Below are 144,179 nucleotides of genomic sequence, written 5' to 3' on the forward strand. Positions count from 1 at the left end.
ACTGAAACAAAGTTCTAAGTTTTCCTGGTGTCATAGTAACTCCATAGTCTCCCTTAAATCCCTTTTTAACATTTTTTAACATAGTTCCTTGTGGGATGGGCTTACTTTGTGCCTGACCCATGTTTCCTGGAGACAAAACATCACACTCACACCACTTGCACACCACAAAACCAAGAATGGTAAAGAGGGCTCACACACACTTTTATAGTTTACACCAAACCAGAATCAAACCAAAATCAGAGTATCAAGAGATCCAAGCCAGGTCAAAACCAAAGTATCAAGCAAGCCAAGTCAAGTGAAAAACAAAAAGCAAAGTGCTGGTATAGGCACGTTGTGGGTAATCAGGCCATGCTTCCACTCAAATGAAGTGGGCAAGTTCCAAAGACCAGTCTTACCAATTTTCAGAAGCCCAGATTCCAAGTGCCAGTTCCTTATCAGTGTTCAGCCACTGCATTGATCCTCTATGGGGGCCTGCCACATGCTGCTCTATGGAGGCGTTCCACTGAGGCAATTGCCTACCTGAGTGCACTCTCAGTATCCGCATTGTTCAAGCCGCCCAGAGTCCCCCACGAGGATGCTCCACAGGGAAGGCCTAAGCTGCCTAAGGGGCTTCCTTGACTCTTTGTTAATTGCCTTGCTTCCTTGTCAAGGAACCAAGAAATTAAGAAGACGAGCTGCAGACAAAATCCCTCAGACACCAAGCTAAAAAAGGAAGGGCTTTATTCAGCCAGGAGCATTGGCAAGACTCATGTCTCAAAAACCGAGCTCCCTGAGAGAGCAATTCCTGTACCTCTTAAGGGCTTATAAGTCTAAGGGGTTCTTTATGAGAGGGTTGTAATTGATTGATCAAGCAGGGGGTACATGACTGGGGGCTGCATGCACTGGTAATCAGCACAGAACAAAGCAGGACAGGGATTTTCACAGTGCTTTTCCATACAATATTTGAAATCTATATATAACATAACCGATTAGGTCAGGGGTTGATCTTTAACTCCAAGGCCGAGGGTGTGGTGCTGGGCTGTCTGCCTATGGATTTCATTGCTGCCTTTTACTTTTTACTTCTCATTTGTTTGGAGGCAGAAATTGGGCAGAAGACGTATGAGGGCTGGTCTCCTCCCTTACTGGAACTGCTGTGCCATGCTGTGGCTTGAACTGGTTTTCCATTTGGTGTCCATGGAGCTAATTCATTTTGTGGCCACACTCCTGCATTCTTGATCAGCCTTTGACAACGAACACTGTCTGCATAACAAATGTGTCTTTCTCAGACTGCAGCAACTACAGGAGTGATTAACATAAAACAAAGGCTCCAGACAGTGTGCTCTCCCCATTCTTCCATGAATACCACTGTTTTTATTTAACCCTGCATTTGTGCACTCTGTTGGAAATGGTCACTCTTCCTCTCTCTGTCTCTCTTTCCCCATGCTGAGCTCAAAACTAAACAAGGCTTCCTTGCCTCCTTGGAAGCCTTGGCTAGTGCAGGCTTCCTCTTGGAGAGCTGCCTGTGGCATTCTGGATGCAAATGATTATTCACTGTCTGCTCCCTGATATTTCCTTAAGTACAGCATCAAAAGGGGCTGAATCACACATCATGTCTCTTGCAGGGAGCCCCAAGTCACCATGTTTCTCCCAGGCTGCAGGTGACATGCAACTGAACTTGGGGTGTGTTAATTCCCTGGAAATCAAAGAGGGAAACATGGCAGTGCTTAGGTAGCTGGCCTTGGGAGCTTGGCCCAAGGTTGCAAATAAATTTGCAAGTCCCATCATCCTGGCTTTTCAGCTCAGTTTCTTCATTGGGGATGTATAGATACCCTATTCTTTACCAGAGTATGGGTAGGTCCTGTTCCAGATACAGGGTGTTTCCAAGTCTTCCCTTTTGGGATTGCCTGCTTAGCAAATCTTGGGGAGAGAGAATATTTCAGGGATGTAAGCGGGCCAGGGCGACTGTGAAAAGACATAGAAGCTTCCTTCTGCTCTAATGAGCCATCTGTCAAGTTGTTTCCACAGCCCTCTTCTCATTTGCCCTAATTAAGATATACCAATAGCTTCTCTTATTGATCAGAGTCCAATGACTGGAGAAACACCAAGGTTCTTGGTCTTATGTGGTTAGGATTAACATGGACACATGTGGATTGGTTTAAGGAGTGAAGTTTAATAGGCAAGAAAGAAGGAAGGAAGAAGAAAACAGCTGCCCCATACAGAGACAGAGGGAGGGGAATTCCAACAAAGAGAAAACCTGTGTTGTGGGCTGGTGGTGGGGGAGTGATATGTGGCTGCTTATATGGTTTGATCAGACGTGTCATTCACGTAGCCAGAGAAAAAACTGGCCCTCCCACCCCAGCTTTTTAATATGCAAATGCAGGGCATCATGATGGTCTATGCACCTGAGAATATGTGGGAGAGGCCTTGTTGCCAGGCACATGTTGGGGCAAGGTAAGGACCATGGGAATCATCAAGCTTGGGTGGACCTAATTTCTCATGGCCAGCATTTGCATATCAAAGCTTGCCTGCAGGCTCTAACAACTTGGGCTTTCCTGCTAGACAAGAAATGTTTCCAGATCTACTTTAAAAGAAATGAAAACTTCCCAAGGACCCCTTTTCCTCTCTATCTGCCTAAAATAATTTCTTAATAACTCCTATAACATTATATGTCTCAAAACAGTCTTTTCAAAGTGAATCCTTATTGAAAGAAAGAGTACTTGTAGCATGGGTGTGTGTTGTGGGGGACAGGTATCTTTTGAAGCTATTAAAGCACTGTAGTAGACTATTGTTCATTTACAGCTCTCAAAGTCTACAAATTTTCCTAATTTAGACAGAAATCTGAGGCTCTTTACACTCAACTGGTGAAAATGGATAGCATTACCTATTTCCTTGTAGATGTTATAGTTTCCATTTAAACATAGACCATGCTATAAAGGTTCAGAAGGGAAGAGAAAGTATCAAATAGATCTTACATTGTATCTATCTATCTGTATCTATCTTCTTGCTTGTTGGCTTATTTTTCTGTTTCTCTATTGCCTCTTCCCCAAAAAGGAGTTGAGGCAAGCTCCATAAACATGGATGCAAAGGAATTGGCACATGCCTTAAAAAAAAAAAAAAAAAATAGCAGGAAGAAATAGAAAATAAGCCAGAAACATACTACTTACAAATTCTACCTAAGGTGAACCAACTCCCAGAAATTTAGGTAGTGTACTAATATAGTCACCAAATATGCATATGTGAATACTAAAGCTTCTGCAGATCCCTTAAGAATTCAGAATACAGCTAAGGCCAGGCTGATGAAAGTCTTGGCTCAAAGAACATGAGGATTTTCCATTGCAGAGGTCCTCTGTGTGTGAAATTTTCAAAGATTTGAGTAGAGTTATAAAAGTACCTCACATGTTATATTGTGCTCAGCAGTTACAGAGGGCTTTCTGCACAAGTTCTATCATTATTTTCTGTACCACGAAGTAGGTAGGGTAGTTTTACCATTTCGATGTAGGTAAAGAAACAAGGACTGAGAAATTAAAAAGCTGGGCAAAGCATCATAAGTAGCAAGGAACCAGTGAGACTATAACTAATGTATATAATTATATAATGTATACAATTAATATATACATTATCTCTTTCTCCTGGTTTGAGAGGAAAATTAATCGAGAATGAATTGGTAATCCAGCAATATTAGCAATAAAATAAAAATAGCCAATAACACTTATTGCCTTCCTAGTTTGTGATGAATCGAAGTATTAGTTTTCCATCAACAGGAAAAGCTCAGGCCCAATGAAGTGGTCAAAACACCATAAAGATAAAAATGAGTAAACTTGGGGGTGGAGCCAAGATGGCCGAATAGGAACAGCTGCAGTCTCCAGCTCCCAGCCTGAGCAACACAGAAGAAGGGTGATTTCTGCATTTCTGCTTGAGGTACCGGTTTCATCTCACTAGGGAGTGCCAAAGAGTGGGTGCAGGGCAGTTGGTGAAGCGCACTGTGCATGAGCCGAAGCAGGGCAAGGCATTGCCTCACTCAGGAAGCGCAAGGGGTCAAGGAGTTCCCTTTCCTAGTCAAAGAAAGGGGTAACAGACGGCACTTGGAATATCGGGTCAGTCCCATCCTAATACTGCGCTTTTCCAACGGGCCTGGAAAATGGCACACCAGGAGATTGTGTCCCGCACCTGGCTCAGAGGGTCCTATGCCCACGGAGTCTTGCTGATTGCTAGCACAGCAGTCTGAAATCAAGCTGCAAAGTGGCAGCGAGGCTGGGGGAGGGGTGCCTGCCATTGCCCAGGCTTGTTTAGGTAAACAAAGCAGCCAGGAAGCTTGAACTGGGTGAAGCCCACCACAGCTCAAGGAGGTCTGCCTGCCTCTGTAGGCTCCACCTCTGGGGGCAGGGCACAGACAAACAAAAACTCAGCAGGAACCTCCACAGACTTAAATGTCCCTGTCTGACTGGCAGCTTTGAAGAGAGTAGTGGTTCTCCCAGCATGCAGCTGGAGATCTGAGAATGGACAGACTGCCTCCTAAAGTGGGTCCCACACCCCTGACCAGCCTAACTGGGAGGCACCCCCCCAGTAGGGACAGACTGACACCTCATTCGGCCATGTACTCCTCTGAGACAAAACTTCCAGAGGAACTATCAGACAGCTGAATTTGTGGTCTCACGAAAATCCGCTGTTCTGCAGCCACCGCTGCTGACACCCAGCCAAACAGGGTCTGGAGTGGACCTCCAGTAAACTCCAACAGACCTGCAGCTGAGGGTCCTGTCTGGTAGAAGGAAAATTAACAAACAGAAAGGACATCCACACCAAAAACCCACCTGTACATCACCATCATCAGAGACAAAAAGTAGATAAAACCACAAAGATGGGGAAAAACCAGAGCAGAAAAACGGAAACTCTAAAAAGCAGAGCACCTCTCCTCCTCCAAAGGAACACAGTTCCTCACCAGCAACAGAACAAAGCTGGATGGAGGATGACTTTGACGAGTTGAGAGAAGAAGGCATCAGACGATCAAACTACTCTGAGCTATGAGAGGAAATTCAAAACAATAGCAAAGAAGTTAAAAACTTTGAAAAAAATTAGAAGAATGGATAACTAGAATAACCAATGGAGAGAAGGGCTTAAAGGAGATGATGGAGCTGAAAGCCAAGTTTCGAGAACTACGCGAAGATTGCAGAAGCTCAGTAGCAGATGCGATCAACTGGAAGAAAGGGTATCGCTGATGGAAGATGAAATGAAGGAAATGAAGAGAGAAGGGAAGTTTAGAGAAAAAAGAATAAAAAGAAATGAACAAAGCCTCTAAGAAATTTGGGACTATGTGAAAAGACCAAACCTACGTCTGATTGGTGTACCAGTAAATGATGGGGAGAATGGAACCAAGTTGGAAAACACTCTGCAAGATATTATCCAGGAGAACTTCCCCAATCTAGCAAGGCAGGCGAACATTCAGATTCAGGAAATACAGAGAATGTCACAAAGATACTCCTCGAGAAGAGCAACTCCAAGACACATAATTGTCAGATTCACCAAAGTTGAAATGAAGGAAAAAATGTTCAGGGCAGCCAGAAAGAAAGGTCGACTTACCCACAAAGGGAAGCCCATCAGATTAACAGTTGATCTCTCGGCAGAAACTCTACAAGCCAGAAGAGAGTGGGGGCCGATATTCAACATTCTTAAAGAAAAGAATTCTCAACCCAGAATTTCATATCCAGCCAAATTAAGCTTCATAAGTGAAGGAGAAATAAAATACTTTACAGACAAGCAAATGCTGAGTGATTTTGTCACCACCAGGCCTGCCCTAAAAGAGCTCCTAAAGGAAGCACTAAACATGGAAAGGAACAACCGGGACCAGCCCCTTCAAAAACACGCCAAATTGTAAAGACCATCGAGGCTAGGAAGAAACTGCAGCAACTAACGAGCAAAATAACCAACTAACATCATAATGACAGGATCAGATTCACACATAACAATATTAACGTTAAATGTAAATGGGCTAAATGCTCCAATTAAAAGACACAGACTGGCAAACTGGATAAGGAGTCAGGACCCATCAGTGTGCTGTATTCAGGAAACCCATCTCACGTGCAGAGACACACATAGACTCAAAATAAAGGGATGGAGGAAGATCTATCAAGCAACTGGATAACAAAAAAAGGCAGGGGTTACAATCCTAGTCTCTGATAAAATAGACTTTAAACCAACAAATATCAAAAGAGACAAAGAAGGCCATTATATAATGGTAAAGGGATCAATTCAACAAGAAGAGCTAACTATCCTAAATATATATGCACCTAACACAGGAGCACCCAGATTCATAAAGTAAGTCCTGAGTGACCTACAAAGGGACTTAAACTCCCACACAATAATAATGGGAGATTTTAACACCCCACTGTCAACATTAGACAGATCAACGAGACAGAAAGTTTACAAGGATATACAGGAATTGAACTCAGCTCTACATAAAGTGGACCTAATAGACATCTACAGAACTCTCCACCCCAAATCAAGAGAATATACATTTTTTTCAGCACCACACCACACCTATTCCAAAATTGACCACATAGTTGGAAGTAAAGCTCTCCTCAGCAAATGTAAAAGAACAAAAATTAAAACAAACTCTCTCTCAGACCACAGTGCAATCAAACTAGAACTCAGGATTAAGAAACTCACTCAAAATTGCTCAACTACATGGAAACTGAACAACCTGCTACTGAATGACTATTGGGTACATAATAAAATGAAGGCAGAAATAAAGATGTTCTTTGAAACCAACGAGAACAAAGACACAACATACCAGAATCTCTGGGACACGTTCAAAGCAGTGTGTAGAGGGAAATTTATAGCACTAAATGCCCACAAGAGAAAACAGGAAAGATCCAAAATTGACACCCTAACATCACAATTAAAAGAACTAGAGAAGCAAGAGCAAACACATCCAAAAGCTAGCAGAAGGCTAGAAATAACTAAAATCAGAGCAGAACTGAAGGAAATAGAGACACAAAAAACCCTTCAAAAAATTAATGAATCCAGGGGCTGGTTTTTTGAAAGGATCAACAAAATTGATAGACCGATAGCAAGACTAATAAAAAAGAAAAGAGAGAAGAATCAAATAGATGCAATAAAAAATGAAAAAGGGAATATCACCACTGATCCCACAGAAATACAATCTACCATCCCAGAATACTACAAACACCTCTATGCAAATAAACTAGAAAATCTAGAAGAAATGGATAAATTGCTCGACAAATACACCCTCCCAAGACTAAATCATGAAGAAGTTGAATCTCTGAATAGACCAATAACAGGTTCTGAAATTGTGGCAATAATCAATAGCTTACCAACCAAAAAGAGGCCAGGACCTGATGGATTCACAGCTGAATTCTACTAGAAGTACACGGAGGAACTGGTACCATTCCTTCTGAAACTATTCCAATCGATAGAAAAAGAGGGAATCCTCCCTAACACATTTTATGAAGCCAGCATCATCCTGATACCAAAGCCTGGCAGAGACATAACCAAAAAAGAGAATTTCATACCAATATCCTTGATGAACATTGATGCAAAAATCCTCTATAAAATACTGGCAAACCAAATCCAGCAGCACATCGAAAAGCTTATCCACCATAATCAAGTGGGCTTCATCCCTGGGATGCAAGCCTGGTTCAACATACGCAAATCAATAAATGTAATCCAGCATATAAACAGAACCAAAGACAAAAACCACATGATTATCTCAATAGATGCAGAAAAGGCCTTTGACAAAATTCAACAATGCTTCATGCTAAAAACTCTCAATTATCTAGGTATTGATGGGATGTATCTCAAAATAATAAGAGCTATCTACGACAAACCCACAGCCAATATCATACTGAATGGGCAAAAACTGGAAGCATTCCCTCTGAAAACTGGCACAAGACAGGGATTCCCTATCTCACCACTCCTATTCAACATAGTGCTGGAAGTTCTGGCCAGAGCAATCAGGCAGGAGAAGGAGATAAAGAGTATTCAATTAGGAAAAGAGGAAGTCAAATTGTCCCTGTTTGCAGATGACATGATTGTATATCTAGAGAACTCTATTGTCTCAGCCCAATTTCTCCTTAAGCTGATTAGCAACTTCAGCAAAGTCTCAGGTTACAAAATCAATGTATAAAAATCGCAAACATTCTTGTACACCAATAACAGACAAACAGAGAGCCAAATCATGGGTGAACTCCCATTCACAATTGCTTCAAAGAGAATAAAATACCTAGGAATCCAACGTACAAGGGATGTGAAGGACCTCTTCAAGGAGAACTACAAACTACTGCTCAATGAAATAAAAGAGGATACAAACAAATGGAAGAACATTCCATGGTGACTCATGGGTTGGAAGAATCAATATCATCAAAATGGCCATACTGCCCAAGGTAATTTATAGATTCAATGTCATACCCATCAAGCTACCAATTACTTTCTTCACAGAATTGGAAAAAACTACTTTAAAGTTCATATGGAACCAAAAAAGAGCCCTCATCGCCAAGTCAATCCTAAGCCAAAAGAACAAAGCTGGAGGCATCACGTTACCTGACTTTAAACTATACTACAAGGCTACAGTAACAAAAACAGCATGGTACTGGTACCACAACAGAGACATAGATCAATGGAACAGAACATAGCCCTCAGAAGTGATGCCACATATCTACAACTATCTGATCTTTGACAAACCTGACAAAAACAAGAAATGGGGAAAGGATTCCCTATTTAATAAATGGTGCTGGGAAAACTGGCTAGCCATATGTAGAAAGCTGAAACTGGATCCCTTCCTTACACCTTATACAAATATTAATTCAAGATGGATTAAAGACTTAAATGTTAGACCTAAAACCATTAAAATCCTACAAGAAAACCTAGGCAATACCATTCAGGACATAGGCGTGGGCAAGTAGTTCATGTCTAAAACACCAAAAGCAATGGCAACAAAAGCCAAAATTGACAAATGGGATCTAATTAAACTAAAGAGCTTCTGCGCAGCAAAAGAAACTACCATCAGAGTGAACAGGCAACCTACAGAATGGGAGAAAATTTTTGCAACCTACTCATCTGACAAAGGGCTAATATCCAGAATCTACAATGAACTCAAACAAATTTACAAGAAAAAAACAAATAACTCCGTCAAAAAGTGGGCGAAGGACATGAACAGACACTTCTCAAAAGAAGACATTTATGCAGCCAAAAAACACATGAAGAAATGCTCATCATCACTGGCCATCAGAGAAATGCAAATCAAAACCACAGTGAGATACCATCTCACACCAGTTAGAATGGCCATCATTAAAAAATCAGGAAACAACAGGTGCTGAAGAGGATGTGGAGAAATAGGAACACTTCTACACTGTTGATGGGACTGTAAACTAGTTCAACCATTATGGAAGTCAGTGTGGCGATTCCTCAGGGATCTAGAACTAGAAATACCATTTGACCCAGCCACCCCATTACTGGGTATACACCCAAAGGACTATAAATCATGCTGCTATAAAGACACATGCACACATATGTTTCTTGCGGCACTATTCACAATAGCAAAGACTTGGAACCAACCCAAATGTCCAACAACAATAGACTGGATTAAGAAAATGTGGCACATATACACCATGGAATACTAAGCAGCCATAAAAAGTGATGAGTTCGTGTCCTTTGTAGGGACATGGATGAAACTGGAAACCAGCATTCTCAGTAAACTATCACAAGGACAAAAAACCAAACACTGCATGTTCTCACTCATAGGTGGGAATTGAACAATGAGAACTCATGGACACAGGAAGGGGAACATCACACTCCAGGGACTGTTGTTGGGTGTGGGGAGGAGTGAGGGACAGCATTAGGAGATATACCTAATGCTAAACAACAAGTTAATGGGTGCAGGAAATCAACATGGCACATGGATACATATGTAACAAACCTGCACATTGTGTACGTGTACCCTAAAACCTAAAGTATAATAAAAAATAAAAATAAAAGAATGAGTAAACTCTATAATTTGGTAATCATGATGATGAATTTAAGGGAAATATTCAGAGATGTCTGGAAATATTTACTGTCAAGACTGTTCATTGAGTATTATTTGCATTTTATAAAAAATGGGAAAAATCAAGTGGCTCCAAATATAATGATTAAGTATATAGTGTGCTTTCTTTGTACTAAAATATTACAAGTAGATGTTAAATTTTGTTTTCAAATAATAATATATGATGTGGGAAAGCACATATCATAATGGCTGAAGTGACACTATTGCAAATTATAAAATTATAGATTGAGAATCAGTTCTCAAACTTTATAGAATCTCCTTGGGGCGGGGGGTGCTTGGTAAAATAGTTAGTTGACCCTTCTCTACCTCCAGTGTTTCTGATTTAGTCAGTTCAGGGTAGTGACCAAGAAATTGTTGTTGTTGTTGTCACTTTGTTTTGAGAAGGAGTCTCGCTCTGTTGTCCAGAGTGGAGTGCGGTGGCACAATCTCAGCTTATTGCAACCTCTGTCTCCAGGTTCAAGCCATTCTCCTGTCTCAGCCTCCCAACTGCCTGGGACTACAGGCACCCCACCATGCCTGGCTAATTTTTGGATTTTTTAGTAGAGACAGGGCTTTGCCATGTTGACCAGGCTGCTCTCAAACTCCTTATCTCAAATGATCTGACCAACTCAGCCTCCCAAGTTGTTAGATTACAGGTGTGAGCCACTGTGCTGGGCCTAGAAACTGTGTTTCTAACAATTTCCTATGTAATGTTGATGCTATTGGTTCAGGCACCCCATTGAATTAAATACATGTGTTTTAAGTGTGTGAGCAAGGTCATCCTTGCTTGCAGGGCAGTGCGGTCCACACTAGCTGTTGATCGCACTCAATGGGGAACCTTTAAAAAGGTATAAGTGTCCAGTGACATTCTCCAATGAGAATGTAAAGTGGCACAGTCACCATGAAAAAGGGTTTTTCATTTCCTCAGTAAGATGAAAATGGAGTTACCAAACATCTTAGTCCTTTCTGGCTGCCATAACAAAATGCCATAGGCTGGGTGGCTTATAAATAATAGACATTTCCATCTCATAGTTCTGGGGACTCAAAGATCAAGGCACCAGCAGATCTAGTGCCTGGTGAGAACCTGCTTCCTGGTTCATAGAGAGGGGCTTCTCAGTGTGGTGGAGAAGGCACATGGTGGAAGAGGTGAGGGAGCTCTCTGGGGCTTTTTTCATAAGGACACTAATGCCATTCATAAGGGCTCCTCCCTCATCGCCCCTCATCACCTCCACCCTCGTCACCTAGACCATGTCCCAGAGATCTAAATCACCTCTTACAGCTCTATCTTGGGGGTTGAGATCTCAACATATGTATGCCTTTTGGGAGGACAGAGACATTCTGTCTGTGGTACCATATGAACCAGAAATTACACTCCGAGGCATCCATGTATGTGTGTGTGTGTGTGTGTGTGTGTATATATATACACGCACAGATACACACATCTATTATGTATGTATGTATGTATGTATGTATCTATCTATCTATCTATCTATCTATGCCCCTAAATTTTAAAAACAAGTGTCCAAAGACATGTAAAGACAAGCGGCTTCTACTGTTCGAATACTAATAGCAGGGCTCTTCACAATATTCACATTTGGAAACAAACCAAATATATATCAACAGATTAGTGGATAAACAAATGTGGTATATCTATACAGTTTAATAGTATCCAGCCATAAATAGAAATAAACTACTGGTATATGCTATAATAGAGATTAAATGAAATAGCTAGATCAAGTGAAATAAGCTAGACACAAAAGACCACATATTGTATCACTCTATTTATATGAAATATTCAGAATAAGAAAAGCCATAGACACAGGAAGTAAATTAGTGTTTGCTGGGGTCTGAGGATGGGAGCAGGGAATAAGGAATGATTGCTAACAGGTACTGGCTTTCCTTTTGGGGTAAGAAAAAAGTGATAATTGTTGCACAACATTGTGAAATGTAGAAGCCTTTTAATTATACACTCTAAAATAGTTAATTGAATGTTGTCTGCATTTTGTCTCAATGTTTTTAAATGTCTAGAATCTCAAGAGATTTCAATATCATAATTTTGACATCAGTCATTCATATTTTTATAAAGCTTCCAAAATGATGCTAATGTGCAGCTGGAAAGCTGGGGCTTGACTTAAAGCCCCAGGCCTGGTGGGATTTCAGACAATAGCCACAAAGGGTAAGTAACACTGTTTGTTTACTTGGTATGATTCAATGAAGCAAAAGAGCAATTTCAGTGGGTGAATTCTTAGCACTTCACTAACTCTGTGTCCATGAACTAGCCACATCAACCCCACCTGGGACTTTGTCAGAAACAGAGACTCTCCAGCCCACTCTAGACTTCCTAACTCAGACCTACCTTTTCATAAGATCCTTGTGACATAGGCATTGATATAGGCATCAATGCTTCAGAAGCACTGGAGAGGTTATGCAGCCTTTCCATCATCGTGTTTTAGGAAACACTGGTCTTGCTGAGGTACTATTGCACATCCTCAGACAAATGGCTTGTATTGTTTGAGTGGCTTAGGAGATATTTGTTGGAAGAAAGTTAAACATTGTCATATTTTTCAGGATCTCTCTACATCTTTGAGAAGTTCTCATGATGCAGGGCAGACAAGCCACAAAGTGAGGCTTATTCCTTGTGGGTTCTCGGCTTTGCCCAGGGAAGAATTGAAGGACAAGCTGCAGGTGGAGGTAAACAGCTTTACTGAAGAGGCAATGTTACAGCTCCAGCTGTGTTACAGCTCTGTGACTTTTCCTGCAGAACAGGATAATCCTGTAGGCAGAGTGTGTCATATGTATACCCTCCTCTTTTTTTTTCTTTTTTTTGAGATGGAGTCTCACCCTGTGGTGCAGGCTGGAGTGAGTGGCACAATTTCAGCTCACTGCAAACTCCTCCTCCCCAGTTCAAGTGATTCTCTTGCCTTAGACTCCCAAGTAGCTGGAATTACAGGTGCCTGCCAACACACCCAGCAAATTTTTGTATTTTTAGTAGAGACAGGATTTCACCATATTGTCCAGGCTGGTCTCAAACTCCTGACCTCAAGTGATTTGCACACCTCAGCCTCCCTAAGTGCTAGGATTACAGGTGTAAGCCATTGTGCCTAGCTCATACCCACTTTTAATTTCCTGCAGATTAAAGGGAAGTTTGTGCAGAAATTTCTAGGCAAGGGGTAGTAAATTTGGGGTCACTGGGACATTGCCATGGAAAGGGGTGGAAACTCCTGGATGTTGCCATGACAATGGTAACTGACATGGCACACTGGTGGGTATGTCTGATGGAAACCTACTTCTGCCTCAGCCCTGTTTTAGCTACTCCTCAACTTGGTCCCATGACCAAACTTTGCCTCTGGAGCCCAGTTCTGTCTCCTACTCAACCTGGACCCAGCAACTCTCCACTGAGTATTGTCTGGTTTGTTGTGCAATCATATCCCAAACTATTTGAAAAAGGAAACTCCTTTTAAAGGACCACTTCAGGACCCTGAGGGACTCTAGTGATCTGCAAAGTACAATCTGGAAAATGCTGCTCCAGGATCTTCTAGGCCACCCAGCCTCAACTAAATGTTAGAAATTATCTTGAATTTGGTGAAACTTTAAGAGTGACCCTAAATTTCAGTACCCAAGAAGATGGAGTGTGAAGCAGTGGATTTCACTGAGACCTGCATCACAAAACAAAAGAAAACATGGAAAAGAGGCAGAGTCCCCTGATAGCATGGCTCTTTTTCACTGTATACCAAGAAGATTTTGAAGTTTCATCCTTAGAGTCAGGGTAACCTGAAAAGCCAAGACAGCACAACAAACACTGAGCATGTTCCTGAGAAATTCCCAACTTTCCACTCATCTAAAAACACTATGAACTTTTCCATTGAAATTTTCCAGGTTACGTTTGTCTCAACTAATGTCTGAGGAAAACTTTAAGATGTGATTTTCAAATACATCCTGAGATGACTTAATTACTGTACTAAAAAAAACTATCCAGATGAAAAAGAAAGCTTATGAACTTATGGAAAGAGTTTCAACTACTGCCCTTCTAGTCAGATCAATGGACTTGTCTTTTTTTCTTGTTTCTTTGAGATGGGGTCCCACTGTGCCACCATGGCTGGAGTGCAGTGGTCTGGTCATAGCTCACTACAGCTTGGTTTGTTTTTGTTGTTTTTTGTTTGCTTGTTTTAATTTTCTGCTGTAGAGATAGGTTCTCACTACATTGCTCAGGCTTGTCTTGAACTCCCTGACTCAAGCAATCTTCCTGCTTCTGCCTTATAGAACACTGGGATTACTGGCATGAGCACTGTGCCTGGCCTTGTTTTTTTTTTTTTTTTCTTGTCCGTATTTCTCTGAAAGTCAAGTAATGCATATTGAAATTTGTTTTTCTGGAAATGACTGGAAATATGAACATAATTTTTTAAATTGTGCAATTTATTCAAAAAGTTGGGTGGACAGGAGACCTCAGAGGTGAAAGATGAATATGGTTTTAGTATTGAGATGATGAAGAATGATTTTCTGTGTTCTGTGTCTCAATCTGTTAGTATGAGTTTGTAGATGAGATGCTGACTCTGCTTATAGCCCCTTAATCCAAAGGTGCCCTTAGCTTTCACATCTGCTAAAGACTCGAATTGATTAACATAATTATTTATGAAAACTGAGGAAAAATTTATTTCATTGTAATATAGGGAAAAAAAAAGAATTTTTAGCCTAAGCCCACATTTCTGAATTTGGTTAATCTAATTTCCCTAAATTTAACTGTTGAGTAAAACAAGTGATTCACAAAAAATTGTGGTAATAAACGAGAAGACAAAAGCAAATGAATGCAAGAGGAATGGTGTTCACTGCAGTTAGGATACAAGGCATTGTGCACAATGTTTTTTTTTTTTTTTTTTTTTTTTTTTTTAAATAACACCTGTGCTTTAATTTCCTGAATAGAAAACAAAGGTCAGGGTAGTTTCCATCCACCTTTCATTTGGTTCTGTGTCATCAGGACGGTGCAAGATCTTTCTGTTAAGGGTTTAGAGAGGTTGGAAAACTACAACCTGAGGGAAAAATTCAACCTATAGCAACTGGTTTTATCAATAAAGTTTTATTGATATGCAGCTGCATCCATTCGTTTACAGATTGTCTACAGCTCCTTTCATGCAACAATGGCAGAGTTGAATGTTTGCAACAGAGATCAGAAAGGACTAAAATGTCTGGGCCTTTGCAGAAAACTCTGCCATTCCCTGGCATTGAGTGATTCTGTAATATCAGCTCATTTCAGCATATATCTTATGATCAGGAGAGTTTAATATGGAAGAAGAATGATACTAGATCCATTTTGATGTCAAAAAAAAAAAAAAAACACAAGCCAACAGGTAACTATTGAGTTTTCTTAAATTTTATAACCCAATTCTTTGAGATTCTATTATATGGAAAGCAATGTAAGGGCTAGAAAGATGAGGAAAAGTGTTCTTGCCTTTAGAATGGTCTAATGTGTCGGAGGCAAATGACTACTAGTTTGAGTTGCAGACATGCTCTGAAAGAGATATTAACAAAGTTTTATGCTGGGTGATGGATTAAGGAGGAATGTAACTGAAAGCAGTCCAGTAGTTGCACAAGACTTCCTAAAGGGCACTGGTGTTTGGAGTAGTCTTCAAAAATGAAATGCATAAAAAGGAGATTATTCCAGTGTCCAAAGAAAGGAAGCTGGTCAGAAGGCCATGGAAGTGCAGTAAGTGTTGAAATAGATCCATTAAATGGGTTTCTGGAGCAGAACAAGACCTCTAGATGGCAGGTTTCTTTCCATGGGGTCATCTCCCTTTGCATTTCCTGTGACTGTGTAATTCTCTAGGGCTCTGAGCCTGTGTCAGAGTAGGGGTGGGAAATAAGGCAGATAGGAATGAACTTGAACGGGGGCAGATTTTACATTCCTGACTGAAGAGTCTGCATAAAACTCAGAGGAAGAGTTTTAGAGAGTGAAGCAACAATCTTTTTGGAATGATTTAGCTTTTTTATATAACTGCGTTGGATTAGAAGTGGAAGAGGTTGACTTCTTCCTCTGTCAAGAAAATTTTCCATTTCATAATGATTTCTGTCATGAGATGATAGGGTGTCATCACCTTTTCCTCATCATTTGAGACATAATGAGATAGATTTGCTTTCAGATGGGTCTTCTCTTCAAATTCACCAGGCAGCCCAGCATTGTCTATCCATTGGTCAGATTCTGAATGATTTACAGGTTGGTTTTCTATTCTTAATGCAGATGGACACCATGTGGATGAATTGGCTGTGTGAAACACTGGGAGGAAACAGCCCCAGCCAAAAGTCAGCAATCCTATGTATCCTTTCTTGCTTGCCTATCATTGGACAGAGATGTTTTCTAAAGGTTAGTTTGCATTAGAGAATGTATAGTTGTGTGATATGTGCTGACTTTCTGAAGATTTCCAGATGGCAGGTCACAAATCTGTCATAAAACTCTAAAAAAAGGAAAAACACCAGGGCTTCTGGCTCTACCACTATCTGCCTGCATGACTTTGGCAAATTATGTGACCCCAGAAGGTCTGTGGTTTCTTAACTCTGAAACAAGGGGCCAGTAAAATATTTTCTGCAAAGGGTCAGATCGTAAGTGGGTTCAGCTTTTCAGGCCACAGTGTCTCTATTCCATCCACTCAACTCTACCATTGTAGAAGAAAATCAGCCACAGACAAGGATGCAAATGAATGTGTGTGGCCAGATTTGGCCAGCGCAATGCAATGCACCTAACCCTGGACTAAATAACTTCTACAGCTCCAAGAAGATTATATGATAGGAAGACAAGAGAAGAGGGAAGTATAGAATGTGCTTGAGCTTTTCATTTTCTGTAATGGGAGAGAGCTCCTTTTTGTAGAGAGAAAGGCTCTAAATGGGGCCACAAATGAAATGTAAGTGGAACCCCATTGTGAGAAGGAGTTCATTTAAGTCACTGCAATCACCTGTCCTTGAAGCTTGTCATGACTGAAACAGACCATAGGGCTCTGCAGACCATTTGCAGAACAGACTGCTTGCAATTTATCCCCCATTTTGGTCACTCAGAACCCATGGTGCAAACAGACTCCAGCACATGATTGGGAACACTTTCTTTATATTAATATTATCTCACCATGAAAATTGCATTTGTTTAGGTGTGGCTGGGAGCCCAGGCTCTAGACTCACCTGGAATCCAGTCAACAGACTTGATGAGCTTGTGATTGTGTTATAAAGCAGCTCTCTAAGCAACACGAAGATGCTGCAATTATAATGTACCTTTGCAATTTGTCAGATACAGTGAAGCTTCAAACCACAGAAAAAAATGGAAAATGAATTTGAAACACCAATCACCAGAGGAACCATGACAACACAAACAAGAAACAAACAAGAAAGAAAAAACATAATCCTGATTTTTGTGTTCTGAATTGTGGATTTGAAATTGAGGCTCCTGTGGCGGCTGACAGCCTGTCTTGATGCTGCTGATGTCTGGGTGATGAACAGTCACGGGTTTCCTCCCACCTGCCTCAGTGGATTAATGAAGAACAAGGCAGGAATGGCAGACCTGCCATCTGGAATGACCTTACCAGATAAGACTGTTCTGCCTCCCCTGCCAAAGATGAAGAGGGCTTTCAGGATGCAGGAGACTGTTTTCCCCACACCTTAATGAGAAAAATTGACCTGTTTATTTACCAGCTGTCTTCTTTGTTTCTAATCCAAGCAATTGCTGCCAAGTGTTTTTCACTTCTTCCACGTTGAAATCAAGCAGAAAGCCCCATGAGTGTGGCTTATCTTTGGCAGACAATAAGGAATCAGGTTGGAGGAGTCACACAGACTCACTGGGAGACACATGGAATGGGAGACCAGCAAATATTTACACACTGTGTTTGATATCCATTCTTAGATGTGTGAGGATAACGTATGTGACATTTCAAGCACCGAGCCAGTGAGTGCCTTCTGTGTACAAAATGTGCTACTTTAGTCATGGCTGTATCACTTTTGGTGGAGTGCAGCCTTTGTGAGTTTCGTTGGTATGGTGGCCATTTCTCTGGGGCAAGAGTAAACAAGGAAAGCCATTGTTTTCCTGTGTGAGCTAGGGTTTTCTCTATAAATCTTGTAAATGGGTGTTCTACCTGTTGTGAACTTCTTGCTGAAAACTGTTTACTTTTGGAATATGCAAGTATGTTCATAAAAAGAGAATGAAATCTATTGGGGCCTCCAAAGACAGAGATCAGAATCTTAAATTAACTCTAGCAGTCTAGATATTTCCTGTATGTTCTCTGTGAATTTTTGATTTTGCAATTTTTAAAACACTTTATTTTTTTTTCTTTTCTCGGCTCTGTCTTCACAAAATGGACCTTGCTTTTTTTTTTCTTTCTTTTTTTTTTTTTTTTTTTTTTTGAGATGGAGTCTCACTCTGTCACCTAGGCTGGAGTGCAGTGGTGTGATCTCAGCTCACTGCAAGCTCCACCTCCTAGGTTCACACCATTCTCCTGCCTCAGCATCCTGAGTAGCTGGGATACAGGCCCCCTCTACCATGCCTGGCTAATTTTTGTATTTTTAGTAGAGTTGGGGTTTTCACCACATTAGCCAGGATCGTCTCAATCTCCTGACATGATGATCCATCCAACTCGGCCTCCCAAACTGCTGGGATTACAGGTGTGAGCCACCGTGCCTGGCTGCAATTTTTAATATCAAAAAGAATTATATAGATCATAACAACGAACATGTAGCTAACATACCCAAGCACACACAGAAATTAAGTTGTAAAGCCATTGAGTTCAGGGACTTGACTTCAGCTCAATTTTTTTTTTCAAACTGAGTCTCACTGTCACCCAGGCTGGAGTGCAGTGGTGTGATCTCTGCTCACTGCAATGTCCGCCTCCCAGGTTCAAGCAATTCTTCTTTCCCAGCCTCCAGAGTAACTGGAACTACAGGCACATGCCACCGTGTCCCGCTAATTTTTGGATTTTCAATAGAGAAAGGGTTTCACCATATTGGTCAGGCTGGTCTCCAACTCCTGACCTCTGGTGATCCACCTGCCTTGGCCTCCCAAAGTGCTGGGGTAACAGGCATGGCCACTGTGCACAGCTAATATTCTTAAATCTATGCTATGTTAGGTAGAACTATGGTTCATCTACCTTGGTACCAATGACATTTGGGGATGGATGATTCCTTGCTGTGTGGGCTGTCCCTTGCATTGTAGGATATTTAGCAGAATCCCTGGCCTCCATCCAAAAACTACCAATGCCATCCCCACAAACACTCACTGTAACAACCCCAAATGACTCTAGAACAGCCAGATGTACCCAGGGAGAACAAAGTCACCCCTGGTTGAGAACTGCTACATCGAGCTACATAAAATTCCAACATTTGATTACTCTGAACCTGCAAAAGTGGAAATTTCAATTGAACTTGGTCCAATTGAAGTCTGTTTCTGCTGAAGCTTCCCTGACAGGCTAATTTTTTAGATGGGTTGAGAAGGTTGTTGAGTAAATGGGAAACGAGAGACCTGGAAGGGCTTTGCAAACCCCAGAACTCCAGTATGTGCAGCAGTCACAGAGCCATGGCAGATTTGGAATAGATTGAGATGAGAACCAAGGAACTGATGTGGTTTGAAATTAATTTACTTTAAAGCATAAATGCAGGTTAATTGCTGACAAAGACAGTTGCAGATGGTCATGGAAACCTGGAGAGGGGCTCAATGTAAAGTTTCTTAAAGTCTTAAACCAATAAAACTCAAATCCCTTTCCTCACTCTCCAAGGAGTCCAATCCATTTTGAAAGAGGGTTTAAGCAAATTTGAATGTTTCTTCACTGATTTCTACCATACTCTTATATTGTGGAAGCTCTTCCTAAGTCCATTTGTGTTTCCTGGCTAAGTGTGGAATGACTGTGCTGTTATATCCCATCGTCGGCAAAGGGTACCTGCTATGAAGGGTGAATTGGGATCAGCCTAGGTCTTCATTAAGAACAAAAGGAGACCATGTGTGGCTGTGTATTCCACATTCACCAGTGACTAATGAGGAAGATAAAATAGAGAGTAGTTCCCCTCCTGTGAGGTCTCCATTCAGGATGTTGCACAGCCTCATTAATGAGCTATTGCCATAGCAAAGCAGGAAATTAAAAATGGCAGCACTAACATGCATGAGCCCTTCCTCTGGCAGGTGCTTTACAAACAATAAGAGTAGTGGCTCTCCATTTGTTAGCAGTGGACAATTGCATATCATTGTTGACCAGTTTCTTGGTGTATCACTAGCTTAACTAAGATAAATAATTCCACTGCCTTACAAGGCTGTGCCTACTCAATGCACTGGGGTCTAATTTTTCTAGTTACGAATGTCACCTTTCAAAATATGGAAAATACAGTTAAGAAAAATCTTTCAAATTACTGATCAGATTGCCATCACTTCTTACAGTTTAAAAAAAATGGTATGCTGGGTGTGGTGGCTCATGCTTGTAATCCCAGCACATTGGGAGGCTGAGGTGGATGGATCACAATGTCAGGAGATTGAGACCCTACTGGCCAACATGGTGAAACCCTGTCTCTACTAAAAATACAAAAATTAGCTGAGTGTGATGAGACGTGCCTGTAATCCCAGCTACTCTGGAGGCCAAGTCAGGAGAATTGCTTAAATGAGGAAGTTGGAGGTTGCAGTGAGCTGAGTTCACACCACTGTACTCCAGCCTGGAGACAGAGAGAGATTCCATCTCATAAAAAGAAAAAAAAAGGTGTAAACCATTTTAATGAATGTGACAGGTACATTTGTTCATCTCACTAAAGGTCCTTTTTGGGTTGCTGTTGTTGCTGATAGCTTTATTCTTTCTTATTTTAATTAAACATTTTATTTTGATATAATTATAATCATGTATTTGTAGGAAAGAATATAGATGAATCCTCTGTATTTTAGTACACGTTTATGTAATGGTCCTTGAAATGGCAGTACTGTAGAATTGGAGAACAAATTACTGGGTGCTGAGAATTAAGGAGGGAAAGGCAGGAGGAAGGTAAGTATGGCTTTAAAAGGACAACATAAGAGATCTTTGTGTGGATGGAAATATTCTATATCATGGTTACAGAAACAACAGTATCTTGGTTGTCTTTTGTACTAAAATTTTATAAAATAGTACTATTTCTATTTCAGTTTATCTGTAGTGTTTTAGTTTATGTCTTTGCATAAGCTTCCTTAGTAGTTTCTCTAGGTGCTATATGATATATTCATAACTATCACAGTCTACTGATGTCACCATTTTACCACTTTTAGTGAATGCAAAAACATTGCTTCCCCTTTACCTTCCCCCATTTATAATTATCTTAAGTATTTTTCAGCAGGTACATAGAACCACATCAAAGAAATGTTCTAGTTTTTGGTTCAACACTCAAATACAATTGAGAGTATTCCAGATGAGAAGGAGAGCATATTTATTTATCCATAATTTTGCATATTGACTTTCCTTACTGGCACTTCAAGGTTTATTCTGTTTTCATTTCCTTACATTTAAAGAACTTCTTTAAACAAGTTATTTTAGAGTAGATCTGCTGTTGACAAATTCCGTTAGATTTTCTTCATTGGAGAATTTCCTGATTTCCCTTTCATTCCTAAGGGATATTTTTACTGGATATGAAGTTCTGGGTTGACAGTTCCTTTTTTTTTTTTCAGCATCTGAAAAATACATGCCACTTCCATCTGTCCTCCATCAATTCCGGTAATGAATTTTTATTACTTGAATGATCTGTTTCATAGAGGTAAGATATTACTTTTTGTGGCTGCTTTCAAAATTTTTTGGTGTGTTTGGTTTTCAGAAGTATAATTAAGAAGGGCCTTGCTGTGGATTTCTTGAGATTTACCTTGTTTGGCCTTCACTCAGTTTCTTGCATCTGTTGGCTTATGTCTTTTGGCAAAATTGGCAATTTTTAAGCTACCATCTCCTTGAGTATTTTCTAAACTCCACCCTCTTTCTCTGTTTTTTTTCAAGCATTTAACCAGTTGTTTTATCCCTAATTGTTAATTACAGCTCACATCACATGCCCAAAGAGGGAGTCTGGTATCTTCTTCGCTAAGGCTGGGTGGACTTTCTGTGATCCTTCTGTGTAAAATATGTTGCTATCACATCTCAGTAATTTCTCACTAGTGTTTTTAAGGTTTATTGAGAGCCTTAATGATTTCAGATGAATTTTAGAAAGAAAATCTGAGAAGTTCCTGAAAACATTTACTAAAGTTTTTAATTATTATAGAAATTGATGTGATAATATGAAAAATGGAAATAATTAAAATATTTATAGTTTGAATCCTGCAACATGATTTATTGTTCCTGTCTATGCAAGTCTAATTATGTATTGCTCAGCTTTAAGTGATTTAAGGCTTTAGGATTTTCTAGACAGGTTTTATATATTTCTTGTTAAGGCTAGTTCTAGGTATTTTATTTATTTTTATTGTTTTGAGACAAGATCTGGCTCTGTCATCCAGCCTGGAGTGCAGTGGTGTGACCTTGGCTCACTGCAACCTTTGTATCCTGGGCTCAAGCAATTCTCCCACCCCAGCCTCCCAAGCAGCTGTGACTGCAGGCGGACACCACCACACAGAGACAACTTTTATAAGGTTTTTATTTTGGTAGAGATGAAGTTTCACCATGTTGCTGAGGCTGTTGTTGAACTCCTGGGGTCAGGTGATCCTCCCACGTTAGCCTCCCAAAGTGCTTGGATTACAGATGTGAGCCACCAAACTTACCCATATTTTCCATTTTAATTGCTATTAGGATAGACTCCTTTTAGGTAATCATTTAAAACTAGCTTTATTTTGTGTATAGAAATATTGTTGTTTTATTATGTTTATTTTATATTTAGTCATTTTATTAAAATTTCTAATTAACTGCTAGTTGTTTTTCAGGGGTGTATTTGGTATTTTTAAATATGTTCCTCATAGATTTCTTACTTCCTACAACAGATGCCCAAATTTTAATTACAAAACAGATACAGGCATATTCTGAAATATGCCTAGTAAACAAACATGCCCATAATCCATGATTTTGATAAATGTTACATTTAAATTCATCACCTGCTGATTGGCATTCAACATATCATACTTAAGGCTTTGAGAACTCCTGAATTTAAGGGCCCAACTAGCCTTGTTTAACCCACTGTTTATGACGTGCAATCCATACATATCCAAACCCATGGAAAATACATAGAAACTCCACATATATTGCACTTTTAGACAAGTTTTTATATTCTTAAAATGTAAAGAAATCTTACAAAGCAAGGCCAATGTGATAAACTCCCACAGTAGAAAGATGGGGAACTGACAGAAAAAATCCACATGGCCTATAAGCCATTTTCACTCAGCAAATTCATGAGACCATGATTATGTCCAGAGTGGCCTTTGTTTCTGATATTCCATTTCAACAGCTGCCTTGCACTGAAATTTAAATTATTTATAACCTTGGCTGCCAAGACCACATGGGGTGTCCTCTGCCTTGCCACCTGCTTATCTAATTCTATGTCGATTTAGCAGGGATCTCTCTGTCTTTACCATCCTATTTCCTGATACCTGCATAGTTTGATTACTCTCTGAAGGTCAAACAAGCCAAGAGATAATTTTCTGAGGCAAAATCCCTGCTGGATATGAAGATGGAAATTTTGCTACAATTTCGATGGGTGAGACAAGTAGACATGATTTATTTTCTAACTCCCAATACCATGATAAAGAGTTGAAAGAATTCCAGAAAGAGAAAGACACCAGCCAATAATTTTTAGTTGTGTGTTGTTTGAAAACATAAATCTCTATGTAGGAAAATATAATGGTAACAGTTCAGAACCCCTGTTTCTTGTAAACACTCTTGCTGATGAAACAAGGTATCTACACCATTCTGCCTTTCTAAAGGATAATACATCCAGAGGTATAAAAATGTTCATGACCTTTGATCCATAATTAATTATTTAGAAAAATATTCACAGATATCAACCACAATTTAGGTCAAGAACATTCACAACAATGTTATTTAAAACAACAATAACAACAAAAACCCCATGGTGAGCAATGATAAGGAAGCATTTAACCACGTTTTGATATAAACAGAGGTGATGTTGTTACATAGTCTTGGGGTCAGGATACTTTCTGTAAGAGGCTAAATGGAGAATATTTTTGGCATTGAGGGACCTATGTTCTCTCTCACAATTATGCAGTTCTACCCTTGTGTCTGAAAGGCAGCAATAACCAATAATATATAAAGAAATAGGTATGTTTGTGCTCTAATAAAATTTCCTTTAAATTTGAATTTCATATAATTTTAAGGTGTCATGAAGTTTTTTTTAAAAGACAAGGTAAAATCTGTGCTCACTGCAACCTCCATCTTCTAGGTTCAAGTGATTCTCCCACCTCAACCTCCTGAGTAATGGGGACCACAGGTGCACATCACCACGCCTGGCTAGTTTTCATATTTTTAGTAGAGACGGGGTTTTGCCATGTTGGCCAGACTGGTCTCCAATGATCCTGTGGATCCTGTCCTCAAGTGATCCACCCACCTCAGCCTCCCAAAGTGCTGGGATTACAGGGATGAGCCATCATGCCTGGCCAAAATATTATATTTTATTTTTATTTTTAAGAGCAACTTCAACATGTAGAGGCCATACTTACTCATGGGCAGTGAGACAGTGTTTGGCCATGGGCTGTGGTTTGTTAACACTGGGATAGCTACTAAAATAATATTTTCAAATGTTATTTTACATGGGAATATGCTCACAATATAATATTGAATGAAAAACAGTAGAACTTAAAATTATTTTTAGAGTATGCCTTCATTTTAAAAAAATAAAGGAATATAAGGGGAACCAGAAAGAAATATCCAAAAGCATTAAAATATTTTATTGTATTTATTTTACATTTAGCCATTTTATTAAAATTTCTAATTAATTGTTAGTTGTTTTTCAGTGGTATTCTCCAGGGTGGCCTCTGAATGATTTTTACTCCCTCTGTGTGCTTTTCTATGTTTGCTAAATGCTTTACAAGGAGAATTATTTTTATAAGAAACATTATTTTAAAACATACTCTTCTTTAAAAACCTATTCTCAAGCCAGTTCATTCTTCTGCTATCTTAAGGATTCATTTTTCTTAGTTTGAAATTTATTTCTTCTGCCCGTCACCTGTTTCCTACATTCAGAGATGTTTGTCATTTATTTTCAGAAATCCTTCACTCACTTCTTCACTCATTCTTTCTCTTTTCTCCTCTCTCTCCCAACAATCTTTCTCATTTATGACATTTTTCGAAGTTCTATTCTCAGCCAACAGGAGAAAAAATGTTGAAATATATTCATTATAATACTGCAAATGGAAGGGGTGGAGCCAAGATGGCCAAATAGGAACAGCTCTGGTCTACAGATCCCAGCATGAGCCGCACAGAAGATGGGTGATTTCTGCATTTCCATTTGAGGTACTGGGTTCATCTCACTAGGGAGTGCCAAACAGTGGGTGCAGGACAGTTGGTGCAGCACACTTTGCACGAGCTGAAGCAGGGCGAGGCATTGCCTCACTCCAGAAGCACAAGGGGTCAGGGAGTTCCCTTTCCTAGTGAAAGAAAGGGATAACAGATGGCACATGGAAAATCGGGTCAGTCCCACCCTAATACTGTGCTTTTCCAACAGGCTTGGAAAATGGCACGCTAGGAGATTGTGTCCCACACCTGGCTCTGAGGGTCCTATGCCCAGGGAATCTCTCTGATTGCTAGCACAGCAGTCTGAGATCAAACTGCAAAGCAGCAGTGAGGCTGGGGGAGGGGCGCCCAGCATTGCCCAGGCTTGCTTAGATAAACAAAGCAGCCAGGAAGCTTGAACTGGGTGGAGCCCACTATAGCTCAAGGAGGCCTGCCTGCCTCTGTAGGCTCCACCTCTGGGGGCAGGGCACAGACAAACAGAAAGTCAGCAGGAACCTCTGCAGGCTTAAATGTCCCTGTCTGACAGCTTTGAAGGGAGTAGTAGTTCTCCCAACACACAGGTGGATACCTGAGAATGGACAGACTGCCTCCTAAAGTGGGTCCCTGACTGCTGACCAGCCTAACTGGGAAGCACCCCCCAGTAGGGACAGACTGACACCTCACTCAGCCAGATACTCCTCTGAGACAAAACTTCCAGAGGAACTATCAGACAGCGGAATTTGTGGCCTCACAAAAATCCACTGTTCTGCAGCCACCACTGCTGACACTCAGCCAAACAGGGTCTGGAGAGGACCTCTAGCAAACTCCAACAGAACTGCAGATGAAGGTCCTGTCTGGTAGAAGGAAAAATAACAAACAGCAAGGACATCCACACCAAAAACCCATCTGTACATCACCATCATTAAAGACCAAAAGTAGATAAAACCACAAGATTGGTGAAAAAACAGAGCAGAAAAACTGGAAACTCTAAAAAGCAGAGCACCACTCCTCCTCCAAAGGAATGCAGTTCCTCAACAGCAGTGGAACAAAGCTGGATGGAGAATGACTTTGACGAGTTGAGAGAAGAAGGCTTCAGACAATCAAACTATTCTGAGCTATGGGAGGAAATTCAAAACAATAGCAAAGAAGTTGAAAACTTTGAAAAAAAATTGGATGAATGGATAACTAGAATAAACAATGGAGAGAAGGGCTTAAAGGAGCTGATGGAGCTGAAAGCCAAGTTTTGAGAACTATGCAAAGATTGCAGAAGCCTCAGGAGCCAATGTGATCAACTGGAAGAAAGGGTATCAGTGATGGAAGATGAAATGAATGAAATGAAGTGAGAAGGGAAGTTTAGAGAAAAAAGAATAAAAAGAAATGAACAAAGCCTCCAAGAAATTTGGGACTATGTGAAAAAACCAAATCTACATCTAATTTGTTTACCTGAAAATGACAGGGAGAATGGAACAAAGTTGGAAAACACTCTGCAGGATAATATCCAGGAGAACGTCCCCAATCTAGAAAGGCAGGCGAACATTCAGATTCAGGAAATACAGAGAATGTCACAAAGATACTCCTCGAGAAGAGCAACTCCAAGACACATAATTGTCAGATTCACCAAAGTTGAAATGAAGGAAAAAATGTTAAGGGCGGCCAGAGAGAAAGGTCGGGTTACCAACAAAGGGAAGCCCATCAGACTAACAGCTGATCTCTCAGCAGAAACACTAAAAGCCAGAAGAGAGTGGGGGCCAATATTCAACATTCTTAAAGAAAAGAATTTTCAACCCAGAATTTCATATCCAGCCAAACTAAGCTTCATAAGTGAAGGAGAAATAAAATAATTTACAGACAAGCAAATGCTGAGTGATTTTGTCACCACCAGGCCTGCCCTAAAAGAGCTCCTGAAGAAAGCACTAAACATGGAAAGGAACAACTGGTACCAGCCAATGCAAAAACATGTCAAATTGTAAAGACCATTGAGGCTAGGAAGAAACTGCATCAACTAATGATCAAAATAACCAACTAACATCATAATGACAGGATCAAATTCACACATAACAATATTAACTTTAGAAGTAAATGGGCTAAATGTTCCAATTAAAAGACACAGACTGGCAAACTGGAAAAGGAGTCAAGACCCATCAGTGTTCTGTATTCAGGAAACTCATCTCACGTGCAGAGACACACATAGACTCAAAATAAAGGGATGGAGGAAGATCTATCAAGCAAATGGAAAACAAAAAAAGTCAGGGGTTGCAATCCTTGTCTCTGATGAAATAAATTTTAAACCAACAAAGATCAAAAGAGACAAACAAGGCCATTACATAATGGTAAAGGGATCAATTCAACAAGAAGACATAACTATCCTAAATATATATGAACCCAACACAGGAGCACCCAGATTCATAAAGCAAGTCCTGAGTGACCTACAAAGGGACTTAAACTCCCACACAATAATAATGGGAGATTTTCACATCCCACTGTCAACATTAGATAGATCAACGAGACAGAAAGTTAACAAGGATATCCAGGAATTAAATCAGCTCTGCACAGAGTGGACCTAATAGACATCTAAGAACTCTCCACCCCAAATCAACAGAATATACATTGTTTTCAGCACCACACCACACCTATTCCAAAACTGACTACACAGTTGGAAGTTAAGCTCTCCTCAGCAAATGTAAAAGAACAGAAATTATAACAAACTCTCTCTCAGACCACAGTACAATCAAACTAGAAATCAGGATTAAGAAACTCACTCAAAATCGCTCAACTACATGGAAACTGAACAACCTGCTCCTGAATGACTACTGTGTACATAATGAAATGAAGGCAGAAATAAAGATGTTCTTTGAAACCAATGAGAACAAAGACACAACATACCAGAATCTCTGGGACACGTTCAAAGTTGTGTGTGGAGGGAAATTTATAGCATTAAATGACCACAAGAGAAAGCAGGAAAGATCCAAAATTGACACCCTAACATCACAATTAAAAGAACTAGAAAAGCAAGAGCAAACACATTCAAAAGCTAGCAGAAGATTAGAAATAACTAAAATCAGAGCAGAACTGAAGGAAATAGAGACATAAAAAACCCTTCAAAAAATTAATGAATCCAGGAGCTGGTTTTTTGAAAAGATCAGCAAAATTGATAGACTGCTAGCAAGACTAATAAAGAAGAAAAGAGAGGAGAATCAAACAGATGCAATAAAAAATGAAAAAGGGGTTATCACCACCGATCCCACAGAAATACAATGTACCGTCAGAGAGTACCATAAACACCTCTATGCAAATAAACTAGAATATCTAGAAGAAATGGATAAATTGCTTGAGAAATACAAGTTCCCAAGACTAAACAAGGAAGAAGTTGAATTTCTGAATACACAAATAACAGGCTCTGAAATTGTGGCAATAATCAATAGATTACCAACCAAAGAGAGTCCAGGACCTGATGGATTCACAGCCAAATTCTACCAGAGGAACAAGGAGGAACTGGTACCATTCTTTCTGAAACTATTCCAATCGATAGAAAAAGAGGGAATCCTCCCTAACACATTTTATGAGACTAGCATCATCCTGATACCAAAGCTTGGCAGAGGCATAACCAAAAAAGAGAATTTCAGGCCAATATCCTTGATGAACATTGATGCAAAAATCCTCAATAAAATACTGGCAAACCGAATCCAGCAACACATCAAAAAGCTTATACACCATGATCAAGTGGGCTTCATCCCTGGGATGCAAGTCTGCTTCAACACACACAAATCAATAAATGTAATCCAGCATATAAACAGAAACAAAGATTAAAACCACATGATTATCTCAATAGATGCAGAAAAGGCCTTTGACAAAATTCAACAACCCTTCATGATAAAAACTCTCAATAAATTAGGTATTGATAGGACGTATCTCGAAATAATAAGAGCCATCTATGACAAACCCACAGCCAATATCATACTGAATGGGCAAAAACTGGAAGCATTCCCTTTGAAAACTGGCACAAGACAGGGATGCCCTCTCTCACCAACCCTATTCAACATAGTGCTGGAAGTTCTGGCCAGGGCAATCAAGCAGGAGAAGGAAATAAATGGTATTCAATTAGGAAAAGAGGAAATCAAATTGTCCCTGTTTGCAGATGACATGATTGTATATCTAGAAAACTCCATTGCCTCAGCCTAAAATCTCCTTAAGCTGATTAGCAACTTCAGCAAAGTCTCAGGATAAATAATCATTGTACAAAAATCACAAGCATTCTTGTACACCAATCACAGACAAACAGAGAGCCAAATCATGAGTGAACTCCCTTTCACAATTGCTTCAAAGAGAATAAGATACCTGGGAATCCAACTTACAAGGGATGTGAAGGAACTCTTCAACGAGAACTACAAACCACTGCTCAATGAAATAAAAGAGAATATAAACAAATGGAAGAACATTCCATGCTCATGGGTTGGAAGAATCAATATTGTGAAAATGGCCATATTGCCCAAGGTAACTTATAGATTCAATGCCATCCCCATCAAGCTACAAATGACTTTCTTCACAGAATTGGAAAAAACTACTTTAAAGTTCATATGGAACCAAAAAAGAGCCTGCATCGCCAAGTTAATCCTAAGCCAAAAGAACAAAGCTGGAGGCATCAGGCTACCTGACTTCAAACTATACTACAAGGCTACAGTAAACAAAACAGCATGCTACTTGTACCACAACAGAGACATAGATCAATGGAACAGAACAGAGCCCTCAGAAATAATGCCACATATCTACAACTATCTGATCTTTGACAAACCTGACAAAAACAAGAAATGGGGAAAGGATTCCCTATTTAATAAATGGTCTGGGAAAACTGGCTAGCCATATGTAGAAAGCTGAAACTGGATCCCTTCCTTACACCTTATACAAAAATTAATTCAAGATGGATTAAAGACTTACATGTTAGACCTAAAACCATAAAAACCCTAGAAGAATACCTAGACAATACCATTCAGGACATAGGCATGGGCAAGGACTTCATGTCTGAAACACCAAAAGCAATGGCAACAAAAGCCAAAATTGACAAATGGGATCTAATTAAACTAAAGAACTTCTGCACAGCAAGAGAAACTACCATCAGAGTGAACAGGCAACCTACAGAATGGGAGAAAATTTTTGCAATCTACTCATCTGACAAAGGGCTAATATCCAGAATCTACAATGAACTCAAACAAATTTACAAGAAAAAAAAGAAAAACCCATCAAAAAGTGGGTGAAGGACATGAACAGACAATTCTCAAGAGAAGACATTTATGCAGCCAAAAAACACATGAAGCAATGCTCATCATCACTGGCCGTCAGAGAAATGCAAATCAAAACCACAACGGATACCATCTCACACCAGTTAGAATGGCGATCATTAAAATATCAGGAAACAACAGGTACCAGAGAGGATGCGGAGAAATAGGAACACTTTTACACTGTTGGTGGGACTGTAAACTAGTTCCACCATTTTGGAAGTCAATGTGGTGATTCCTCAGGGATCTAGAACTAGAAATACCATTTGATCCAGCCATCCCATTACTGGGTATATACCCAAAGGACTGTAAGTCATGCTGCTATAAAGACACATGCACACATATGTTTGTTGCGGCACTATTCACAATAGCAAAGACTTGGAACCAACCCAAATGTCCAACAAGGATTGACTGGATTAAGAAAATGTGGTACATATACACCATGGAATACTATGCAGCCATAAAAATTGATGAGTTCATGTCCTTTGTAGGGACATGGATGAAACTGGAAAACATCATTCTCAGTAAACTATCACAAGGACAAAAAACCAAATACTGCATGCTCTCACTCATAGGTGGGAATTGAACAATGAGAACTCATGGACACAGGAAGGGGAACATCACACTCTGGGGACTGTTGTGGGGTGGTGGGAGGGGGAAGGGACAGCATTAGGAGATATACCTAATGCTAAATGACGAGTTAATGGGTGCAGCAAACCAACACGGCACATGGATACGTATGTAACAAACCTGCACATTTTGCACATGTACCCTAAAACCAAAAGTATAATAATAATAAAAATAAAAAAGTAAAAAAATATGCAAATGAAGATTAAAAGTGAACTTTCCTTTCAAAGCCACTGATCGATTTAATTTTAACATCTTGGGCATTAGGTAATCTCTCAATGTTGTGACTACAATATTTTCAACAGAAAACTAAACCAGTCTGAAGACATTTAAAAATAAGTTTATCTTTAACATACATTAAATTCTATACAGACCATTGGGTCAAGATTCTCTTATCATAGGTGCAGGAGGAAAGGCTTTATTGTATTTTATATACATTTTTTGATATAAGATCTGCTCTGTGTCCCAGGCTGGAGTGCAGTGGTGGGATCTCATCTCATTGCAGTTTCAATCTTCCTGACTCAATCTGTCCTCCCTGCTCAGCCTCTGGAGTAGGTCCGACTACAGGCGTATGCCACTTCACTCAGCTAACCTTTGTACTTTTTGCAGAGTTGGGGTTTTGCCATGTTGCTTATGCTGGTCTCCAACTCCTGGCCTCAAAGCCATCCACACATCTCAGCATCCCATGCCTGTGGCTGGGATTATAGGTGTAAGCCACCATACCTGGCCAGGTGCAGGAAGAATAAATAGCTTGTCTTTTCTTGAAAGTATTCTCATTTGACTCATAAAAAGCATACAAGGACTTCCCTTATATCCCAGGTAATCTTAGTAATGTAATTGTTCCTCTTCTGGTGAAGACGCCCTACCATCACCATAGCACTGAAGAGAAGGCAACACAGCTGCTATGTTGAGTGGCTTGCTTTTACTCCAAACCCATTTAGCATCTCAATCCAGTTCCCCAAGAAAAATCCTTTTAGGATTTTTTTTTACATTCCATATCTATTGATTTTCCTGGCTGCTCGTCACTGAATGCCTATTTTGCAAAGAACACTGTTTTAAAGACTAGAAATGATGATGTTGCAGCCCTATGTGAGCATACCACTTGTGGTGGCCCTGAATGAGCTATAATTAATGAAGGAAGATACGGCTTCAAGCCAGAGAAGCAATAGTACTGTCAGCATTAAGCACTGGGGTGTGGGATGTATAAAGGATATAGATCAAGTATTCACAAAAGGGTCAGAATATAGTGTCAAAGGGGTTACAAATGAAGAAGAATGCCAAGGCCCAATTCTTAGTGGAGCCAGGTAACTGCTAGATGCTTTGCACATTCCTTGTCATGAAAACCATCAGGGTAGATCCTCTACAGAGTGTAAGTCAGTTGTCCTTCATGCCATGCAGGGGAGAGATTGTGAAGGAAGAAGGAATAAGGCCCTACAGGAATAGTGCTAATTCCACAGGGTTTATACAAATTCATCCCATTCCATGTGCCATCCTAGGCACTTCACATGCCCTATCTCATTGAATCATCTAAACAATGATAGGCAGTTAGAACTGGCTGAAGTCCAATATTGAAATGGAGGAACTGGGTCTTGGAGGAAAAAAAAAAGCAAAACCTAACTTATATTTGGTCATACTGCTAGGTGGTGGTAGAGACAGTACCCACATTTACTACAACTATTCTCATCTACACATAGTAAGAATTATGTAATCCATGACCTTACAATATGAATCAAGCTCAGCCTCAATCTGATTTTTCCATTTAAATGTATTTAAATCTAATCTACTAATAATCCTAAATCATTACCATTAGACAAGTGTGGACAGTAGTGATACTTATTATTAATTTGACGGTAATTTTATAAAGAAATGTCCCACAGGTTTAAAAATCTCCATGTTAAAAATAAGGGAGAATAAGTTTAAGAAGAAAACAGACATCTTTTTGTCCATGACATGTGCCTGCCTCAAGGGAAAACTTACCAGATTTTGAAACCTCAGACTGATTTTAAACCTGTGGCTTTGCGAAAAGGGTCTGTCTTTCCTGACTTTGGATATTTAATTGATGAAAGAATAAACAAGAATGCATGGTTGCTTAAAATAAAACTACCACCTGAGTGCATTCTGTATTGGTAAAAATAGATTCCCATGAACACTACCTAGAGAAATATGAGCAGAGTGCCTAGTTTAACTGGGGCAATGTCTTCCACCAACTTTTTGGCAATCTGGAAACGTGAGTTCCTACCTTGCCCAAAGGCTGAGGTTTGTTCTTCACATCAACATTAAATTCAGGCCATAAAACTACAGTGGATTGAGGCTGGACAGAGTCTCTAGGGCTAAAAGAAAAATCACACCTTGGTGCTCAACTCAGAGCATTGCTGATAGATGGGAGGGGAGAAATTCATTCTCAGTCAAGAAGAGAGGGACAACTGGACAAATTTCAACACTCTTCCTTTATACATACAAGTTAGCTGATATGCGTACTGTCTTAACTCTGGTTCTGAATACTTTGTAGAAATGTGGTGTTGCCCCACAGTTGGATCTGCCAACCTCCAGTAATTCACATTAAAGAAAAAACCTAAATAAATAATATCAAGAAAGAAAAATCATCAGCAACACATAGAGAAAAAGAGGGAAGGTTCTGTCAACACGGCAAAGTGCTTTTGGCCACCTCTCTCTGAACTGACAACTAGGATGCCATGTTCGATATCAAGTGCATGCAGACTGTTGCAGACTGTTAGCAAGCACTGCTCAATGTTGCCAAGGCAAATGAGAAGCGTCCATAATGCCGCAGAACTTGTTGGCAGTGGTGTTATAAAAAACATGATAAGGCCAGTACTTTTGCCAATAGAATTAGTAAGTATGTTGCATATTCAGCTATCCTAGAGCTGGGGAATGTGTCCTAAGGCATAGGAGAGGATTAGAATAAAACCATGAAAGCAACAGAGAAAATTACCTACAGACTAAACGCCAATATACTCATTGCCAGTGCTTCCCAACGAAAGGTGATTTTTGCCTTCTGACCATATCTGGACATCTGACCATATCTGAATCATTTTTGGTTTTCACTACTTGGGGAGAGGTGCTACTGGCATCTGGCAGGTAGAGGTCAAGGTGCTATTAAACATCTTACAATGCACAGGACAGCTCCCTATAGCCAAAGATTATGTGGGCCCAAATGTCACCAGTGTCAAAGTTGAAAATCTCTGCTTTCTGCAGAGAACGTTTCATGAGAACCAACTAAGATGCTTGGTGTTAGAATCTACTTTCTATAGATTGATGGCATAATGGATGAAGCACAAAAAACTTGACTAGAGAAAGTGTCAACAATTAAACAAATGAAAAATAAAGGAAAATGTCCCACTTATGTTGACTCCCACTATAGTTCCTAAAGGTGCCGAAATATGTAATTAGGCTGATTGCACAGAAACCAAATTGATGACCCAGGAAAGCTGACTCTTTAGGCTCCCATGAAATGACAAGATATATGTTTTTCTAAAATTTCCTTTTATAATGTGGAATGCTATATTTGTCAGAGACTGTCTAAGTAGGGAAGCTCACCGCCAAGAATCAGGCTGACATTTCATAGAATCTGTCCTCTGATTAGCAGGAGTAAACACCTTTTGCAGGGCCAGGGGCTATTTGTGGTTTCATATCTCCACCTAGAATCTCTGCTTCTATTTGGAAGCAGGCACTTAGCCAGTGATTATATCCTACATGTGCAGCAATTTCATCACTATGGTAGAAGGCTGTGCTACATGGCTAGATTCTGCATTTCATCATGTCTTTCTGAATGCCACCCCCACGTTGATGGGGCTGGTCTCTTCAACTTTGCACAGAGCAACTATAGTGATTTGGCTGCCATCTTGCCCATGATTTGTCTATACAGAGCCAGTTGGTTCAGAAGGGACTCTGCCTTAATACAGGTGATGGACACTACTCTAGAATTGTGTCTGTATGTCTCCATTTTCTGCACTAGAATTGACTAGAAACATGGTAGAAAATCCATGTCAGGTCTTTGTCATATAATGACATGACCCATCATCTAATATTGCCTTACTTACATTAAGAATGCTTTGTAAAATGTCTGTTCTGGTTGCTAACTGTGCCAAGAATAAGCTTATTTTTAATGCTTAGTTTCATTTCTTTCTTTGTTTTGAGAAGGGTATCACTTTGTTGCCTAGGATGGCATCACAGCTCACTGCAGCCTCAAATCCCGTGGTTTAAGAGATCCTCCCATCTCAGTCTCCTAAGTATCTGGGACCACAGATGCATGCTATCATGTCCGGCTAATTAAAAAAAACATTTTTTTTTGTAGAGACTGTGTCACACTATGTTGTCCAGGCTGGTCTCAAACTCCTGGGCTCAAGTGATTCTCCTGCCTCAGCCTGCCAAAATGCCGTGATTACAGGCATGAACCACTGCCCTCAGCCTAGTTTTATTTCATTACTGATTAACCAGATTAGCTTGACACTGAGATTTTTTTTTGTGTGTGAAGATACATATTTCTCTGAGAAGTGAGTATATTGTCCCAATCCTCTTTAAATTTAAACAGTTATTTTCCAGAGCAGTTCATGGGAAATGTATCTCTCAGTGCATCCCCTCTCAAGAACATAGAAAATAACTCTTAATGATCCACATCAAAACGATGTCCATTTGAGAGAACTGATAGCATCTCATGTCACTAAGGCAAATCAAACATTGAAGCATTGGGTCTCACTGGAAAGCGATTATATTGAGTTGAACGAACAGAACTTACAGAAAAGGTAGTAGCACAAACTTACTGTTCAAAACAAGACATGCCTACCAACATTTAATGGTATATTGCTTAGTGAAACCTAAAATGCATAATTTTGGCATTAAGAAACATATGTAAATCAACTTCCATTGTTTTCCTGCCCAGTGATACCTCTCTCCACTTTGCATTCAAATGAATGTGTCTGAATTTAAGGGTCTACCATTTTCTGCATAGCCTTGTTCAGACTTTGTTTTTTTTGTTTGTTTGTTTGTTTTTGTTTTGCATATGGAGTCTCACTCTGTCACCCAGGCTGGAGTATAGTGGTGTGCTCTCAGCTTACTGCAACCTCTGCATCCCAGGTTCAAGCAAATTCTCATGCCTCAGCCTTCTGAGTAGCTGGGATTACAGGTGCATGCCACCACACACCTGGCTAATTTTTGCATTTTTCATAGAGACCAGATTTCATCATGTTGTCCAGGTGGGTCTCAAACTTATCTCAAGTAATCACTAACAAATGCTGGTGATCTTGGCCTCCCAAAGTGCTGTGATTACAAATGGAAGCCATGTGCCCAGTGAGACTTTTAAATTCATAAATCAAAATGAAAAATGTATAGCCCATAGCACCTCTTGTGAAAACAGTTTTCACACTCATTTCTCCTAGATTTTTCTTCTGGGGCTATGGGGGGAATAGTTTATCTCTGTTGCTAATAAATTTTGGCTTTATCAATATATCTGGTTCCTGATGGTTTCCTCTGTCCAAGTCAGCCTTGCTACTTGTTTCAACCTGCCACCCACCGTGAAAAATATCTTTATTTTCTTCCATTTTTCATCCAAAGTTTTTCATTTCAGCTTTCTTCTCCTTAGCACTATGGATTCACTTAACTTTCATTTCTGTTTCCTCCACCCCATAAATTTCTTAACCCTAGCTGAAAATATGTTGATGATATTAATAACTAGAGAACAAATTAGCTTCTCAGACTAACTGCTCAGTATTTGTAGGGGACTGGGATCATCCGGCTGTATCTACTTCCAGTTTACATAACCCAATGACATCAACAATCTTGTCCACGATGATCCCCTTTTGTGTTCCTTGGGGTAGTAACTCTAAATCCTCATCACTTTGCTCAAGGCATTCTCATTTCTTCTGTCTCTTCTATGCTCTGCTCTCAGGATAATCTATTCTCTACTTGATGGGGAACATAGGATCTATGCGTTGTGAGGACACTTCGTGTTTTGCTATTCACTATACCTTGTCCATATCCCGTGATCTACAAATCTTCCCACTTGAACTCCTTCCTTCTGATCTCATGGTTGAAATATTGTTCCTGTAGTCTAGGATAACCATCTCTGCAGTTAAAATCTTATTTGTTCCTTTTTTTTTTTTTCTGTTTTTCTTGCCATATCTTCCTAATTATCCCCCAAATTATATAATTATATATATATATATTTCATCCCAAAGTAATAACAACCAAATAGGCCAGGCACAGTGGCTCACAGCTATAGTCCCAGCACTGTAGGAGGCAGAGGCAGGTGTATCACTAGGTCAGGAGATCAAGACCATCCTGGCTAACATGGTAAAACCCTGTCTCTACTAAAAACATACACACAAAATTAGCCAGGCATGGTGGCAGGAACCTGTAGTCCCAGCTACTCAGGAGACTGAGGCAGGAGTATGGCATGAACGTGGGAGACAGAGTTTGCAGTGAGCCGAGATCACACCACTGCATTCCAGCCTGGGGAACAGAGCGAGACTCTGTCTCAAAAAGAAAAAAAAAACCCACACACAGGAAACTAAATCCTTTTTATTTTAAAGGTACCTGTCTCTTCATCTGATACACATTTTCATCTAGCTACTGCTATGACATCTCCTCTGCTCTATTTGGTCAGCCACTTAGAGTCAAATTCAATCAAAATCATGTTCATTTCCTCCATTGGGAAAAAGGTGGGCAGCTTTATTGAAATATAAAACACATTCCATGTCATTGATAAAGTGTGCAATTCAGTGGCTTTTATTCACAAAGTTGTGTAACCATCCCTACTATCTACTTCCAGAATATTTTCAGCATTCCCAAAAGAAACCCTGTGCCCATTAGCATTCATTCAACCCTCTGCCTACTAGCATTCATTGCCTTTCCCTAATGCTAAGCAACCAATTATTACATTCTGTCTCTTACGTTTCTTAAAAATTGAATCATACAACATGTGGCTACTTTCACTTAGCATAATGTTTTGAAGGTTCATCATATTGCAGCATTTACTAGTGATTCATGCATTTGTATGACTGAATAATGTTCCATTGTATGTATAGACTACATTTTGTTTATCCACTTATCAGTTGATGGACATTTAGGATGTTTTCACTTTTAAGCTACTATGAATAGTGCTACTATGAACATCCATATACATGTTTTCTTATAGATATGTTTTCATTTCTATTGAGTATAGACCTAGGAGTGGAATTGCTGAGTCCTGTGGGAACTCTATGTTTAAGCTTTTCAGAAACTGCTAGACTGTTTTCCGAAACTCTTTTTCCCTCTTTTTTCCTTCCATATGCAGTCTACATTCTGGGGAACCTCTTTCTCTCAGGTTACAGTAACTTCCACATTGACAAATCCCATAAGAGCTTTACAATCATTCTCTTACTTTGATCTCTGTGGCTATGACCTTCCTAACTTCTCATAAAAGTTCTGTTCCCCTTTGGTTTTCAGGACAACATCTTTATCTCCTTGGAAAGCTCTCTTTAGTCTTAATTCATTTTTTCCTTCTTTAATCCCACCTGGATACCTCTATCTCATGTTATCATCATCCTAATATTCTCACTGAGCACATTCCTCCCAGATATTTTGGTGCAATGATGACACAAAATCTGTAACATCACCCCAGATTTCACTTCTGAGCTATAGGATGAACTTCCCTACACAGATGTCCCATATGAATCCTTACACTCAAGAAAATGCTGTATTCATCATGGCCTCTGACTCATTTCTCCATGAATGAATGCAATCACCATCCATCCTGTTAGCTATTCTCTTCCAAGTCAAAATTTTAGATGAGAATAGATCTGTGTGATGAAATATCGAAAGATATTATTGATGATAGTGTGTTGTAAATACAAGGTATGGAGTCATTAAAAAAATTTGGAAGTCACTTTACTAGAGTATGAGTATGCTGAATTAAGAAAATATAATTATTATTATTTTGCTAAATCTCTGTTTTCTTAGTACCTGACAAGGTGTCTGAAATATAGACATTCAGTGATTGTTGGTTGAACTAATTTATATTATATAAATGTCTATAATTTGTATATACAGTTGACTTTCATTATTCATGATCATTACAGTATATTCTACAAAGGTAACAAAAACATGGAATTAGTGAATGTTGAACCATTGGTTAGGTTTTTTGAGCCCCGTGGTTACAATATTTTTGTCAGCTGATGAATAGATGGTCTGGTTTTCTATGTGTTTCTGTATAGAGAAACCTAATTTCATACATGTTGTTGTTTCCTTCATGTAGAACTCATGGCCAACATCACTAGAACTCATGCCTGAATGAAGCTTCTCTAATACATATATTATTTCCATAAGGCACATCATAGCCTTCTCGTGCTTAGGGATGCAACATAGCAGTCCAGCACTGAGGTTTGGGGCAATTTTCATAGCAAAACCAACAAGAAAAAGCATAAACATGTCAAAAACATGATATGAAATTGACTGCTAAAATGATACTTGTTTACAGGATGAACTGAATCAAGAATGCACAGTGTGGCCTTGTTCATCCCCAGCTGACAACGTGTTTTGTTGTGATTTAGATTTTTCCCACAATGCACATGTCTGTAAATGACTATGAACACACCCCAGGCATTGATGCTGTGGTCACAAGTACATTTTAGTGAGTAGGCAGACAGGTAAATACAGAATCTTCATATGATGAGGATGCACTACATATAATTAATATATCTGTAATATATAAAGCACTAAATTATGTATACAGCTATAATAAATATAATAGATATTATATAATATTTTATAAGCTATATTGTAAGAGTATATAATCTCAATATTATAATTTCTAAGATTTTACAATGTAATACTGTATGATTTGATATGTGGTAAATATATAATGTGATAATTTATAATCTATGACATATATGACTATATATGTTATAGTATATAAGTAAATCCCACCAATTTATTTATAATTATTTATAATATATTAGTCTGTTCTCATGCTGTTAATAAAGACATACCTGAGACTGGGCAATTTCCAAATAAAAAGAGGTTTAACAAACTCACAGTTGCACATGTCTCGGAGGTCTCACAATGATGGCAGAGGGCAAAGGAGGAGGAAAGTCACCTCTTATATGGCAGCAGACAAGGGAAGTGCAGAGTGGAGTTGGCGAAAAGCCTTTTCTAAAACCATCAGCTCTCATGTGAACTCACTCACTATCATAAGAACAGCATGGAGGTAACCATCCCCCTGATTCACTTATCTCCCACTCGTTCCTCCCATGACATGTGGGGATCATAAGAACTATAGTTCCAAATGAGATGTGGACTGGAAACTATAACTATTCACAATAGCAAAGAGTTGGAACCAACCGAAATGTCCAACAACGATAGACTGGATTAAGAAAATGTGGCACATATACACCATGGAATACTATGCAGCCATAAAAAATGATGAGTTCATGTCCTTTGTAGGGACATGGATGAAACTGGAAAACAACATTCTCCATAAACTATCTCAAGGACAAAAAGCCAAACACCGCATGTTCTCACTCATAGGTGGGAATTGAACAATGAGAACTCATGGACACAGGAAGGAGAACATCACACTCCGGGGACTGTTGTGGGGTGGGGGGAGGGGGAAGGGACAGCATTAGGAGATATACCTAATGCTAAATGACGAGTTAATGGGTGCAGCAAACCAACACGGCACATGGATACATATGTAACAAACCTGCACATTCTGCACATGTACCCTAAAACCTAAAGTATAATAATACAAATAAATAAATAAATAAATAAATAAAATTCTAGAAGATAAATTGGAAAAACCCTTCTAGACTTTGGTTTAGGGAAGGATTTTATGACCAAGAACCCAAAAGCAACTGCAATAGAAAGATAAATTGCTGGGCCATAATTAAACTAAAGAGCTTTTGCATGGCAAAAAGACAAGTCATCAGGGTAAATAGACAACCCACAGAGTGGGAAAAATTCTTCGCAAACTATGTATCTGACAAAGGAATAATATCCTTTATTAGTTTACAATGAACTCAAACAAATCAACAAGAAAAAAATGAACAATCTCATCAAAAAGTGGGCTAAGAACATGAATAGATAATTCTCAAGAGAAGATATACAAATGCCCAACAAACACATGAAAAAAATGCTCAACATCACTAATGATCAGAGAAATGCAAATCAAAACCATGATGCAATAGCATGTTACCCCTATAAGAATGGCCATAATCAAGAAATCAAAAAACTGTAGATGTTGACATGGATGCGGTGATCAGGGAACCCTTCTACACTGCTGGTGGGAATGTAATCTAGTACAGCCACTGTAGAAAACACTGTGGAGATTCCTTAAATAACTAAAATTAGAACTACTGTTTGATCCAGTAATTCCACTACTGGGTATCTACTCAGAGGAAAGTAAGTCAGTATGTGAAAGAAGATATTTGCCCATGGATGTTTATAGCAGCACAATTCACAATTGCAAAAACATGGAATCAAATCAAATGCCGATGCAATCATTGAGTGGATAAAGAAACTGTGGTATATTTATGATGGAATACTAGCACATTTTTATGATGGAATACAAGCACAAACTCAACCATTAAAAGAAATGAATTAATAGCATTCGTTGCAACCTGGATGAGATTGGAAACTATTATTCTAAAGGATGTAACTCAGGAATGGAAAACCAAGCGGTATGTTCTCACTCACACTGTGAGCTAAGACATGAGGATGCAAAAACATAATAATGACACCATATATTTTGGGGACTCAGGGTGAAAGGGTGTGAAGGGGTGAGGGATAAAAGACAACAAATAGGGTGCAGTGTATACATTTTGGGTGATGGTGCACAAAAATCTTACAGATCACCACTAAAGAACTTCCTCATGTAACCAAACACCACCTGCTCCCTGATAACCTATGGAAAGAAATAAGTATAAAATAAAAAAATTACAGCTTATAGCATAATGCGACGTTCCATGAAATAATGTGGCAAAACAAGCAAGTTAGTACCAGAGGTAATAAATGTCTAGGCATTAAGAAAAAAAAAAAGAGAGATTTGGGTGGGGATACAGCCAAACTATATCACTTACAACTTTGGGTATATAAATATTTTTATCTATAATCATATATTCAACTAATTACACTTATATATGTTTATATGTACATATTTAAGAGATAATCATATATTCTTGAGAAAATAAAATGCATGACCCCTGTGTTCTAATCACAACAATCATGTGATTAGATTACCTTGATTGCTTAATAATATATTATCTCTCTTCATCCTAGATTCTCCTTCAAGTTCCTTATCTCAGTAAATGGCACCCTCATCATCCAGGCAGAATCCAGGAAACATTCTTCCCTCCTTCTCATCTATTATATCCAAAGCATCATTGAGGGTTTCTTGATTTTGCCTTCCTGACATCACTTTTCTACAAACTGCTTTCGGTACTGCCACAGCCTTACTGCCACCTTTACTTCAATTGTATTAAGGAAAATATTCTTCAAATTGCATTATCTTGTATCCCACTCAGTTTTTAATAAATCCTCCACTGTGGACACAGTGTGGCTTTTAAAAAAGACTGCGTGGATCAGGCCACCTTTTCATAGAATATTTCAGTGACTTTTCACAGCCCCTGCCATCAGGTAAGTCAGCCTCCTCCATAGGACATATGATCTGTGCAGTGAGTTGTTCTATGAAAATTCAGCAATGGCTACATATGTGCAAAGACTCTAACTCAGAACTTTTGGAGATGTCACCTCCTGGTTGATCAGAAAAAGGAGGAATGATTAAATGGCTCAAGACCAAGAAGAAGCAACCCAATGAAATTCAGGAAACCAGGAAGAAAGTGCTGTTGGAGGCCAGAGGAGAGACAATTTGAAGTGATACGGGTTTAAATGCTTCTGTCAGAATGAATGAGAATTTATAGTCCCTGGAGGTAGCAGGCGGGAGTTCCATTGGGGAAACAATTTGAAAAGAAGAATAAAGCACTACCTGCTGGCCAGGGATTGAAGGAGGGAGAATTAGGAAATGATAAAGTGAAATGTATATTATCCCACTGGGACTCCTGATGGGAGAGAGAGAACAAAGTGGCCAGGGAGGATTCAGGACAGAGGGAAGTTATAAGAAGCATGGGTGAGCCAAGGCATGCTGGCTCACACCTGTAACCATCAAATTTGGGAGGTTGGGGTGGGTGGATCATCTGAGGTCAGGAGTTCGAGATCAGCCTAGCCAATATGGCAAAACCATCTCTGATAAAAATACTAAAATTAGCCAGATGTGATAATGCATGCCTGTAATTCCAGCTATCCTGGAGGCTGAGGGAGGAGAATCACTTGAACCTAATGGGCGGAGGTTGCAGTGAGCCGAGATCATACCACTTCACTCCAGCCTGGGCAAAACAGTAGAACTCAGTGTCAAAACAAAACAAAAAAAGGAAGCTGCCTCATAATTCTGGCTTCTCAAACCTCCAGCAAAGCTGCAAAAACACCAATTGTTCTGCTTAAGTGCTCAGCTAAATTCCTCCTGTTGTAAAAATAACTTGCCTGTGGTTTTTCTACTTATAATATCATTTGTATAAATACGTGGATTTCTGAGGTGAGAAGTGAAAAGAAATATTCACTTAAGCGTGGCTGATGATGAGTTTTATATTTCTGACATCTCAAAGTGATGAAAGATTGCACATTTTATCTTAAAAAATGATCTCAAGGCCCCTTCCGAGAGATTCTCCTTACCTAAAATGATTGTGGCTACCTGCTATTTTATTTCTTTTTCTTCTCTTTTTAAAGGAAATATCTGGTATTTTTCATTGCTCAAGTATTGATGAACAGGTTGTTTATTAAATAAATTCATATAACATAGAACTGGAAGAGGCAATTGTGAAAACTTGACTTAGGGCCAAAATGTCCTTCCATTTCCAGCTACTGTGATTTCTTTATTGAAAAGCACAGACTTTGCAAAGGAAATTGCCAAGCAAATTACCTAAGGGAATCCATCTATAACAATGATGAAGAACACCAGAATTGGCATCTTATCTTTCCTTTTTCTTTCAATATATAAAAAACAAAGAATTTTTTTTGAGGTCACAATTGCAACCATCACGACATAGTTTCAATTGTGTTGCTGAACTAGAAATTTCCAGGATAGTCCTGATAGTGCCCAGTGTTCAGAAATCATCTTCATATGCCCTTCAGGTCTTTGAGTTGAAGTAGTTACTGGGTTAATAACCAAACTACCATCGATGGAAACAGGTGTTTTTGTGAAGCTGATAGCACATCTTATAGTTGGAATTAAGCTCCTAAATGAGTTCTTTGAAATTTTTACTGAAATTGTTTCTTTGAGGGAGGTGCTAACCCCCCACCATTTTCAACAAAAGTACCAGGGATCAATGTTTCCAACAGAAAACAGAATCTCCCTGAATTTAGCTAGTCAGCAACATACACCAAACAGTTAAAGTGAGAAAATAATTAAGCAGTGTACATATATGTAAGAGAAAGGGTAAACTGCCTCTTCAGGAGTTTATTATCTTTGTTTAGGAACAGTGCACACACACACACTTGCACACACACAAACACACAATTCATCCAAAGCCCTATTTCCAGTGGTACCAACCAACAAGCACAAATCAATGTAGTAAAAACAAAATACATAGGCACTGAGCGAATATGGCAGGGGAGTAGCCCAAGACTCCAGTGATTGAATGATTATATCAATCTGATATAATCATTCTTATAAGTCTGTGAGATTTTGTATAGTTGAAATGCAGATCACACAGATCCAGCCTTTTGAATACGAATGGCTCCACACTCTGAAATGACACATGTAATAGATCCCTGGGTGTAGACTTGACCATGTCGTCTCTTTTTCTTTTTTTCCTGAGACAGAGTCTTTCTCTGTCATCCAGGGTATAGTGCAGTACATGATCTCAGCTCACTGCAACCTCCACCTCCCAGGTTCAAGCGATCCTTCTGCCTCAGCCTCCCAAGTAGCTGGGATTACAGGCACCTGCCACCATACCCAGCTAATTTTTGTATTTTTAGTAGAGAGGGAGTTTTGCCATGTTTGCCAGGATTGTCTCAAACTGATAACCTCAGGTGATCCACCTGCCTTGGCCTCCCAAAGTGTTGGGATTGCAGGCGTGAGCCACCATGCCTGGCCAAACATGTCATCTCTTAATTCAAGAAGCTGAGTAGTGAGCAAACTTCCAACAAGTGTGTACCATCCACCCCTTGGCATGTTCTCATTTCCCCCAATACCTTCCATTTAACTTCACTTATTTTATGCCCAACTCTTAGGTTTCTGTCATCCTCCAATGCTGTTAATCAGTAGTCATTTTATAACTGAATTTCATGCCTTTGTGCAAAAATCCTTGCTGGAAGGAAAAAGAGGAGAAAAAACTAATGCATTCTATCTCTGTGGTTCATGGGCAGATTTTTTTTTTTAATACTTTAAGTTCTAGGGTACATGTGCGCAAAGTGCAGGTTTGTTACATATGTATACATGTGCCATGTTGGTGTGCTGCACGTGTTAACTCATCATTTACATTAGGTATATCTCCTAATGCTATCCTTCTCCCCTCTCCCCACCCCACCATAGGTCCTGGTGTGTGATGTTCCGCTTCGTGTGTCCAAGTGTTCTCATTGTTCAATTCCCACCTGTGAGTGAAAACATGCAGTGTTTGGTTTTTTGTACTTGAGATAGTTTGCTGAGAATGATGGTTTCCAGCTTCATCCATGTCCCTACAAAGGACATGAACTCATCTTTTTTTTGTGGTTGCATAGTATTCCATGGTGTATATGTGCCACATTTTCTTAATGCAGTCTATCATTGCTGGACCTGTGGGTTGGTTCCAAGCCTTTGCTATTGTGAATAGTGCTGCAATAAACATACCTGTGCATGTGTCTTTATAGCAGCATGATTTATAATCCTTTGGGTATATACCCAGTAATGGGATGTCTGGGTCAAATGGTATTTCTAGTTCTAGATCCTTGAGGAATTGCCACACTGTCTTCCACAATGGTTGAACTAGTTTACAGTCTCACCAAGAGTGTAAAAGTGTTCCTATTTCTCCATATCCTCTCCAGCACCTGTTATTTCTGACTTTTTAATGTTTGCCATTCTAACTGGTGTGACATGGTATCTCATTGTGGTTTTGATTTGCATTCCTCTGATGGCCAGTGATGATGAGCATTTTTTCATGTGTCCATTGGCTGCATAAATATCTTCTTTTGAGAAGTGTCTGTTCATATCCTTTGCCCACTTTTTGATGGGGTTGTTTGTTTTTTTCTTGTAAATTTGTTTGAGTTTTTTGTAGATTCTGGATATTTACCCTTTGTCAGATAAGTAGATTGCAAAAATTTTCTCCCATTCTGTAGGTTGCCTGTTCACTCTGATGGTAGTTTCTTTTGCTGTGCAGAAGCTCTTCAGCTTAATTAGATCCCATTCGTCAATTTTGGCTTTTGTTGCCGTTACTTTTGGTGTTTTAGACATGAAGTCCTTGCCCATGCCTGTATCCTGAATGGTATTGCCTAGGTTTTCTTCTAGGGTTTTTATGGTTTTAGGTCTAATATTTAAGTCTTTGATCCATCTTGAATTAATTCTCGTGTAAGGTAGAAAGCTGAAATTGGATCCCTTCCTTACACCTTGCACAAAAATTAATTCATGGGCAGATTTTAAGGGCTATTTTCATGGTCGTGTGAGATGACACCAATTAAGAGAGTCTGTTACCCACTCAATGTGTTCATTCCCTTCAGGTTGTAGGAGTCTGATTTTTAAGTGGCTTGTTGGGAAAAATGAGAAGTGGCATTACAGAAACATCTTATATAAGTGATAATTTTGCGTATGTTAGGCAAAGGCATCATGGAAAGAAAATATTTATTGTTCACCTAACATTCAGCAGCAATGCAAAACTCATCCTGACAATATTCATTTCTGAAGCATCTATTGCAAATCATTTAGTAAGTGTCTGCCCTGATGTAGTCACAGTTCTTTCTCTCTGGATAATTTTCCATTCACCCTGCAATGTAGCTTTGGTTACCGTCCTCTCCTATCCAGACAATTGCCGTCTAAATATCACAGCCATTTCCTTTCCCTCTTCTTTTTTCTTCAAATCAGCTTGTTCTCACCCAACCTCTACTCCCAGATCAATCGAACCATATACTCCCTCTGTTACTATCACCAGGTACATACACCAGTGAGAATTCATGTCTTTACTGTTCTCTGAGCACCAAAATTAACTGTGTTGTGCAAAATCCTGATGCTGCAGCCTGATAAATTCCCTCTCTCATTTCTCATGCTGGCTTTTACCACATTCTCCAACTTGTCTCAAGTCCTCTGCTTCACCCCGCACTTTCAGCACACAATCTTTCTTTCTAATGCACAGAGAAACAGTCATTATCAGGAATAACCTTCGTTGGTGTTTTGCATCTCCTGCAAAATGACCTATACCTGCATCCTTTCCTCACTGCCATCTCTGGGTTGCATAGGATCTGAGATAGGGATCTCACCCTCTGCTCTGTAAATTCAATCTCATCCACATGATGGTCCCCATCATTCATCCCCTTTCTCTTCTTTATCACCAACCTTTCTAAGAATGGCACATCTGCAGATGAATTAGTTCTCTACGATTCTCAGCATACTTGCCAAATGTCATCCATCAGTATGCTTCCAATTTTAGCATATTCATTGCCAGACAAACATTCAAAATTTGTCCACACATACTGCCACAACTTTTTCACTTCCTACTTACTCTGCTTTTAGAATTTACTACTCTTCAGAAACAGCGTATCTTCAAGATCACTCATCAATGACCTAAATGCAAACGTAATCTCTTCTTTTAGGTCATATTCTTGCATAATCTCTGCCTGTGTTAAGATTTAAAAAGTGGTGTTTCTTAATTTTTTAAGGGATTGTCTTTTTTTTTTTTTCCAAAAGAGTAGATAGTGTTAAACAGAACCTGAGTTGTTCAAACAGCATCCTTTCCTCCTAAATTTTTGTATTTATTCAAGCTTTGGCTGAATAGCCAATTCAGGTCTTTGAGACATACTGAACAACAAGTCTGTTCAGTGTTGTTCACCACAATGCTGCCTGCACCGTATTTGAGAAATAAGTACATTGGATCTTGGTTTTGATGGAAGGAATGATTTCATCAACTATAGTGTGACCATGGTTCTGCAATAAGAATTTTGTATTGAATATTTATGGTTGAACATAAAAGAAGGCTGCAGGAACCCTAATAATTACTGAGATTCATGGCCTGAGGGCTCTGTATTTCAGAGACAACTGAAAATAGACCTGGTACAGGTGTGGTCATTTGGACTTTCTGATTCAACACACATTTGCACAGTTTCTACCACGTCATGACCCATGAATGGCATCTTGATTCTGCAAAGAAGATGGCAGAGTTTATGTATGTCTGTATCCTATTACTGATGAGATCCCCAGGTATTAAATAAACAAAGCCTGATATGGAAAAATAGCCTGTGCTTATACAAAGCAGAGGAGATTTATCTATCCCCTCCAAGGTTTTTGTCTTCTTTTTTGGTGTGATGAACTGAAGGACATGTAATTACTTAGAATAATTTTTATAGGCCATCTTCACAAACATTTTTCTCTTATGTTCTCTGCTGCTAGTTATGCAGACTTCAAGATGTGAGTCTGAAAATAAAGATGCATGAAGATTCAATAATTACTCTTCTCTTATTTAAAGCTCTGGACAATTACTGAGAAAAAAACCCTAGGGGATAAAAAATGGATTAGAAAAATTGAATAAGAAATTCATTATGTACAATACATCACTTCGTATATGGTGCTTTGTGAGTCTGAATTTCAGTAACAAGTCAGAGACTGCTTAGAATTTTTACTATTATGATGCCCTATAATTATTCCATAATTATACTCATTACTAATTGGAAAATTCTCTAAAATGATAAGTATAGTTAATTAAGCAGCAATGGAGGAATGTCTATCCAAACTGAAAGAATGTTGAACATTGACAAGGGTCTCATGCATATGCATGTACCTGAAAACATCAAGATAAGTCATAGGATGACATTGTACCTTTTGGGAATAACGTTGAAAGAAATATGGCTTGTTCACTTCCCAGCTCATGAAATTAAGACAAAATCAATGTACCAAAACCAGAAGGGAAACATAATAAACTCCTTTGTGTATCATTAATTCATGTATTTATTCACTCATACATTTACAAAAGTATGTATTGACTAGGGGACTCATCTTAATAATGGCCAATCATACCAGTCAGAATGGCAATTATTAAAAAGTCAAGAAACAATAGATATTGGAGAGGTTATGGAAAACTAGAAACATTTTTACACTGTTTGTAGGAATGTATATTAGTTTAACCATTGTGAAAAAACAGTTTGGCCATTCCTCAAAGATCTAGAACCAGTAATACCATATGGTCTAGCAATCCTATCACCGGGTATATACTCAAAAGTTTAAAAATCATTCAATTACAAAGATATATGTATGTGTATGTTCATTGCAGCACTGTTCACAATAGCAAAGACATGGAATTAACCTGCTATGTGTTCTTCCAATTTAAAAATTACAAGAAGTTTTCTATCCTGTTGGCTGTTTAAATTCCTAAGCCACAGCCACAGAGGGCTTTGTTATGAATGGATCTTTCTCCTCTCTATGGAAAAGTTCTGAGGAGTCAAGATTGGGTCAATTAAAGAGGACATGGGTACCAGGGGCAGTGACTCATGCTTGTAATTCCAGAGCTTTAGGAGGCCAGAGCAGGAGGATTCCTTGAGCCCAGGAGCATATGACCAGCTTGGCGAACATAGCAAGATCCCATCTATAAAAAAATTAATAAAATTAGTGAGGCATGGTGTCACATGCTTGTAGTTTCAGCTACTCAAGAAGCTGAGGTAGGGAGGTTGCTTTTGGTTAGGAATTCCAGGCTGCAGTGAGGTATGATTCTGCCGCTGCACTCCAGCCTGGGAAACAGAGCAAGATCCTATCTCTCTACAGTAACAAACAAACAAACAGCATGTGGCATCCAGGATACTGTTGCATAACTTATTTAGATAAAATCCCACTGGCCCACTTTCAGAAAAGAGGATCCAGTATCCAATTTTCATTTAGAGGTAGTACCGGTCTAGAAAGGTGCATAATAATGACTTTCTATGGTGTGATCTTTGTTACTTACTCCAAGATTTCTCTTGGTGCCTTGATTCATTTCCACTGGGAGCAATGGTCACAGTGCAGTGACTAATAGTACTAAACAACTTAACTCAGAGAAAGTACCACAGCTGGGCATGGTGGCTCACACCTCTAATCCCAGCACTTTAGGAGGCCAACACGGATCACGAGGTCAGGAGTTCAAGACCAGCCTGACCAACATGGTGAAACCCTGTCTCTACTAAAAATACAAAAATTAGCTGGGTGTTTCAGTGGATGCCTGTAATCCAAGCTACTCAGGAGGCTGAGGCAGGAGAATCACTTGAGTCTGGATGGCAGAAGTTGCAGTGAGCCAAGATCATGCCACTACACTCCAGCCTAGCAACAAGAGCTAGACTCCGCTTCAAAAAAAAAAAAAAAAAAAAAGAAAGTACTGGAATGGGACTATCATGAAATGGAATAATAGGTTCCTGCATGAATCCTGCAGACAGAAGACCCCATATATGAGGAAAGGAAGTTTGTTTATTCATGGAAATCTATCATCAGCAGTGAGGAGAAAGTAAAATATCAATGCCAGAGAGAATTCATTTAGGGTTCAGCTGTACAGTAGAGTTTTAATTTCATCCAAGTGAACTCACATTTGCACTTATGGCCCCATTTAACCCCACCCTCTTTACAGAGTGTTGATGAAATCTTTGATATTGCCATCATGCTGCAATTTTTTGAGCTGTATTACGTTAATAGACCAAAAGCAAAGAAAGGGATGTAAAAATTTACATGCCAAGGAATGTTACAGAAGTGCTGCTGGTTGGTGGAAGAAACTGGTTTTTATTTTCTGGATTCTTTTGGCCAAACTAACTCACTGATGATATAGTCTATTTGTTTTATTATTATTATTATTATTATTATTTAGTTTAATATGTTTCTATTGAGCTTTTTTTTTTGTTATTGTTGCTTCCACCTATCTAGGTTTTAAGATATTGCACCATTGATAATAGTATGAATAATTTTGCATCGTGCATATGTCCTGAAAAGATACTCTTGCATTGTGCAATTGCCTGAAGAAGTACTCAACTGGAGGGTCATCGTATAGTTATTAGGGTCTGTTATGACTTCCGTCCCCCAGGAAATACTTGTGAGACCTCAGATAGGATTCTTATCCCTTCTCTGCCTAAGTTTTCTCCGGTGTAACACAACAGCTGTAATAGGATATTAGGGCTATAATAAATATTTAAATGAGATAATCCATTACAGTGCCTGATCTAAGATACAGACTGAATGATTATCAAAATTATAAAAAATGTTTTACCAGGGTAATATATACAGTTTCTATCATCATTTTAAACAGTTGCACAAGGTTTCATCATATATTCTACTGTAACCAAAACGGATAATCTCAATCGCTTGATCTTGTGATCCACCCACCTCTGCCTCTCAAAGTGCTAGGGTTACAGGCATAAGCCACCACACCTGGCCTTATCCAACATTTTTTAGCATTCTTTCTCTATCTTGCCAATATGCTTTTTCAGAAATGATATGAAGTAGAAAACAATTTTTAGGAATGTTTTAAGGGGCACAGCGGTTTGTATAATTGAAAAAATTGTCATCCTCCAAAACTTGTGGGTTATTAATTCTGTCAAAATCACGGTAGATAAATATCTGACACCAAGTCTAAATCTCATTTCCCTCAAGCCATTCAATTGCTGGAGGTGTGACCAGAAACCTGAGATTGTGGTCCTTCCCATTACTACACAGATGTGGTTATTGTAAATTACCCCACAAAATAAGATGGGAATTATGAATTCAAGGGTCTAGATCATTTTACTTCCCCTTATCATGACTTCCTCTTATGCCAAATATCAAATTTGGATTTGGGAACTTGGAAGTATTCCAGCTTTGCTGGCTTCTGGTGATAGCACCCCTGGAGAAGTGTGGTTTGTGTTTGGATGATTTAAGTCACATGGCAAATGTGTGGTGGAGCTAATATCAATAGACTTGGAAATATGGACTCCTGGGCATCCTGTTACAACTGCAAACCATTGCTCATACTGATGCTGACCTGTTGATTAACTTGCATGCTCTCATGTCCCCATGTCCACTGAATATGGCTTCAGATATAAATCCAACATATGGACACAAAGGAAATGAGATGTGAAACACAAAAGCAGGGGAAAACCTGGAAGTGAAGATAAAACCAGGTTGTATGTATTAATAATTGTGCAAGTCCTCATTAACTTCTTTAGAGGGTGAAATGTGAAAGAACGCACCACCACAAACCCTTTACATTAGCTGGTACAATCTTGGTAAATGGGAAACATTAAGTCAATGTTAACCTGTAGCAATGGAAGCCATGGTGGCTTGTGTTGTATCCAAAAGAAAATTTGGGGCCGGGCACGGTGGCTCACACTTGTAATCCCAGCACTTTGGGAGGCCGAGGCGGGCAGATCACGAGGTCAGCAGATCGAGACCACAGTGAAACCCCGTCTCTACTAAAAATATGAAAAAATTAGCCGGGCGTGGTGGCAGGCGCCTGTAGTCCCAGCTACTCGGAGAGGCTGAGGCAGGAGAATGGCGTGAACCCGGGAGGCGGAGCTTGCAGTGAGCCGAGATCACGCCACTGCACTCCAGCCTGGGCGACAGAGCGAGACTCCGTCTCAAAAAAAAAAAAAAAAAGAAAATTTGGAATTTTATTCGTGATGAAATTTGTTGACTGGCTGATGGGGCTGCCTTCAGAAAACCATGTCTTATGGGAACCATGCAATAAGGTTAGAGGAAGTCACTGCAATAAGTAGAGAGCAAAGCAGGCTTAAGGTCACCTTTAAAAAAAAACAAACAAAAGCCTTTTTCTATTTTAAAACAGAGATTTATAAGAAGTTGCAGCATAATGTACAGGAAGCCCTCATGTGTTCTTCATTCAGTTTCCCTCACTGAAAGCATCTTGAAGGGGTATCGGGCAAGATCAACTTGAGTGGTTCCCATTTTTCAAACCAAAAAAGCCCAGGATTTAAGAGGGCTTTTTATTTTCCTAATTTTTGAAAATATTATATTTAAATGTGTGCGACTTTGTAACCTGAGTGGAATCTATGTATTTTAGTTTTCCCAAACCATGTTGTCTTAAAAATGACTGAACTTCATTCCCGTTAATCTGAGTTAAGGATAGGCAAAGTTTTTATTTAATTAATTAATTAATTAATTAATTTTTTAATATTTTCCTTCAGCCTGAAGAATTTCTTTTTTTTTTATTATTGTACTTTAAGTTTTAGGGTACATGTGCACAATGTGCATGTTTGTTACATATGTATCCATGTGCCATGTTGGTGTGCTGCACCCATTAACTCGTCATTTAGCATTAGGTGTATCTCCTAATGCTGTCCCTCCCCCCTCCCCCCACCCCACAACAGTCCCCGGAGTGTGATGTTCCCCTTCCTATGTCCATGAGTTCTCATTGTTCAATTCCCATTCCCACCTATGAGTGAGAACATGCGGTGTTTGGTTTTTTGTCCTTGGGATAGTTTACTGAGAATGATGATTTCCAGTTTCATCCATTTCCCTACAAAGGACATGAACTCATCATTTTTTATAGCTGCATAGTATTCTGTGGTGTATACGTGCCACATTTTCTTAATCCAGTCTATCCTTGTTGGACATTTGGGTTGGTTCCAAGTCTTTGCTATTGTGAATAGTGCAACAGTAAACATAACTGTGAATGTGTCTTTACAGCAGCATGATTTATAGCCCTTTAGGTATATACCCAGTAATAGGATGGGTGGGTCAAATGGTATTTCTAGTTCTAGATCCCTGAGGAATTGCCACACTGACTTCCATGATGGTTGAACTAGTTTACACTCCCACCAACAGTGTAAAAGTGTTTCTATTTCTCCACACTCTCTCCAGAACCTGTTGTTTCCTGACTTTTTAATGATGGCCATTCTAACTGGTGTGAGATGGTATCTCATTGTGGTTTTGATTTGCATTTCTCTGATGGCCAGTGATGATGAGCATTTTTGCATGGATTTTTTGGCTGCATAAATGTCTTCTTTTCAGAAGTGTCTGTTCATGTCCTTTGCCCACTTTTTGATGGGGTTGTTTGTTTTTTTCTTATAAATTTATTTGAGTTCATTGTAGATTCTGGATATTAGCCCTTTGTCAGATGAGTAGGTTGCAAAAATTTTCTCCCATTTTGTAGGTTGCCTGTTCACTCTGATGGTAGTTTGTTTTGCTGTCCAGAAGCTCTTTAGTTTAGTTAGATCCCATTCATCAATTTTGGCTTTTGTTGCCATTACTTTTGGTGTTTTAGACATGAAGTCCTTGCCCATGCCTATGTCCTGAATGGTATTGCATAGGTTTTCTTCTATGGTTGTTATGGTTTTAGGTCTAACATTTAAGTCTTTAATCGATCTTTAATTAATTTTTGTACAAGGTGTTTTTGAGACATTGTCTTGCTCTGTCACTCAGGCTGGAATGCAGTAGTGGTCGGTCACAGCAGGCTTGATCTCCTGGTCTCAAGCAATCTTCCCACCTCAGCCTCCTGAGTAGTTAGGACTACATGAGTGTGTTCCACCACATCTGCTCAGCTCATTTTTTTATTTTGGTAGAGAGAGGGTCTTTCTAAAATATGCTTGCCAGGCTGTCTAGTACTCCTAGCCTCAAGTGAGCATCTGTCTTCAGCTTCCCGAAATGCTGGGGTTACAGGCATGAGCCACCTCACTCACCTAAAGACTTTTTACAAAGGGCCAGTTAGTAAATATTTTGGCTTTGTGAACCACACAGTCTCTGCCATAAATAGGCAATTCTGCCATTGTGTAGCAAAAGCAGCCACAAGCAATACCTGAATAAATTCATGTGACTGCATTCCAATAAATCTTTATTTATAAAAACAGGCAGTGGGCCAGATTTGGCCTGTGGGCTGTGATTTGCCTATCCTGGCCTAAATTAATCCACTCAATGTCTGATTCAAGAAAGAGGTTTTCAGAGTTAATTCAGCACATACATTTATATCACTTTCCTGTTATTTATCCAGAATCCTCCAAACATACACATTAAAAAAAAAAAAAGAAGGCTGGGCACAGTGGCTCACACTTGTAATCCCAGCACTTTGGGAGGCCGAGGTGGGTGGATCACCTGAGGTCAGGAGTTCTAGAGCAGCCTGGTCAACATGGTAAAACACTGTCTCTACTAAAAATTCAAAAATTATCCAGGCTGGTGGCACACGCCTGAAATCCCATCTATTGGGTGCACGGAGGCATGAGAGTAGCTTAAACCTGGGAGTCAGAGGTTGTAGTGACAGGAGATTACACCACTTCACTCCAGCCTGGGTGACAGAGTGAGACTTGGTCTTGGAAATAAATAAATAAATAAATTAATTAATTAATTAATGAAAACAAATAAAAAGAAATCTTTCTGTAAGCATGTAGCATTCTACTTTGAGGAAAAATGGCATAAAAATGAGTTGATATTAGGAACTTACTTGCATATAACTTTCCAGGATGCATCATGAAATCAATCAATCAACTTATCTACCTACCTACCTACTTGGGTATACCTATGTATCTCTGCATATGTCTATATCTATCTTTGCCTATCTAGCTAATCATCTATCATCTATCTCTATGTATCCCTCTGTGTGTGTGTGTGTGTGTGTGTATCTTATCTATGTATATTTATGTGTGTGTCTATGTATGTCTATCTATATAAATGTGTGTATATGTATATATGCATATATAGATATATTGATTTTGATTAAATTCAAGTACAAACATATATGTTGAATTCCTATTGACTTCGTCTACACACATTCATTTACTATTGCCATATATGTGCATGTGTGAATCCACTTTGGGAATGTAACATAACTTATTTGATGTCACATGGATAATTCTCATAAATTGTGTTGGAATTTGTCAGCTTTCCACTGGCTTTGAGTTACAGAAGAAAACCGAGATTTGGAGATACAAACAACTTCAGTTTCTGCTGAGTTTTTAAATTAAAATGGCAATTCTTCTACTAAGTGCATGTAAGCTTATTGTGTTAGAACTCATTGATTAGATGTCAAAGTGTGGGATGAGTGGCACAGAAGGTGGATTATGATCAGCCCTCTTGGTATTACCAACATAACATTTCAATGAATGCACTTACTTGGGGTCAACATGTGGGCTCTAGGCCTTCTCAGGGATCTCCCCAGTGGGTTCCAGTTATTAATACGGCTATTATTTAAATTTAACATATGACCTCATGTTGGAAAAGGAAAAAAATGATTACAATACTGACAGGCAGGCAAAAGAGATTATTTAAATTATCAAAAATCTTACTCTTAGGGACATCTCCGGTGGTCCATAACCTTTACACAATCTGATGAAAATACATTTAATATTGAAATGAAAAGGCTGGAATAATTTAGAAACAGCTCTCTAAAATAGGTATCCTTACTTGTTAAAAATATGACCTTTTCTCTCCCTAGTTAAAGGTCCAACCATGTGTACAAAGAAATGGCTATTCTATGATGAGATTTTTAATCAATTATTTTCCCAATGGGAGAATGTTAATTACAAAGTTATCTTTTGGAAAAATACCAAATACCAAATAAAATACAAAATAATAAATAAAATAATGAACACTAGTGCTGGATTTCACAAAAATTTTTACTTGGAAAACCAATTCCATGGAATGTAGGGTGACCAGCCACTCCGCAATACAGAAAGTTGCCAGAGTATGAGACTTTCACTCTTGAAATTGTGACACTATTGGGCAAACCAGGATGAGTTCATCACTCTAATAGAATATGTAATAGTAGAAATTACCCTGCTAAAGGTGTCTATGATCCATGACAGAGACTTTCGGAGATGAATAAAATTTGACCATTGTTTTTATTGTAACCTTTCACAAATCTTAGTAGGCTAATAAATAAAGGAGAACAGCATCAGGTGGGCACTGGTATTCCCACATTCTAGAAACTAAAATACTACTCCAAGAATGGCCAGGCATTAAATTTTAGCTCAGGTTCCATACCTCTTGGAACATGAAGACATGCTCAAACTTTCACAGTAAAACTCCCTTGAAAATCAACAGAAGGAGGAGGAAATATTGGAGAGGAAGAGAGGAAATATTGATGCCTCTATCTAAATCACATAGTAGTGATGATTCATGTTTATTCATGTTTTCTTTATCCTGCTGCACTATCTGGGGCCTCTCAGCCTTGATAATATTGTCATCAGGGCTGGACCATTATTGTGGATGGCATTCCTGTGCTTTGCAGTATCTTAAGTGGCATCCCTCGCCTCTGCCCAGCAAATGCCAGCAGCACCACTCCCACTCTGCGACTTCCAGTTTTGACAATGAAAAATGTCCCCAGACATGGCCAAATATCCCTGAAGAGGAGCAATATTATTCCAAATTGGTAACTATTTGAGTCGCCTGAAAAATAAGGTCCCACAAACAGAGAAGTAAACTTGGGCAGTGGCTACTCAGGAAAGCAAAACCCTATCAGGACATCATCCTAGACTGCTCCCAGGTTGCTGCAACTTCCTAAGTCATACCAGGTGATTGTTAAGAATGGAAGTGTTCCCACCATCCATGTGCATGATTTCAGCAAAAAGCAGGCCCTTCTGTGCACCATTTTCAAAACCTTGAGGAAACAGACACTGGTGTTCAACCTCAACACCTGGCATGTGAATGTGACTATCAGATGATTAACTTGACTCTCACAAATGCAATTCAGGAAGGAAAAGAACATGCAAATAGTTGTCCTCATCACTTTCAAAAACTGCTAATTGTCCCCCTCACTAGCTACTAATGGCACTCAAGGCTGCAGGAAATGGTGACTCAACTCTGGTGTTTGTACTCTATCTCTCTCTTCCTCTATTTCCTTGTTTTCTTCCCATGTGGGCTTCAATTTGTCAATTAAATTCAAAAGCACCGAAAAAAGAGGAAAGACATTTAAAAATGTCTGGCAATGATTAATGAAGCCATCAATGCAATAATCAAATTCCCTGGGTTTGAGGCAGGTTTTCTCATTCTCAACTTTGACATTTGAGGGTTTGGGGTAGGTTTTCTCAACTTTGACATTTGAGGGTGAAGTCATTCTCTGTGGTAGGGGTTGTGCTGTGCATTGTTTGGTACTGTGTAACATCCTTGGTCTCTACCAACAGATGCTAAATGGGTTATTGCAACCCAAAATGTCTGCAGACATGGCCAAATATCCATAGGGAAAGAATAATCCCTGTAGAGTATCACTAGTTTGGGGGATAAAGATGAAGAGAAAATGGACAGTTGCTCAAAACATTTAGGAAAAATCTAAGGGTAACTTTCAAAAATATATATGCCTGGATTCCACGCTTGGAGACTTAGAAGTCATTGGTGTGGGATTCAGCTGGGGTACAGGATTCTTTAAACCTCCTCATGTGGTTCTAAGGTGCAGACAGAGTTGGGAGCTACTCATCCAGAAAAGAAGACAACAATGACCAGAGTTCCAATAAAGCTTCACAACACTTCTCAGAAATCGGCACGCATGGCACCAACAGATTCCATTACATTGTTGTCCATCACCCATGATGGTTTCAGAAACCGCAGAATTGTCCTCAGTTCTAGAAACTGTGTGTGTTTCTGAGTGCTTAAGAACTCTTGTACATGGACTAAAGTAGATGATGCCGACTGAGGGACCAACCACACTTCTTGGGATACCAGAAGCCAAGACTTGCATCAAGCACTGCCTGCATCTGCATCTGCTAGTATTGTCCAAGATTTTCTAGGTTGCCATGAAGGCATCTTCATTTACTCCTTTTTTCATATCCAGTTTATTAAGTCCTGCCTGTTGAAATTTAAAAAACATATCCAGAATATGACCTCTTCTCATTAATCTCATCATGACCTTATAGAAACTCCTACCATTGGGTCTTTCAGGATAATAGGAATGATATTTGTATTTTTTGCTTCAGTGCTTGCATCAAAAGCACAAAGCCCTCAAGGTTATTCAAACCCTGCTGATGGAGTAACCCTTTAAAAATAAGAGACAATATTATGTCAATTTCCCTACTCGGAAGCAGGAAACAGGGTGGGTGGTGCTGCTGAAATTTATTGGGCAAACACCAGGGATATTTCTCAATATCTTATGATACTTCTCTCTTGCATCCTAAAATCTGAGAACCTTGCAGTAACATGCAAATATTTGTCCCTGCCATCACCTCTGTGGCCTCACCTCCTGCTACTCTCCATCCCTCACTCATCCATGGCCACTCTGGGCTCCTAGGGCAATCCAGGCATCCTCCTTCCTCAGTGTCCTAACACCCACTGGTCACTCTAGCTGTCCCCTGCTATTAGCACGTTCTAGAAACAAACAATCCTTTCCCCTCCCTCCTTGAGGTCTTTGCTCAAACATCGCCTTCTCAGAGCAGTCTTCTGTCACTACTTTATCTAAAATTGCAACTCCCTATCCCAAGTACTAGTTTCTCTCCCTGTAATTTTCCCATAATATTTCTTGCCAGCACTTTGGGAGGCTGAGGTGGGCAGATAATTGCAGATCAGGAGTTGGAGACCGGATTGATCAATATGATGAAACCCTGTCTCTAGTAAAAATTCAAAAATTAGCTGGGCATGGTAGCAGGCACCTGTAATCCCAGCTACACTGGAGGCTGAGGCAAGAGAATCACTTGAATCTGGGAGGAGGAGGATACAGTGACATCCTGTCACTGCACTCCAGCCTGAGCAACAGAGTGAGACTCCAAGATCTGAATTAAAACTGTGGACCCCACTTCCCATCACAAATTTGGTCCAACTTCTTAACTTTTTAAATCTCACTGTGTTCAAATTAGATCCGCAGCCCAACTTCTCATTTACACTTCTGGTCTGTGCTGCAGTGGACCATCTCTCTCTGGATTCCTGCAGTAGCCTCCCCAAACCAAATATCCTCAGCACATAGCTGAAGGGAGCCTTTGACCATGGAATCTCTGGCATCTGCTGATCTTAGCCCCTCTGCTCAAAACACTGCAGTGGCTACCATTACTCTAGAGTCAAGGCCAGACTCCCCAGGAAGTTCTGAGGTGCTGTCCCATCAGGCCTCCTCAACCTCTACTTTACCTCTGTGACTTTATTTCCTCCTGCTGATGTCCCTAGCTCCTCCTCCCTATTCCTGGAGGGAGTCGGAGCCCCCTAGACTGGCCGCTGTAGTCTGGTCTTCACCGGGACAAAAGCACGCCTCTTTCAAGAAGCCTGACTGGCTTCCTCCTCTGCCTCAAGTCTTGCTCCTTTTCCCCATGCCATCCTTAAAAAACCTACTTAATCCTGTCACATAGTGTCCATCCCCACTATACCCAGCATTCCTGTTTTCCCTGTAGAAGTCAAGGCTCCATATGTAAGCGGAAGAGCTCCATGCAAAGGCTGGAGTCAGCAAAGCGCAATGGCTCAATCGATGCTCCTTATCACCCTGCATTTTTTTTTTTTTTTTTTTTTTTTGAGATGGAGTCTTGCTCTTTTGCCCAGGCCAGAGTGCAGTGGCGCGATCTCGGCTCACTGCAAGCTCCGCTTTCCGGGTTCACGCCATTCTCCTGCCTCAATCTTCCGAGTAGCTGGGACTACAGGCGCCTGCCACCGTGCCCGGCTAATTTTTTTTTTTTTTTTTTTTTTTTGGTAGAGACGGGGTTTCACCATGTTAGCCAGTATGGTCTCGATCTCCTAACCTCATGATCCGCCTGCCTCAGCCTCCCAAAGCAGTCTTTTACCTGGTGTTGGCTCTACATGCCACTTTTGGGCATGCAATTTGATATACATTCCTGAATGTACCATTGTTCCTTTGAAATGTTTATTTATGGCTCACGCGGGCGGCTGACATTAGCTACGTTTCTTGGCTGTGGACCACTTGAATGTTTAAAATTAACCTACAGTGCAGAAAAGAAAAATTGTACTCAGATTTCCTAAAAATGGTTTTACAAAAATATATGAAAATGAAGTGGAAGAAATTTATCAGAGCTATGAAATAACATAAAACTTTATTAATTCATTTATTCAGTTATAGACTCAAACATATTATTTCCAAGTTACTCCTTCACTTATTCCTCTCCTCTCCTTTTCTTTTTCTTCATTCCTCCCTTTCTTTTATCTTCTTTCCTTCCTTCTTTCCTCTCCCTTGCACCTTCTTTTCATTTTTTCCCTCCTTCCCTATCTCCTTCCCTCCCTCCCTCCATTCCCTCTCTCCCTTCCTTTGTTCCTTCCTTCTTTCCTCTCTCCCTTGCATATTATTCCTTCTCCCTCCCTCCATCTCTCCCTTGCAACTTTGTTCATTTCCCTCCCTTCCCTCTCTCCCTTGCACCTCTGTTTTTCCCTCTGTCTCTTCCTTCCTTCTGCCTTCTTTCCTTCCTTCCTTCCTTCCTTCCTTCCTTCCTTCCTTCCTTCCTCCCTGACTTCCTTCCTTCCCTCCTCCCTTACTTCCTTCCTCCATTCCTTCCTCTCTCTGTTGCACATTATTTCTTTTCCCTCCCACCATCTCCCTCTTGCAACTTCTTTTCATTTTCCTCCCTCCTTCCCTCTCTTTCTTTCACCTTCTTTTCATTTCCCTCCCTCCCTGTCTCTCTCTTGCACCCTCTTTTCCCTTCCCTCCCTTTCCTTCCTTCCTTCGTCTGTTGCACATTATTTCTTCTCCTTCCCTCTCTCCCTTTCTCTCTTACACTTTCTTTTCTTTTCCCTCCCTCTCTCCCTCTCTCTTGCATCTTTTTTCATTTTCCTCCCTCCCTCTCTCTCTCGCAACTTTTTTCATTTTCCTCCCTCTCTCTCTCTCTCTTGCACCTTCTTTTCATTTCCCTCCCTCCCTCTCTCACACACCTTTTCCCCTCCCTCCATCCCTCTCTCCTTCCCTTCTTTCCTTCTTTCTTTCCTTCCTCCCTCCCTTCCTTACTTCCTTCCTTCTTTCCTTCCTTCCTTCCTTATTTCCTTCCTTCCTTCCTTCCTTATTTCCTTCCTTCCTTCCTTATTTCCTTCCTTCCTTCCTTCATTTGCTTTCTTCCTTCCTCTGCTTTCTTCCTTCCTCTCTCCCTTGCATATTATTTCTTCTCCTTCTCTCCCTCCCTTTCTCTCTTTCACCATATTTTCATTTCCCTTCCTCCCTCTCCCTCTTGCACCTTCTTTTAATTTCCCTCCCTCCCTCTCACTCTTTCACTTTCATTTCATTTCCCTCATCCTTCTGTCTCGCACCTTCTTTTCATTTCCCTCCCTCCCTCTCTCTCTCTCTTGAACCTTCTTTTCCGCTCCCTCTATCCCTCCCTCCTTCCGTCCTTCCTTCTCTCCCTTGCACATTTCTTCTTCTCTCACTCCCTCTCTCTCTTTCACCTTCTTTTCACTTCCTTCCCTCCTTCTCTCTCTCTTGCATCTTCTTTTCATTTTCCTTTCTCCCTCTCTCTCTCTGGCACCATGTTTTCGTCTCGCTCCCCCCTCCCTCCTTCCCTCCCTCCCTCCCTTCCTTCCTTCCTTCCTTCCTTCCTTCCTTCTGTCCTTCCTTCCTTCCTTCCTTCCTTCCTTCTGTCCTTCCTTCCTTCCTTCCTTCCTTCCTTCCTTCCTTCCTTCCGTCCTTCCTTCCTTCTTCTCTGCCTTTCACATTGTTTCTTCTCCTTTATTCCCTCTCTCTCTCGAACCTTCTTTTTCCCTCCCTTCCTTCTTTCCTTCCTTCCTTCCTTCCTTCCTTCCTTCCTTCCTTCCTTCCTTCCTTCCTTTCTTCTTCTCTCCCTTTCACATTGTTTCTTCTCCTTCATTCCCTCTATCTCTCGAACCTTCTTTTTCCCTTCCTTCCTTCTTTTCTTCCTTCCTTCCTTCCTCTCTTCCTTCATTGCTCTTTCCCTTGTACAGTATTTCTTCTCCCTCCCTTTCTCCCTCTCTCTCTTGCACCTGCTTTCCATTTCCGTCCCTCTCTCTCTTGCACCTTCTTTTCTTTTCCCTCCTTCCCTCTCTTTTGCACCTTGTTTTCATTTCTCTCCCTTCCCCTTCCTCCCTGCCTCCCTCCCTTCTTTTCCTTTCTTCCTTCTTTCCTTCCTTCATTCTTTCTTTCCTTCCTTCCTCTCTCCCTTGCACACTATTTATTATCCTTCATTCCCTCCCTCTCTCTCTTGCATCTTCTTTTTATTTCCTTCCCTCCCTTCTTCCCAATGTCTCTTGCACCTTCTTTTCATTTCCTCCCCTCTCTCCCTCTCTTGCATCTTTTCATTTCCTTCCCTCCATCCCTCCCTCCCTATTTTGCACCTTCTTTCCATTTCCCTACCTCCCTTTCTCCCTTCCTCTCTCTTCTCCTCCCTTTCTTCCTTTCTCCCTTCCTCCTTTCTTTTCTTTGTTTTTCTTCCCTTCTTCCCTCTCTGCTTTCCTCCCTCCCTCCCTCTTTTCTCCCTTTCTTTCTTCTTCCCTTCATTTCTTCCTTCTTTCTTTCCTTTCTCCCTTCCTCTCCTCCTAGTTCCTGCCATCCCTCCCTTTTCTTCCTTCTCTTCTTACTTTCCTCTTTCCCTTCCTTCCTTCTTCCCTCCTTCCCTTCCTTCCCATCCTTCCCTTCTTTCCCTTCCTTCCTCCCTTCCTTCTTTCCTTCCTTCCTTCCTTCCTTCCTTCCTTCCTTCCTTCCTTCCTTCCTTCCTTCTTTCCTTCCTCCCTCCCTCTTTCCCTCCTTTCTTTCTCCCTCTCTCATTATCTCTGTTTCTTTCACTTACCTAATGTGGATCTCTAATTTTTTATGCTAAAAAGAAAATATAAATTAAGGAGATTTTTTTCAAAAGTTTTGATAAGATTTTACATTTTAAAAGAATGTGTGTGTGTTTGTGCATGTGTATGAGAGTATGCACATATATGCCCACACAACTTTGTCAGGGAAAACAGTGGCTTTCTTATAGTTGGTAAAGAAAAACAGTCCTAAAACTACAGATGCATAAAGACTCCTCAGTAAGCCAATCCCAGGGCATGAAAATGCAAAGCACAGAAGGCAAATCTATCTTTGAGAGCCTGGAATAATGATGTTTAAACTGACAGCCTTCTGAAAGGTGCCTTTGATCTAGTGAAGCAAAACACTGGGGAGGAGAGATGCCTGGAATAGCCTCCTACAATTTTCCACTAAAATTACTATCAGAAACTAAACTTTTGAGAAAGAGATTTTTAAATAAAATAATATAAAAGGATCAAACCCTTCCCATCCTTCTCTCCAGACATAACTTTTAACAATAAGTTGTGTGTCTCTTCATAAATATTATTGGTTTTGCATATATGTATTTATATGTGAAATATGATGGAGCACAAATGGGATCTGTCTACATTTATTATTTTATAACTTCTCCTTTATTTAACAATATCTATTGTCATTTTAAATTATCATCACACTGAAATGTACAGGAAATCAGTATGAAGTACCAGGGCTTTAGTGTTTCCCTCCCTTCTTTGCCTCCTTCCCTTCCCTCTGCTCCCTTCCCCTCCCCTCCTCTTCCTTCCTCTCCCCTCCCCTACCTTCACCTCCTCTCCCCTCCCATCCCAAATGCACAGGAACTCAGTATGAAGTACCTGGTACTTTAAACTTTCCTTTCCTCCTACTCCTCCTCCCCTTCCCCCTCCCTTTCCCTCCCCTCCCTTCTTCTCTCTCCTCCCCTCCTCTAGCTTCTCTTCCTCTCCCTTCCTCTCCCCTCCCCTCTCCACTCCCCTCTCCTCTCCTCCCTTTCCCTTCCCTTCCTTTCCCTTCCCTTCCCTTCCCTTCCCTTCCCTTCCCTTCCCTTCCCTTCCCTTCCCTTCCTTTTCTTTCCTTTCTTTAGGTGGACATTAACTTTGTTTCTAGCTTCTCCTACCAGAGACAAACAAAAACACTGTGAAATATAATTGTATGGGACTCTTAGTACATTTAGTTGAGTGCAGCTGGTGCTTATTTTTCAGATTATACCATGAAAATGACATTATTACTTCAAAGGGCATGTGCATTTTGAATGTTGAACAAGAACAATGAAGGGCAATATTTTCAAGGGTATTTTAAATGTGTTAATCTTTCCCAGTGTGATGAGTGACAACAGGTATCCCATTATGTTAGCTGGTTTTCCATGTTTTTAGTCCACTGAGATATCGGTAAGACACAGCTTATAGCTTAAGACATATCCTCTGGGCTGGGTGCAGTGGCTCATGTCTGTAATTCCAGTGCACTGGGAGACTGAGGTGGGAGGATTCCTTGAGGCCAGTAGGTCAAGACCAGCCCGTGCAACATACCAAGACCTTGTCTCTACAAAAAAAGTAAAAGAAAGCTGGGTGTGCTGGCATGCACCTGTATTCTCAGCTATTCAGGAGGCTGAGGAAGGAGGATAGCTTGAGCTCTGGATTTCAAGGTTCAGTGAAGTATGATAGCACCACTGCACTCCAGCCTGGACAACAGACTGAGACCCTGTCTCTAAAAAATCATATCAAATAAAAATAAAAGACTGTATCCCTTGGCAAAGGTCTGGACTATAGATGTTTACAGTTGAGTCAACCACGACTTTAGGAACCAAGTGAGTTGGTGTTCTGATATATTGATGTTCTGCATTGGAAATTAAAGATCCAATATCAGCTTCCAAACCCCACTAGATGCCAGAGGTTTCTGTTCAAATCTTGAGTCTTGAACTTCAAATTTCTTTGTAATGTGCTTTGTAAGTTTATTTTCAGGTCTTTCACTTGGTCACTTGGTGCATCATGTGTAGCACTCTTGGCTCCAAGAATAGTGGACTTAGTTTTCTAATCATGTCTCCAGCTCTTAGCATGGGTGGTTTCGTTCTTTTCTTTCCTTCTTTTCCTTCCTTCCTTCCTTCTTTTCCTTCCCTCCTTCCCTTCCTTCCTTCCTTCTTTCCTTCCTTCCTTCCTTCCTTTCCTTCTTTCTCTTCTTTCTTTCTCTTTCTTTCTTTCTTTCTTTCTTTCTTTCTTTCTTTCTTTCTTTCTTTCTTTCTTTTCCCTTCCTTCCTTCCTTCCTTCCTTCCTTCCTTCCTTCCTTCCTTCCTTTCACTTGTGTTGCCCAGGCTGGAGTGCAATGATGCGATCTTGGCACACTGCAACCTCTACCTCCCAGGTTCAAGTGATTCACCTGCCTCAGCCTCCTGAGTAGTTGGGATTACAGGCATGCACCCATATGCCCAGCCAACTTTGTATTTTTAGTAGATATGGAGTTTCTCCATGTTGGTCAGGCTGGTCTCAAACTCTCGAACTCTGGTGATCTGCCAGCCTTGGCCTTCTAAAGGGCTGGGATTACAGGAGTGAACCACTGGGCTGGCCAGGATGGGTAGTTTCTTCGTTGGCAATAATTTTCCTTCATGCTGGATAACTCTTACTTATTCAACAAGATTCAGCAGAAAGGTCACCCCCCTCAGCCAGACCTTCTGTGAACACCCTGCAGCAATATCCATTGGTATTTCTATTCATAGCCTCATACTAGAACCGTTGTTCTGTTGACCTGTGTGTTTCACCCCAGACCAAAAGTTTCCTTTAAAGGAGTGAGCTTCTCCAAAGCACACACACACACAAAAACAAAACAAACAAACAAACAAAAAAACAAAACAAAACAAAAAAATCTAAAAGAGGACGGGAAGACAGGATTGGAATGCAATTTGTTTATCCCATCATTTACTGATTCCCAGTTTTGTGACTCTGTAATAACAAAGAACACAATCTTGTGTGAAAATCCATGCTCCACTCCATCTGTGAGTGTGGGCTGTGCTTCGAGATTTATTTCCAAAGAATACAGTGGACAACGTGGAAGAAGGAGTCATTTTACAGTGGAGAAACCTAACAGTCATGACTTAGCCAGTTAATCACAGCAGCATCACCTATGAGAGATCAGGGATTCTCTTGAATGGGTGCTCTCAGACCTCAGCAAATTCTCCTATTGGTTTGAACTATAAAGTTAGCTCATACTGGTACCACGCACAGACAGATTTGTCAAAGGTCAGGGGAACCTCCACTCAGAATCCCTCTATGGTTACCAAAATGTGAACCCTGGAAATATGAGACAGGTCTGAGTTAATTTAGAAAGTTTATTTTGGCAAGGTTGACAATGAGGCCCCATGACACAGCCTCAGGAAGTCCTGACAATGTGTGCCCAAGGTAGTCAGAGCACATCTTTTTTTTATACATTTTAGGGAGAGAGAAGACATCAATCAATGTATGTAAGATGAACATTGGTTTGGTCTAGAAAGGTGAGAAGACTCAACATGGGGAGAGGGCTCCCAGGTCATAGGTAGAAAAGAAACAAATGCTTCCATTATTTTGAGTTTTTGAATAGCTTCTCTGAAGGAAACAATAAGCATTTATCTCAAGAGTACAGGGGTGACTTTGAATAGAATGGGAGGTAGGTTGGCCTTAAGCAGTTCCCAGCTGACTTTTCCCTTTAGCTTAGTCATTTTAAGGGCCCAAGATATTTTCCTTTCACATAAGTCATGTTGAGAGTCATACCCTTGACGTGATGTGAGGAATACGGCACTTTACCTCTGTGGTCTTCCTCCTCCAAACACCTAACCTTAGTCTAATCATGAGAAAGACATCAGATAAAACCAAATTGGAAGGCATTCTAAAAATTACCTATGTACTGCTTCTCAGAACCATCATGGTCATGAAAAACAAGGAAAGTCTGAGAAACTGTCACAGCCAGAGGAGTCCAAAGAGACTTGATGACTTACTGTAGTGTGGTGTCCTGGGTGAGATCCTGGAATAAAAAAGAGACATCAGGGAAAATCCAAACACATTGGAATAATGTCTGGAGTTTACTAAAAGTAATGGGTGACTTCGTTGCAACAAATGTGCCATGGCAGTCCAAGATGCTAATGGAGGGAATGGGATATGGGCTAAACAAGAGCTCTCTTTAATGGCCTTTTCAATATTTTGTGAAAATAAAAGTATTCCAGAATTAAAAGTTTAAGACTGTATCTCACTGCCTATGTGACTTTCGGCAAGTCACATAATCCCTTTGTGCCCTGGTTTTCTCATCTGCGAAATGGGGATAGTATTAACATCATAAAGGTCTTGGAACAGTTTCTGGAAAATTGTCCAATAAGATAAAGTAAATAGGCATAAATATGTTGCTGTTGTATGATGTGATTGCTTCCTGTGTTAGGATTGTGCAATTCTAGTGTGTGTGTGTGTGTGTGTGTGTGTGAGAGTGATGTTTTGCTATGTTGCCCAGGCTGATCTCAAACACTTGGCCTCAAGTGATTTTCCTGCCTCAGCCTCCCAAAGTGCTGGGAATACAGATATGAGCCACTACAGCTGGCCTAAATGAGTTTTTTGTTTTTGTTTTTGTTTTTGTTTGGAGATGGAATCTCACTGTTGCCAGGCTGGAGTGCAGTGGCCCAACCTTTGCTCACTGCAACATCCATCTCCCAGGTTCAAGCCATTCTCTTGCCTCAGCCTTCCGAGTAGCTGGGACTACAGTCATGGGCCACCATGCACAGCTAATTTTTGTATTTTTAGTAGAGACAAGGTTTCACCATGTTGTCCAGGATGGTCTGAATCTCTTGACCTCGTGATTTGCCCGCCTCGGCCGCCCAAAGTGCTCAGATTACAGGTGTGAGCCATCATACCCTGCTAAATGTGTTTTTTAATAGCAACTGTATTGGAGGCTAAAACACAACTTCACCAATAACAAGAGTATTAATATCTATTGAATGGATAAATGGATGAATGATCATCAATATCTTTAGTAATGGTGACTTTAGAATGCTAGGTGTTTTATTACCAACAAAAATTCCCCCTCTAGCTTATGAGGGAAAATTAATTTTGCTCCTATATTTCTGAATTTCATTTCTGAGCACTGTCAAGATAATTTGGAACATTTTTATGGCAAAGATTATCAGTAACCCACCTGGCTCTAGGAAAAATCTCTATAATGCCATATTATAGAAGCATGATTTTTAAGCCATAAGTTTTCTCTCTAAAATGTATTCTCTGGCAAGCAAATGAATTAGCCTGTGGTCAGAGGTTATCAAAAATGACCTGATTAAAGTTTTCATGACATCTTCCCAAAACAATGACTTTTATTCACAGGTAGTAACTAATAACATCATTTTTGTTTTAACCCCTGACGATTAGTGAGTTTGCAAGAACAACTGTCTGTGGAAGTAATTCCTATTTTATGACAATGAGATCATGTCATGCATGCATGGGCAACTGTTTTTAGGAAAATCTCTAAACAATTTCACATCGTTAAAATGAAAAGCACAAAAGGCGTTCTAGAACATTCTATTCCCTTTTTTTTATTTTGCAACTGAAAATTATTACCTGGTTTGTTGATAAAGCTTTTCTGTTTACCCCAACTCACTCAGTGGTGTGTGAAAGGAAAAATAAATCTTGGGACCCCAAATTCACTAAGCGGAAGGGAGAAGTCAAGCTGAGAGTCATGACCACCTGCCTCCCATTTGTTTCCTAAATAAGAAGTCTACAAAGATGAAAATCTACACACCTACCACAAATTTTGACCACAAGGAAATTCTTTGTGGGTCGCAAGATATTTTCCCTAAAGCAGTTTTGTTGCTGCACACCATGGCAATGTAAATTGATAACTTATCTTCATAGGTGTGCAGAGACAAGACAGAGCTCAAAGTCATCCTTCTGCCCACCAAGACAAATCTCACTGCTGCCTCTGCCATATTGTCTCTGTTATCTTATGTAAAAATGCAGATTCACTGAGCCAGAAAAAGGCATGCAAGACTATTTCTCCATCCCCTTCTCACATGAGAATTTTGTACTTCCCAGTAAACTGCCCTTTCTTCTTTAAATATTGAAACACTCAAAATCACCTTCAGAGAAAGAAGTGTCTCCTAGGCATATGTCCTTAACTTTGGCAAATGATATGGTTTGGCTGTGCCCCCAGCCATATCTCCACTCAAATTTAGCTCTCATAATTCCCATGTGTTGTGAAGACCATCTGTATCATCCTGTGCCACCTGTACTGTTGCACCACCTCTCTGATGGTGCCTAGCTCTGGGAAGCAGGTAGCCCCCCATAATTCTATAGCTAGTGTGCATGCTGGAATGACAGTCACACCCACTGGCCACAGGATATAAAAATAGGTTGGCCATCTGACTAAGACTGTTCATTTTAAAATTACTTCTTCTCCACCTGTGACCATGTTCCTCCTTCTCAAATATACTGGTTGACTCATTAAGCCACCTGGATTCAAAAAGACAAGGGTGCACAGCCCGTGGGAAAAAAATTCTGAGAAGTAAATTCTCCAAAATTCTTTGAAATGGAAGTTTGCCTTCTTTGAAGTTAAGATCCTTAACAGCATGTTAAATTTCTTCCATGGTAATTGGTCTTTTTAGCTAGTCTAAATTTTCTTAATTTATAAATTTATATTTTAAGCATGGATTTCATACAGATTTTAAAACTTAACAGGATTGTGTTCTATTAAGTACTTTTAAGTTTCTGTTATGTCATCCTTACCTATAATTATAGCCCATTTATCAATTCTATGGTTTTCTACTTTAGCAATCTCTCTGTCTCTATCTCAATCTTTATTTTTATCCTTTTTTCTCTTGAACAGTTTTAAGATGGAGTCAAAGATTTATATTTGAATCTATCAGTTTAATTCATTTTTCATTTTATCATCCATTAAATTTTATCTGTGTATTAAGATCATTACTTCTGCTTCGTAAGAAAAAATTTTCAAATATATATGCCTTTAAAAATTACATAATTATAATTTATCATTCTGGTATAAGATCTTTCAAGAATTTAGCATTTACATCCCATTTTGCAATGACGTTTCACAGCACTGTTTAGACTTAATTACATAAAGAGACCCTCTATTCACCGCTTCTCCTCTCATGCTTTACTGTCTTTCATAGTACATTGTAAAAAACTTTAACTTGATTTTAATCAATTGTTCTCTTATTAAATATAGTTTAATTGATTAAAGGAATCAACTTCAATTTATTGGGCTCTCATTTTATTGGAGCACATCTCCAGTGTTTATGTATTTCCAGGAAGGCTTCCAGGATATGTTTTCCGCATCCTTACATATTAAAAAAACTCCTTTGGCTGGTTTTAAATATGTATGATATTCCTATAATCATGTACCTTACAACCATCTCAACTTGAGAAGAAGAAAATGTAAATTATACCAGGATTTGCTTTACAATGTATATTTTTCCTTTTGTCTTTACTTCACAGATAATAATTGTGCATATTTATAGGGCCCAGAGTAATATTTTGATACATGTTTACAATGTGTCATGATCAAATCTAGTTAATTAGCATATCTATCACCTCAAACATTTATCATTTCTTTATGTTGGGAACATTCAAAATCCTCTCATCTAGCTTTCTGAAAATATACTCTAAATTATTGATAATCATAGTTCACTCTACAATACTACAGCACACAAAAACTTATTCCTTCCATTTAGTAGTAAGTTTGTATCCATTAACCAACCTCTCCCTAGTCTCCCCTGCTCTCTATGCTTCCCAGCCTTTAGTAACCACAGTAGTATGTATACGGTTTATATATGTACCAGAGGCCATGTTGGGACACATGGCCATGCCCATTTTAATTCCTAAGTGTTGTTATAATGTGCCATCTTCAACAAGAACAAGAAGGGCCAGTGATGTTCAAATGTGGTACTTCTGTAAAGTAGGAGGAGAAATAAGCCAAGGAGAGATAAAACCTCCTCAGAAAGGTGACAGATTTGAGAAGGGAGGAAAAGTAGACACATTTCTGCTTGCTTTGTGTGTTCAGGAGCTACAGGAAGGATTATAAAATACCATCATACAAGTACAGGTAACTTTTTGATGCAATGATTTCTTTTATTTTGGGTATATACCCAGCAGTGAGATTGCTGAATGGAATGATAGTTCTATTTTTAGTTCTTTGGGAAATCTCCATACTGTTTTTCATAGAAGTTGTACTAATTTACATTCCCACTAACAGCGTGTAAGAGCTCCCTCTTCTCTGCATCCTCACAAATTTCTGCCATCTTTTTGGCTTTTTAATAATTTCCATTTTGCAGATGTAAGGTGATATCATTGTTTTAATTTGTGTCTCTGATGATTAGTGATGTTGAGCACTTTTTATATGTTTTTTGGCCATTTGTATGTATTCTTTTGAACAATGCACCATTCACAATAACAAAGATATGGAATCAACCTAAGTATCCATCAGTGGATGATTAGAGAAAGAAAATGTGGTATATATACACCATGGACTACTACACAGTCATAAAAAAGAATGAAATCATGTCCTTTGCAGCAACATAGATGGACCTGGAGGGCATTATCTTAAGGGAAATAACTTAGAAACAGGAAGTCAAATACCACATTTTCTCATTTCTAAGAGGGAACTAAATAATGTGTACAGCTGGACACAGAGTGTGAAATAATAGACACTGGTGTCTGGGAAGAATAGGAAGGTGAGAAGTGGGTGGAGGATGAGAAATTATGTAATGAGTATAATGTACATTGTTCAGGTGACGGATATGCTAAAAGCCTGGACTTGAGCACTATGAAATGTATCTATGCAACATAAATGCACTTGTATTCACTAAATATATACAATACAATATATTACAATACAACACAATACAGTACAGTACGATGCCATGCGATGCGACGCGATGCAATGCGATGCGATACGATACATTATGATACGATACGATACGATATGATACAGTACGATACGATACAATACAATACAATACAATACAATAATACAATACAGGCCTTCACTTTATCATAACCTTGGGAATTCCCCATCCATCCTGTAGGGATGATACTCTGAGAATCAATTCCATTCTCTCAGCTCTCCCCTGGTGGCATCCTTGGGGAGGAAACACACCTGTGCCAGTTCTACCACCATCCATGGCCGTGCCATTGGGGACCAACCATGCTGGACCCAAGAGGAAGTGTTTACAGACCATGGGCATGCAATGAAAATTAACAGAAATGATGGTTAGCAGTTGCCTCTTCTTTCATTGCCAGTTTGTTTATTTAAAAAGAACTCCTTATTTCTCTTACAAGTGCAAGCACTCTTAAGCTCCATGCTGCCAGACCACAGGTTTGGGTTGTATATAATAGACTTGTGAAAAGGCCCTCTAAAGCTTCAACCCATGTTGATAAGCTGTGTTTCTCTGCAGCTCATGGTGAATGATGGGTGGGAACCCTCACTGTTGCAGATATTTCTCCAAGATTCAAGTGAATGACATAAAAAAAGCCATGTGGTTAAATAATCCTGCATACAAGAGCAGTTATTACTTTAATTGAGAACATTGGTTAATGCAAAAATTGCTAAAATATTAAAACTGGTTGTCAAATGGAACCCATTTAAGATAAGTCCTGAAATCACAAATTTCACTTCACCTTGCAATAAACATATTCTGGCATAATTTTCCTACATTTGTTGTTGCTCCTTTTCCTCCTTTTTTTTTTTAAATGAGTGGTTTCTAATTCATCATTTTGTTTTTCTTTTCAAATATCATGAAAATGTCATGAAGAATAGGAAAGAAAAATGAAAACTATACAGCATGCATTTGCAAACAGCAGGAATTTGTAAGTTTTATGAAGTATAAGTTTGCTTATTTTAGGAAATGCATAATGAGATGTTTTTATTATTCCTTGACCTTTCAAGGTTTGAATTCATTCACTTTATTCTTTGAGATACTATAACTCAGGCAATGACTTTTTGGAAGAAATTCTGAAATGGGGCTTTTTTTCCACCTTTGCCTTTAGCTGTAATTTTGACATTATTGCACATTAAATTACATTATATGCAAGGTTGCTTTTATTTGGAATTGCTGTCTTAGGCAGTGTCATTTAATGGAAATAAAATATAAGGGAAAAAGATTAAATTGCAAGATAAAATAAGGCTAAACTTGGAATGAAACAGAAACAGATTTTTTTTCCAATTTTCAACTAAATATTCCATCAACATATTTTGCTGAACCCAGTCAACAAAGCTTCTTAAATTACAAATCTTTTTGAGTAATATAGGGAGCATTCATAAATCCAACACTCAAGTTTAACAAATGCTAGCATTTTTGCCGTATTTACTGAAGCTCCAATTCTCCCCAGAAATAAAATACAATATATACAATTGAAGCCATACTTACATGTTACTCTTTCATCCTCCCTAGAAATACCCACTGTCCTCAAGTAATGGAGAATCTGTCTTTCCAAACCAATCAGGTTTTTAATTTTTTTTTTTAGGTGGGGGTCTTGCTATGTTGCCCAAGATGGACTTCAACTCCTGGGCTCTTTCAAAGTGTTGGGATTACAGGCATAAACCACCATGCCTGGCCCACAAGTGCAGATTTTTTACAGGGATAAATTCCATGGAGAAGTTTGGGCTTTTAGTGTAGCTATCAGCTGAATAGTGTACATTGTACCCATTAAGTAATTTCTCATCCCTCACTTTTCTCCCAACCTTCCACCTTTCCTAGTCTCCACTGTTTATTATTTCCACTCTCTACATCCAAGTGTACACATTATTTAGCTCCCACTTACAAGTGATATTGTTCAATATTTGACTTTCTGTTTCTGAATGGTTTCAATAAAGATATTCGCCCCAAGTTCCATCTGTTTTGCTGCAAAATACGTAACTATAATTGTATTCCTTTTGATGGCTAAGTAGTAAGTATTCCATGGAATACGTATACCAGATTTTCTTTCTTCAGTCCTTTGTTGATGGATACTTAAATTGATTCCATATCTTTGTTATTGTGAATAGTGCTGCAATGAACCTATAAGAAAAGGCATTGTTTTGATGAAATTATTTTTATTCCTTTGAATATATACCCTGTAGCAGGATTGTTGGATCTAATGGGAGTTCTATTTTTAGTTCTTTGAGAAATCTCTGTATTGTTTTCCACAAAATCAACAGAGTTATCACACAGCCTAAAAGGCAGGTGAAAATATTTGCAAAACCGTATATCTGACACAGTGCTAATATCCAGAATTTATGAGAAACCCAAATAACTCAGTAAGAAAAAAAACATTACAAAGTGGGCATGAAAAACATTTCTCAGAAGAAGATATAGAAATGAAAAACAAACATGTAAAAAAATGCTTAACATCACTTATCATATCAGAGAAATAAATGCAAATTAAAACCACGATGAGATACTGTCTGACATCAGTCTGAATGGCTACTACTAAAAAGTCAGAAAGCAATAGATGTTGTTGAGCATGTGGAGAAAAGGGAACAATTTTATGCTGTTGGTGGGAATGTAAATTAATTAGAGAGAAAATATTTGACCTTAGGTAAGAACACATCTGCCTTTTACTGCTACTTGCCTAATCAAGTCGGGCTCACAGAAGAGATTCTCCCTTTAAAAGAAATCAAAGTCAACTAATTTGTAACCTTGTTGACATCTGCAAAAGTCCTTTGCCTTGCCCATGTTCTGTTGGCTAGAAGCAAGTCACAGGTCTTTTCCCTGCTGAAGGGGAGGCGATTATGTGGGCTGCCAGCACAAGGGAGCAGGGACCACAGGTGTTCACTATGAAATGCTTCCAGGGGGAATGTGGTCAGAAGTTCAGGAAGGAGGACAGAAGGGAAAGTAATCACCAATAGGTGTAAAGTCAGGCATCAGACACTGACAGCACAGAGGAATCTCATTTTGTAAATTCACTCAGTGTTTTTCCAATGCACAGAAGCAAGCTTTGATGCCCCATAGCTGTCAACCACTGGGGAAGGGAAGGGAGATGCAAAATCCCAGACACTTACAGCTCACTGTGCATAAAGATGCAATCATTCCACCATCCCAGCGAATCTGACAAAGTGCCCCAGGTGCTGGCTGGAAACATATTAAAGCCAAGATGGGAGTCCTAAAAATGTTTAAAAATGAGCCAATGGCACAGTACTAACATTCTCTCCTACTGAAGGTGAGGATGAATCAGTCACTCCTCTTCTGGAAGTAACATACACTTCATCTGATTATAAGATTTAATATATTCTGGCCAGGTACCATGGCTCATGCCTATGGTCCCAGAACTTTGGGAAGTCAAGGTAGGAGGACCACTGGAGGCCAGGAGTTCAAGACCAGCCTGCTCAACATGAAAAGACCCTGTCTCTACCAAAATTTTTTAAATTAGCTGAGCGTGCTGGCTTATGCCTGTGGTCCCAGTTACTTGGGAGGCTGAGGTGGGAGGATCACTTGAGACCAGAAGTTCAAGACCAGCCTGGACAAAATAGCAACACGCTAGCTCTGAAAAAAATTAATTAGGCATGTTGGTGTTTTCCTCTACTTTTAGTTATTCAGAAGGCTGAGATTGAGAGTCACTGGAACATAGGACTTTGAAGTTGCAGTGAGCTACGATTGCACCACTTCACTCCAGCCTGGGCAACAGAGTAAGACCCTATCTCAAAAAAACAAAAACAAAAACATAGAAATGTATTTAAAGGAAAAGCAAATTTTAGAAATTTGGAGACTTGGTAAAGAAGGAAAAAAGGTCATGTGTAATCCTGTCAGCACATGGTTCACATCTCAGTTTATCTACTTCTGGACTTTCCTCTCAACAGGCATATTTGTTATTTTCAGAGTGTCTAATTACAGAGTTGGATTCTAATTGCACTTACTATCAGGGCCCACCAAGCCATTTATTGCAGCTGTCAGTTCCAGCCTCTGTACAATGCTGTCTACCATGAATATTTTTTCTTCAAGCAGTTGATTTCACTTTGTATCAGCATTTAAGTAAATAATCAGCCCAGATATGAATTCTGCTGACATATTATCTTCACATTTAAGATGATGATTTAGCATTCTGGGTAAGTTCAGCCATGAGCCATTCCACCAGCTTATATATAATGCTTCCCCCAGAAATAAGGGCATTTTCCCAAAAATGGTGAAGACAGCTATGGAAACATATTGGAGACATTTATATATATACTTTTTTTAGCTAACATAATCATTTAGGCTCACAAGTGTGAATTTATTGTTTTGGAAGAACCTCTAAGCCTTTCCTTTATTTCGATGATTAATAGATATTAGAGAGAATCAAAAACGTAATCTAGTTTCGTGGGAGCCCTTCTCTGCCTTGCATTTCTATTGGAAACTATTTCACTAGTCCCTGACCCCCAACCTCTCACCTGGTTCCCTGCCTTGGGAAGCTCAGCCCAGTTATCCCACACCCCATTTCAGATCTGATGTTAGCCATGAAAGATAGGGCAATGGGTGGCTCAATACTTCTTGCAGGTTTGAGGGTAAGCCTACCAACCTCTGGATCTCTATAATGAGAACCCCAGTGCTGCTACGTACCTAATTATGACCTCCAGTATTTGATTCACCGGAATAATACCAGCATTTTGACCTCCTTCATCTTGAGTCCTCTGTCTGTTTCAACTGATGCATAACTCATATTATGAGCTATTTATTCAGCCTCTTACAAATCTTTGCCTGTTTAGCCTTTTTAAAAACTCTAGTTGTCTGCAATTACATAGTTTCATTGATTAAGCCATCATTTACTGAATACATTCCATGAGTAAGGCAATATACAGGCATGTATCATTAGCCATGACTTGACAGTATCTGAACTTAGTCTAATAAATGTTGCATTTCTTCTATGAATTTTTTTCTCTATCAGGGAGAAAATCGTTACTGTTACTTGATACAATTTTGGGGTTGAGGTCAAGTGGGAAATGTTATTAGATTAAGGCCACTTAGCAAATCTAAGAAGTATCCAAAGCATGGATGATTAAATAATAAATGCATAGCCACACATTGGAATGCCATGGGGTCTACAAAACAATGTACAAGTATTTATTGGGATGAAAAGATGATCATGATCTGTCATTAAATGAAAAAATTATATGACTAAAGGATGTTGGTTTAAAAAATTAAAACATGATCGATATGAAATACATTTTGGAAAGAGAAATTTTATAAAATATATGCATGTATATATATTCTATATATTTTTAATATATATACATTTTTATATATAAGGATATATGTCCTTATAAAACATACACACATCTGTGTGTACATATATCTACATCTACATCTACATCTATATCTATATCTCTATATCTATCTATCTATCTATCTCCTGTGCAATGTATGTACATATCCTATTGGATCTAGATTAACTGGAACAGGCAGCCAATATAGGATGTAAATGCTCTGAGTGGTGACAATGATATGTTCAAGGGAGGAATAAAGGAAGGTTGTTTTGAATAATCATTTGCAATATATGAGTTAACAAAATATATCCAATAGCTAAGATACATCTTTTTCTATATATCTGCATCTCTAGCTCTATCTATATCTATTATCTGCCTGTCTGTCTATCTATCTTTCTTTCCTCCATCATCTTCATTTATTGATGTATCAATGTATCTATATTTGTATCTATTTAGGCTCACAAGTATACAAATACAAAATTTACCTGGGCGTGGTGGTGAGCACCTGTAATCCCAGCTGCTCTGGAGGCTGAGGCTGGAGAATCAGTTGGACCTGGCAGGCAGAAGTTGCCAAGTGAGCCAAGTTCATACCACTGCACTCCAGCCTGGGCGACAGAACTACATTCTGTCATAATAAATAAAATAAATACAGTGCAATGCAATTCAATGCAACGCAACGCAACGCAATGCAATACAATAAGGAAAAGCTCCTTGAGGATATTGCATTCTGAATTTGGTTCCCTGGTCCTGTACCAATAGGTGGCATGCAGTTATTTTGTGGATGTGGAGAGCAGTTTAGAGATGAGTCAACTCCAGCCCGAACTGCGGCCTGATTTGTAGTGAATTGGACAATGAAGGCTTTGTGCAGCCCCACATGGACCAGCATTTACTACAGAGACAAAGCCTAAGTCTCTTCCTTAGTTAATGTTGTCCTCAGAGAACACTACCCCAAAATGAAGGCCTCAGAAGAAGCCTCGGAAGCAAAAGTTTCTCACCTTCTTCTGCCCTCCTGTCTCTCAGTCCTATTTCTCCCTCCAGGCCTCATAAAAACTAGAATTTTTCCTCTCCAAGGTGGTTCATAGAAACCAGAGTCTCTTTTTTCCCCAAAGCCAGACATAGAATCTAAACTAGAACTCTAACTTACCCTCCATCACCTTTCAGTGTCAAAACTGGCCATAAAGAAATCCTCTGATCTACCTGGTTTGACTGTAGATCCTAAGACCCGCATTCCAGAGAGGGTCCCACCGCATACCCAGAAGGAAGGAGCGCTGCTCAGAGAGAGAGGCAAGAAGAATCTATACAGACAGGGCTAGCTGGGTTTCCACACTCAGTCCATTTGCTTTAGATCAGTCGCTTTTCCTCCAGTGCTATTTCTACATGGATTTTGTTCGTACCTGCTTGAACCTAAATATAACAATGGACAGTTTCCCTCGTATCTTTGAGTCTTCACTGTAAAGGTTCCCGTATCAGATAAAATATTATAAAATAAATGTTTGTGCCATTTCTCCTATTAATCTGCCTCTTAGTAATTTTCAGTGAAACTTCAGAGGGTGAATGGGATGTTTTCTCTTGTCCCTGACATTCTCAGTGATATTTCCTCCAAGTTGGGACATTTCCACAAAAAGGAATTTACTTACATGATCAGTGCAGCTCCACACTTTTTTTTCCCCTTTCTCCATGGGACCTGGTCTTCAGCTGATGAGCTGTGTACTTTGAAGAGATTTACGATGACGAGGCTTTAGGTGTGTCACAACCTCCAGCCATGGAGGAAATCTGGGACATTCTCAGTGTTTCTTATTGCTTCAGTGGAAATTGGATAATTAAAAATAGTTACAAATGAAACAAACACACAGTAAACCCCCAGACTTTTGGCAAGTGGTTTTGTGCTCCTACTGTTTGGTCGAGTGAGTAGAAGGTGATTTCATTCTGCAAGATCCAGCATCAGCAGCTCCTGGACTATTTGGAATGGCATGTCTCACATCTGCCACAATGAACATATGGTGTTAATAGTCCATTTTGTTGCATTTAATAAAAATGATACTGTCAAAGTATTGTTCCTTGAACATTTGATGCCAACTATTTCTGCTGGGTCTAGACTGATGGGGACAGGTGGCTGACTCAGGGCATGTGAGTCCTGAGAGGTCGCAACAATGCAGTCCAAGAAGAGTGAGTGAGGCTTGCTTTCAAGACTCACCTCTGTTTTACTTTGGGAATGGAGTGGAAGGGTAGCAAAGAGTTCCTGAGCTACCATTTTATAGTTTACAGTGCATTTCCAAGCAGTGGTTTAATGCATGGGTCAAAGTCAACTGCCCTTATTTCAGAGTATTACCTACTTCCAGCTGCAGCTGAGTTCCTCTTGAATTGGTCACATAACATGGATGATTGTATCATTAATGTGAACTGAAGATTGGGAGTGATTAGAAAATTTTATATTTATTATGTGCTAGGCTCCCAAATTCAGCTTTTGTTTGTTTTTATTGTTGTTGTTTTTGGACAGGGCCTAAATCTGTTGCCTATGCTAGAGTGCAGTGGTGCAACCTCAACTCACTGCAGCCTTCACCCCCATAGTTCAAGTGATTCTCCTGCCTCAGCCTCCCAAGTAGCTGAGGTTATAGGCCCACACCCACCACACCTGGCTAATTTTTGTATTTTTAGTAGAGATGGGGTTTCACCATGTTGGTCTGGCTGGCCTCCAACTCCTGACCTCAAGTGATCTGCTCACCTGGGCCTCCCCAAATCCTGAGATTACAGGCATGACACACCATGCCTGGCCCAAACTTAGCTTTTAAAATGTCCAATTTCTCTGGTTGTGCCTCAGATTTGAAAAAATAAGGAAAACTTATGAATAAAATGTATCTAAGTCCTTGACTTAAATGTGAATTCCCCTTCTATATCTCTACTTTTACATCTATCTATCTATCTATCTATCTATCTATCTATCTATCTATCTATCTATATCTATTTCATCTATCATCTATGTCATCTCTCTAATCTATCTTATTGATTTACCTATCTCATTCATCCCTCTCTCTATCTCATCTATCCTATCTGCCTACCTACCTATCTAATCTATCTAGGTGTGCGCCTATCTAATCTATCTACCTGCACATCCACCCCATCGTATCTTATCTTATCTTATAAGATATCTGTGTATCTATCTATCTATCTATCTATCTATCTATCTATCTATCTATCTATCATCTAATCTGTGCACCTCATCTCTCATCTATCTATATCTCTCTTATCTATTTCATCTATCCATCTATCTCATGTTTCTATCATCTATCTGTCCATCTATCTACATATCTATTTATCTATTTAGCTATGATCTATCTCATCTCACTACTTAATATACCTAATCTATCTATGTATCTATTATCTTATAACCTCTCCCTCTTTTTCTCTCTATCCATCTATCCTATTGGTTATATCTCTTTGGAAAACTCTGACCAATCCACCCTTCCTTTTATACCTTCATCATTCTGTAACACATTTGTTACACAGGCTGCTAGTTTGGAAACTAGTGAAGTGCACATGTGCTAATATAGGCAGAGCATGGTTTAGATTAAAACTCTTTCTGTATGTTCAAAGTGTCTCCCACATGAAAGGTTCAGTGAGAGCCTCTGGGGCTTCCTATGTGGTATTTGTCAATAATTTTTCAGTAGCAGAGTATATATTGCTTAATGAAGTATCCTTCAGAAAAATGAAGCAGAAAACTGAGTTACTGAATGGCTAGTAAGTAAGAAAGGAAGCAGATGCAAGCCATGTAATGATGTTTGCAGAATAAGTGTCCATATTACTGAGGGAGAAAAACAAATGTGTCAACAAGCAAGTCATATTGAAGCATCAGTGATAGAATTAAATTATGTGGGAATGACCCCGATCATATTTTTAAATACTCCTCAGACAATTCTGATGTGCTCTAAGGTGAGAACCACTGGTTAGACAAGGAATGTGTTCTGAATTCTAATTGTAGAATAAGCAAAAAGCATTTAATTTATCTTTGTACCTACCAAGAGATAAACTAATGCTATTTAAAACAAAGTGGGCCAGGCACGGTAGTTCACGCCCATAATCCCAGCTGTCTAGGAGGCTGAGGTAGGATAATTGCTTGATATGAGGAGTATAAGACCAGCCTGGGCAATATGGGACCCCATCTAAACAAAAAGTACAAATATTGGCCACACGTGGTGGCATTCAGCTGTGTTCCCTGATGCTTGGTAGGCTGAGGCAGAAGGATTGCTTGAATCCTGAAGACTGAAGCTATTATAAGTCATGATGGTATGAGGGCACTCCAGCCTAGGTGACAGAGTGAGAACCTGTGTCAAAAAATAAAGATAAATAAATAATTCAATGAGAAATCTGTAAATCCAAATGAAATACAGAATATGTTTGCAAATATGACTAATTGCTAAATGTTAACAGAAACTTTTTTCTACTTCTTTTAATTGTGATGTTAGGGTGTCAGTTCTGGATCTTTCCTGCTTTCTCTTGTGGGCATTTAGTACTATAAATTTCCCTATACACACTGCTTTGAATGTGTCCCAGAGATTCTGGTATGTTGTGTCTTTGTTCTCATTGGTTTCAAAGAACATCTTTATTTCTGCCTTCATTTCATTATGCACCCAGTAGTCATTCAGGAGCAGGTTGTTCAGTTTCCATGTAGTTGAGCGGTTTTGAGTGAGTTTCTTAATCCTGTGTTCTACTTTGATTGCACTATGGTCTGAGAGACAGTTTGTTATAATTTCTGTTCTTTTACATTTGCTGAGGAGAGCTTTACTTCCAACTATGTGGTCAGTTTTGGAATAGGTGTGGTGTGGTGCTGAAAACAATGTATATTCTGTTGATTTGGGGTGGAGAGTTCTGTAGATGTCTATTAGGCCCACTATGTGCAGAGCTGAGTTCAATTCCTGGATATCCTTGTTAACTTTCTGTCTCGTTGATCTGTCTAATGTTGACAGTGGGGTGTTAAAATCTCCCATTATTATTGTGTGGGAGTTTAAGTCCCTTTTTAGGTCACTCAGGACTTGCTTTATGAATCTGGGTGCTCCTGTGTTGGGTGCATATATATTTAGGATAGTTATGTCTTCTTGTTGAATTGATCCTTTTAGCATTATGTAATGGCCTTCTTTGTCTCTTTTGATATTTGTTGGTTTAAAGTCTATTTTATCAGAGACTAGGATTGCAACCCCTGCCTTTTTTTGTTTTCCGTTTGCTTGATAGATCTTCCTCCATCCCTTTATTTTGAGTCTGTGCGTGTCTCTGCATGTGAGATGGGTTTCCTGAATACAGCACACTGATGGGTCTTGACTCCATATGCAATTTCCCAGTTTATGCCTATTAATTGGAGCATTTATCCCATTTACTTTTAAAATTAATATTGTTATGCGTGAATTTGATCCTGTCATTGTGATGTTAGTTGGTTATTTTGCTTGATAGTTGAGGCAGTTTCTTCCTAGCCTCGATGGTCTTTACAATTTGGCATGTTTTGCAGCGGCTGGTACTGGTTGTTCCTTTCCATGTTTAGTGCTTCCTTCAGGAGCTCTTTTAGGGCAGGCCTGGTGGTGACAAAATCACTCAGCATTTGCTTGTCTGTAAAGTATTTAATTTCTCCTTCACTTATGAAATTTAGTTTGGCTGGATATGAAATTCTGGGTTGAAAATTCCTTTCTTTAAGAATGTTGAATATCAGCCCCCACTCTCTTGTGGCTTGTAGAGTTTCTGCTGAGAGATAAGCTGTTAGTCTGATGGGCTTCCCTTTGTGGGTAAACCGACCTTTCTCTCTGGCCGCTCTTAACATTTTTTCCTTCATTTCAACTTTGGTGAATCTGACAATTATGTGTCTTGGAGTTGCTCTTCTCAAGGAGTATCTTTGTGGCGTTCTCTGTATTTCCTGAATCTGAATGTTGGCCTGCCTTGCTAGATTGAGGAAGTTCTCCTGGATAATACCTTGCAGGGTGTTTTCCACCTTGCTTCCATTCTCCCCGTCACTTTGAGATACACCGATCAGACGTAGGTTTGGTTTTTTCAAATAGTCCCATATTTCTTGGAGGCTTTGTTCATTTCTTTTATTCTTTTTTCTCTAAACTTCCCTTCTTGCTTCATTTCATTCATTTCATCTTCCATCACTGATAGCCTTTCTTCCAGTTGATCACATTGGCTACTGAGGCTTCTGCTATCTTTGCGTAGTTCTTGAAACTTGGCTTTCAGCTCCGTTAGCTCCTTTAAGCCCTTCTCTGCATTGGTTATTCTGGTTATCCATTTGTCTAATATTTTTTCAAAGTTTTTAACTTCTTTGCCATGGTGTTGAATTACCCCCATAGCTTGGAGTAGTTTGATCATCTGAAGCCTTCTTCTCTCAACTCGTCAAAGTCATTCTCCATCCAGCTTTGTTCCATTGCTGGTGAGGAACTGCGTTCCTTTGGATGAGGAGATGTGCTCTGCTTTTTAGCATTCAAAAGCTAGCAGAAGGCTAGAAATAACTAAAATCAGAGCAGAACTGAAGGAAATAGAGACACAAAAAACCCTTCAAAAATTAATGAATCCAGGAGCTGGTTTTTTGAAAAGATCAACAATATTGATAGACCACTAGCAAGACTAATAAAGAAGAAAAGAGAGAAGAATCAAATAGAGGCAATAAAAAATGAAAAACAGGATATCACCACCAATTCCACAGAAATACAATCTACCATCAGAGAATACTTCAAACACCTCTACACAAGTAAACTAGAAAATCTAGAAGAAATGGATAAATTCCTTGACAAATACACCCTCCCAAGACTAAACCAGGAAGAAGTTGAATCTCTGAATAGACTAATAACAGGCTGTGAAATTGTGGCAATAATCAATAGCTTACCAACCAAAAGGAGTCCAGGACCTGATGGATTCACAGCCGAATTCTACCAGAGGTACAAGGAAGAACTGGTACCATTCCTTCTGAAACTATTCCAATTGATAGAAAAAGAGGGAATCTTCTCTAACACATTTTATGAGGCCAGCATCATCTTGATACCAAAGCCTGGCAGGGACACAACTAAAAAAGAGAATTTCAGACCAATATCCTTGATGAACATTGATGCAAACATCCTCAATAAAATGCTGGCAAACTGAATCCAGCAGCACATCAAAAAGCTTATACACCGTGATCAAGTGAGCTTCATCCCTGGGATGCAAGGCTGGTTCAACATACGCAAATCAATAAATGTAATCCAGCATATAAACAGAACCAAAGACAAAAACCACATGATTATCTCAATAGATGTAGAAAAGGCCTTTGACAAAATTCAACAACCCTTCATTCTAAAAACTCTCAATAAATTAGGTATTGATGGGACGTATCTCAAAATAATAAGAGCTATCTATGACAAACCCATAGCCAATATCATAATGAATGGGCAAAAACTGGAAGCATTCCCTTTGAAAATTGGCACAAGACAGGGATACCCTCTCTCACCACTCCTGTTCAACATAGTGTTGGATGTTCTGGCCAGGGCAATTAGGCAGGAGAAGGAAATAAAGGGTATTCAATTAGGAAAAGAGGAAGTCAAATTGTCCCTGTTTGCAGATGACATGATTGTATATCTAGAAAATCCCATTGTCTCAGCCCAAAATCTCCTTACCCTGATTAGCAACTTCAGCAAAGTCTCAGGATATAAAATCAATGTGCAAAAATCACAAGCATTCTTGTACACCAATCACAGACAAACAGAGAGCCAAATCATGAGTGAATTACCATTCATAATTTCTTCAAAGAGAATAAAATACCTAGGAATCCAACTTACAAGGGATGTGAAGGACCTCTTCAAGGAGAACTACAAACCACTGCTCAATGAAATAAAAGAGGATACAAACAAATGGAAGAACATTCCATGCTCATGGGTTGGAAGAAACAATATCGTGAAAATGGCCATATGGCCCAATGTAATTTACAGATTCAATGCCATCCCCATCAAGCTAACAATGGCTTTCTTCTCAGAATTGGAAAAAACTACTTTAAAGTTCATATGGAACCAAAACAGAGCCCACATCGCCAAGTCAATCCTAAACCAAAAGAACAAAGCTGGAGGCATCAAGCTACCTGACTTCAAACTATACCACAAGGCTACAGTAACCAAAACAGCATGGTACTGGTACCACAACAGGGACATAGATCAATGGAACAGAACACAGCCCTCAGAAATAATGCCACATATCTACAACTATCTGATCTTTGACAAACCTGACAAAAACAGGAAATGGGGAAAGGATTCTCTATTTAGTAAATGGTGCTGGGAAAACTTGCTAGCCATATGTAGAAAGCTGAAACTGGATCCCTTCCTTACACCTTATACAAAAATTAATTCAAGATGGATTAAAGACTTACATGTTAGACCTAAAACCATAAAAACCCTAGAAGAAAACCTAGGCAATACCATTCAGGACATAGGCATGGACAAGGACTTCATGTCTAAAACACCAAAAGCAATGGCAACAAATGCCAAAATTGACAAATGGGGTCTAATTAATCTAAAGAGCTTCTGCACAGCAAAAGAAACTACCATCAGAGTGAACAGGCAACCTACAGAATGGGAGAAAATTTTTGCAACCTATTCATCTGACAAAGGGCTAATATCCAGAATCTACAATGAACTCAAACAAATTTACAAGAAAAAAACAAACAACCCCATCAAAAAGTGGGCAGAGGACATGAACAGACACTTCTCAAAAGAAGACATTTATGCAGACAAAAAACACATTAAAAAGTGCTCATCATCACTGGCCATCAGAGAAATGCAAATCAAAACCACAATGAGATACCATCTCATACCAGTTAGAATGGCCATCATTAAAAAGTCAGGAAACAACAGGTGCTGGAGAGGATGTGGCGGAATAGGAACACTTTTACACTGTTGGTGGGACTGTTAACTAGTTCAACCATTGTGGAAGTCAGTGTGGCAATTCCTCAGGGATCTAGAACTAGAAATAGCATTTGACCCAGCCATCACATTGCTGGGTATATACCCAAAGGACTATAAATCATGCTGCTATAAAGACACATGCACACATATGTTTACTGCAGCACTATTCACAATAGCAAAGACTTGGAACCAACCCAAATGTCCAACAATGATAGACTGGATTAAGAAAATGTGGCACCTATACACCATGGAATACTATGCAGCCATAAAAATGATGAGTTCATGTCCTCTGTAGGGACATGGATGAAATTGGAAAACATCATTCTCAGTAAACTATCGCAAGGACAAAAAACCAAACACCGCATGTTTTCACTCATTGGTGGGAACTGAACAATGAGAACTCATGGACACAGGAAGGGGAACATCACACTCCAGAGACTGTTGTGGGGTGGGCGGAGGGGGGAGAGACAGCATTAGGAGATATACCTAATGCTAAATGACGAGTTAATGGGTGGAGCAAACCAACACGGCACATGGATACATATGCAACAAACCTGCACATTGTGCACATTTACCCTAAAACCTAAAGGATAATAAAAAAAAGAAACTTTTTTGCAGTGATGTTTATAGGATTGATATTATAAAGTATTTGCTAAGGGAGGAGGAATGATGGTGATGACAGTTTCCACTCCTTGATCTAAATCAATGAGTTATGTAATATGATTTATTTTAGTATGCTTACTTCAGAAATATTCTCAAATTAGATTAGTCACAAAAATTATATGTATTTACAAAAATGACAGGCTCTTTCTGACTAATCCATAATACCTACTGTATGGAATTTGGAACATCTGTAGGACTGAATGCATTATGATCAAAGCTAAGCAGTCAATATATTTCTAATGAGCACTCATGTCTCTATTGAAGGTTCTTGATATGTTGGTGATTTTAGAGAGAATCTCAGAGACTGGTAATATAAAATACAGATAAACACAACAAGAGACAATTATGTAACTATTGTTTATTTTTAGTTATAATGGAGAGGCACAAAAGCAATGATTCTCTAAAGATGTAGGTGAATGAAAAATTATTTGAATTTGTTAATTTGGCATTATATTCACATTATTAATTATGTCTGTAGAGAAAAAAGTAATTACATTTTCTGAGTACTTTTAAATCTTTTTTCTGGATACAGTGTAAGAATTTCATGGAAGCTATTTCAAATGTTAGATTCATTTCTATGGAAAAAAAGAATCAAGTGATTTGTACAATATCCCCAATTTCATTGCCAAATAATCGGCAACATCTCAGTTTCTAAGCAATTAAGACCAAATTTTTATACTTGCACATAATAAGTTCATAGCTGTATACATGACACATATATTTAAAGCATGGGATTATCCTATACTTGTAATTTGTTTATTTCATTAAGACTATAGTGCAGACATTTATACAGATTAAGACTTTTAAATCATATTCTTTGTGGGCTTGTCTTGAGATGAAAGAAAAAGTAAAAACACAAATCAAAATATTTCCAGAAAAGATACTTATAAAACCAACTTAGCTATTTGACAGTTAACTATTGAACACAAAATAACTTGTACAATTTCCATTGAATAAAGAAGAAAAACAATTCACTTATTTTTTGAGATGTTTGAATTGCAAAGGAGGGAATATTCTAATGATCAATTTACGAACTTAGAAGGAAAAATATCGTAAAATCTCACAGACAAGAGACTGTGCTTTGTGAATGGATTTTACTCTTCAGATCTAGTTGTTCAGCAGATGCTTAATAAGTGAAAATACTTACCTTTATTTTTATTTTTTTAAGAGGGAGTCTCACTCTGTCACCAGGCTGGAATGCAGTGTCATGATCTTGGCTCACTGCAAACTCTGTGTCCTGGGTTCAAGTGATTCTCATGCTTCAGCCTCCCAAGTAGCTGGAATTACAGGCGCATGCCAGCACATTCAGCTAATTTTTGTATTTTTAGTAGAGACAGGGATTCACCATGTTGGCCAGGCTAGTGTCAGTCTCTTGACCTCAAGTGATCTCTCTGCCTGGGCCTCCCAAAATGCTGGCATTACAGGTATGAGCCACCATGCTCAGCCAATAAGTAAAGATACTTTAATAATAAACTCCATAGAGAGGGAATAGGCTGCAAAGCACAGACAGCCATACTCAAACCATTAAATCCAGGTGGAAAGCGGAATTCACAAAAGCTTGTTTCAGTAACTCAGCTGTCCCCTCACATTGCCTTTTGTAGCATCAGTGTCATCATAGCTACAGGCATTTGCTGACAGCTTCCTCATTTGCACCTTGATGAAAGGAGAATAACTGGCTTGTTTCTCAGGAACCCCATCCTGTAAATGTCTTTTTGCCACTCACTGGCCCAAGTTAGCATGAGTGAACCCATCGTTGCAGTGGCCCTTGGGTGGCACAAGAGATGGAATTACCAGAGTTGGTGCATAATGGTAATCTGGGATAGAACATAGGCAGCCAGGTATAGGGAGCCACTATATAACCTCAGGCTGATGTTCCATCTCTCTTGCTTTTAGAAAACTTAACATGCTGTAATTTAATTTCTTGATGTTTATTCTGTCCCCATTAACAGTGAGGGCAAGGTAACACGATTTGGTACGAAAAGACTGAGATACAAAGCTTGTATAAGAGATTTTCCCAGAGAGAACCAGAGTCTAGGGCCCAGATATTTTAATATGTGGTCCAAGCCACGCTTTTCCACCCTGCCCACCGCTTTTTTTTTTTTTTTTTTTGAGTCAATGTCTCACTCTGTCAGCCAGTCTGCAGCACATTTGTGTGATCATAGCTCATTACAACCTTAACCTCCTGGTCTCATGCGATATTCCCACCTCAGCTTCCCAAGTAGCTGAGACTACAGGAACACACCACCATGCCTGGCTAATTTTTGAATGTTTTTTAGAGATGGAGTCTTTCCTAGACTGGTCTCCAACTCTTAAATTCAAGCGATCCACCTGCCTCAGCCTCCCAAAATGTTGGGATTAGAGGCTCAAGCCAACACCCCCAGCTCCGGGGACTCATTCTTTTTGGATTTTATCCTGATGGTAGTAATAACAAGTAAGTTTAGTGCCTGTTTTTACCCCAGCAGTGCTTGCCATGAGGGTTCTTAGAGATGGCTGATTAGTTGAATTGAGAATATTCTTTTTCTTTTTTTTTTAGATGGAGTCTCGCTCCATCCCCCAGGCTGGAGTGCAGTGGCGTGATCTAGGCTCACTGCAAGCTCCACCTGCCGGGTTCACGCCATTCTCCTGCCTCAGCCTCCCGAGCAGGTGGGACTACCAGTGCCCGCCACCACTCCTGGCTAATTTTTTGTATTTTTAGTAGCGCTGGGGTTTCACCATGTTAGCCAGGATACATAAATACATATATACATGCATACATACATACATATATATATATGTGTATACATACACATATATATATATGTATGTATATATGATCTCGTAATCCACCTGCCTCGGCCTCCCAAAGTGCTGGGATTACAGGCATGAGCCACCGCGCCTGGCAGAGTATTCACAGAGGTGATAGCCATTGGAATCTGAACTGTGTAGGCAGAAGAGCAGACTACAGACCACGAAGAAGGCAACTTTATTAATAAGAGTTATGGAGAATTCAAAGCTGCTCTTCCACCATTACGTTTATAGATGAGTATCAAAAACCATTTTAAAATGAGCTTGCTTTCCAGTGCTTTTTCACTGCATTTCGTGTAGTGAATTTCACTACACAATTCACTTTTATTGCTAATGAAGAAAATGTTTCAATAAGTGAAGATGTTCAGTCAGGAAAAAAAAATATAGGAGAACATAAAAAATACTAAATTTTTATTTATATATAAAACACAAATTTTATACAGCAGATGATAATAGGCATTGATATAGATTATCCTGTTTAGTCCTCTAAATAACATTCTGGAGAATACAGAACTCGTCATCTTTTTATTTATCACGTTTTTCTACATATCTATCTATCTGCCTAATCATCCATCCATCCATCCATCTGTTCTCTCATATCTCTCTATGTATCTAATCTGTCTATCATGTATCTATCCTTCTTTGTTTCTACCTTGTTGTCTTTCTATCTTTCTGTCTTATTTATCTATGGTAAGGGAGGAAAAAAGACTTTTCATCTGTCTCTTCAGTTCTGCGACAGGGCCTGTGATCTAAATAGACAAAATATAGATTTTAAAAGACATATGTTTCTTTATTAATACTGACATTTTTATGTGCATAGGGACCCCACAGAAAAGAAGTTAAAAATTGAAAGAGGCAGTAAGACCCCAGGGCTTATCTACCACTTTCAAAAGAGATGATGAATTGTGGAGAAATGACTAGACAAAATAAAGTTAGGGGGGCATTTGGGCTTCTGGGAGCAATAAATTGTAGGAATGTGATGAAGAAATATATGATAGGAATTGTTTGGTACAGTTTATTATACTTTAATAAACCACTTATAGGAAAGAGAAACCCTTTTACCAATAGAAATTTACATTAACTTTATAAAGTGAAATTTATGCCGATTTTAAGAGGGAGAGCAGGAGTTCTTTCTGTACCTGTTGCTTATTCAGCTAAAAATAATCCTTATGCCAAAAGGGCACATTTCAGATAGCATATTCTAATTCCCTTCACTATGTATGCATGTATATATGTATGTATGTATGTATCTGTTATCTATCATCATCTTTTTATCTATCATTTATATCATCTATATCTATCACCTGTTAACTATCTGCCTTCTATACCTCTCTATCAATCATCTATCTCTATTTATCATGTCTCTATCAATCACCTATCACTGTCACCCATCTATGAATCATGTATCTCTATCACCTATCTTTATCATTCATCTGTTATCTAACATCTATATTAATCATCTCTCTATCCTGTCAGTTATCTATCCATCCATCTTTGATCTAAGAATCTGTCTATCTAATTCTAAAACATCAGCTCTTCACAATATACTTTCATGCCTATATATGTAAAAATATATTTACAATGTTTGTGACAGGACTCTCAATGAATACAGTAACACTTATTATTATCATGACTGTCTGCAAAGTTAAGAGCTTACCCAATAGGAAATAGAGTTAAAAAACATAAAAGCAAACAAACAAAACCTCAGATTTGTTTTCCTGTAACTTCCAGTGCCAGTGCAATATGTTCTTTTTTTTTTTTTTTTTTTTTTGAGACGGAGTCTGTCTCTGTCTCCCAGGCTGGAGTGCAGTGGTGCGATCTCGGCTCACTGCAAGCTCCGCCTCCCGGGTTAACGCCATTCTCCTGCCTCAGCCTCTCCGAGTAGCGGGGACTACAGGCGCCCACCACCACGCCCAGCTATTTTTTTTTTTTTGTATTTTTAGTAGAGACGGGGTTTCACCGTGGTCTTGATCTCCTGACGTTAATGATCCGCCCCCCTCTGCCTCCCAAAGTGCCGGGATTACAAGCGTGAGCCACCACGCCCGGCCAATGTGTTCTTATTATACTGGTTTTACTTACTGTCTTGAATTTGTAGAGTTAAAAAATTGCTTTCTCAGTCTTCACTAAACTTTAAAGAAATAATCCATTTAGACTTCACATCTTTGTTTCCAGGCCAAAATCTCCCCTCTCCAAAGGATAGTAGAACAGAGAGATACAGAGAAAAACAAAGGGATGCACACTTTTTACATATGTGAAAGATAATTTGTTCTGTAACTGTGCAGACCAAGGAAATGACAGGTTAGAAGTAGCATGGAACTCATAGAAATTCTGAGTGCTGTTTTGTTAATCTTCCTGAATCCTGACAGCCTCCTTATTCAAGGTTGCCTCTACTTGCTGTCTATACCTCTTGCTTTTGGTGGATTATGTAAGTCAAGAAGTGCAGGGGCTCATTGTTACACCTTGTTCTTCTTAGCATCACTTATCTTGACTCTTTTCTTCCAACTGAAGTTGAAAAAGCTATCCTTTTTGTTGAATAATAAAGAAGTTGTAGATAGCCATGAGCAGGGAAAAATGCTTAGGCTGATGCTGTAAAGGGAACCTTCCCAGTCTTTCTCCATCAGTATCACAGTGCAGTCCAAGGTAACACAGGTTAAATGATAACTCCATATTTTACTTCTACAACATAGAACTACAATGAAAAGGGGATTCTGAGACATTTATAGTGTGCATGAGTCACTGATATTTTAGAAGAAAATAATCATCACTCTTCAATGGGCATATTGCTTGTTTTTCTTTTGATTTAGAGAGCAATTTCTAGATAAACTCATATGCCTTATTTTGAATGAACAAGTTGGTCAGTGTTTTCATTGTCAATCATGTTTTTTCAATCATAATAGATTTAGAGATGGGGAAATTTCTTTTACTTTATTATATTTGTCAGTAGAGATGAGTCTTGCCATATTGCTCAGTCAGTTCTTAAACTCCTGGGCTCAGGCAATCCTCCTACCTTAGGCTCTCAAAATGCTGGAATTACAGATATGGAGCCATCAGGCTTGATATGGATTGAGAAAAACTTTGAGGATAAAATGGCAAAATGCAGTCAAATAATAATGGTGATAATGAATATCTGTTTTTTTCTTGACTTTTTAGCCCTTTAATTACTTAAAAAATGGGCAAGGATATAAACAGACACTTCTCAAACCAAGACATTTATGCAGCCAACAGACATATGAAAAAATGTTAATCATCACTCGTCAGTAGAGAAATGCAAATCAAAACCACAATGAGATACTATCTCATGCCAGTTACAATGATGATCATTAAAAAGTCAGGAAACAACAGATGCTGGAGAGGTTGTGGAAATATAGGAACTCTTTTACACTGTTGGTGGGAGTGTAAGTTAGTTCAACCATTGTGGAAGACAGTGTGGTGATTCCTCAAGTATCTAGAACTAGAAATACCATTTGACCCAGCCATCCCGTTACTGGGTATGTACACAAAGGATTATAAATCATTTTACGATAAAGAGACATGGACATGTATATTTTTTGTAGTACTGTTCACAATAGCAAAGACTTGGAACCAACTCAAATGTCCATCAGTGATAAGAATACTATGCAGCCATAGAAAAGGATGAGTTCATGTTCTTTGCAGAGACATGGATGAAGCTGGAAGCCATCATTCTCATCAAACTATCACAAGATCAGAGTATCAAACACCATATGTTCTCACTCATAAGTGGGAGTTGAACAATGAGACCACATGGACACAGGGAGGGGAACATCACACACCAGGGCCTGCTGGGTGGTGTGGGGCTAGGAGGGATAATATTAGGAGGAATACCTAATGTAGGTGAGGGGTTGACAGGTGCAGCAAACCACCATGGCACGTGTATACTTATGTAACAAACCTGCACGTTCTGCACATGTAACCCAGAACTTAAAGCATAATTAAATATATATATATATATATTTACATATATAGTTCCATAAAGATGGAGATTTATTTAAATAAATGTACAGAGTCTCTTTTGGAGAGTTTGGCTAGCCAACTAGGAAGAAAAAAACTGCAATGTAGTAACATCCAGCTGTGCTTGTTACTCTGTAAACATGTGAAGCCTTATATTTTTGAATAAAATAACTATCCAACTATAGAAAAAGAGATTTTGAAACAAAATATCAGTAGATTTTGTTCTTTATTCTTAAAATATATAGTGAATAACTTCAATGAGATAGTTAGCTTTAATGAATTTGAGAAAATTTTTTATATGAGAAATTAGTTTATTTTGTTTTCCTCACATTTCATTTTTTGTCTATAAATATAGTAAAATTTATGTGCTACGAAATGTACCATGTTAAGTGTACAATTTGATGAGTTTTGATAAATGCTTACTTTCAAATAACCAAAATTTTAATTAAAATGTAGAACATTCCCATGACCATAAGAAAGTTCCCTTACAGTTGAAAGAGTTAGAGAAAGAGGAAAGAGTTAAAGAAAGAAGATTACAGAAGTGAGCCACCTGGGATTACTCCTGTAATCCCAGCACTTTGGGAGGCCGAGGGAGGCAGATCCTGAGGTCATGAGTGCGAGACCATCCAGGCTAATATGATGAAACCCTATCTCTACTAAAAATACAAAAAAAATTGCTGGGCATGGTGGCGGGTGCCTATAGTCCCAGCTACTTGGGAGGCTGAGGGAGGAGAATGGTGTGAACCTGGGAGGTGGAGGTTGCAGTGAGCTGAGATTGCACCACTGCACTCCAGCCTGGGTGACAGAGCAAGACTCTGTCTCAAAAAAAAAAAAAATTAGTTGAGAGTGACGGTGGGAGGCCGTAGTCCCAGCTAGTCGGGAGGCTGAGGCAGGAGAATTGCTTGAATCTGGGAAGCAGAGGTTTCAGCAAGCCGAGATCATGCCACTGCACTCTAGACAGGTTTATTTTGAAGAATACATCCGAGAGGGGCTTCTTACTGATTTTAGTCAGGATCACTCACTCTTAAAAACTAAGAGTATTTATTGGTGTGACAGCTTATGTGTTTACACACAGAATTTCCTTTACAATTAAGCTTCCAAAACTTGTTTAAACCTTCAAAATAATTCTTTTATTTTATTTTATTTTATTATTATTATAGTTTAAGTTTTAGCGTACATGTGCACAATGTGCAGGTTTGTTACAAATGTATACATGTGCCATGTTGGTGTACTGCACCCAATAACTCATCATTTAGCATTAGGTATATCTCCTAATGCTATCCCTCCCCCCTCCCGCCACCCCATAACAGTCCCTGGTGTGTGATGTTCCCCTTTCTGTGTCCATGTATTCTCATTGTTCAATTCCCACCTATGAGTGAGAACACGCGGTGTTTGGTTTTTTGTCCTTGCGATAGTTTGCTGAGAACAATGTTTTCCAGTTTCATCCATGTGCCTACAAAGGACATGAACTCATCATTTTTTATGGCTGCATAGCGTTCCATGGTGTATATGTGCCACATTTTCTTAATCCAGTCTATCCTTGTTGGACATTTGGGTTGGTTCCAAGTCTTTGCTATTGTGAATAGTGCCGCAGTAAACATACGTGTGCATGTGTCTTTATAGCAGCATGAGTTATAGTCCTTTGGGTATATACCCAGTAATGAGATGGCTAGGTCAAATGGTATTTTTAGTTCTAGATCCCTGAGGAATTGCCACACTGACTTCCACAATGGCTGAACTAGTTTACAGTCTCACTAACAGTGTAAAAGTGTTCCTATTTCTCCACATCCTCTCCAGCACCTGTTGTTTCCTGACTTTTTAATGATAGTCATTCTAACTGGTGTGAGATGGTATCTCATTGTGGTTTTGATTTGCATTTCTCTGATGGCCAGTGATGATGAGCGTTTCTTCGTGTGTTTTTTGGCTGTATAAATGTCTTCTTTTCAACTACTTTAAAGCTCATATGGAACCAAAAAAGAGCCTGCATCACCAAGTCAATCCTAAGCCAAAAAACAAAGCCAGAGGCATCATGCTACCTGACTTCAAACTATACTACAAGGCTACAGTAACCAAAACAGCATGGTACTGGTAGCAAAACAGAGATGTAGATCAATGGAACAGAATAGAGTCGTCAGAAATAATGCCACATATCTACAACTACCTGATCTTTGACAAACCTGACAAAAACAAGTAATGGGGAAAGGATTCCCTATTTAATAAATGGTGCTGGGAAACTGGCTAGCCATATGTAGGAAGCTGAAACTGGCTCCCTTCCTTACAACTTATACAAAAACTAATTCAAGATGGATTAAAGACTTACATGTTAGACCTAAAACTATAAAAACCCTAGAAGAAAACCTAGGCAATACCATTCAGGACATAGGCATGGACAAGGACTTCATGTCCAAAACAATTCTTTAACCTTTGAATGTAAGTAAAAATCCACATTCTTATGCCTCCTTATAATCCTTCTACCAAAAGTATATATAAACTGTATTTTCAATAGTCTTAAACACATGTTACACTGTTCATTTTTAGCAGACTTTAATTTTGTTAGTATGTTTGGGATTTTAATTATGTACTAGGGGTAGAGCCTAGGAAGCAGAAGGAAGTGCACATAAGGTGTGGCTTATTCCAGATTTTAACTCCATGTGTCCTACGACTGACTTAGCTTCAAAGCAGGGAAGATGTACAGCTAAGAGCATTCAGGTGGCCTAATCATTTTTAAATTATTCAACATTTCTTGCATAAAGTCCTTTTTATACAATTTTATAAAAAGTTTTATAAAATTTGTAACAAGATTAGAATTTAGAGTATTTCATGAAATAGTTCTAGATGTAGCTATATTTATTAAACCAATAGTAATGTTTCATTTAAAAAATTACACAAGCAAAGATTATTCTGTTTGTGCTGAATTGTAGTTTTGTAACCTCTATGCCAAATTTTGAAACCTTATAGTATTTGACAGCGATAAGTATGAAATTGCTTGATTAATAAATGCAAACAAAAATGTATGCTGGCAACTCTTAAGACATCTGTAATCTTACTGTACCAGTAAGTTTTAAAAATTAAAGTCACATGAGCTGAACGTTCCACAGTTTTTACCTTTTCCCTTAAAAAAAATTAAGTATTTATTTTTTAGGTCACTTAATTAGAGCTCTTCTAATAGACATTGCACATGTAACATTTATATAGTCACACAAACACACAAGGAAAAACAGAAGAAGTCCCAGTAGTTATCAGATTTTTTTCCTGCTAATTTACCAATTAGGTTTTTGGCCTTATTAAAGAATAGCGCTAGGGAAACAGTCTCTATGATCTAATAAATAAATATAGCTGAAAGACAAAGAGAGATTTTGAGAGGCACTTATTCACTTCTAATTACAGGGGTTCCATAAGGAAAACAGAGATTTTTCCCCAAATGGGATTTGTGGCATTTTTTCTGTTTTCTCAAGGAGTCTCCAGCCACTAGAAGTCATTTTAGAGTCTCTCATACATGCATGAAGAGTGGCAAGAGTGGAGACAAGTAGTTCAGTTCACTGGGAGAAAAAACTTTTCCAGGAAAACAAGATTTATTACGAGAAATACATAAAGTCCTGTTGAATATATTCATAGCTTGGATATCCATTTCAACTTAGCTGAGTGCTCTTCATCAGGGGTGAGGATGAATATTAGAATTATATAAGTGTCATGCTAAGTTAAGTTAAAGATTGTGTTGTGTGTAGGAATTCCCTGTGATAATGAGAGGAATTTTCAGAGAAACATCCCAGACGCTGTATGATCTGTGAAAAATCATAGAATAAGGGACATGAACATAAGCAATGCCTTCAACCCTAGCCACTTCTTGGAGAGGGAGAATGGCAGAGGTGGTTTTTGAGTCGGTAACAGATGGAGAAGGAGGAGTGGGGTTTGGGCTGAAGGCTTGGGGACAGTAGGGGCCACGGGGGCTGAGGGTTTAGATGTGCCAGAAGAAGATGCAGGTGGATGAGGATAGGGGTTTTGGAGAAGGAGAGATTCAGGAAGGGTTTTTATTAAGAAGGAGGATTTCACAAGGGGTACAAGACAACAGAAGGAGGGTTGGGGTTTAAGGCAAAAGTAGAAGAAAGCCTGAATATACAGAGTCTCTTGTCATTTGTCATTTCTGATTATGAAGTTGTCAAGATCCCTGAGAATTTGAAAGTTAGAGGTGCAATTTTCAGGCTATTTGTTGTCATTATCTAATCTGTATTGAGGCCATGCTGTGTTGCAATAAAAATCTAAACACATAAGCCAAGTTTGGTGAGGCAGTGAAGGAGACAGCCCAGTGGAGAGGATATAGGGATATGGGATGGTTTGCCACCTTTGTGAACTGGTTAGAAGAAACTGAGGGTGTCTGTTTTTGTTCTAGGCATCCCCAGACAAAAGACAGAGACCCAGAACCCTCTTTCTAAAGAGAATGGCAAGTAGAGAAAAAACTGGATGTCCAGAGGAATTCTTCTAGCTTAGTTGCACTGGTCCTCTTGTGTCCGGATTTGGTGGGTTCTTGGTCTTGTTGACTTCAAGAATGAAGCTGCAGATCCTTGTAGTGAGTGTTACAGTTCTTAAAGATGGTGTGTCCAGAGTTTGTTCCTTCAGATGTTCAGATGTGTCCAGAGTTTCTTCCTTCTGGTGGGTTCGTGGTCTCGCTTACTTCAGGAGTGAAGCTGCATACCTTCACGGTGAGTGTTACAGTTCATGATGGTGGCATGTCTGGAATTGTTTGTTCCTCCTGGTAGGTTCGTGATTTCGCTAACTTCAAGAGTGAAGCTGCAGACCTTCTCAGTGTTACAGCCCATAAAGGTGGCATGGACTCAAATAGTGAGCAGCAGCAAGATTTATTGCAAAGGGTAAAAGAACAAGGCTTCTACAGTGTGGAGGGGGACCCGAGAAGGTTGCTGCTGCTGGCTCAGGTGGCCTGCTTTTATTCCTTTATTTGGCCCCACCCACATCCTGCTGATTGGTCCATTTTACAGACAGCTAACTGGTCCATTTTTACTGAGTGCTGATTGGTGCATTTACAATCCTTTAGCTAGAAAGAAAATTTCTCCAAATCCCTTACCCAATTAGTTAGACACAGAACAGTGATTGGTGCATTTATAAACTTTAGCTGGACACAGAGAACTAATTGGTACATTTATAATCTTTTAGCCACACAGAAAGATTCTCCAAGTCCCAACCGACCCAGAAGCCCAGGCAGCTTCACCTCTTAATCCCCCCTCTAAACAGGACACCCCAATTGCTATTTGGAATTTGGCTGATGACTGCTTTAGCTAATTCCTGCTGGATAGGGGTTAAGAAGGGGCCCTGCAGTTGTAATGTCCTCCAGAGGGGATCTCTTTAGGCCAGTGGAAGGGCTAGTGGGTCAGCCTAGTGGTCCTCAGTAGAAGTTGTTAGTTGAACTCATTTGGGGTTCAATTTGTAAGATCATCTGAAGCTTGATGGCCTTGATTCTATAGGAAACAAATTTGACCAGAAGGTTAAACATACAGGGCCCAAAGGTAAGTAACAGCAAGATGGCTGCCACAGAACCTAGAAAGGGGAGAAGCCATGTTGCCCAATTCCAGAGGTTGGTATAAGAGTTTGAAAGATGTTGTCTGATTTTGGAAGGCTTATCCTGTAAATGCCAGGTGGCATCTCATATTATCCCTTACTGGTTAATATGAAAACAACACTATTCCCCTAAGAAGGTGCAGAGTCCTCCTTGCTCAGCAGTGAGGAGGTCTAGACTTCAGTGGTTTTGGAGAGTCACTGCTGACAAAGAGTCTATTTGGGATTGTTTAGTAAGAATAGATTTTGTTATTTCTTGCAAACCATCTGAGAAATCCTTTGAGAGTGTGTGGTAGTAGGTTAATGAAGTAGTTAGACTGGCTATTCTGGTTTCTGTAGCAGTAGCCATTCTTAACGCTGTAAGTAGGGTTATTAGATGTACGGCTCTATGCTGACAGACTTGAGTTTTGAGGGGTACAGATAAGGTCTGATTTCCTGGGGCAATGTTAATGCTGGGACTTAGAAAGACTAAGGTGCAGGTCCCGTTCCAGTTAGTAGGAAGACAGATACAGGTCGACGTTCCACATAATATACCTTGGCTCAGTAGATGAAACTGGTTGTGTATGTTAAAAAGATGTGTGAGTTTGTTGTTTTCATTTTCCCATACTCCTAGAGTACTTGCTAAAGAAGCTCTGGTGAGTGGCTGGAAAGGAATGTGGGGAGAAAACTGTGTGGCTCCCTGGGTTTTATTTTCCCATTGGGGAAAAATTCATTTTGTATCTACTAGGAACCATTCGAGAGAGTGATTGAAAAAGGGGATGAAAAGGAACTCACTAGTGGTAGGGACACTTCTGCAGGTGGTCCAGGGGAGGTGATGATTTTTGGGGGCCCTGAGAAGCAGAGAAGCTGACTAAATGGAGCTGTTTGGGTGACTCAGAAATTACTATGATCAGTTGGGGCTTGAAGCTGTAGGGTGTAATTACACTGATGGGGAAGTAGGCACCCCGGGGCAGGCCTGATAACAGGTTGCATTGAATGCATAAATGGGCTAAGGTGGTATTCACAGTTACAGGGCCGTGTATGAGCTTTTCATTGCTTGGGTAATAGGTGAAGCTGGAAATGCAAGAATGTAAACATTGGATTGAACATCCTATTAGGACATTCTTGGTCCTATCAAAGATGAGGAATTCAGCTAATTATTGCATATTTAGAAGGGTGGTAGGTTAAGTCGGTAAAAACCCAGTTTTCTGCAGGAATGGGAATGGTAATGTAAGCAGAGGTTGTTAGAGAGATACAGGGCCAACAGTCATTTGCCAGGGAAGGATTGGACTCTTTAACAGAGAATGGGTTAATTTGAGAGTCTTGTAGAGGTAATTAGGAGCTAGTGGAAGGGGAAGGGTGATTGTATGAGGTATCCAAGGAAGCAGGAGGGATAGAAAGGCAAAGAGTAACTAGGAAGGTAAAAAGGGTGCTCCAGAAGATGAGATCATTTTATCTAGGCTGAGTTAAAGGTAGGAGTAAGTTGCTGTTGGAAGGAAGATAGAAAGAAGGTTGATGTGACTATGATTTTCATCCCAGCAGGAGCTACAGTATTTAGTCCTATCACAAAGAGTATAGTTAGTATGCTGGCTTAATAACATAATGAAATAGTGAAAGGATTCCATTAAAGGGTCCAGGAGAGGTATTAAAGATTATGTAGGTTTTCACTTATCTTTTTTAAGGAGGAAGGGGTTTTTCTTCAGGATCAGTGGTAGCAGCCTTTTTAGTCTGGGATGTTTCCTTCTCAAATAGGAGATGCAAGTCCTGCAATGGTTCACAGGTGTATCGAGGATGGTCTGGCTGATCTTGGGACTCCTGAGCTGATGGTCCTGCAGGTTCCTCAGGGCATGTCCAAAGTTTAAATCTAGTGTGGTGAATCCAAGATTCCACTCCTGTCACTGCAGTGGAGGTAGAGAAGATTACCGATTATGGTCCTTCCCACAAAATGTCCATTGATGGGGAGGTATAGCAGAGAGATTTGACCAACACTAGATCTCCTGGCTGAAACAACTCTGTTCACTTTTCTCTGTGACATCCCTCAGATAGGTTTTTAAGGTTTCCTTGACATTTTGCCAAATAAGTTATATCTTTGACCAAGTTGGCCCTTTAGTGATCAAGTAGGAGGTCATTTGTGACAAAAGGTCATCCATATTGAGCCCCATTTTATGAGGACAGTTTCAGATTCTCAACAAGGCGATGGGAAAAAGAATAGGCCATGGGAGATGAGTTTCTTGTGTGAGTTTCCTTAAGTTCCTCTTGAGTGTTTCATTTGCCTTCTCGACCTTCCCTGAGCATTGTGGCCTCCAGGCGCAGTGAATTGTATCTGTAGTGCCATAGAAATTCCATGAGTTATCGTGGCTTTAAAAGCTAGACCATTGTTACTATGTAAACTTTGGGGAAGCTCAAATCTAGGAATTATTTCATGAATTAGGACTTTAATCACTTCCCGAGCCTTCTCTCTCTTGCAGGGGAAAGCTTCTATCCAATTTGTAAAGGTATAAACACAGACCAACAAGTATTGAAATCCCTTTGACTTAGGCATATTGGTGAAGTCTAACTGCCAGTCCTCTCCAGGATAATGACCTATTCCTTGTTCCCCCAAGGGGCCTTATGATTAACCAAGGGATTATTCCTTTGGCACACCTCACAGGCTTTGACTACTTGTCGGATGGTCCAGAGGAGATTTGGCTTGTAAATAGGGATTTGGCTATTGACTAGTGTTTTCAACACTCATATGAAAAGTTAGCTGGAGGGTTTTAAGTATTTTCCACTGGCTGGCTGCGGGTATAAGTACATTTCCTTCTTCTGTCATTAACCACCCTGAGGGGAGAAAATTATGCCCCCTGAAAGTCTCTATTCTGTTTCAGTAATGGAATACTGGGGCTTAATCTCTTGGACAGGGTTGTTCCATACCAAGGATCCTTCCATAGTTATTTCTAATGGGAGATTCTACCTGGCAGGAATTTTTGCTTCAGCATCTGCCCAACATTTTCCTTCTGCCTTTTCTCCTTGACCTCTCTGATGGCTTTGGTAGTGTAAGACTGCCATCTCCTTGGGTTTTTGCACTGCATGCAATAACTCCATAATTTCCATGTGGTATTTAATGAATGAGGGTTCTCCCAGAGGTTAGGAACTCCATTTCTTTCCAATTACAGCATGGGCATACTTGCTATCTGTACACACATTTATTCTTTTTCCCTTTCTCAGTTCTAGGGCTCAGATAAATACCACTAGTTCTGCTAACTGGACACTGGCCCTGGAGGATATCACTAATTATGGCATAACCTGCCCTTTGTATCCCATTCTCCACCAATGGACTTCCATTTGTATATAGGTTAAGGTCAGGATTAGCTAAGGGGACTTCTAAGAGATCACCTCTGGGGCCATAAGTCTGGACTATAATTTGTTGTCAGTCATTCTCAATTGTTTCCCTATCCTCTGGGAGAAAAGTGGCAGGGTTGAGGGCCATGCACTTTCATATTTGAAGCACCGGTCCCTCAAAGAGCAGTGCCTGGTATCTAAGTAGGCAGTTGTCTGATAGCCATAAACTACCTTTGGCACCTAATATGCCATTTACATCATGAGTAGTCCAGGCAATGAGATCCTTTCCTTGTATTATTTTTATAGCCTCTGACACTAAGACCGCCAACTGCACCAACTACCTGTAAACAGTGAGGCCAGCTTTTTGCTACTACATCAGTTTCCTTACTTAGGTATGCCACTTGTTGTGGGGTTGACCCACGAGTATAAGTAATAACTCCAAAGCTATCCCTGCTCTCTCTGTGATGTACAAAGAGAAGTTTTGTCCTGTGGGAAGGCTTAAAGCTGGAGCTTGTACTAGGGCCTGCTTTAAGGCTTTGAAGGCTGTTTCTGCCTCTGGTTCCCATTCTACTAGATGAGTATTTGCCATCTGGCTCTCCTTGATTAGTGTATAGAGGGACCTGGCTATCTTTCTGTATTTGGGGATCCATAGTTGGCAAAAGCCATTGATTCCAAGGAACCCCTGCAACTATTTTAATGTCGTAGGGCAAGGATAAGCCAATATAGGCTGTATTTATTCTTTGCTGAGGGCTCTGGTTTCTCTGGCTAAGATTAGGCCCAGATATTTTACCTGCTGTAGGCAAAGGTGGGACTTCGACCTAGACACATTGTACCCTTGATTAGCTAGAAAGTTCAAGACATCTAGAGTAGCCTGCTGGCATGAGGCTTCTGAACTGGTAACCAAAAGTGAATCGTGCACATACTGAAAGACCAGAGTACCTGGACTTGAGAAGTGAAATAGATCTTGGGCCAGTGCCTGACCAAACGGGTGAGGGCTATCGCTAAACACTTGGGGTAAGACCATCTATGTAAGTTGGGACACGTGGTCTGTGGGATCCTCAAAGGCAAAGAGAAACTGGGAGGAAGAGTGCAGGGAATACAGAAGAAGGCATTCTTGAGGTCCAGAACAGTGAACCATTCTGCTTCCTCTGGTATTTGAGAGTGCAGGGTATAGGAGTTGTGTAAAATTGAATTTAGAGGAACTGCTTACTCATTGATGAGTCTAAGATCTTGCACTAGTCTCCACTGATCATTTTGTTTTTGTAGGCCAAGAATTGAGTGTTGCATGGACTGCTGAATTTTCTTACTAAGGCTTGAGCTTTTAAATGTTTAACAATATCCTGGAATCCTTTATTAGCTTCAGGCTTTAAGGGCTATTGCCTTTGATAAGGAAAAGTGGTGGGATCTTTTAGCCTGATTTGGACTGGCTGGCCATTTTTTGCCCTTCCAAATTATCCTTCCAATGCCCAGACTTCAGGGTTGATTCCCTCCTCAAGTAAGGGACAACAAGTGGGTGACTTGTTCTCCATATTCATTTAGATAATAAGTCCAGCTTTGGCCAATATGTCTCTCCCTAATAAGGGTGTGGGGCTTTCAGGCATAACAAGAAAGGCATGTGAAAAGAGCAAAGTCTCCCAATTAAAACTTAACAGGTGTGAGAAATACTTGGTTACAGGCTATCCCAGGATTCCTCGGATGGTAATGGACCTGAGGACAGTCATCAAGGGCATGAGATTAATACTGAGAAGGCCATGCCAGTGTCTAGGAGGAAGTCAATTTCCTGGCCCTCAATGGATTAACGTACCTGGAGCTCAGTGAGGGTGATCACATGAGCTAGTGCTTGCCCTGGGCACCCTAAGTCCTGTTGTTGGATCATCTGTTTGGGGGCTTCTGACCCAGAGAGCCTTTGTCTTCTGGGGCAGTGCACCTTCCAGTGATTACCTTGGCATAGTGGACATGGACAAGGGGGCAGCTTGTTTCTGACTGGACAATCTTTTTCAAAGTGTCCTTGTAAACCACACTGATAACAAGCCCTATTGGGTAATTGGCCTGCTCCATTTTCTGTCCTCTCTGAACCACCAAGGTTTGTTTGTGTTAGGGCCATGACTAAAGCTGTGACTTTCTCTGATGTCACTTTTCCTTTTGGGCCTTTTCTTCTTGGTCCCTATTATAGAATACTGAGGTTGCCAGGCTTAATAATTCCTCCAGATTTCATTCAGAGCCCAGAGCTTGCTTTTGGAGCTTTCTCCTGATATCTGCAGCTGATTGGGTAATAAAGTTATCTTTTAGAATCAATTGACCCTCGAATGATTTGGGTGAAAATAGAGTATATTTTTTTAAGGCCTCTCATAGCCACTCAAGGAAAGCAGAAGGACTTTCTTCCTTTCCCTGAGTTATGGTGAACATCATTGATTAATTCATGGGCTTTTTCCTAATTCTCCTTAGTCCTCCTAGAACACAGGTCAACAGATGTTTATGACTCCAGTTCCCATGATCTGAGTCAAGGTCTCAGTGGGGATCCATACTGCGGATGGCTTGCTGACTGGTAGGGAATTCATCCTTTTTCTTGGCTGTCATTCTATCATTTACTTGGCTAAGACACCAGGTGTCTCTGAACTCTTGGGCTGCATCTAAAGCCACATTCTTTTCATTAAAGTCCAGGGTTGATCTAACAATAACATGATATCTCTCCAAATGATATTGAAGGTTTGCCCTAGACCATGTAGAATATCTGTGTAACTCTTTGAATCATCTGAAAACTTCCCCAGGTCTGCCTTAATCTGCTTTAAATCAGAAAAGAAGAAGGGGCCATTACCTGATTTGGGCCAAATTCTTCCCCCGCTACAGCTTGAAGGGGACATAAATGATAGCCCAGGGGGTTTTGTGGTCCTTTGGAGATTTTTTGCGTATTTCCTTCTGGGCAGGGAAGATTAGAGAAGGCTTATCATTAATAGGAAGTAGAGCTGTAGGGAGGCTAGAATATGAGGGTAAGCTGAAATGTCTTTCTGTGGGATGTAAATTGCAAGCATTGAATAGTTGTGTACACTCCTTCAATGAAAAGAAAGCTTGGACATAAGATATTTCACTCCATTTGCCTTCCCTCTTACAGAAAAAGTCAAGCTACAGGATACTATTATAATTTATACTTTCCTCAGATGGCTATTTTTACCCATCAGAGAGAGAACATTGGGGCCAGGCTGTAGCACAGAAAAAAAATGAGCCACCTCTTTTTCAGGGTTTATGGGTCAAATTGATGCCAGTGGCTTAGGATCCATTTCAAGGGTGAGCCTTTTGATGCCTGAGTGTTTCCTATCTGGAAGATAAAGCCAACTGAGGCTTTGATTTGTTTGTTTATCCCCTTGCCCAAAAACCTGTGACAGTCCATGGACCCACTGATTGGAATAGTTGCACTCACCGATGCATAGCAGAAACACTAGTTTTGATCTTAGAGCATAAGGAGGACCCAAAAAGATCATATTTAGTGGCTCTTACTGACGCATTCTCAAAAACCTGACACATCCTTAAAAACCTGTTAGAGTCCTAAGCATTCTCTTGTTAGTATTGGGATCTTACACATGTCCTATAAAGATATTATGCCCCAAAAATGAAGTGGAGGGCCATACCCTGAGGGAAGGAAAGGATCTCCAGGGTTGGAAGAGTGACACCTTTTGTCCTCATTTATATGAATAGGATGCATACAATTTCTGAGGCTCCCCATATCCTAATTTCAAGAATAGCTTTTGTTAGGCCTGCATGTCAGAGGAGGGATCCTAAAATTCCAGATACTGTCTCCTGTGATGGGGCTTTGTGAAAAAATTTTGTCTTTCTGATTGGTGAGCCTGGGTGCCTGAAGAAAGTAACAGAGTCCTGGAATTTATACTAGAAATCATTCTTAGAGGAGAAACTAGAAAAGACCAGAGACAGGGAGTGGTTTTTTGGAAGCAGGACTAGCCTCAGAGAAAAGAGGAGAGAGGACATTTGTCTGGCAGGCATTAGGACCCAGGAGGCAATGGTCAGGATAGATGGGCGAGTCTCACTTGGGCAACATGACTTTGAAAGTTCCACTCATGGTTGTAGGGTCAACCAACTTGTTGTTGGGACCCTGGAGCTGAATGGCTTTCCTCTCTGTTGACCTTCGGCTCAGTCTGGAAATACAGGACAAGCAGAAGCTGGTTCCAGGTAAGCCAACACTTCCAACTCCAAAGAGTTGGGAGTTGCTAGAGATACTTTTCCTAGAAAATCTGATACCCATGTGTTTAGTGTGGCGGCCATGCTAGTCACTTTTAACTGGATGACAGGTGCCGGTATTTAGCCCCTGAATTCTAAGGAAATATAGGACAGAATAGCAAGCAAAAGGGTCCAATTGTACTCACTGCTTGGCAGTAGGTGATAGTCTCACCACTTAGCAATGGGTGATGGTCCCTTTGTGGTTGCCAAAATGTGTTTGGAATTGGTGGGTTCTTGGTCTCACTGACTTCAAGAATGAAGCTGTGGACACTCAGGGTGAGGTTACTGTTCTTAAAGATGGTGTGTCCGGAATTTGTTCCTTCTGATGTTCAGATGTGGCTGGAGTTTCTTCCTTCTGGTGATTTTTTGGTCTCGCCGACTTCAGGAGTGAAGCTGCAGACCTTCATAATGAATGTTACAGTTCATAAAGGCAGGTCGTCCAGAGTTGTTCATTCTTCCCAGCGGGCTCATGGTCTCCTTGACTTCAGGAGTGAAGCTGAAGACCTTCATGGTGAGTATTACAGCTCATAAAGGCAGCACAGACCCCAAGAGTCAGCAGCAGCAAGATTTATTGCAAAGAGTGAAAGAACAAAGCTTCCACAGTGTGGAAGGGGACCTGAGCCAGTTGCTGCTGCTGACTTGGGTGGCCTGCTTTTATTCCCTTAATTTGCTCTACCCACATCCTGCTGATTGGTCCATTTTACAGAGAGCTGTTTTGTCCATTTTTACAGAGTGCTGATTGATCCATTTTACAGAGTTTGATTGGTCCATTTTTACAGAGTGCTGATTGATGCATTTACAAATCTTTAGCTAGACAGAAATGTTCTCAAAGTCTCCCACCTGATTAGCTAGACACAGCACCCTGATTGGTGCATTTACAAAACTTTAGATAGACACAGAATGCTGATTGGTGCATTTACAATCCTTTAACTAGACAGAAAAGTTCTCCAAGTCCCCACCCAACCCAGAAGCCCAGCTGGCTTCACCTCTCACTCTGAGGACCTGGTCGACAGACCTGACTTTCCAAGGTACTGTGAGAAAGTGAAGATAGGGTAGATCCTACCAATTGGCTAAATTAGTGTCTGATGTTGGATGTTCCAGTTGGAATTGCCAAAAGGCCCCTTGGTCTGGAGATTAATGAGAAAGAGAGAGATAAAGAAAGAGACAGAGAGAAGCAAGGATTAGAGAGGAGGAGGGAAGAGAGTGAAAGCCATTGCAGTGGTCAGAGTTGTGTTCCTGAGGCTTGAAGTTTGTAACAACTCACTGGGGAGTAGCCCCAGCCTAAACCTCTCATTCCCCTTCAGGTTAGTTTTCCTCCTCATTCAAATTGCAGAAAAGTGAAGTGAAAGACAAGATGGGATCAGTGGCCAGAGACTTTCAGGATCTAGGGAGATGAGCAGCTGTTGTCCACTTTTTCCTGGGTTCCAAGAGAGCCTCTACCCCGAACACCCATCCTCGGCTTTGGCACCAAATGTAACAGTTAAAGGAAGAGGAAAGAAACATAAAAAGTGGATCCACAATCAAAGACAAGTTTATTCTGGAGAAATTAACCAGAGAGGGGATTCTGGTGGATTTTGTTCAGGGGTGCTTTCCCCTACAGACTGAGTATAGGTATGTTTTACGGTGAGGAGGCTTATCAAGACCTTGAAATGTTTCTGGGTGGGGGAGAAGTTTATGGCAGAATTGGCATGTCTCTGGTTAGAGAGGAGGTTATCTTATGGTTGGCCTGTCTCTAGTTGGGAAAGTGTTTATCTTATGGTAGGAATGTTTCTGTCCAGAGATGTCATTTGTAGTTTATGGCCATGCTAACCTTAGTCGTTAGGCTGATGCCCTTTGGATTTAGGCTGGTTTTGATCAAGGGAAACTTTAGAATTGTGGTGATTGGCCAATATGGCGATGCTCTTGCTCTGTTAATGACTACTTCCAGTCTATCTCCACCATCAAATATAGGCAGCAAGTTTTCTCATTTCCATCAACATGATTAGATTTTTTGCCTTGAAGTTCAAATGCACCCAATATGGCTATATCTCCCTCTCTATATTGTTACATACATCAGTGATTTGCTCCTTTTCAGTGCTGAATAATATTTTATTGTATGAGTATAGCCCCATTCTTCTGTTGAGGGCATTTGTGTTATTTACAATCTTTGCTCATTAGAAATAAAGATTTTATGAATATTATTGCTAAAGTCTTTTTGTGGACATAAAAATATTATTTCTCTTAGGTCAATATTAAGCATAGAAGTATAAATTATAGTGTCAGTATGTGTGGTTTTATAAGAAAATGCTGGTGTTCATTGACAATGTGGTGAAGTACCAATCTATGCGACTAGTATTTTTTTTTTAATTTCAGTTCTTGTAGTTGGTGGGAAGTTTCGTTTTCATAGTTTTCATTTGTATATTCTGATGACTAATCATGTTGGGCAGCTTTTTATTGTATTTATTGGCCATTTCTATATATTCTTTAGTCGTGTCTAAAATGTTTGCTGATTTTTCAGTGGATATCTGTTTTTAATTGATGTTTTAGTTTTTATATATTCTTTATTGAAGTCGTGGATTATAAACATGTATTGCCTATGTTTACCCCTCAGTCCTTGGCTTATTTTTTATGGTTTATTAACAATGTGCTTTCATAAGTAAATAATTTACCTTTGACAAAGTCTAATATGTCTTTTTTTCTTCTGTGTTTAATTCTTGCTCTACTCTTTCTAAGAGGTGCCAGCTTTGGGGTAGCAATTATATTGTCTGACTACATAGAATTTGGATAATTTATAAATAACCTTTCAAGGATGGTGATATATTCTAAATAAGAAAATTATAGAATAAGAAAGTTTGCCCATTGTGAAGACATGTGGAACCCAAAAATATAGCATCAAACCATATCAAGTATGACAGACAAAGCTTTGGGAAAAATTTTTTCTACAAAAAATTTAAGTTTAGAAATTAAAGAGATCAAACTGTCAAACAATAAAAAATAAAGAAGCATAACTGTTTCTTTATTTATGCAATGTGTTCACCTTGCCTACTGCCTAGACAGAGTTGATTTTTCAAGAGAGGGGAATTGCAATGTAGAAAGGGTATTTCATTTACAACTGCCTGCATGGGAGACTGGAGTTTTATTATTACTCAAATCATTCTCCTGGAGCATTCATGGATCAGAGTTTTAAAGACAATCCAGTGAGAAGAGGCTTGGGAAGTGGGGAGTGACCTGATTGGTCAGGTTGGAGATAGAATAATAGAGGGTTGAAGTGAGGTTTTCCTGCTGTTTTCTCTCCCTAGGTGGAATGGCAGAACTGGGTGAGCCAGATTACCAGTCTGGGTGATGTCAGCTAATCCATCCAGTTCAGGGTCTGAAAATATCTCAAGCACTGATCTTAGGTTTTACTACAGTGATGTTATCCCCAGGAAAAATGTGGGGTAGGTTCAGACCCTTCCAGAGGCTGCATGACCCCTACAGTGTAGTTTCTAACCTTGTACCTATTTTGTAAGTCCTACAAAACAGACTGGTCCCCAGACAATAACGAGGTATTTTTGGGAAAGGGCTACTATAAATTTTGTTTCCAAGTCAAACCGTGAACCAAATTCCTTCCCAAAGTTAGTTCAGCCTATGTCCCGGAATGAACAAGGACAGCTTAAAAGTTAGAAGCAAGAAGGAGTTGGTGAGGTATGATTTATTTTAGTGTCATAATTTCCTCAGTTATAATTTTGCAAAGTTGGTTTCAGAAGCGGAGATGTTACATTTGAACAATACAATTAATAAAAATGTGTCATAAGATATACACTGAACTTTACATCCACAAATAATCTTTTCCTTTTAAGATGTACATTTTAGAAAATTTAACCATGTCCTAGGCATGAAAGAGGTGTCAACATTTTCCAAAGAATCAGAATTGTATAACCTATGTTCTCTAGTTTAAAATAAAAATATCAAGTAACAGGATAAATAAATCTCAGTGTAATAAATTGTGCATTGTTCTTGCCATCTTAGGCTCAACTAACCAAGGTGATTCTTTGCCTGAGAAATTGAGCACTTGGGTTAGTTTCATCTAACACTTACACAAACAAGAAATGCTGGGTTAATAATGAAATGAGTTGATCAAACACTCCGGGGCAGATCTGGCAGCAGAACGTGTTCAGGGAAAACTGCAAAGTATGCTTCCTCTTATTTATTTATTTTGAGATGGAGCCTTGCTGTGTTACCCAGGCTAGATAGAGTGCATTGGCACTAACTCAGCTCACTGAAACCTCTGCCACCAGCATTCAAACATTTCTGATGTTTCAACCTCCCCAGTAGCTGGGACTACAGGCACATGCCACCAATGCCTGGCTAAATTTTTTGCTTTCTTAGTAGAGACAGGGTACCACCATGGCCAGTCTGGTCTCAAACTCCTGACCTCAGGTGATACCTCCTGCCTCAGCCTCCCAAAGTGCTAGGATGACAGGCGTGAGCCATGGCACCCTTCCTGCAGAGCATGTTTCAATACACCAAGAGAAAAACAAAACAAAATTAAACTAAACATTGTAACGTATTCACTGAAGGCTATTGGGTCTGTAATGCAGTAAGATGACTGGTCTCTATTTACCAAGGTTTATATTAAACAAAAATTATTTTCAGTATTTATAGATGTGTTTAGAGCAAAACTTTTAAATTTCCTTTTCAAAAGATAGTGCTTTCTCTAAAAATATAGCATTATTATATACTACTTAGAGTTGCAAATTTGATTAAATATATTTTTCTCCAGCTTTAAAAATCTTTGTTTTCAGCACTTCTGAGACATTCTGCTAATAAGACTTTACCCACCAAGAATCCATTTGCAATCATTTATTGCTACAGTCCTGAAAACTGAAGTGAGAACTTATGCTTTCCATGTAAACAAATGAAAATCCCTCCAAAGATTAAATAAAAGAGAAATTACATTTAAATCACAGAAGGAGTATGGACAAAGTTCTTCATTTAACCATCAGAGAAAAGGACAATCATTTCCATTCTTGCTCTTTTCTTCCCTTTCCCTTAATTTTAAATGTTAATAGTGTCATTCACGTTTATCTTCTTTTGTATCTCTTAAAGCAGTTTTCTGTTCTTTTACAGACAAATACGACAGGCCAGAGTATAGTTAACAATTCTAAGATTCCTGGAAAAATATTTCTAGGTCTTTGATCTGCCAACTCAGTGAAGAGATTGAGCTCCCACAGTGTGGTCAAAATCAGGACTCTACCTGAATGGGGTAAAAGCTACTGAAAAAGAAAATAGAAAAAACTTTAAGGCCGGGAATGGTGGCTCACGCTTGTAATCCCAGCACTTTGGGAGGCTGAGGCAGGCGGATCATGAGGTCAGGAGATTGAGACCACAGTGAAACCCTGTCTCTACTAAAAATACAAAAAAAAAAAAAAAATTAGCCGAGTGTGGTGGCGGGTGCCTGTAGTCCCAGCTACTCGGGAGGCTGAGGCAGGAGAATGGCGTGAACCCAGGAGGTGGAGCTTGCAGTGAGCCGAGATCACGCCACTGCACTCTAGCCTGGGTGACAGAGAGAGACTCCATCCCCCACCCAAAAAAAACTTTTATACGAATTAAAATGTTCATATTAAATGGACATAAATTATACCAGAAAATGTATTAAATTCGTCTCTTCAGTTTTCTTTCAGATGATGATCTTAGCATTAAAGTGTTCGTAATTTTCACTTTTTGTTTCTAATTTAAGTGACAGTTGTTTGGAGTTAAAAGGCTGTTCTGAAGGTTTTGGTGTGTTTGCTCTACACAATAGCTGCAGAACCACTGGTGTGCTTTCTAGGTGCTACATCATTGTTCATTTACTGGACATGCAAGAAGTACAGAGCCTTGTAAATTACAGAGGCTGGGATCAATACTGGAGGGACAACAATAATCATCCATGGCACCAACTCTGTGTGACTTCAAGTCTTGTGGGAAAACAGCTGAAAGGGTTCCAGAGAAATAGTGTGCATGCATGCACACACACATATACACTCTGTGGGATCATAGAACAGAAAAATATAGCTCTTGAAATTGAATTAAATAACTATCAATATAAACTCCAAGGATTATGGTTGTAATAATCTACATGAGTTCTGATAAGAATGTCTTATACATGTGTGGATTATATATATATATATTTTACATATAATTATATATTATATATTGTATATTATATTACATATATAAAATATGTGTGAATATACATATATACACATATAAACTATATATTTAAATACAAATACATATTTATATTATATATTTATATATTATATGTATATTATATATTAAAATTGAATATCATATTGGTCTGATTTAGAGTCAGACAGATCTGGCATGCAACTGTCTTTCCTACATGTGAATTGTGTAATTTTAGGCAGTTTAACCTTTGTAACTTTCCTTTTGTACCTAGAAACTAGAGGTATCAAATGTGATAGTGTATGCATGTGTCTTCCCAAATTCACATGTTGAAAAAAGTTGTGAAGAATTGTGGTTAACATCAAAATTAAGCACACACCCCCAGCCCTGCCCAACCATTTGCATCAACTTCCTCCTGTATGCCACAGCGAATGACTGGAAGCTGGGGTGAGACATGCCTCATTATACCCTGCTCCCTTTTCTCTTTTTTCAGGAAAAGCTGGCCAGCATTTAACATCAATAGAGACCTTAAGTCTGATGAGAAACGTTTAGAGTCTATTCTCTCTCGGACTTGCTACCTGGAGGTCTCATCTGTATGATGAAACTTTATTCTCCACAACCTCTTATTCAAACCTAGATATTTCTTTTTATTGATAATAAAATTTTAAATCTGTCTATAACCTGGAAGGCCCCCTACCAACTTTCAGTTTTCCCACATTTCTGAATAAAATGAATGTATATCTTAAATATATTTGACTGATATCTCATGTCTTCCTAAAATGTGTAAATCCAAGCTGTGCCCCAAAATTCTTGGGCACATATTCTCAGGGTATCCTGGGGGCTATGCCATGGGACATGATCAGTCATATTTGGTTCAGAATAAATTTCTTCAAATATTTTACAGAGTTTGGCTCTTTTCATCAATAATTTTAATCCATATAATGTTATAAAAATGAATCTAAGATGTACTCTTTGTTTTATGCGTATATATAAATATAAATATACAATCATGTACCATATAATGATATTTTAGTCAACAATAGGCTGTATAGATAACTGTGATCCCATAAGGTTATAATACCATCTTTTCAATGTATCTTTTCTTGGTTTAGGTATCTTTATTTTTTTATTATTATACTTTAGGTTTTAGGGTACATGTGCAAAAGGTGCAGGTTTGTTACATATGTATCCATGTGCCATGTTGTTTTGCTGCACCCATTAACTCATCATTTACCATTAGGTATATCTCCTAATGCTGTCCTACCCCCCTCCCCCAACCCCACAACAGTCCTCAGAGTGTGATGTTCCCCTTCCTGTGTCCCTGAGTTCTCACTGTTCAATTCCCACCTATGAGTGAGAACATGTGCTGTTTGCTTTTTTGTCCTTGTGATAGTTTACTGAGAATGATGTTTTCCAGTTTCATCCATTTTCCTACAAAGGACATGAACTCATCATTTTTTATGGCTGCATAGTATTCCATGGTGTATATGTGCCACATTTTCTTAATCCAGTCTATCATTGTTGGACATTTAGGTTGGTTCCAACTCTGCCATTGTGAATAGTGCCGCAATAAATATACATATGCATGTGTCTTTATAGCAGCATGATTTATAGTCCTTTGGGTATATACCCAGTAATAGGATGGCTGGGTCAAATGGTATTTCTAGTTCTAGATCCCTGAGGAATAGCCACACTGACTAACACAATGGTTCAACTAGTTTACAGTCCCACCAACAGTGTAAAAGTGTTCCTATTTCTCCACATCCTCTCCAGTACCTGTTGTTTCCTGACTTTTTAGTGACGGCCATTCTAACTGGTGAGAGATCATATATCACTATGGTTTTGATTTGCATTTCTCTGATGGCCAGTGATGATGAGCATTGCTTCATGTGTTTTTTGTCTACATAAATGTCTTCTTTTGAGAAGTGTCTGTTCATGTCCTTCCCCAATTTTTGATGGGGTGGTTTGTTTGTTTCTTGTAAATTTGTTTGAGTTCATTGTAGATTCTGGATATTAGCCCTTTGTCAGATGAATAGGTTGCAAAAATTTTCTCCCATTCTTTAGGTTGCCTGTTCACTCTGATGGTAGTTTCTTTTGCTGTGCAGAAGCTCTTTAGTTTAATTGGATCCCATTTGTCAATTTTGGCTTTTGTTGCCATTGCTTTTGGTGTTTTAGACATGAAGTCCTTGCCCATGCCCATGTACTGAATGGTATTGCCTAAGTTTTGTTGTAGGGTTTTAATGGTTTTAGGTCTAACATTTAAGTGTTTAATCGACCTTGAATTAATTTTTGTATAAGGTGTAAGGAAGGGATCCAGTTTCAGCTTTCTACATATGGCTAGCCAGTTTTTCCAGCACCATTTATTAAATAGGGAATCCTTTCCCCATCTCTTGTTTTTGTCAGGTTTTTCAAAGATCAGATAGTTGTAGATATGTGGTATCATTTCTGATCTAAAATTGACACCTTGACATCACAATTAGAAGAAGAGAAGCAAGAGCAAACAAATTTGAAGCTAGCATAATGTTGAGATTCATTCAGGATGGTGGCAGAAATATTAAAGAGAAATATTAAGGAAAGTTATAAGGAATAGTCGCAAACATTTTGGAAGCCTGAAAGGTCACATTGCTTGAAATGATTGAACAGGCTGAAAGCAGCCAGTTTTTACCTTAGACCATTAGGTCACGGGGTAAATACCAGGAGTAACAGAGTCTTCCTCAGTTAAGTCTGTTTACCCTAACTCCATTTACTAACCTTTGAGGCAGATGGCCCACTCACTGGGCAGGATGAACAGGAAAATTTCCCCCAATGCTATTTTGGTTAGTTTGCGGTACCTGAGCCTTAACATTCATAGGACTACTCTCACAATCATGTTAACTATACACAAGCGTGTTGACTCAGAGCTTCTTTTTTTAATTGTATACTACATACATGCCTGGAGTGTCAGCTGCTCAAGGCCAGCCACAGTAACAAACCACTCTTAGTGTGCAGGTGGTCAGACACTCAGCAGGACTGGCAAAACACAATATCTGTGTGTCAATGTAGGTTTTATTCATCTATCATTTGGATCATGGTATGCAGGCAGACCCCTGCAGCTAATGCTGCCTTGTGAGGAGCAATACTTCAGCAGAAGAAAATAAATAACCAAGATCAGAGCAGAATTGAAGGAGATAGAGACATGAAAAATACCTTCAAAAAATCAATGAATCCAGGAGCTGGTTTTTGAAAAGATTAACAAAATAGATACAACACTAGCTAGACTAATAAAGAAGACAAGAGAGACACACTAAAGAATGATACGGGGATATCATCACTGATCCCACAGAAATACAACCTACCATCAGAAAATACTATAAACCCCTATGCAAATAAACTAGAAAATCTAGAAGAAATGGATAAATTCCTGGATGCACACACCCTCCCAAGACTAAACCAGGAAGAAGTTGAATCCCTGAATAGACCAATAACAAGTTCTGAAATTGAGGCACTAGTTAATAGCCTACTGACCAAAAAAAAAAAAAAAAAAGCCCAAGACTAGATGGATTCACAGCCAAATTCTCTCAGTGAAACTAGAAACATTCCTTTGGAAAGGAATGTTTGGGACTCCTCCCAAACTTAATTTATGAGGACAGCATCATCCTGATACCAAAACCTGGCAGAAGCACAATAAAAAAGGAAAATTTCAGGCCAATATCCCTGATGAACATCGATGTGAAAATCCTCAGTGAAGTACTAGCAAACCAAGTCCAACAGCACATCAAAAAGCTTATCCACCATGATCAAGTTGGCTTCATCCCTCAGATGAAAGGCTGGTTCAACATATGCAAATCAATAAACATAATCCATCACATAATGAGAACCAATGATTAAAAAACCACGATTATTTTAATAGATGCAGAAAGGCTTTGATAAAATTCAACAGCCTTTCATACTAAAAACTCTCAATAAACTAGGTATTGATGAAACACAACTCAAAATAATAGGAGCTACTTATGACAGTCCCATAGCCAATATCATACTAGATGAACAAAATCTGGAAGTATTCCCTTTGAAAACTGGCACAAGGCAAGGATTTCCTCTCTCATCACTCCTATACATAGAATTGGAAGTTCTGGCCAGGGGAATCAGGCAAGATAAAAAAATAAAGTGTATTCAAATAGGAAGAAAGGAAGTCAAATTGTTTCTGTTCGCAGATGGCATGATTGTATATTTTAAAAAACCCATTGTTTCAGCCACAAAACTCTTTAAGTTGATAATCAACTTCAGCAAAGTCTCAGGATACAAAATCAACGTGTAAAAATCACAGACATTCGTATACACCAATAATAGAAAAGCAGAGAGCCAAATCACTATTGAACCCCCATTCACAACTGCTATAAAGACAATAAAACATCTAGCAATACAGTTTTACAAGGAACATGAAAAACTCTTCAAGCAGCATTACAAATCACTGCTGAGGGAAATAAAAGTGGACACAAGCAAATGGAAAAATATTCCATGCTCATGGATAGGAAGAATCAATATCATGAAAATGGCCATACTGCCCATGGTAATTTATAGATTCAGTGCTATTCCTATTAAGCTACTATTGACTTTCTTCACAGAATTAGAAAAAACTACTATAAATTTCATGTCAAACCAAAAAGAACTCATATAGACAAGAGAATTCTAAGAAAGAAGAAGAAAGCTAGAGGCATCGCACTACCTTACTTCAAACAATCCTGAAAGGATACAGTAACCAAAACAGCATGGTACTGGTACCAAAACAAATATATAGACCAATGGAACAGAAATAACACCACACATCTACAACCATCTGATCTTTGAGAAGTCTGACAAAAACAAGCAGTGGAAAAAGGATTCCCTGTTTAATAAACGATGTTGGGAAAACTGGCTAGCCATATGTGGAAAACTGGTTAGCCATATGCAGAAAACTGAAACTGGACCTCTTCCTTACACGTTTTACAAAGATTAACTCAATATGGATTAAATATTTAAACATAAAAATTAAAGCCATAAAAACCCTAGAAGAAAACCTAGGAAATGCCACTCAAGACATAGGTATGGGCAAATACTTTATCATTAAAATGCCAAAAGCAGTGGCAACAAAAGCCAAAATTGAAAAATGGGATCTAATTAAGCCAAAGAGCTTCTGCACAGTGAAAGAAACTATCATCAGTGTGAACAGGCAGCCTACAGAATGGGAGAAACATTTTACAAGCTACTTATCTGACAAAGTTCTAACATCCAGAATATACAGTGAACTTAAACAAATTCACAAGGAACAAACAATGCCATTCAAAAGTGGGCAAAGAATATAAACAAACACTTCTCAAAAGAATACATTTATGCAGCTAACAACCATGAAAAAAAGGTCCTTATCACTGGTCATTAGAGAAATGCAAATCAAAATCACAATTAGATATCATCTCAATGCCAGTTAGAATGGTGATTATTAAAAGTCAGGAAACAACAGTTATTGGCGAGGCAGGGGAGAAATAGGGACACTTTTACACTGTTGTTGGGAGTATAAATTAGTTCATCCATTGTAGAAGACAGTGTGCAAACTCCTCATGAAATTGAAGTGCATTTCTAACGTTGCATGAACCAAGGAAACCCACCACCAGCTGACTGATTTTCCTTGTTTCCTTGATGTTGGCCAGTGAAGTCATAGGCTGGTGAAGCAGGCATCATGTCATCCAGGAACCATGGGGTGGCAGTAGTAAGTCTTGTTTTTGACCCTAATGGCAACAGAGGGGAACAGATCTCTGGAATGCTGACTTTCTTAGAAGGGCACATTTCCACACAGGCACAGGTGATCTGTCATGAGAGGCCAACGTTGGCCAGTGATGTCATAGGCTGTTGAAGCAGGCACCCTGCTATCCTCACCATGTGGGCCAAGGGCTCTGCTCCCTAAACAGAACAGATGTAAGAGGAAATAATGAGGGCCTCAACTGGCACTACATGCACATCCTGTTAATTCTTGCCTTGGATGGTGTCCTTATTACTGGCTGGTGACAGGGCTAATCCAGTGCTATCACACAGGGTACAATTCCTAAGATGCTGATAGAGCTTGGATCTGTGTCCCTGCCCAAAATTCATGTGGAATTGTAATTCTCAGTTTTGGAGGTGGAGCCTGGTGGGAGGTAATTGGATCATGGGAGTGGATTTCTGGTGAATAGTTTAGCACTACTTCCATGGTGCTGTATTGGAGATAGTGAGTGGCTTCTCACAAGAGCTGGTGGATTAAAATGTGAGTGGCACGTCACCCTTTTCTCTCTTACTCCTGCTCTGGTCATGTAATGTCCCTGCTCCCTCTTTTTCTTCCACCATGATTATAATTTTCCTGAGGCCTCCCTACAAGGTGAGCAGGCATAAGCATCAGGTTTCCTGTACAGCCTGGAGAACTGTGAGCCAATTACCTCTCTATTCTTTATTTAAAAAAATAAAAAACAGTCTCAGGCGTTTCTTTATAACAATGTGAGAATGGACCAATAGAGAGAGGCATGCCAACATGGTAGATTTGGGCGACCCTTCACTGTAATTTTCACGACCTCAAAAAGCAGTCATCAATAGCTTAAGAATGGTAATGTTATCAGGTTGTGGTGACTTGTGCCAGTAGTCCTAGTGACTCAGGAGGCTATGGGTAAAAGGATCACTTAAGCCTGAGAGGTCAAGGCTGCAGCTATTACTGAACCACTGCATTCCAGCCTGGTAAACAGAATAGCACTCTGTCTCTAAATAAATAAATAAAAGTGAATGATGTTTTTTAATAGATACATGAACCCTCAGACATTTCCCCACCTCCCCCAATCTTCCTGAATGGCTCTTGTAAAGAAATCTGAATAACTTTCTATGCTAGTCTATTCTCTCTCTAATAGATTTCCCCACTTATTTCAACACCCAAATCCCTGTATCTTTAATCCGTTTTAAAAGAACTAACACATAATACCTATCTTATAGTATTCCTATCTTATAGTATCTCACCTATCAATACCTATCCTATAGTGTTTCACAAGTCCATCCTCTAAGAGTCCCAGAACTCTGCATCAAGGTGTCTGGTACCAGAGAATATTTGGGAGACCTATCCTCTGTGTAAAATCTACCCACCCCAGTCCATTTGACTCAAACTCCAAGATTCAGAGTTGTGACATTTCTAGTCATAGAATATAACAGTTAGGTGTTTACAAAAAAATTTCCTAAAGCTGCATGTCCTGTAGATATTTTGTCCACCAGCAACATGAACAATTTGGTTGTGAGAACTCAATGAACACATATCCAATAATTGAAATTATATCTGCAAGTGGATTCTTAGTGACTATTATCCCCATTCTTTTTCATTTATTTTAAAGATTGATTCACATGGAAAATTTAGATGCTACTCCACATTTTTGAAGAAATATTTTGGTCAAAGAAGATTTTCATGGAGCCCTAAACATCATTACATCACTTTTTCTATGTATGTATGTATGTATGTATGTATGTATGTATGTATCTATCATCTATCTAATCTATCTATCATCTATAATCTATCAACCTATTCCTATCATGTATTATCTATATATATCTATCACTTATCACTTTATCTATTACCCAAATATCTTTCTATCTTTGATCAGAATTTAGGCACTATGTGAGAGTGATCAGCAACTATTATAATCTCAGAAGCCAAGTTAAGAATATTTCATATCTATTGTAAATTCCTTAATTTTAAATCTATAATCTGGCAATTATTTAGTATGATTGCTGCTACTCTTCTGATTGGGGAAAGATTATCTGGTTAAATTTGGACAAATAGTTTCATGTTCTAAAATAATCTCTATAGCATGTTGATGATGTTTAATTGTTATATATGAGGATGTTTCAACCTAAAATGTATCTTTGAATTTCCATGACATTTTCCTTTCAGAATTGAATTTAGTAGATGATAATGTATTTTCTACACCAAAGGAAGCAAAAAAATCCCACAAAAAAGTTATACATTTTGGGTCACACTTGAGTATTTGAAGGTTATTTGCATAATGACATGATTTCATTTGTGAAGAGTTCAGAATGCCTACTGTTTATTCCCCACTTGAAGTCAGAATCTTGTTTGTGACATTGCAGTCATCTCCATGGCAACTAATTGTGATTCAATCAATTCGGGATTATGATAGGAATCAAGCGAAAACAGATGGTAGGATGGGGGAAAGTGTGCAGATGAACTTTCTAAATAAAATTTAAAAACCTCAGTATTTAAAGTAAAAAGAAGTCTTGCTGTAAATACTGTCCAGTGGATCATGGTTTTCATCAACCATACACTTAGTCCTGAATAATACTAACTAGCCTATAGGATGCACAACAGAACTGTGGTTTTGATTTGTTGAGATGTTATTGCTAACAGTTTAAGGTTGTATTAGTGAGTTTTTTCTTTCCTGAAACTGGCATTTCTCTGTTAAATGCTGTTATAAATTAGTAAAGGCATTTTCTCTAAACTTATCCAACAGATAGAAGTGAGTTCAATCTATGTTAAATTAATTTTCTAATCACAGTGACTAGGTCAGTGTCTTCCTCAAAGTCACATGGCTTGAAATAAACTGGGCTTGAACTGAATTGTGATTTTGCGATTCTATTAATAATAGCATTTCAATTAACCCATCGACAGCAAGAGTCCAACCATCAAATGATGAATATATTTTTCTGACTTCACTTAAAAATAAGATTTGCTTCTGAAACATGGCTAATTTTTTTTCAGGTTGAATGTAATGTGCTCTCCAGAGACCTGGGGTTTGGCAAATAAATCTACCCATGTCTAAAGTTTTAAGATATTTTCTCAGTCAGTGTTTTAGGAAAGTGAATATAGGAGAGGAATTGTTGGTGGAGGCTCACTGACATTCATTGACAGTCTAGGAAACACTCAGACACGTGCATCCAACTCCACTTAATACTTTTAGAATACTCTTATGACAAAATTGGTTGTTTCTGCATATTCATAGGAATACAGACCAATCAAAAAGATCGATGTCTGGCCAACATCGGTGATCAGAACACTCTAGTAACACAGAGGGATAGACTGTGGAAAAGGGCATCAGGAACTGCACTCATTTTGAAAGTGCTTATTACAGGCTGAATTTTTTCCCCTAAAATTCATGTGTGGAAGTCCTAATCCCCAAAATTTTAGTATGTGACTGTATTTGCAAATACAGTCTTTGCAGAGGTGATTAAGATACAATGAGCTCATGCCGGGCGCGGTGGCTCACGCCTGTAATCCCAGAACTTTGGGAGGCCAAGTCGGGTGGATCACAAGGTCAGGAGATCGAGAGCACTCTGGCTAACACAGTGAAACCCTGTCTCTACTAAAAATACAAAATATTATCCGTGCGTGGTAGCGGGCTCCTGTAGTCCCAGCTACTCGGGAGGCTGAGGCAGGAGAATGGCGTGAACCCAGGAGGCGGAGTTTGCAGTTAGCAGAGATCGTGCCACTGCACTCTGCACTCCAGCCTGGGCTACAAAGCAAGACTCCATCTCAAAAAAAAAAAAAAAAAAAAAAAAAAAAGAGATACAATGAGCTCAGTAGGGCAGGCTCTAATCCTCTAGGACTGGTGTCTTTATTAGAGGAGATGAGGACACAGACATGCACAGAGGAAATGCCACATGAGGACACAGGGAGAAGATGATATCTACAAGCCAAGGAGGGAGGCCTCAGGAGGAATGAGCCCTGCCCACACCTTCATCTCAGACTTCCAGCCTCCAGCACTGTGGGGTAATTAATAGCTATTTTTTATTAGTCACTGAGTTTATGGTATTGTATTATAGTATCATGAAATAGACTAATACACATCATGAAAATAGGAGATGAGGACACAGACACACACAAAGGAACAATTACCTGAGGACACAGGCAGAAGCCAGCATCTCTAAGCCAATGAGAGAGGGCTCAGGAGGAATGAACCCTGGGGACACCCTGATATTGGATTTCTAGCCCCCAGAATGGGATAGAATAAATTTTGGTTGGTTTTAAGCTACCTGGTCTGCTGTACCTGGTTATGACAGATTTAGGAAATCTAGTGAGTTAAATTTTACTTTATTTTAATAAGCTTCCCTTTCTTATTTGAACAGTATAAATGGTGAAAAGTGACCATGTCCCTGGTTGTGAGAATAGGCTTATGGAGTGGTGCAATTAGATGGACAAGAAGGTAGGAGAGAGGAAATCTTTCTAATTCTATGATGAACCTACAGTTTCTCTGTAGAATTGATGCAAAACATTCCAAATATGTTCCATATTTTTTTTTAAATCTAAACTATAATCTAATTGCCTTGAGTCAGGAAATTGGGAGCAAGATATTCCTCACTTTTTTCTTTTTTGGTTTGAGAAAATTCTATTATGAAGTTAAAATTTTAGCTATCAGGCTGGGAGTGGTGGTTCACACTTGTTATCTCAGCATTTTGAGAGGCCAAGGCTGGACAATCAGTTGAGCCTAGGTGCTCAACCCTGACAGAAGGAGTCCTTGAGCATGGGACAAAATAGTGAAACCTCACCTCTACCAAAAATATTTTTAAAATGAGCTGGGCATAGTGACCTGTGTCTGTAGACCCAGCTACCCTGGAGGCTGAGGTGGTAGGATTCCTTCAGTCCAGGAGTTGGACACTGCAGTAAGCTATGATTGCACTACTGCACTCCAGCCTGCATGACAGAGTGAGACTCTGTCTCAAAAAAATAATCCAGCTATCAAAATAACAGTAGAAATTGCTTCAAATCCTACAAAAACATTTTAAGTTACTCCAATTTTAAGCTTTCTTGTCTCTTTAGGAACATTTTATCATTATAGTGCAATGTTCTAGGGGACAGAATCAGGAGCAAGATTAATGAAGTGGAGCCTACATATTCCATTCTAAACATTTTGGGCTATTCCAATATTAAATAAATAATAAAATAATTGCAAGATTTTAAGCAGGGAAGTGGCCCAATCCAAATTTTGTTTTAGAATTGTAATTCAGGCTGCCTTGAAGAGAATGGATTGGAGGTGAGTATAAAGGGATTTGAGATGCCTTGCTGAGAGTCTACTACAGCAGCTGGGCAGAAGAAGACAATGGTATGAAGTTGTGTGGTGGCAGTAAAAATTAAGAAAATGCACAAATTTGAAAAAAGAACAAAACAAAGTACCAAGGCACAAATATGTACTCACACATGTACATATATATAGATTTCAGAATCAAGAGAACTTACTGATGGTGCATGAGAAGCGATAAAAAGGTAGAAGGAAGTGTGTTAGGTCAGTCAAGGGTCCCTTCTGGAACTTGATACACATGTATGCCAGGTGGTCTTTCACGAGGGTTCTTTTGATTCTGAAAAGAGTCAGAATTGAGGGCCAATGTCTGAAAGCTGCCAGTCTATAGATCATAACTATGAGTGTTAGCTGGAGAAAAGAATGTGGCTGAAATGAATGAAAGGGTCAGGAAACAGGACACAATTATTTAAAGCCAAGCACTGAAAACAATTCTGTGAATCTCTTATGTCCAAAGTAAAGATGCAAGCAAGGCCTGGGAGGCAGGATATCTATCAGGGTGACATCAGTCAGTGACCAGGGAAGGATGCTGATTTTTCTGGATAGATCTTGAAGTAGTAATGATTCTTAAAAATTGGTATCGTGGGCCGGGCGCGGTGGCTCACGCTTGTAATCCCAGCACTTTGGGAGGCCGAGGCGGGCGGATCACGAAGTCAGGAGATCGAGACCACGGTGAAACCCTGTCTCTACTAAAAATACAAAAAATTAGCTGGGCGTGGTGGCGGACGCCTGTAGTCCCAGCTACTCGGAGAGGCTGAGGCAGGAGAATGGCGTGAACCCGGGAGGCGGAGCTTGCAGTGAGCCGAGATTGAGCCACTGCACTCCAGCCTGGGCGACAGAGCGAGACTCCGTCTCAAAAAAAAAAAAAAAAAAAAAAAAATTGGTATCGTGAACTACTGATAGAACTGGAGTGGGTGACAGGCAAAATTTTAAGTCCAAATGTCCTGTACACAGTCCTCTTTGCATTGAACAACTCTGAAACTTCATAATGTCATTAAATGAACTGCTTACATATTATATTTTGGAATAAAAAACAGCCATGCACTTCTGTAACAGTCTGAGAGACAATCCAAAGTGAAAGGGGCAATATCCTTGCATATTTCTAGGAAAAATAGTCTTATGTGAATCTAGCATAATGGAAGTGGGACTCTGCCTAAAGTTATGAGGACCGCTTGGAAAGTCCTGTATAGTTGCCCAAGGCCCAGGACTTTGGGAATTTAGGTTGTTGGGACACCTAAAAAAAGGAGGTCAGAGAGACCAATCAAAGCACTATTTTTGTTTCTGGCTGAACAAAGGTGGATGGTACAAAGAAATTTCTTTCTGTAGCAGCTGTTGTCCTGGGTAACATAGAGGGTATAGCAGAGATTATTCAGGGTGTCACTGAAATATGCTGCCTTCCAAAGACTTTGCTGAAATAATCAGGAAAATACATTTCCATTAATGTATTTTGCAGAGATACAAAGTCATTAAGGATAGGATAAATCATCAAATCATTACTAGATGATATGAGAAACAATATTAATTTGTGTTAGAATTGGTTTTTAAAAATCTATTTGCTCCAGCCTAGATTCAAATTAGAAATTAAAGTTCAGAGACATTAAATTAAATCTTTAATTTTATTCCAGATTGCTTTAGAGGACAATTCTAGGATAATCATTGAAAACATAATATTTTATTTTAAATATGTCAGTTCTTATAAGCAAAGTAGCACAGGATGTCAATTCTAGGAAAAAAGAGAACATAAATTACTTAAAAACAAGGAACTTACTGAGAAATACTTATTTAAACATGTTTGCCCACTTTTTGATGGGGTTGTTTGTTTTTTTCTTGTAAATTTGTTTGAGTTCATTGTAGATTCTGGATATTAGCCCTTTGTCAGATGAGTAGGCTGCAAAAATTTTCTCCCATTCTGTAGTTTGCCTGTTCACTCTGATGGTAGTTTCTTTTGCTCTGCAGAAGCTCTTTAGTTTAATTAGACTCCATTTGTCAATTTTGGCTTTTGTTGCCATTGCTTTTGGTGTTTTAGACATGAAGTCCTTGCCCACGACTATGTCCTGAATGGTATTGCCTAGGTTTTCTTCTAGGGTTTTTATGGTTTTAGGTCTAACATGTAAGTCTTTAATCCATCTTGAATTAATTTTTGTATAAGGTGTAAGGAAGGGATCCAGTTTCAGCTTTCTACATATGGCTAGCCAGTTTTCCCAGCACTATTTATTAAATAGAGAATCCTTTCCCCATTGCTTGTTTTTGTCAGATTTCTCAAAGATCAGATAGTTGTAGATATGCAGCATTATTTCTGAGGGCTCTGTTCTGTTCCATTGATCTATGTCTCTGTTTTAGTACCAGTACCATGTTGTTTTGGTTACTGTAGCCTTGTAGTATAATTTGAAGTCAGGTAGCGTGATGCCCCCACCTTTGTTCTTTTGGCTTAGGATTGACTTGGCGATGCCAGCTCTTTTTTGGTTCCATATGAACTTTAAAGTAGTTTTTTCCAATTCTGTGAAGAAAGTCATTGGTAGCTTGATGGGGATGGCAGTGAATCTATAAATTACCTTGGGCAGTATGGCCATTTTCACGATATTGATTCTTCCAACCCATGAGCATGGAATGTTCTTCCATTTGTTTGTAACCTCTTTTATTTCATTGAGCAGTGGTTTGTAGCTCTCCTTGAAGAGGTCCTTCACATCACTTGTAAGTTGGATTCTTAGGTATTTTATTTTCTTTGAAGCAATTGTGAATGGGAGTTCACTCATGATTTGGCTCTCTGTTTGTCTATGATTGGTGTACAAGAATTCTTGTGATTTTTGTACATTGATTTTGTATCCTGAGATTTTGCTGAAGTTGCTAATCAGCTTAAGGAGATTTTGGACTGAGACAATGGGGTTTTCTAGATACACAATCATGTCATCTGCAAACAGGGACAATTTGACTTCCTCTTTTCCTAATTGAATACTCTTTATTTCCTTCTCCTGCCTGAACAAACACTTCTGAAAAGAAGACATTTATGCAGCCAAAAAACACATGAAAAAATGCTCATGGTCACTGGCCATCAGAGAAATGCAAATCAAAACCACAGTGAGATACCATCTCACACCAGTTAGAATGGCCATCATTAGAAAGTCAGGAAACATCAGGTGCTGGAGAGGATGTGGAGAAATAGGAACACTTTTACACTGTTGGTGGGACTGCAAACTAGTTCAACCATTGTGGAAGTCAGTGTGGCAATTCCTCAGGGATCTAGAACTAGAAATACCATTTGATCCAGCCATCCCATTACTGGGTATATACCCAAAGGACTATAAATCATGTTGCTATAAAGACACACTCATACGTATGTTTATTGCAGCACTATTCACAATTACAAGGACTTGGAACCAACCCAAATGTCCAACAACGATAGACTGGATTAAGAAAATGTGGCACATATACATCATGGAATACTATGCAGCCATAAAAAATGATGAGTTCATGTCCTTTGTAGGGACATGGATGAAACTGGAAATCATCATTCTCAGTAAACTATCACAAGGACAAAAAACCAAACACCGCATGTTTTCAGTCATATGTGGGAATTGAACAGTGAGAACTCATAGACACAGGAAGGGGAACATCACACTCCGGGGACTGTTGTGGGGTGGGGGGAGTGGGGAGGGACAGCATTAGGAGATGTACCTTATGCTAAATGACGAGTTAATGGGTGCAACAAACCAACATGGCACATGGATACATATGTAACAAACCTGCACATTGTGCACATGTACCCTAAAACCTAAAGTATAATAATAAAATAAAAATTAAAATTAAAAAAACAAATTTGCAAAGATGTTCATAAAATGAAAAAAAAAATTTGCATTCCTTGTAGAAAATTTAAAAAATACAGAAATCTTTAAAAGGAAGCAAAATTAGTCTCCTTAGGAAGGACACAAGGACCATTTTGAGGTTGCTCATTTTATTCCAAGTTTTGACTTGTGTAGTGATTATACCGATGTGTCCAATTTCTAAATATTTAACAAGATGAGCACCTATTCTTCCATTGGCTTTTGTTGATGAATAGTATTTGAGGAAATCCCTTTCACTTGGCTCTCATTATCACTCTTCTCTGCCACCATGTAGGCCTTCTACCATGATTGTGAGGCCTTCTCAGCCACGTGGAACTGTGAGTCCATTAAACCTTTTTGTTTTTTTGTAGTAAAGTACCCAGTCTCTAGTATGTCTTTATCAGGAGCATGAAAATGAAGTACTGCAGTATTCATTGTGTAAATCTATTGCAATTTCTTTATGCATTTCCCTTTTCATAGACATATGGGTTGTTTCCTGTTTTTCTTTACTATGAATAAACCTGTTGTGGACATTCTCAAAGACTCTCTGTGAGGACTTGTATTTTCATTCCTCTTGAATAAATATCTAGGAGAGGAAGTGCTTGGTTGTGCCATCATCATATGTCTTACCTTATAAAAAATACTCCAGATGCTTCAAAAAAGTAGTCTTGCCATTTACTATTCCACCAAAATGTGCGTGTGAATTTCAGTTAGATATAATTCTACCATAGTTACTTTCCATCTGTTTTGTATTATTCCATTACTCTTTTCACACCTTCCTTTGGGTTGATTCTTTCTTACTGGCATTATTTGGCTGCATCTCTACCCAAATCTCACTTTGAATTGTAATAATCTCCACATGTCAAGAGCAGTGTCTGGTGGAGATAATTAATTAAATGATGGATGCGGCTGGGCGTGGTGGCTCACGCTTGTAATCTCAGCACTTTGGGAGGCCAAGGCAGGCGGATCACAAGGTCAGGAGATCGAGACCATGGTGAAACCCCGTCTCTACTAAAAATATAAAAAAATTAGCCGGGCGTGGTAGCGGGCACCTGTAGTCCCAGCCGCTCGGAGAGGCTGAGGCGGGAGAATGGCGTGAACCCGAGAGGTGGAGCTTGCAGTGAGCCGAGATTGCACCACTGCACTCCAGCCTGGGCGACAGAGCAAGACTCTGTCTCAAAAAATAAATAAATAAATAAATAAAATAAATAAATAAATAAATAAATAAATAAATAAATAAATAAATTAATTAAATTAAATTAAATTAAATTAAATTAAATAAATGATGGATGCAATCTTTGCCATATTTTTCTTGTAATAGTGAATAAGTCTCATTAGTTCTTTTGGTTTTATAAGTGGGAGCCCCAGTGCACATGCTCTTTTTGTATGTGGAACTGTGAGTCCATTAAAGCTCTTTCCTTTATAAATTACCAATTCTCAGTTATATCTTTATTAGCAGTATAAGAATACTTATACACTTAGTATGTGATTTAATCTCCTCTACTAATACAATTGGTATGTGATTTAATCTTCTCTACTAAAAAAAGTATACACACATATATGTATATACAAATACATATGTGTATGTACATGTGTGTATACATACACATACATATATACATATACATGAATATGTACATCTACATGCACAAACACACACACACACATATATTAGTGATTATGCTATAGCAAACCTCTAGCCTACTACCTTGTTTTGTGTGGTCTACTAGTTAAGAAGGGTTTCTATATTTTTAAATGGATGATTTTAGTTACATGTGTACCGACATGATATCCTTGATTTTGCCTCTCAATCTATAAACCAAAAACTAGAACAGCTGTCTCCAACTTTTTGGAACCAGGGACCAGTTTCATGGAAGAAAATATTTCCATGGACTGGGCTGGGGTGGATGGTTTTTGGATAATTCAAGCACATGACATTTATCATGCACTTTATTTTTATAATGAAAGAATTATACAATTTGCCATAATGTAGAATCAGTGGGAGCCCTAAGATGGTTTTCCTGCAATGAGGTGGTCCCATCTGGAGGTGATGGGAGATGGTGACTGATCATCAGGCATTAGATTCTTATAAGTTGTGCACAACCTAGATTGCTTGCATGCATGTTTCACAGTAGGGTTTGCACTCTTTTAATAATCTAATGCTGCTGATGATCTGAAAGGAGGCAGAGCTCAGGCAGTAATGTGAGTGATACGGAGTGGCTGTAAATATAGATGAAGCTCTGCTTCCTTCCCCACCACTATCCTCCTGCTTTGTGACCACAGCACTGGTCTGTGGCCCAGGGGTTGGACAACCCTCCTATAGACCCCTCCTACTGCCTGGTATTTAATAGAAAATGTTTGCCCACCTCTAACCTGGAGCTGTACTCTCCAATATGGTACTGGCTAGTCATATATGGATAATAGAAGAAAGTAGAATTAGAGGGTGGAGACAAGATGGCTGAATAGAAACAACTCCAGTCTACAGCTCCCAGCATGAGCAACACAGAAGATGCACGATTTCTGCATTTCCAACTGAGGTACCAGGTTCGTCTCACTGGGGAGTGTCAGAAAGTGGATGCAGGACAGTGAGTGCAGCACATTGAGCATGAGTTCAAGCAGGGTGAGGCATTGCCTCACTCAGGAAGTGCAAGGGATCAGGGAATTCCCTTTCCTAGTCAAAGAAAGGGGTGACAGACAGCACTTGGAAAATCGGGTCACTCCTACCCTAATACTGTGCTTTTCCAACAGTCTTAGCAAACAGCATACCAGGAGATTATATCCCATGCCTGGATCAGAAGGTCCTGTGCCCATGGAGCCTCACTCATTGCTAGCACAGCAGTCTGAGATCAAACTGCAAGGCTGCAGCGAGGCTGGGGGAGGGGCGCCTGTCATTGCCGAGGCTTGAGTAGGTAAAAAAAGCAGCCAGGAAGCTCGAACTGGGTGGAGAGCCCATCACAGCTCAAGGAGGCCTGCCTGCCTCTATAGAATCCACCTCTGGGGGCAGGGCATATTCAAATGAAAGGCAGCAGAAACCTCTTCAGACTTAAATATCCCTGTCTGACAGCTGTGAAGAGAGTAGTGGTTCTCCCAGCATGCAGCTGGAGATCTGAGAATGGACAGACTGCCTCCTCAAGTGGGTCCCTGACCTCTGAGTAGCTTAACTTGGAGGCATCATCCAGTAGGGGCAGACTGACACCTCACATGGCCGGGTCCTCCTCTCAGACAAAACTTCCAGAGGAATGATCAGGCAGCAACATTTGCTCTTCACCAATATCTGCTGTTCTGCAGCCTCTGCTGCTGAAACCCAGGTGAACAGGGTCTGGAGTGGACCTCCAGCAAACTCCAACAGACCTGCAGCTGAAGATCCTGACTGTTAGAAGGAAAAGTAACAAATAGAAAGGACATCCACACCAAAACGCCATCTGCACATCACCATCATCAAAGATCAAAGGTAGATAAAATCACAAAGATGGGGGGAAAAAAGGGCAGAAGAACTGGAAACTCAAAAATCAGACTGCCTCTCCTACTCCAAAGGAACACAGCTCCTCACCAGCAATGGAACAAAGCTGGACAGAAAATGACTTTGATGAGTTGAGAGAAGGCGGCTTCAGATGATCGCACTATTCCGAGCTCAAGGAGGAAGTTCAAACCAATGGCAAACAAGTTAAAAGTCTTGAAAAAAATGTAGATGTATGGCTAACTGGAATAAACAATGCAGAGAAGTCCTTAAAGGACCTGATGGAGCTGCAAACCAAGGCAAAAGAACTACGTGATGAATGCACAAGCCTCAGTAGCTGATTCGATCAACTGGAAGAAAGGGTATCAGTGATGGAAATCAAATGAAGCCAGAAGAGAAGTTTAGAGAAAAAAGAATAAAAAGAAATGAACAATGCCACCAAGAAATATGGGACTATGTGAAAAGACCAAATCTATGTCTGACTGGTGTACCTGAAAGTGATGGGGAGAATGGAACCAAGTTGGAAAACACTCTGCAGGATATTATTCAGGAGAACTTCCCCAATCTAGCAAGGCAGGCCAACATTCAAATTCAGGAAATACAGAGAATGCAACAAAGATATTCCTTGAGAAGAGCAACTCCAAGACACATAATAGTCAGATTCACCAAAGTTGAAATGAAGGAAAAAATGTTAAGGGCAGCCAGAGAGAAACATTTTGTTACCAAAAGAGGGAAGCCCATCAGACTAACAGTGGATCTCTCTACAGAAACTCTACGAGCCAGAAGAGAGTGGGGGCCAATATTCAACATTCTTAAAGAAAAGAATTTTCAACCCAGAATTTCATATCCATCCAAACTAAGCTTCATGAGTGAACAAGAAATAAAATGCTTTACAGACAAGCAAATGCGGAGAGATTTTGTCACCACCAGTCCTGCCCTAAAAGAGCTCCTGAAGGAAGCACTAAACATGGAGAGGAACAACCAGTACCAGCCACTGCAAAAATATGCAAAATTATAATGACCATTGAGGCTAGGAAGAAACCGCATCAACTAATGAGCAAAATAACCAGCTAACATCATAATGACAGGATTGAATTCAAACATAACAATATTAACCTTAAATGTAAGTGGGCTAAATGCTCCAATTAAAAGATACAGACTGGCAAATTGGATAGACTCAAAACCCATCAGTGTGCTGTATTCAAGAAACCCATCTCAGGTGCAGAGACACACATAGGCTCAAAATAAAGGGATGGAGGAAGATCTACCGTGCAAATGGAGGACAAAAATGGCAAGGTATACAATCCTAGTAACTGATAAAACAGACTTTAAACCAACAAAGATTAAAAGAGACAAAGAACATCATTACATAATGGTAAAGGGATCAATTCAACAAGAAGAGCTAACTATCCTAAATATATATGCACCCACTACAGAGGAGCCTAGATTCATAAAGCACGTACTTAGAGACATACAAAGAGACTTAGACTCCCACACAATAATAATGGGAGACTTTAACACTGCACTGTCAATATTAGACAGATCAATGAGACAGGAAGTTACAAGTATATCCAGGAATTGAACTCTACTCTGCACCAAGTGGACCTAATAGACATCTACAGAACTCTCCACTCCAAATCAACAGAATATACATTCTTTTCAGCAGCACACCACACCTATTCCAAAATTAATGGCAAGGTTTACAATCCTAGTAACTGATAAAACAGACTTTAAACCAACAAAGATTAAAAGAGACAAAGAACGTCATTACATAATGGTAAAGGGATCAATTCAGCAAGAAGAGCTAACTATCCTAAATATATATGCACCCACTACAGGGGCGCCTAGATTCATAAAGCACGTACTTAGAGATATACAAAGAGACTTAGACTCCCACACAATAATAATGGGAGACTTTAACACTGCACTGTCAATATTAGACAGATCAATGAGACAGGAAGTTACAAGGATATCCAGGAATTGAACTCTACTCTGCACCAAGTGGACCTAATAGACATCTACAGAACTCTCCACTCCAAATCAACAGAATATACATTCTTTTCAGCAGCACACCACACCTATTCCAAAATTGACCACATAGTTGGAAGTAAAGCACTCCTCAGCAAATGTAAAAGAACAGAAATCATAACAAACTGTCTCTCAGACCACAGTGCAATCAAAGTAGAACTCAGGATTAAGAAACTCACTCAAAACTGCTCAACTACATGGAAACTGAAACAACCTGCTCCTGAATGATGACTGGGTACATAACGAAATGAAGGCAGAAATAAATATGTTCTTTGAAACCAATGAGAACAAAGACAAACATACCAGAATCTCTGGGGCACATTCAAAACAGTGTGTAGAGGGAAATTTATAGCACTAAATTGCTCACAAGAGAAAGCAGGAAAGATCTGAAATGGACACCCTAACATCAGAATTAAAAGAACTAGAGAAGCAAGAGTAAACCCATTCAAAAGCTAGCAGAAGGCAAGAAATAACCAAGATCAGAGCAGAACTGAAGGAAATAGAGACACAACAAACTCAAAAAAATCAATGAATCTAGGAGCTGGTTTTTTGAAAATATCAGCAAAATTGATAGACCACTAGCAAGACTAATAAAGAAGAAGAGAAAAATCAAATAGATGCAATAAAAAATGATAAAGGGGATATCACCACCGATCCCACAGAAATACAAACTACCATAAGAGAATACTATAAACATCTCTATGCAAATAAACTAGAAAATCAAGAAGAAATGGATAAATTTCTTGACACATACAACCTCCCAAGACTAAACCATGAAGAAGTTGACTTTCTGAATAGATCAATAACAGGCTCTGAAATTGAGGCAATGATTACCAACAAAAAAAGTCCAGGACCAGATGGATTCACAGCCAAATTCCAACAGAGGTACAAGGAGGAGCTGGTACCATTCCATCTGAAACCATTCCAATCTATAGAAAAAGAGAATCCTTCCTGACTCATTACATGAGACCAGCATCATCCTGATACCAAAGCCTGTCAGACACAACAAAAAAAGAGAATTTTAGACCAATATCACTGATGAACATCAATGCGAAATTCCTCCAAAAAATACTGGCAAACGGAATCCAGCAGCACATCAAAAAGCTTATCCACCACAATCAAGTGGGCTTCATCCCTGGGATGCAAGGCTGGTTCAACATACACAAATCAACAAACATAATCCAGCATATAAACAGAACCAATGACAAAAACCAGATGGTTATCTCAATAGCTGCAGAAAAGGCCTTTGACAAAATTCAACAACCTTCTGCTAAAAACTCTCAATAAATTAGGTATTGATGGGACATATCTCAAAATAATAAGAGCTATCTGTGACAAACCCATGGGCAATATCATACTGAATGTGCAAAAACTGGAAGTATTCTCTTTGAAAACTGGCACAAGACAGGGATGCCCTTTCTCACCACTCCTATTCAACATAGTGTTGGAAGTTCTGGCCACAGCAATCAGACAGAAGAAGGAAATAAAGGGTATTCAATTGGGAAAAGAGGAAGTCAAACTGTCCCTGTTTGCAGATGATATGATTGTATATCTAGAAAACCACATTGTCTCAACCCAAAATCTTAACCTGACAAGCAACTTCAGCAAAGTCTCAGCATACAAAATCAATATGCAAAAATCAGAAACATTCTTATACACCAGTAACAGACAAACAGACAGCCAGATCATGAGTGAACTCCCATTCACAATTCCTTCAAAGAGAGTATAATACTTAGGAATCCAACTTACAAGGGATGTGAAGGACATCCCACTGCTCAATGACTTAAAAGATGACACAAACAAATGGAAGAAAATTCCATGCTCATGGGTAGGAAGAATCAATAACATGGAAATGGCCATACTGCCTAAGGTAATATAGAGATTCAATGCCAACCCCATCAAGCTACCAATGACTTTCTTCACAGTATCAGAAAAAACTACTTTAAAGTTCATATGGAAGCAAAAAAGAGCCTGCATCGCCAAGTCTATCCCAAGCCAAAAGAACAAAGCTGGAGGCATCATACTACCTGACTTCAAACTATACTACAAGGCTACAGTAACCAAAACAGCATGGTACTGGTACTAAAACAGTGATATAGACCAATAGAAGAGAACAGAGCACTCAGAGATAATGCCGCATATCTACAACCATCTGATATTTGACAAACCTGACAAGAACAAGCAAGGGGGAAATGATCCCCTATTTAATAAATGGTGCTGGGAAAACTGGCTAGCCATATGTAGAAAGCTGAAACTGGATCCCTTCCTTACACCTTATACAAAAATTAATTCAAGATACATTAAAGACTTGAATGTTAGACCTAAAATCATAAAAACCCTAGAACAAAACCTAGGCAATACCATTCGGGACATAGGCATGGGCAAGGACTTCATGTCTAAAACACCAAAAGCAATGGCAACAAAAGCCAGAATTGACAAATGGGATCTAATTAAACTAAAGAGTTTCTGCATACCAAGACAAACTACTATCAGAGTGAACAGGCAACCTGCAGAATGGGAGAAAATTTTTGCAACATACTCATCTGACAAAGGGCTAATATCCAGAATCTACAATGAACTCAAACAAATTTACAAGAAAAAAATAAACAACCCCATCAAAAAGTGGGTGGAGGACATGAACAGAGACTTCTCAAAAGAAGACATTTATGCAGCCAAAAAACACATGAAAAAATGCTCATCACTGGCCATCAGACAAATGCAAATCAAATCCACAGTGAGATATCATCTCACACCAGTTAGAATGGCTATCATTAAAAAGTCAGGAAAAAAAGGGTGCTGGAGATGATGTGGAGAAATAGGAACAGTTTTACACTGTTTGTGGGACTGTCAACTAGTTCAACGATTGTGGAAGTCAGTGTGGCGATTCCTCAAGGATCTAGAACTGGAAACACCATTTGACCCAGCCATCCCATTCCTGGGTATATACGCAAGGATTACAAATCATGCTACTATAAAGACACATGCACACATATGTTTGTTGCTGCACTATTCACAATAGCAAAGACTTTGAAACAACCGAAATGTCCAAAAAGGATAGACTGGATTAAGAATATGTGGCCATACACTCCATGGAATACTATACAGCCATAAAAAATGATGAGTTCATGTCCTTTGTGGGGACATGGCTGAAGCTGGAAACCATCATTCTCAGCAAACTATTGCAAGGACAAAAAACCAAACACTACATGTTCTCATTCATAGATGGGAATAGAACAATGAGAACACATGGACACAGGAAGGGGAACACCACACACAGGTGCCTGTTGTGGGGTGGGGGGAGGGGGGAGGAATAGAATTTGGAGATATACCTAATGTTAAATGATGAGTTACTGGGTGCAGCACACAAACATGGCACATGTATATATATGTAACTAACCGGCACATTGTGCATCTGTACCCTAAAACTTAAAGTATAATAATAATAATAAAAAAAAAGTAGAATTAAATAAAAATGTCAAAAATCAGCCCCTATCTCACACTAGCCATATTTCAAGCATTCACTAGCCAAGGTGGCTAACAGCTACCATATTCAACAACGCAAACTACTTCTTCTGTAGACTAAACATTTATGTTCTCCCACTTAATTCCTGTATTGAAACTTAACTGTCAAGGTGATGGTAGTAGAAATTGTGTCCTTTGGGAGGTGATGAGGACATGAATGTCGGCCTTGTGAATGGGATTAGAAATCTCATAAAAGTTACCCCAGAGAGCTCCCTCACCCCTTCTACTATGTGAGAACGCAAGAAAGTGCCATCTATGAAGCAGGTAGCAGGTCCTCACCAGACACTGAATCTGAGGGTGTCTTAATTTTGGACTTCCAGCCTCCCAAACTATGAGAAATATGTTAGTGTTGTTTATGAGCTACCCATTCTCTTGTATTTTTGTTGTAGCATTTCCAAGACACTAACCCATCTTCCATCATCTCAGAAAGTTCTGCTGAAAGTATGACTGTAGAGAATTCAATATTTACCTTTAACATATCCTAGTCAACATTAAAATATTATACTTCAGTAATTTCCCCCTATTATAGGTGATATGTTTGAAGGCACTCAAGGATCCCTGAAACTGCAGATAATACTGAAGGCTATAGATATTATATTTTTTCTTATAGCTATGTACTTATGATAAGTTTAATTTATAAATTAGGGACAGTGAGAGAACTGATAAAAAAGATAACAATTATAATAATATGCCAGCATGTCTACTCTTATGCTTTAGGGCCATTACTAAGGAAAATAAAGATTATTTGACCATAAGCACTGCCATACCAAGGCAATGACATCAATAACTGAGATGACCCCTAATTCTCTACAGACTAGATACACTGAAGAGAAAGATGATTCCTGTCCTAGGCAGGATGGAGAGGAATGATGTGAGATTTCATCCTGCTATGATATAGTTAGGGTTTTTGCCCCTACCCAAATCTCATCTTGAATTGTAATCTGCATGTGTTTAGGAAGAGACCTGGTGGAAAGTGATTGGATCATGGGGGTGGTTTCCCGTGTTGTTATTGTGATAGTGAGTGAGGTCTCATGAGATCTGATGGTTTTATGAGCATCTAGCCTTTCCCCTGCTTGCATGCTCTCTCTCTCCTGCCGCCATGTAAGATGTGCCTTCTTTGCCTTCTGCCAGGAATGTAAGTTTCCTGAGGCTTCCCTGCCATATGAAACTGTGAGTCAATTAAGCTTTTTTTTCTCTTTTTAATTACCCAGTCTCAGGTAGTGTCTTTATAGTACTGTGATAATGGACTAATACATGCTACTTAGAACAACATGTACTTTAAAATTTGGGATGTGTTTATTTCTGGAATTTTTCATGGAAAATTTCAATGCTATTTTTGGGGTATTGCTGGAGTATCTATTTGCTCTGCCTGTCATGCCCAGCTTTCTGTACACCAAGAGAACTTTCTCCACTGCCTTTGTGTCACAACTTTGTGACACTGCCTTCAATGTTTGGAGGGCTGTTTTTTATATCCTGTAAAGATCAGGGATGTCCATGTAGGGTTTAATTAAGGTCTCCTTCCCTGATCTCCACCTTCTGAGAGAGGCTGCCTTGAACTTGGGGTAGATTGTGCCTGAGGAGCTGTGTTTCCCAGCTCTCTCCTCCTGTATCCACTATATTTGACATACTATCACTCTACCCTCTGTAGAGACGTTTGGGAAGCAGTTTGCAGGTGGATGAGGATCCCTTCAGAAACTAGCGCTCCTCAGCTTTCTAAATTGATATGCCCACCAGCCTGTAGTCACTGCACTTTATATAAAGTTTAGCTAGTGTCTTCTTTACCACATTAGCAGCTTTCTCTGCCTCTCCAAATCCAAAATGAAAGTAGTCAGGGGTGTTTCCTTTCTTGTGTAGAGCATGTTATTTTTGAATTGGATTTATAGGTGTTTCATTGTTTCCTGAACTTTAATTATTTTTTTTAGCTAAGCACAGGGCCTCACGCCTATAATCTCAGCATTTTGGGAGGCCAAGGCAGGAAGATTGCTTGGGGCTAGTACTTCAAGACAAGCCTAGGCAATATAGTGAGCCCCTGCCTTTCTATTTTTTTTTTTTTTTTGAGACAGAGTCTCACTCTGATGGCCAGGCTGGACTGCAGTTGCCTGATCTCAGCTCACTACAACCCCCGCCTCCCAGGCTCAAGCAATTCTCCTGCCTCAGCCTCTTGAGTAACTGGGATTACAGGCATGTGCCACCATGCCAAGCTAGTTTTTGTATTTTTACTAGAGATGGGGTTTCACCATCTTCGCCAGTCTTGTCTCAAACTCCTGACCTCAGGTAATCTGCCCACCTCAGCCTCCCAAAGTGTTGGGATTACAGACATGAGCCATCACTCCCAGCCCAAAAATATCTTTAAAAATTAGCTGAACATGCTGTCACATGCTAGTAGTGCAAGCCACTCTGGAGGTTGAGGTGATAGAGTCCCTTGAGGCTGGGAGTTCAAGTCTACAGTGAGCTACAACTGCACCATTACACTCTAGCATGGACAACAGAGCAAGACCCTGTCTCAAAACAAAACCAAAACAAACCTGAAAAAACACAAAAGTTAAAAAAAAACTATAATTTTTTGGCCCAGTGTGGTGACTCACACCTGTAATCCCAACACTTTGGGAGGTGGAGGCGGGTGAGTCACAAGTTCAGGAGATCAAGACCATCCTGGCTAACATGGTGAAACCCCATATCTACTAAAAATACAAAAACTAAGCCAGGCAAGGTGGCGAGCGCCTGTAGTCCCAGCTACTCGGGAGGCTGAGGCAGGAGAACGGCATGAATCTGGGAGGCGGAGCTTGCAGTGAGACAAGATTGCACCATTGCATTCCAGCCTGGGCGACAGATAGAGATTCCATCTAAACAAACAAACAAACAAAAAACCGTAACATTTTTGACTAAAAAAATCTTTTAAATAAATGTCTATTGTTTTATTAGGATGAGAGTGATATTTTTTCTTGAACTGGAAGAGTGATTCCTAATAACTATATTTAATCCTGAGGTTCAATTAGATAAGAAATGATTTTTTTTCCTAAAGAGTTAATCCAAATGCTTATAACCTTGCATTACAAGGTAATCTAATTCTCTTTGGCTTTTTTGTGTTTTCATTTATTTTATCTTTTGTCTGCTTCATTTTGGCATAATCAGTCACCATACAGCTATTATAATACAATACGATCTTAATAATTTGAAATTTATACCAAGATATTTCAAATTTCCCTCTCTCTTACTCTATTGATCTTCTTTCTCAAATTCCCCTGACTGTGCTTTTATGTTTCTCTTTCCAGATGAGTAGAAAAATAACTTTTTAATCTAAAGAACAGAAGAAAATTCCACTCTGGTTTTCTTTAGAGTTGTGTCAAACCTGATAGCTTAAGTCTAAAAGTTTTAATATGCTAAGAATACTGAAAAATCTCATCCAAAATTATGCCATATAACTTTATTTATATTTGTTGTCTTCTACATCTTTCAGTAATGTCTGTGTATTTCTTCATTAAAAATTTAATTTTGTAACAAGAACAATGGAGAACAGGGAAGTTGGTAGACATGAGGGACCATGTGCACAGTTATCAGTGCCTAAGGCAGCCTTGATAAAAAAGAACACGTGGTCTGGTCTAAGTTCACTGTAGACTTCTCACTCTAATCTTGCATTATACTTGACATATTTGTCTTCTTTTCATCCCATACTCCAGTCTCAGGCCCCATGTATATTTGTCTATAGTTACTCACTTATTTTCACAGAGTAAGTGAAGTTTTTTTTTTAATATCACTATTGGATAACTAATTCCAACTGTATATTTTCCAGAAATAGAAAAAATTCTCCATTATACTATGAATATTAAAGTTTCTAGTATGTATTTTAATATGATAGATTTTGATGTTCTGGTAACATTCAAGTTAGGATGTTCATGACAAATGAAAAAAAATACATATAAGTATTAACTCCATGACCTTGTAAAATGTTGAAAGTGAAATTCTTTCTGAATTTGGTACTAAAGATTATGGTTGTTAAAGTCTGGCAGAAACATTGCTGAGGGACAGCTATTGTATTGTTCTGCATTATTGAAGGGTATTATCCTGTGCAGAGCAGAAGGTGAAAAAAAAAAAAAGAAAAAAGAAAGATTTCTAGCAAAGTTCTCTGAACTGATATTCACTTTTCAGCATTGACAGAGCCTACACTGAAACTTGGATAGCAACTGAAAACTGCTGTGGAAAGGTAGTCACTGTTCCTTAACTCATTAGAGGCAATATGAAATCATTAAAATTTGTAGGTCTGACCTAAGATAAATACACAAGTGCTTTCAAGCTGTGTATGCCCCAGAAATAGAGGTATGAAAGCCAGCAAGTTATTCTCAGTGAAGGGCTGAAGAGTGTTGTGTTAACATAAATTTTGCAATCAAATTTCAAAAGAAAGTCAAATCATGTTAAAATTGATGCTCTATGGCTGAACACAGTGGCTCAGGCCTGTAATCCCAAAACTTTGGGAAGCTGAGGTGTGCAGATAACTTGAGGTCAGGAGTTTGAGACCAGCCTAATCATCATGGTGAAACCCTCTCTCTACCAAAAATACAAAAAAAATTACCAGGCATGGTGGCACACTCTGGTAGTCCCACCTACTTGGGAGGCTGATGCAGGAGAATTTCTTGAACCCAGGAGAGAGAGGTTGCAATTAGCCAAAATCACACCACTGCATTCCATCCTGGGAGAGAGAATGAGATTCTGTCTCAAAAAAAAAAAAAAAAAGTGAGGCCGCACATATTAGTCTGTTTTTGCACCAGATTTTTCTTTCGTGAAAAACTACCTGAGACTGGGTAATTTATAAGGAAATTACACTCTTCTGCAGGTTGTACAGACTTCTGCTTGTGGGAAGGCCTCAGGAAACTCACAGTTGTGGCAGAAAGCAAAGGAGGAATAGCGAGCAGAGGCATCTTCACATGGCCTGCAAAAAAGAGAGAGTGAAGGAGGAGGTGCTACACATTTCCTTCTTTCCTTCCTTTCTTTTTCTTTCTTTCTTTCTTTCTTTCTTTCTTTCTTTCTTTCTTTCTTTCTTTCTTTCTTTCTTTCTTCTTTCTTTCTCTCTTTCTTTCTTTCTTTCTTTCTTTCTTTCTTTCTTTCTTTCTCTTTCCTTCTTTCTTTCTTTTTCTTTCTTTCTCTTTCTTTCTTTCTTTCTTTCTTTCTTTCTTTCTTTCTCTCTTTCTTTCTTTCTCTCTCTTTCCTTTCTCTCTCTCTCTCTCTTTCTTTCATTCATTCATTCATTCATTCTTTCTTTCTTTCTTTCTTCCTTTCTTTCTTTCTGATGCTATTTCACTCTTGTCACCCAGGCTGGAGTGCAATAGCATGATCTCAGCTCACTGCAGCCTCTGGTTCCTGGGTCCAGGCAATTCTCCTGCCTCAGCCTCCCCAGTAGCTGGGATTACAGGTTCCTGCCACCATATCTGTCTAATTTTTTTTTGTATTTTTAGTAGAGATGGGGTTTTGCCATGTTGTCCAGTCTGGTCTTGAACTCCTGACCTCAGACGATCTGCCTGCCTCAGCCTCTCAAAGTGCTAGGATTAAAGACATGAGGAAAAGCGACTGGCCCACACTTTCAATCAAGATCTCATAAGAACGCTATCATGAGAACAGCAAGGGAGAAATCCAGCCCCATGATTCAATCATATCCCAGCAAGCCCATCCCCCAACAATGGATATTAACACTGAACATAATATTTTGGTAGGATCACAGAGCCAAACTATATCACTGCACATACAGAGAGCTAACATCCAAATTCTAGCTGAATATATTACTCTACTTTCATATTGTTATAAAGAACTGCCTGAGACTGGGCAATTTATAAAGAAAGAGGTTTAATGGACTCACAATTTAGCAGGCTGGGGAGGCCTCAAGAATTTTACAATCATGGCAGAAGGCATAGGTGAAGTAAGGCATCTTCTTCACAAGGTGATAGAAAGAAAAACTCCTGAGCTAAGGGGAAAGAGCCCCTTATAAAACCATTAGATCTCATAAGAACTCACTCACCATCATGAGAATGGCAAGGGGGAAATTTCCCCCATGATCCTATTACCTCCACTTAGTCTCTCCTTTGACACATGGAGACTATAGGGATTACAAGGATTACAATTCAAAATGAGATTTGATTGGGGACAAAAATCCTAACCATATTAAAACATATCAACATATTCAGATGAAAATATAGCTCTTCTTCAATCTGAAGACCCACAAGATACTATTAGATATGGTTGAAATAACTATCTTTCCTAAGAACAGCTAATGTTAAGCTTAATTAGTCATATTACAGAGAAAAAAATGTTAAAGAATGAAATTGGAGTCAGAATACTGAAAGAAACTCTGTATGTAAACATCAGCAATTTTTTTTAATACAACTGGTGGTCCAGACAAACATTTTATGTGTAGAAAGAGATTTACATTATGGAAGTAAATACTTTTTCTTGCATATTTTATTGCTCATATTTAGGGTAGAACTTATTCCTTCCACATGGTTGCACTGCTTTGTGTATGGCATCTCCCTTCTTCCCTCCCTCCCTTCCTTCTTCCTT

The sequence above is a fragment of the Symphalangus syndactylus genome, chromosome Y, assembly GCF_028878055.3.
Source record: "Symphalangus syndactylus isolate Jambi chromosome Y, NHGRI_mSymSyn1-v2.1_pri, whole genome shotgun sequence".
Lineage (NCBI taxonomy): Eukaryota > Metazoa > Chordata > Mammalia > Primates > Hylobatidae > Symphalangus > Symphalangus syndactylus.